This window comes from Mus musculus, assembly GCF_000001635.26.
Source record: "Mus musculus strain C57BL/6J chromosome 1 unlocalized genomic contig, GRCm38.p6 C57BL/6J MMCHR1_RANDOM_CTG2".
NCBI lineage: Eukaryota > Metazoa > Chordata > Mammalia > Rodentia > Muridae > Mus > Mus musculus.
The window spans coordinates 1-115,242 of NT_166281.1; the positions used below are offsets into that span (position 1 = coordinate 1).

Below are 115,242 nucleotides of genomic sequence, written 5' to 3' on the forward strand. Positions count from 1 at the left end.
GAATTCTCTTCTGACTCTCTTAGAAGATTAGGTCCCTCTGCTGAGGTTTCGAAGCACTTGAGTTGAGAGGCACCCACTACATTGATGCTTTCCCTCTTCTCTCCAACCCCTTCCCTGGAAGACTGTATAGTTGTGGAAATTGCAATTAATTAATTAATTAATTAATTTTCTATTTGCTTTGAGATAGAACCTCACTATGTAGCCCATGCTGGCCTGGAACTCTCAAGGTGAAAATCAAGCTAGCCTAGAACTCACCTGCATCTGGCCACTCTTCCCTTCCCCTACCTCCCAGGGCTGAAGCTACAGGTGTGCGCTGTCATGCATGGCTTGAGTTACAGGTGTGCACTGTCATACATGGCTGAGGTTGCAGGTGTGCTGTCATGCATGGCTTGAGTTACAGGTGTGCACTGTCATGCATGGCTGAGGTGGGGACTAGCTGTCTGCTCAGAGGTCAGAGAATTGGGGAATCCTCTCAGCTCAATGTCCAGGGCCTATGAGAAGAAGAAGGCAGTGGCTGCTGTCTGTGAAGGAAGGACCTGTGTCATCTATGCATCTCTCTCTTTATCCATTCCTTAGGTGATGGGCACCTAAGGTTGAGGGTGCTGGTTGCTCTGTCCCAGGACAGGTGCTCTGAGTCACATCCCTAGGATGCTCCTTAGAGGGAATCCATACTCCTCTCCATCCAATGTCTTAACTTAGCTGCTTCAAGTCATGGTGCAATAAACACAGGGGCTCAGGCATCTCTGCCATATGCTGCTGACATAGGGGCCATTTGCAGCTATATTTGCTTGTTTTCTTTTCTTTTTCTTTTTCTTTTTTTTTTTTTTTTTTTTTTTTTTGAGGCAGAATTTTATGTAACCCAGGTTGGCTTCCAACTTACTGTATAGCTGAGGACAACCTTGAACATAAGAACTTCCTGCCTCTTATCTCCTAGGTGCTGGGGTTACAATTACATGTCAAATGGGTTTTATCTAGCACAGGGATGGAGCCCAGGATTTTGTGCCTACCCGGCAGACTCAGCTCTACTAACTGAACTACACACTCAGTCTTTCAGTTCTTCTTCTTTTTTAAAAAATATTTATTTATTTATTTTATGTATATGAGTACACTGTAGCTGTTCATATGGTTGTGGACCTTCATGTGGTTGTTGGGAATTGAATTTAGGTCCTCTGCTCACTCTAGTTGGCCCCACTTGCTCCGGTTCAGCCCAAAGATTTATTTATTACTATATGTAAGTACACTGTAGCTGTCTTCAGAAGAGGGCACCAGATCTCATTACAGGTGGTTGTGAGCCACCATGTGCTTGCTGGGGTTTGAACTCAGGACCTTCAGAAGAGCAGTCAGTGCTCTTACCCACTGAGCCATCTCACCAGCCCCCCTTTCAGTTCTTTATTATAGTCTGGACAGACAGACATCTGTGGCCAGATGTTCAGTGGGTTTTTTTGCAGAAGAGTGACTGGTTCTGATTTAGTCAGGGAATTTGTAGCTATAAGAATTCGTTCATCTTTTAGCTCCAAAGGCTTATTTCAAAACTGAAGCTTTGGGCTGGAAGACAGCAGGTGTTCCTTATTTTAAAATTTCAGAAAAATGACAAAGCCCTAAGACCTGCTCTAAGGTTAAAAGATGAAGCTGATTATTTATTTGGGCCTGGTTGCCAGAGCTCTTGATATGCAAATGTACCTCGGAGAAGGTATGCAAATCAAGGCGGGGTCCACCATCTCCCCCCCCCCTCATAGGAAGAGCAATAAAGCCTTCCTTCCTTTCTGCTGCAGATTTCGAACTCCAATCGCCTGAAGTGTGCTAAGTAGTTGCTCGGGCAGTGGGGTCCACACAGCTGTTCCCATGTTCCCATGTTGCTTGGAACCGCATTGTTTTCCCTGGTTTGCCCACCCTACTACCCTGCGTCACTCGCGACATCTTGAGAGGCTCCATTCAAGCCCCCCTTCAAGTCCAGAAGTGTTCTCTGACTGCAGCCAATCAGGGCAGCTTGCTTTGATTTCCCACGCTGCACCTGATTATCTTTCTGATTGAGTAAATAAATAAAGCTACACACGGTGCCTTTGGTACCTCATTATTTGATTAAACTGAAATCTGCATCAGCCATTGAACAATAAGTTTCTGTTGGCCCAGTGACTGTTTTACCATCTGTCCCCTGCACTGTGCAGGATTAGGCATTGTTTGTGTCTGTGCTCAGTAAAGGCCGGTTGGGAACAATGACAAAACAGTTCGTCCTGTTGATTCATGCGCTAAACGTATCAGACAAGTGAAGAAACCTGCCACCACTTGGTCTCACCAACAATTTCCCAGAAGCTATTTTGGATTAGGGGTGGGGAGATGGGCAGCTCAGTCCTGACAGCAGCTGCAACTGCCTTCATTTGGGCAGGGCGTGGAAGAACCGCTCTTTAGAATTTCATTCTATGGAGTGTACAGTGACTGGGCTTGGAGTCTTGGAACACACTTGACTAGAGCCCTGATCATGACTGACTGCTTGGCTCACAGGGAATGGAGCAGGTGTGTGCCCATTATGGGATACCCCAGGCAGGGACAGAGAGGTCTGCTGAGTAGGGATGGAGGAAATTTGGGGGACTGTCTGGGATTCTAGGTAAAATGAAGGGTGGCAAGTAGGATCAAATACAGAGAATGGGGTATCCCCAGCTATGGTGAGCCCCGGTGCGTGTGCCGTGCTGGGATCAAACCTAGGACTTTGTATGTACTAGGTGAGCACTCTGTTAACCGAGGTCCACCTGCAGCCCCAGGCCTCTATCTCACAGGAGGACTGATTATTGGCTTTCTGAAGTCAACTTCAAATATAAAAGCACTTAGTTTACCAGCTGAGATCTGCAGTTATACTGGCTACCAGTCACAGTTAGACACCTTCTGAGAAAAACTGACGGTAAAAAAAGATTGCACTGTGGACTCTGAGCCCCATTTTTTAATGGGGTTATTTGATTTTCTGGAGTCCACCTTCTTGAGTTCTTTATATATATATTGGATATTAGTCCCCTATCCGATTTGGGATAGGTAAAGATCCTTTCCCAATCTTTTGGTGGCCTTTTTGTCTTATTGACGGTGTCTTTTGCTTTGTAGAAGCTTTGCAATTTTATGAGGTCCCATTTATCGATTCTTGATCTTACAGCACAAGCCATTGCTGTTCTATTCAGGAATTTTTCCCCTGTACCCATATCTTCGAGGCTTTTCCCTACTTTCTCCTCTATAAGTTTCAGTGTCTCTGGTTTTATGTGGAGTTCCTGAATCCACTTAGATTTGACCTTAGTATAAGGAGATAGAAATGGATCAATTCGCATTCTTCTACATGATAACCGCCAGTTGTGCCAGCACCATTTGTTGAAAATGCTGTCTTTTTTCCACTGGATGGTTTTAGCTCCTTTGTCAAAGATCAAGTGACCATAGGTGTGTGGATTCATCTCTGGGTCTTCAATTCTGTTCCATTGGTCTACTTGTCTGTCACTATACCAGTACCATGCAGTTTTGATCACAATTGCTCTGTAGTACAGTTTTAGGTCCGGCATGGTGATTCCACCAGATGTTCTTTTAACCTTGAGAAGAGTTTTTGCTATCCTCGGTTTTTTGTTATTCCAGATGAATCTGCCGATTGCCCTTTCTAATTCGTTGAAGAATTGAGTTGGAATTTTGATGGGGATTGCATTGAATCTGTAGATTGCTTTTGGCAAGATGGCCATTTTTACAATGTTGATCCTGCCAATCCATGAGCATGGGAGATCTTTCCATCTTCTGAGATCCTCTTTAATTTCTTTCTTTAGAGACTTGAAGTTCTTATCATACAGATCTTTCACTTCCTTAGTTAGAGTCACACCAAGGTATTTTATATTATTTGTGACTATTGAGAAGGGTATTGTTTCCCTAATTTCTTTCTCAGCCTGTTTATCCTTTGTGTACAGAAAGGCCATTGACTTGTTTGAGTTAATTTTATATCCAGCTACTTTATTGAAGCTGTTTATCAGGCTTAGGAGTTCTCTGGTGGAATTTTTAGGGTCACTTATATATACTATCATATCATCTGCAAAAAGTGATATTTTGACTTTTTCCTTTCCAATTTGTATCCCCTTGATCTCCTTTTGTTGTCTAATTGCTCTGGCTAGGACTTCAAGTACAATGTTGAATAGATAGGGCGAGAGTGGACAGCCTTGTCTAGTCCCTGATTTTAGTGGGATTGCTTCCAGCTTCTCACCATTTACTTTGATTTTGGCTATTGGTTTGCTGTAGATTGCTTTTATCATGTTTAGGTATGGGCCTTGAATTCCTGATCTTTCCAAGACTTTTATCATGAATGGATGTTGGATTTTGTCAAATGCTTTCTCAGCATCTAACGAGACGATCATGTGGTTTTTGTCTTTGAGTTTGTTTATATACTGGATTACATTGATGGATTTCCATACATTGAACCATCCCTGCATCCCTGGGATGAAACCTACTTGGTCAGGATGGATGATTGTTTTGATGTGTTCTTGGATTCGGTTAGCAAGAACTTTATTGAGGATTTTTGCATCGATATTCATAAGGGAACTTGGTCTGAAGTTCTCTATCTTTGTTGGGTCTTTTTGTGGTTTAGGTATCAGAGTAAATGTGCCTTCATAGAATGAGTTGGGTAGAGTACCTTCCGTTTCTATTTTGTGGAATAGTTTGTGAAGAACTGGAATTGGGTCTTCTTTGAAGGTCTGATAGAACTCTGCACTAAACCTGTCTGGTCCTGGGCTTTTATTGGCTGGGAGACTATTAATGACTGCTTCTATTTCTTTAGGGGTTATAGGACTGTTGAGATCTTTAACCCGATCTTGATTTAGCTTTGGTACCCGGTACCTGTCTAGAAACTTGTCCATTTCATCCAGGTTTTCCAGTTTTGTTGAGTATAGCCTTTTGTAGAAGGATCTGATGATGTTTTGGATTTCTTCAGGATCTGTTGTTATGTCTCCCTTTTCATTTCTGATTTTGTTAATTAGGATGCTTTCCCTGTGCCCTCTAATGAGTCTGGCTAAGGGTTTATCTATCTTGTTGATTTTCTCAAAGAACCAGCTCCTTGATTGGTTGATTCTTTGAATAGTTCTTCTTGTTTCCACTTGGTTGATTTCACCCCTGAGTTTGATTATTTCCTGCCTTCTACTCCTCTTGGGTGAATTTGCTTCCTTTTCTTCTAGACCTTTTAGGTGTGTTGTCAAGCTGCTAATGTGTGCTCTCTCTAGTTTCTTTTTGGAGGCACTCAGAGCTATGAGTTTTCCTCTTAGGAATGCTTTCATTGTGTCCCATAGGTTTGGGAATGTTGTGGCTTCATTTTCATTAAACTCCAAAAAGTCCTTAATTTCTTTCTTTATTCCTTCCTTGACCAAGGTATCATTAAGAAGAGTGTTGTTCAGTTTCCATGTGAATGTTGGCTTTCTATTATTTATTATGTTATTGAAGATCAGCCTTAGTCCATGGTGATCTGATAGGATGCATGGGACAATTTCAATATTTTTGTGTATGTTGAGGCTTGTTTTGTGACCAATTATGTGGTCAATTTTAGAGAAGGTACCATGAGGTGCTGAGAAGAAGGTATATCCTTTTGTTTTAGGATAAAATGTTCTGTAGATATCTGTTAAGTCCATTTGTTTCATCACTTCTGTTAGTTTCACTGTGTCCCTGTTTAGTTTCTGTTTCCATGATCTGTCCATTGGTGAAAGTGGTGTGTTGAAGTCTCTCACTATTATTGTGTGAGGTGCAATGTGTGCTTTGAGCTTTACTAAAGTTTCTTTAATGAATGTGGCTGCCCTTGTATTTGGAGCATAGATATTCAGAATTGAGAGTTCCTCTTGGAGAATTTTACCTTTGATGAGTATGAAGTGCCCCTCCTTGTCTTTTTTGATGACTTTGGGTTGGAAGTCAATCTTATCAGATATTAGGATGGCTACTCCAGCTTGTTTCTTCATACCATTTGCTTGGAAAATTGTTTTCCAGCCTTTCATTTTGAGGTAGTGTCTTTTTCTCTGAGATGAGTTTCCTGTAAGCAGCAAAATGTTGGGTCTTGTTTGTATAGCCAGTTTGTTAGACTATGTCTTTTTATTGGGGAGTTGAGACCATTGATATTAAGAGATATTAAGGAAAAGTAATTGTTGCTTCCTGTTATTTTTGTTGTTAAAGTTGGCATTCTGTTCTTGTGGCTGTCTTCTTTTAGTTTTGTTGAGGGATTATCTTCTTGTTTTTTCTAGGGTGTGGTTCCCGTCCTTGTATTGGTTTTTTTCTGTTATTATCCTTTGAAGGGCTGGATTCGTGGAGAGATAATGGGTGAATTTAGTTTTGTCATGGAATACTTTGGTTTCTCCATCTATGGTAATTGAGAGTTTGGCTGGGTATAGTAGCCTGGGCTGGAATTTGTGTTCTCTTAGTGTCTGTATAAGATCTGTCCAGGCTCTTCTGGCTTTCATAGTCTCTGGTGAAAAATCTGGTGTAATTCTGATAGGCTTGCATTTATATGTTACTTGACCTTTTTCACTTACTGCTTTTAGTATTCTATCTTTATTTAGTGCATTTGATGTTCTGATTATTATGTGTCGGGAGGAATTTCTTTTCTGTTCCAGTCTATTTGGAGTTCTGTAGGCTTCTTGTATGTTCATGGGCATCTCTTTCTTTAGATTTGGGAAGTTTTCTTCAATAATTTTGTTGAAGATGTTTGCTGGTCCTTTGAGTTGAAAATCTTCATTCTCATCCACTCCTATTATCCGTAGGTTTGGTCTTCTCATTGTGTCCTGGATTTCCTGAATGTTTTGAGTTAGGATCTTTTTGCATTTTCCATTTTCTTTGATTGTTGTGCCGATGTTCTCTATGGAATCTTCTGCACCTGAGATTCTCTCTTCCATCTCTTGTATTCTGTTGCTGATGCTGGCATCTATGGTTCCAGATTTCTTTCCTAGGGTTTCTATCTTCAGCGTTGCCTCACTTTGGGTTTTATTTATTGTTTCTACTTCCCTTTTTAGGACTAGTATGGTTTTGTTCATTTCCATCACCTGTTTGGATTTGTTTTCCTGTTTATCTATAAGGGCTTCTACCTGTTTGGTTTGTTTTCCTGTTTTTCTTTAAGGACTTGTAACTCTTTAGCAGTGTTCTCCTGTATTTCTTTAAGTGAGTTATTAAATTCCTTCTTTATGTCCTCTACCATCATCATGAGATATGCTTTTAAATCCAGGTCTACCTTTTCAGGTGTGTTAGGGTGCCCTGGACTGGGCGAAGTGGGCGTTCTGGGTTCTGATGATGGTGAGTGGTCCTGGTTTCTGTTAGTAGGATTCTTACGTTTACCTTTCGCCATCTGGCAATTTCTGGAGTTAGTTGTTATAGTTTTCTTTGTTTAGGGATTGTTCCTCTGGTGATTTTGTTACCCTCTAGCAGCAGACGTGGGAGATTAGCTCTCTCCTCTGAGTTTCAGTGGTCAGCACAGTCTCTGCAGGCAAGCTCTCCTCTTTCAGGGAAGGTGCACAGTTATCTGGTGTTTGGACCTCCTCCTGGCCGAAGATGAAGGCCCAAAACAGGATCTTTCCCAGAAGCTGTGTTGCTTTGGCCAGGAAGGTGGCCGGTTGTCTGGAGGTGAAGATGGCGCCGCCTCAGAAGCTCTGTGGCTCTCGCCTGTTCCAGAAACTGCTGGCCTCTGTATTCCACACCCTCACCCGTGCAGCCTGCCCTCCTCGGAGTCCCGGAGCCAAGGTGGCTCCTGCCGGAGCCTGAGGCAGAAACCTCTCGGGCTGGGCGGACCCCTGTGCTCTCACCAGGAAGGTGGCCGGTTTTCTCTCTCTCAGAGTTCTTATCTCTTCCCAGAAGTTCTTCCTTCTACTTTCTGCCTTTGCTATAGGCCACAAGCTTTTTTTCCTTTTTCTTTTTTTAAAAAGAATTATTTATTTTATGTATATGAGTACACTGACACTGTCTTCAGACACACCAGAAGAGGGCATCAGATCCCATTACAGGTAGTTGGGAGTCACCATTTGGTTGCTGGAAATTGAATTCAGGACTTCTGGAAGAGTAGTCAGTGCTGTTAAACACTGGTCCACCTCTCCATATCTTGTCGGTCAGCTTTTTAATAACACAATCAGAAGGTGAGAGAGGGAGTATTTACAAAACACTGAGACAGGAGATGCTTAACAATTTCAAAGTCCCACCTGTAACTGGATCTCTGCCAGTTCAGAAATCAGCATTATTATAATACAGAGACAACCTGTATATCTCTGGGTCAACCTGGTCTACAAAGTGAGTTCTAGAACAGCCAGGGCTTTTTACACAGAAAAATCCTGTCTTGAAAAGCTAAATCAATAAAAAATAAAATAAACAAATAAACAAACAAACAAATAGGTCAGTCTTGAAACCATATACACACAAACAATAAAGACTCAGCAAACTGTATTTAAATGTATTTGAACATATACATTCATATATGTATACATGGACATATACATACGTACATGTATGTGAATGTATTAGTCAGTACTATATTGCTATGAGGAGACACTATGACCCTGACAACTCTTACAAAAGAAAACATTTAATTGGGGCTTGTTTACAGTTTCAAAAAATAGGTTTTCTCCTTAGATGGAATAAGCCAATTCAAACCGAATTAAGAGTTGAAAAGGGCAGGTTTACCTTGGCAAGTTCATTGGCCCCAAGGAAGGAGGCCAAGGAAATTGCCATGCAAACAGGAAGACAGAGAAGGGGAAAAGAGAAAGGAGGGAGGGAGAGGGGGAGAGGGAAAATAGGGAGAGTTGTGAAATCCTTCATACTCCAAATTTAAGCTCGGATAAGATACAGAGGAAGGAGAGGGAGGAAGTGGTGGTTAAAGTCACTTGTAACTAACCGGGTTCCCTGTAAAACCTACCCTTCCCACATGATGTGCTGTTAATGAGACAGAAAGCGTGGGAAGTTGGACAAATAGTCAGAGAAGTTGGACTGCAAATATCCCTAAGAAATTAAGTCACTCAAGAAAGAAAATGCAACTTACCTAAAAATTCCCGACCTCATATGCATGTTCCATTTACCCTAACTGCAGCCATGTCACTATTGTGTGGGACTTTGCTGACTCTGTTTAGCTTGGGAACAGACACTGGCTGAAGTCAGACCAAACTTGGAAACTCTTTAAAAGCAAGAGGGAAAAAGTTGACATTTTTATCCTTGTAAGAGAATACTGAGTGAATTCTGGCCATTTAGAAGTTTCAGAAATTCAAACCACAGTTAGAAACCTGAATTATTCTTTTCCTCTGAGAAGGTCAAAGATTATGGCTGGGAATGTCTGCTGGGTATCTAAGTAATGACATGTACTTACACTGGTGGAGAGAAATTATTTAAAAAATTATTTTTATTATTTAGTGTGTGATTTTGCTGCATGCATATATGCATCATGTGTGTGCAGTAACCCAGGAGACCAGGAGAGGACATTGGATCCCATAGGACTGCAGTTATATATGGTTGTACTGTAGATGCTGGGAATTGAACCTGGGTTCTCTGTAAGAATAGCCAGTGCTCTTAATCACTGAGGTATCTCTCCTGTACCACCAGCGTATTTCTAAGGGATAAGAGGACCATGTGATGACGGGTCTGGCCTTGAGGACATTGGAAAAGACTGAGCCATAAGGCTTCCTGCCTCCAAGTGAGGAGCTCTCTGATAAAAGGTTGGAGGATACTATAGAGGGCGCTGCTGAAGGAGAGGGTGGAGGTGGAGTAAGAACCATCTACCAGAGGCAAGCATCCAGAGAGGTGAACTCTGATTGAGTTCTGTAAGAAAGAATGAGTAAGCACCAATTTTCCTACCCAACACACAAACGTGTAGCTCAGACTTTATTTTTTCAAAACCTTATTTTTAAAATGGGTTCTTAAATACTTTAACTCCCCCTTCTAGCCCTCCACCCACCAGAGGTAGTGGAAAAGAAAGGTTATGAGAATACAGGGGAGTTGGACATGTTTAGAAATAGTTATTTGGAGCAAATCCCATCTGTGTTGTCAGGAACTCAGCAGTTCAGTTCACAGGAATCAGCAGAGGCTGCTCCATCCACTTGAAAACACTTCACGAATATAGTAGCAGTCCAGCTCAGTGGTGTCAGGATAGCAAACACAAGTCCTTACACAGATGAGACTCACCATGTGAGTCTGTTTAGCAAAACTCCATGTGAGTCTGTATCAGATGACATCACTATGCCCATCAGCCTGAGTCCGAGGAAGTGACAAGAAGCAGAAGTTTTTTGGTGCATTTCTGTCATTGGAGTCACAACAAACAGAGCTCAGTAACACACTGTCAGATGAGCCAATACATGGGTGTCATTTAGTAAAGTGTTTTTCATCAAAAATCCATTCACGTGCTTGCTTTAGCAAAACATCCTTTCACCCATGTCTGTTTCAGGAAAACATCCTGTAATATAACTGACTTTCCTGAAAAACCGTAAGTCTCCACAAACCCTGGCCTTTGCTATGGACAGTCTTTTCTCACCTTCCAACCCTGGAGAACTCACCAGAGAGGTGAACTCTGACTGAGTTCTGTAAGAAAGAATGAGTAAGCACCAATTTTCCTACCCAACACACAAATGTGTAGCTTAGAATTTTTTTCAAAACCTTACTTTTAAAATGGGTTCTTAAATACTTTAACTCCCTCTTCTAGCCCTCCACCCACCAGAGGTAGTGGAAAAGAAAGGCTATGAGGATACAGGGGAGGTGGCATGGAGGGGTGCTGCTTTCTGGCTTGCTCCTCTTAGCTTTGCTCAGTCTTTTCTCATAGAACCCAAAACCACCAGACCAGGGATGGCACCACCTACAATGGGCTGGGCTTTTCAGTTTCAATGACTAATTAAGAAAATACCCTACAGACTTACCTGCAGCCTGATCTTATGGAGGCATTTTCTCAAATGAGGTTTTCTCCTCTCTGAAGATTCGAGCTTGTGTCAAGTTGACATAAAAATAGCCAGTATATGGGGACTTGCTAGGAGGGATAAATAATGACAAGGAGGCTTCTATAATAGTTGAAAGCTCAGGCCTTTGACTTGGACAGTCTCCTGGCTACTCTAAACTTAACCTAACTAGCCAGTGACCCACCATATGGCCAGCTCTATACGTTTCTCTGCTCCCTCCATGTCCTTCTTGAATCTCCCACCTCTGCTTGAATCTCCCCTTAAATCATTCTCTGCCTGCAAGTTCTGCCCTCCATTTTCTTCTCTGACTACTGGCTGTCAGATCTTTATTGCGACTAATCAGCATCGAGACAATCTCTGGTACATTTCTAGATTGCCTCTAGGCATAGAGAGCTGTCTGAACTTCAGCTATCTGAGCAGGTGTGGAAGGACAAGTATTTACAAATATAAGGCTGGTGATGGGCCATAGAAATGACAAAACCAATATCCTGCCAGCATTTAGTCCTTTGCCCTACAGAATTAACAATTGAAAACACAGAGACACACCATTACACAATGTGAAAAAAATATTATCCCAATAAGCTAGGATAGGTATCAAGATGCTATGATGAAACCAACCTAATATAACGAGAAATAAACCTGCTAGCAAACTTAATACCATCTGCAATCTTAATAATGTAATTATCCTAACATAGCTGACATAGCCATGTAACATGCTCATGAGCTGAGAACACAGATAGACTTGCCTTGCATGCTTAGGGCCCTAGATTTGACTTCAAGCACTACCAAAGCAAGCAAGCAAACAAACAAACAACTACTAGTTCAAGACTTTTTTTGTAGTAAGAAATCAAAAGAAAGTCATAAATCCTAAGTTCTGACTGTTATAAAAAGGACATATTTTGGGGAGTGTGGGATATTATCCTATCTCTCATATTTACTAAACTGAGATTCTTCTTCTTTTTTTTTAAATTTATTCATTTTACAAACTAATATCGCCCTTTCTGTCCTCCCAGGACCACATCACACAAGTCCTCCCTCCCCCATTTCATTCTACCTTCTCCTTATCTTTTGAGAAGAGGAAGGTGTAACCCCCCCCCCACCCATATCAAGCCACTGAGTGACTAGGTGGATCCTCTCCCACTGAGGCCAGACAAGGCATTCATTTAGGGGCACGGGATCCACAGGCAGGCAGGCAACAGACTCAAGGACAGCCTTTGTTCCAGTTTTGGGGGACCTGTATGAAGATCAAGCTGTTCATCTACTATATATGTGCAGGGGCCAAAGTCCAGCCTGTGCTTGCTCTTTGGTTGGTGGTTCAGTCTCTGGGAGTCCCTGAAGGTACAGGTTAGTTGACTCTGTTTGTCTTCCTGTGGAGTCCCTGTATTCTTTGGATCCCTCAATCCTTCTCTTAAATCTTCCATAAGCCTCCCTGAGCTCCATCTCATGTTTGGGTATGAGTCTCTACATCTTTTTCCATTGTTGGCTGTGTGAAGCCTCTCAGAGGACAGTTATACTAGCTTCCTGTCTGCAAGCATAACAAAGTATCATTAATAGTGTGAGGGACTGGTTCTTGCTCATGGGATGGGTCTCATGTTGGGCCAGTTATTGTTGGACATTCCTGCAGTCTCTGCTCCATCTTTGTCCCTGCATATTTTGTAGGCAGGACACATTTTGAGTCGAAGGCTTTTGGGTGGGTGGCTATCCTTATCTCTCCAGTGGGAGTCCTGCCTGGCTATAGGAAGTGACCACTTCAGGATCCATATCCCTCACTGCTAGAATTCTCAACTAGAGTTGCATCCATTAGACCCTCTGGGGTTGCCCCCTATCCCAGGTCTCTGGCATGTTCTAAAGATTGGCCACTCCCATTTCTGATCTCCTTCTCTCTCCCCTGCTCTCCTCATGTATGATCTCCACCTACCAGCCCTCTCCCCTTCCCATCCCCTTTTCCAACCAGTTCCCTCCTTCCATTAATGTCCAATATCTATTTTGTTTCCCCTTCTGCGAAAGATTCAACCATCCTTCCTTGGACCCTCCTTGTTATTTGACTTCTTTGGGTCTGTTGGTTATAGATAGCATGGTTATCCTGTACTCTATGGCTAACATCCACTTATAAGAGAGTACATATTACGCATGTCCTTTTGTGTCTGGGTTACCTCACTTAGGATGATATTTTAAAGTTCTATCCATTTGCATGAGAAATTCTTGATATTCTTGTTTTTAATGGGTGAGTAGTAGTCCGCGTGTAAATGAGCCACATTTTCTGTCTCCATTCTTTAGTTGAGGGAATCTGGGTTGTTTCCAGTTTCTGTTTATTATGAATAAAACTGCTGAGCATAGTTGAGCAAATGTCCTTGTGGGATGGTGGCACATCTTCTGGGTACATGCTCAGGTGTGGTATAGCTGGGTCTTGAGGTAGAAATATTCCCAATTTTCTGAGCAACTGCCAAGTTGACTTCCAGAGTGGTTGTACAAGATTGTCCTCCCCCAGCAGTGTAGGAGTATTTCTCTTGCTCCCCAACCTTGTCAGCATGTGTTGTTCTTTGAGTTTTTGATCTTAGCCATTCTGATAGGTGTAAGGTGGAATCTCAGAGTTGTTTTGATTTGCATTTCCCTGATGACTAAGGATGTTGAACATTTCTTTAGGTGTTTTTCAGCCATTCAATATTCCTTTGTTGAAAACTCTCTATTTAGCTCTGTACCTCATTTTTTAATTGGGTTATTTGGATTATTGGTATCTAACTTCTTGAGTTCTGCTAAGGATCAACCTCAGCTTGGAGAGGGTTCTGAGGAAGGAGAGTGTTCACCACCAACCAAAAAAATGACTAAAAGTCAAATCATGGGTACAAGCTGATTAGCCTTGTAATCTGCTCAAGATGGCTCCCTAAGCAGCTCTCTCTAGATAGCTCTTGGATCTGTAGTATGCTCAAGATAGCTTTCTGCTCAAGACAGCTTTCTGCATGAGACAGTTTCCTCTGCCTCAGACAGCTCTCTTTTGCTCTCTTGCAGGAAAAAGATTGTAAAAGACCTGTATTTGCTCTCCAAGCAGTTCTCTCTGGGTAGCTGCTAGAAAAAAATTCTAAAAGAACTCTGTTTTCTCTCCAGACAGCTCATCCAGGTTGTTTAGCTCTTGCAGACCAAAGCCCAGTCTTTCATTTGCATATCAATTCAGTCATTTTCTTGAGGTTCTTTTTTGGTTATCCCACGAGTCAGCATTTTATGACTGTAGCAACTTGATTCTAAGAAAAGAACAGCAAATTCTTAAAAAACAAAATAAAACAAAACATGGCAAATGAATTCAGATATCTGCTTGCTATAAGTAAAGACAATAAGCTAGCTGGGTGGGATCCCCACCACTCCTGGGCTTCAACTAGCTCTGTCCCAGGATAACCTTGAATTCAGGAATCTGCCTGAATAGTGCAAACAATAAACTTAGCTGGAGGGATCTTGCCATGAAATCACCACTCTCTAAATCTTGTTATTTCCTTCCTTAATATCTTTCTGACAAGGTGGCTCACACTGCAGCAGCCTCTGTTTTTTAGGTCCATGAAGCCCCCTTCATGTAATTCATACTGCATCCTTATATTTTGCATAGTTGAGAATATATTGAACTCATGTTGCCAAACTCAGTCTATGAGACAGTTTTATTCATATCCTTCACCTGTTTGACTATATTTTCTTGTATTTCTTTATGTTTATTTGCTTCCTCATTAATGCTTTTGCTTGCTTGAATGTATTTTCATGTATTTCCTTAAGAAATTTATTCATTTCTTCTTTAAAGGCTCTTATTAGCTTTATTAGATTGAATTTAAAATCCTCTTCTTGTGCTTCAGTTTCATTAGGATATCCAGGGTTTGTTGTAGAAGGATAGCTGCGCACAACTCACCTCTTTAGGCTGTCCCAGATGGATCAATTGGGATAGTGGGCAACTCTTACTGGAATGGGATTGGTTGGGCAGGGTTCCAAGTTTTGGGGTTCTTGAAGGTTTCCACGAGGAAGTAGGATTCTCTTGGTTTCCCACAAGACTCCTCTGGACCGAAGAGTGAGTCCAGAGCTAGACAATGTAGCTCAGGGGACCATGTGCCACCCCCTGAGATTGTTCTTTAGAGGTGAAAACGACCAAAAGACTTTGTGTTATTGGAGAGTGACTAGACACAAAGATATCACATTATATCCATCAGGTTGACTACTACCAAAACCAACAAACCAAATAGAAGACAACATGTTGGCAAAGTTTTAGAGAAAATGGAGCATTGGTCCATTGTTAGTAGCATTGTAAAATGTGTGAGAATATAGAAAGAAGCACGGAGTTTCCTTTAAAAACTTGAGCCGGGCATGGTGGCACATGCCTTTAATCCCAGCACTTGGGAGGCAGAGGCAGGCAGATTTCTGAGTTCAAGGCCAGCCTGGTCTACAGAGTGAGTTGCAGGACAGCCAGGGCTACACAGAGAAACCCTGTCTCGAAAAAACCAAAACCAAAACCAAAACCAAAACCAAAACCAAAACCAAAACCAAAACCAAAACCAACCAAAACCAAAAATTATCGTGCCCCAGTGGAACCATTGTAGTACGCTAGATAGTTTTTCGGGCTGGTGAGATGGCTTGCCAGGTAAGAGCACCTACTACTCTTCCTAAGGTCCCGAGTTCAAATCCCAGCAACCACATGGTAGCTCACAACCATCTGTAACAAAAATCTGATGCCCTCGTCTGGAGTGTCTGAAGACAGCTACAGTGTATAAATAAATAAATAAATAAATAAATAAATAAATAAATAAATAAATCTTAGAACTGCCAAAATGATTTAGCAATTTCACTTCTGGACCTAGATCCAAAAGAGTCAGAAGCAGAACATTAAAGAAATCTCAGCAAACTCTCCACTGAAGCATTATTCCCCATAGACAAGAGATTTAGTATTCCCTGCAGGCTCATGTACTGGAATACTTGGATGCTAGTTGGTGGGGTATTGTGTAACCCCTGAGATGTGGATCTGACTGAGGGAAATAGTCACTGGGAGAAGGGTGCTGGTTGCAAAAAGCACACCTTTCATCTCAAGAGGAATATCAGATAGTTTAGTCTGGAGCAAAATATGATTGAACAACCTGGGAGCACAGACTTAGGTTACCCCAAAAGCCATGTACCAATGTGGCAACAGTTTCATGATTTCTATGGTAAGAAAATAAAATCATAAATTAAGGCAATTTTCTAATACATTGGTGGGAATGCTGGATAGGTGGCTATAGCAAAGTGGGGGGACCCCTCTATCTGATGATAATCTTACCCTTTGGGTTGGTGGAAGCCAGGGGACTATTAGTATATTCTGAAAGGGTTTTAATCTTATAGTCATGGGCTACTAGGTCAACCACAGAGGTAGGTGATGTTTGGCTCTGAAAAGGGCATAAAATAGTCTAAGATAAGTTTTTCCTAGACTTGAAACATTCCAGCTCTTCATTCCCATGAAGATTCTACCAGTCAGTCACCATTATAGAATCCTTAACACAGGTGCAGCTTTAACTTCAGGTCACAGGACCTTACAGTTTGTAGTTTAATATTACTTCCTGATTCACCGAGATGTAAAAAAGTATTTACAGTGATGAGCTGCCCCTAGGCCATGCCCACCCTGCCGTGATGCACTGTACCCTCAAACCAAGAGGCAAAGCAAATGTGTGTCCTTTACACTGCTTCTTGTCAGGTGTGTCACCACAGAAACCAGACACTAGGAAGTGAGTCCCTGATGTCATTACTTGACAGGTGGTTTATAGACATTAGGAAGAGCTCTGTGGGAGAAATAGAAAGAGTTGGCCTTGTAGGCTAGAGCAGCCCTAAAGTTCAATGGGCTGTTCTAGTGGGAGATTTAAGGTTGAGACTGTCAACCAGGTTCATGAAGTTTCAGAAAGACTCTAACAGGAACTGGGGTAGTGGTCAATTATGTTACAGTTGGCATAGAGTCTGCCTGCATTCTAAAAATTTGAGTGAGACTGAATGTTAAAATATTTACATTTAATTTAAATTTAAAATATTTAAAATATAAAAATAAAATAATTTGTTTAGTGAGGAAAATTTCAAGGCAGTGTATCACCTGGGCTATAGAATGGTTACTGCCTACTGTATTTACCCAGATTTACAGTGAGGGAAGGTGAGAAGACAGGCAAAATGTGTAATTTGGAGAGAAGGACTATAAACTGGTTGAAGTTGTGACACTAATATGAAGTTTGATGAGCAAAGGGCCCCGACGCTTGTTAACGTTGGGGACAGAGTAGGTGTAGGTAAAGTACATGCAATTGTTAAAAGATTAGCAACATTAAAGAGATAACCTCCGACTTTGCACAAGAACAACAGGAAAGGTGCTTTGAGGGCAAGAACCCACTCATGGAAAGCTCCAGAATATAGCAGTGTAAATTCATTTGCAATGAGAGCGCGTCTAACAATGACAGAGCCTCAAGGGAGCCCTGTTGAAAAATGGCTGCTTAACTAAGTAAGTGTCTTTTTAGTTCAGTTATGAAGTCACAGAAAGGCTGTGGTAGTTGTTCAAGGGGGACAGGCCGCATCTTGAGCTGACAGCAGCTGGGTACCATCTGCATGGTACTGATGTTGCAAGGTTCAAAATGCCAGAGTGAGGGAGTCATGAAAGCTTGCAACACGGTTCCAGGAGGCCACTGGAGCCAAGCAATGCGTAGCAGGGTGTCGTGAGCGTGCTGTGTCACAAACAGAGGTAAACGTATTTATGTCTTTCTAAAACATTTTATTGAATAATAACAAATCCACAAGCAGTGGTTTCACTGGTAGTCATCTGTCAGATAGCTCTGCTTTCCTTAATGACCAAGGCAAACAGGCCATTCCAACATAATTAGTAACTCTTAGCTGATACATTAAACATAAGTTTATAACTTACTAACAACATAAGTCATATGTAACATGTCTCTATCTACCTCTATCCCTATATCTATATATTACAGGCTAGCTACCAAGAGTTAAGGTGGCAAACACTTGACAAGCCAGAGTTGGGAGACAGCTGGAAAGTCATAGGAGTCTGTAGGGTGAGATAACAAAGGACCCTGAGCCCTCTGGACAGGCACTGAAGTCATGGTTGGATTTGACTGCAGGGTCATGTTTGAGCTGTAGAGTTGAGTTCCACTGCAGAGTCTAAAAGGCAAGACTGGGTCCAGATGAATGGATGAGCAATTGCACTGGATGGCAGCGCAAGATGGATCAATAAGAGGATGGTAGATGGCAACTTGAGTAATCTGTGGCAAACTGGGGACCAGGCTGAATCGAAGGCATTGGGACTTCAGGAATTCTTCACCCATTAGACCCTCGATGCACCTACGGAGTGGTCAGATGATAGGTTGGTGGGGACCATCACCATCACAGTGCCAGGTGTTCTCTTTAAAGGGCATAGATGAGGGAGCCACGTGCTTTCTCAGACTGGTATCTTTGGTTTGGTTTTTCTGATATGATTTTAATTTGCTTATAGGAATCTACATATAGTCCCAGTTCACTCTAACAAGTTTATAGAGAGGACCTTCTCTATACCCAGGAGTAAGTAATTTATCATCTGTGTTGTGTAGTCAGGGTTAAGCAGATGGTGCTGTTCATACTTCCAGCCAGGCAGAGTCATCCTACATCTGCAAACAGAATCTCAAGCCTCTTGTAAAAAGAAGTCTCTCAGCCCGGCAGTGAGGTGAACACCTTTCATCCCAGCACCAGTGGGTCTCTGAGTTCGAGGCCAGCCTGGTCTACAGAGCAAGTTCCAGGACAACTAAGGCCACATAAAGAAACCCTGTCTTAAAAAATCCAAACAAACCAAAACCCAAAACCTACCTCTCACCCTCCAGAAGGCAAGACACAATCTGAAAACAACAACAACCATGACAACAGAAACCCCTAACAACATTAGGAACAAACCAGTACCCCAGAGCACTTGACTCTATCTGCATATGTATCAAAAGATGGCCTAGTCGCCATCAATGGAAAGAGCAGCCCATTGGACTTGCAAACTTTATATGCAGGGGAATGCCAGGGCCAAAAATTGCGAGTGGGTGGGTAGGGGAGTGTGTGGGGGGGGAGGGTATGGGGGACTTTTGGGATAGCATTGGAAATGTAAATGAGGAAAATACCTAATAAAAATTAAAAAAAAAAGAAACCCCTAGCACATTCCTTTACACACTAACACCAGGCCATATTCTCTTCATGGGATATCCGAGTCTGCTGTGCATGAAGCTGTAAGGTGAAGCCTATATTACAATGGAGATCAGAAATCCAGGAAGTTTGCCAAGGCAAGCTGCAGTCACTGGGTGGAAATGGCCCACGAGAGGAACTACAATGGCTTCGGGCAACAGAGCTGGAGGGCCAGGGCTAATCAAGCCCTAGTCTAAGGAGCTGCAACAGCTGGTGTAGCCCCTCATTAGCGTGAGCAAACAACCGGGAGCCTGTAAGTAAGCAATTAAAGATAAAAAACAATTTCCTGATGTGAAGGAGCTTCTATGGAGGAAGCCTGATAAGGAAGGGGAGAGATGGGATGGAAAAAACCTAATTAGCAATCCAAAGAGCAGCTTGTGGATGCTTCCAGAATACAGGGGGAAATGCTAAGGTGATGGCTACACCTGAGAAGGTGGCATGTCCAGGGATGACCGGTGGACCAAGGGCCTGGGTGAGGGGGAAGGGCTGAAGTAGGGTGGCTGGAGACGTCCCAGACAGATCAAGACCATCAAGAATTGCATCATTCATTCCAACAAAAAGAAGGCAAGCATCATCCACTTAATAGATGGAGTGAGTGGCTCAGACATGGGGAGAGTGAGGAACCCTTACAGTGACAGGGAGCTGGCCCTGGGATGCAGACAGATCAGAGCTATCTCTGTATCGTCTCTGCAGGAGGAACTTGCCAGCTGATGGGGTGTATGGTACCTCCTAGGTTGCCCGTGCTCCAGCAGATGGCTCCACACCCAGAATCAACTGGATTCACTGAGATATGAATATGGGAGGGGCATGTGCTGGAAGTCAGGGGAAGCTGTAGGACGACAACAGTCAGCATGGATCTGGGCTCCTGCTTCCTTAAGTGTTTCATAAAAAAAGACTAAAGAGGCATCTGGGAATATTCGCTTTTTCATTGTAAAGGGAAAAAAAAAGCATTCAGAAGCACCTAAGTGGATTTTAGCTCCTCTGAGTCTTTTACCTTTTTCTTGAGTTCCATCATGACAATCAAATGACAGCATGATGGGCAAGGGCATGGATTTACCCAGTCCAATCAAGCCTCTGCATAAGGTCCCAGAGAAACAATCCACGCAATGCGCAGTACAAGGACCGTCCAGCAGAGGGAAGCATAGGCCCTGGTATGGGCATTCATCGTGTCCTGGCCACTGTCCTGATTTGTTAGTTGTTTAGGTATAAACAGAGGCACAAGGTAGCCAGACACAAAACAGAAAACAAGACTGATCCACTTCTGACCTCCAGTGCCACCCACAAAGTAAACAGAAGGCACACAGACAATTGACCAAAAGTCTGAAAGAGCCTTGAAGAGAAGTCCCTGGGGCAAGCCACATCCAGAGACCTATCTATGCTCCTGCCCCTGGACTGGGGCAGGTGGGGGTGCGGGTGGAGGGGGAGGGGTGAGAAGGGGGGAGGAGGGGGGGGGAGGAGGGCTGGGAGTTGGGGGGGATTTCCATGTGAAAGCAATACTTATTTAAGGTGGTACCTATGGGTGTGGAACACAGAGGGAGCAGGAAGATAGGATTTCTTCTGGGTGACTATGAGGAAGAGGTGGTGGTGGTGGTGGGAGTACACAGTGTGCTCTGTTCTCGACAGGGATGGCAGTTATAGTGCTGACTAAGAGAAACCAACCGGAAGGACTGGAATTTGCAAAGCAGTGAGGTGCTCTCTGCTACTGGGGGCTGGGAGAGTATCCGTGTTCCATGAAGGCATGGAACATAGAATAGCACCCCCAGTGATTTGCAGAACCTGGGCTGTTTAAATAAAAATAAAAGAATAAAGAAGAAAAGGAGGAAGAGGAGGAGGAAGAGAGAGGAGGAAGAGGGAGGAAGAGGAAAGGGGGGAGGAGGAGGAAGAGGAGAGGGAGGAAGAGGAGAGGGAGGAAGAGGAGGAGGAGGAAGAGAAGGAGGAGGAGAAGAAGAAGAGGAAGAAGAAGAAGAAGAAGAAGAAGAAGAAGAAGAAGAAGAAGAAGAAGAAGAAGAAGAAGAAGAAGAAGAAGAAGAAGAAGAAGAAGAAGAAGAAGAAGAAGACGACTACAGAGGGAGGGGAAAGGGAGGAGAGAGACTGTGGGGGAGAAACAGAAGATTCCAGAGCTCATTTCTTAAAGCAAGTAGTAGTTTTTGTGCGCCATAGATGTGTGGTGGGATCAAGAGTTGGCTCCTCGAGTAATGGGGCTTGCTATGTAAGCCTGGCACACTGAATCTCATTCTAGGAGCCTGAATTCCACAAAACTCATCCTCTGCTCTCCATAATACTCATCCTCTGACCTACTTAGGCACCCTTTGGCCCATGAGTCCTTTCGTAACAGTGCGGGTTGCCTATGCATAGTTATGTCTGTATATGGGTGTTTTGTTTTCCTTGCATGTATAGCTGTGTACCATGATCATGCCTGGTGCTCCCGGAGGCTAGAAGAAGTCATTGGATCTCCTTGAGCTGGAGTTAAAAGATCATTTTGAGCCACCATGTGGATGCTGGGAATCAAAACCTGGGTCCTCTGGAAGAGCAGCCAGTGCTCCTTAACCTTTGAGCCGTCTGGGAAGACCCTGGATTTCTAGAAACAACCCTGATTCATAAGCTGGAGATTTTCAGTGTAGGGTGAGCAATATTCTCGAACACAGATTCTCAGCAGTGGTCCTCAGTGGTCAAACATTATATTTTTATAGGAGGGGGAAAAGATGAACAACACCACACACATAGTCCAGTCCATGCATGTCTATATATAAGTAGTCTTAAGCTATCATGAGAAGGTTGTGGTGAGAAAAGAAATATCCAAAGGGCTCTTTAGGGCAGTGGAAGTCTGGCTTAGAGCAGCCTGGCTGCTCTGACTGTGGGTCCCCGCTGGCTGCATCTTGAGACCCACAGTGCCCCATCCTTACCTTGTGTGGTTCTTCGTGCTGTGCTGGGCCTCTTTCTACCACTTGTTTTTGATGCCTCTTTGCTGATCTCTAAAAGAAAGAAGAAGAAAGAAACACTGTTCTTTGTCCGTGGACACTCCGTGAGGAGTCTCCCAACCCTCGAAGGGCCTCACATACTTCAGAGCTGAGGATTGCAGACTCCAAGTTGCCTCCTCTCCCGAGGGTGGGAAAGTGGAAAGTTCAGTATAGAAAGAACACTTCTGTCACGTCTCCAAATTACATAGTTGTCCCAAGAATATGTATGTGACTGTGTTGCTAGCTCACAATATAGTTCAACACTTTCCAAATGTCTGAGACATTATAAAGTCTTATATGAGTAGAAGACCTGTCCAAGATGGAGAGCCAGATGTGGAGGGTCACACGTTGAATCTGAGTACTTGGTAGGCAGAGGCAAGTGTATATTATCTTTCTGAATTTGAAGCCAGGCTGATTTACATAGTGAGTTTGAAGCCAGCTAGGGGTACATAACAAACAAACAAACAAACCAAACCACTGCATCAAAAAAAAACCTCAAAAAAGAAAGAAAGAAAGAAAGAAAGAAAGAAAGAAAGAAAGAAAGAAAGGAAGAAAGAAAGAAAGAAAGAAAGAAAGAAAGAAAGAAAGAAAGAAGATCAAAGAGATTGGACACAAAGAGATCTACCCGCCTTTGCCTCCTAAGTGCTGGGATTATAGGCACAGGCTAACACATGCAGCTGGCGAAACAGTTTATTTTAGCAGAGAACAAGAGTACCAGAGATAAGGATTCAGAGTCTAGCTGAGAGATGATGGGGCTGGTTAAGAGCATGCAGTGCCCTTGCAAAGGACTGGAGTTCCATGTGCAGCGAGATCCTCTCCCCATCCTCAGCCACAGCCACAGTCAGGTGCGTGATTTCAGACGCAGCTCTAAGCATCTACCTGTTTCTCACAGAGCCCGACATCACTGAGAACTGCAGGAGCTTGCATGGACACCCGTCTTCTAAGTTTGTTTTTGCTTCAGAAATAATTTTCTCTCACATGCTTCCTTGACCAAATTATTTCACTTTAAACAAAGATTTTTTTTAATTATGTTTTTTTAAACTATGAATAATGGAGAAACAGGTAGACATAAACAACACAGACATAGACCTTGGGAAGTTCTTAGTAATCTTTAAGATTGTTAAATCTAAAGGGTTGACACCCTCTGCCTTAGGTCTCAACTGAGGTGACCTGTAGCTGTTTCTTTATCAAAAACTCCTTGGCCATTCGTTGCCTCTCTTTGCCCCTCGCCTGTTCTCTCTGAAAATCTCTCTGCTAACACGGAGGTCATGTATCCCCCGACCCCTGCACCAGCTCTGAGAGATTTGCCCAGGCTGAGCCTTTCCAATGGCAGGTGCCACCCTCAGCCTTACCTTGTGAATTGGATGTCTGGGCACACCTCATCCTTGCTCTCAGTGTCTTGGTCACCTCCTTCACGTTCGTAGATGAGTCATCTTTCCACAAAGTCCTCCTGCTCACCGCCTTGAGCTTCTCTTGAACTCCATGTCCAGGTGAGGCCACTCCTGCTGAGACGACTCATGTGTGGTTGAAATGGAGGTTCCTGGAACACTCCTTCCTTCCTTCATAGGCTCCCCATCCCAGCCCCTATTCCAGGTGAATGTACCTCACTTTTGCTGTTTTCTCTTATGTCCACCATGCTTTCTCCCCCCACATCACCATAAGTTCCCACCCCAGGGAGCTCTTATAAGAATTAACCAGGTAGCTGGGCAGTGCTGGTGCACACATTTAATCCTGGCACTTGAGAGGCAGAGGCAGGCAGGTATCCGTGAGTTTTTGATTTCTTGAGGCCAGCCTGGTTTACAGAGCTAGTTCCAGGACATCCAAGGGCACACAAAGAAAAACCAAACCAAGCCAAAACCAAACCAACCAAACAAACAAAGATTTAACCAAATAAATAAATATGGAGGGATTCGGGATCAGGGCAGATTCTGATTCCTGTTTCTAAGACTTGTAAACCATGAGGCACAGGCCTGGGATTTTTCAGGCAGTGAGGAAGGGACTTCCATGTAGCACCCATGTTCAGACAGGCAACACCCGAAGGCCACTGGGCACCTCTAAAGCATCGCAGGGACATCCCTATGCCTGTCGTGAAGACAGCTTCTGGGCGAGGGGTGGCAGAGGCCCAGAGGCTCTGCAGTGGACAGGACTGGTGGATGGATGAGTGGCCTTCACTGAGGAGGGGAGGACACAGCACTTTTTCCTCTCGGGACTTTGGAAGCTGCCTCCCCAAGGACAGCTGCATCCACTGGCATGAGAACACCTTTCTGAAGCTTTTCTGGGGGCTTTTCCTCTGAACTGCCTCTCAGGGCTAGGACCCAGGCTCTTCTGCACCTTATCTCAAAGTAGCAAAGTTTATTTACTCTCCCTTTAGTTAGGAAGGATGGATACCATCCTAGTGTGTATAAATAAAGAGGAAACCTGACACTCTGCACCCTTCACCTTGGGCTGTGTAACCTCAGAACAGGATTCCAACATGTTCCAGTTCACCATTTACTCAGTGGCAAAACAGGTCTGGTGAAATTTAAAGCCAGTTCGCTGTGCTGACAAGAAATCTTGTGTGCCTGCCTATATAGTGAGTTCAGAACGAACTCCATCAGATCTACAGCCTTTGCTGAAGCCTCCTCCTGTAGCCCCTTGCTGGAGTCTCCTCCAGCATCCCCTTACCCATCATCTCATCTTGACGGGGCTTTTTTTTCTGCTGTCTTCTTTTGGAATTTGACCAGTTCGGATGTTTTTTTCTTCTTGCTAAGAAGAAAAGAAAACAAAGTCTTTTATAGTCACATAGAGCTGTCAGTCTTTTTTATTTAAAGAATTCAACTATGTTTTTGTCTGTTAATTGTGCCCTTGCACGTGTGTATATGTGGATGTTTTAACTCCGAGTTATCTCTCTGATCTCAACCCTAACCTTTTTAAATGATCAGCTGGGAAGGAAGAAGATATCAGAGTTTTGAACTAGAAGGAGCAAGCTTCAAGGACAAGTGTTAAAATGAGAATTCTTTGAATCAGTTCTTGGGAAATTAAGCTAGGGAACAGATAATGGTAGATCCTAAGGATGACTTCTGGGCATGAGAAACCAAGAATTTGTGAAGGGAAAACAAGAACCAGACATGAGGAGATAAAGACTTGAGCAGCTGGAGTATTGGATCATTTGCCTGCTATCCCAGCACTTGAAAGCATCCAGGACCATGGAAAGAACTGAGGTGGGAGAAAACGGACTTGGAAGGCTTCCAGGAAGCAATGGGGAAACCAATGGATGACAGTATCAGAAAGGTCACAGTGTTTTTATCATTATTATCATTATCATAATTATGACATTTATCAGTATGTGGAGGTTGGGCATATGTTCCATGGTACACATGGAGAGGCCAAGAAACAACTTGTGAGTTGGGTCTGTTCTTCCACCATATGGGTTTCAGGGATCAAATTCAGGTCACCAGGCTTGGTGGCAAGGACCTCGAGCTAGTGAGCCATTTGCCAGACCAATGACACATTTTAATTGACTGGTGACATCTCAGAGTAGAAGATGGGAGAGCGCCAAAGGCGAGGTGGGAATAGGTAGTCAGGTGGACATCCAACCTGCTTGCCACCATGAGGTTTAAGTGACAGATAATGGATGTTGCCTGCCTATGATTTACCAGGAAGCATTTTCCTTCTGGGGGAGGCTAGTGTACCAGTCACACCAAGCAGTTGTGGATGGGAGTTCAGTGAATTTGAGCAATGCTTGGTTCAATATGTCTAAGTGCCTTCTTGTTACCTATAATTTTTGCAAAGCCTTTGAGGAAGGCAGAGTGAGAAGAAAATGAGGAGATGCCATGTGATTGCAGACACACAATGGATGCTCGATTCATGGATGCTAGGATGTGCTACAGCTAGAAGAACAGGAAGCGTCACATGGGAAAGGATGTCTGTACCTTTCTTGTTTGCAGGTGTGCAGGGTACTTCCTGGGCCATTGCAAGGGCATTTGCTGCTGGAGAGTCATCTTTTACCACTAGCAAAAGAAACGGAATTCACATCAGAGGTGAGCATGGACCGAAGAGAAAATGCAGAGGAAAGTCAGCTGGAGAAATTGGATAGCAGGGAGAGAAGGCAGGGGTCTGCCAGCCCGTAGGGTTCCACCTAAATCTGACCCCCTTGTTATCATTTTTAAAGTGTGTGTTATGCCTGCATGTGTGTCTGTGCACCACATGTATGCTTGGCTCCTGCAAAGGCTAGAAGAGGGTATCAGATACCTTGTGATTAGAGTTACAGATGGTTGTGAGCTACCATATAGGTGGTAGGAATTGAACTCAGATCCTATGGAAGAACAGTCACTGCTCTTAGGCACTGAGCCACCTCTCCAGCCCTGACCATCTTGTTATTGTTACCTATGCACCTGCTAAGAGCAGATACATCACGGAATTTGGCTTGCTTTGATGCAATAAGTAAAACAGGGGCTTGAAATCATAACAGATACAAAGGTCCATCTCCTTAAAACTGTCTGTTTTGAAAGTTGTCTTAAATTCTGGCTTCTTTAGGGTTAGGTAACTGAGGTACATTGTAAACTGTCTACAGACTTTTGAAGTCATTCCTTTCTTTTTATATCATTTTATTATTTTTTATTTTTTTGTTTTTTTTTTTTAAATTTAAAAAAAATTTTTGGTTTTTCAAGACAGGGTTTCTCTGTGTAGCCCTGGCTGTCCTGGAACTCATTTTGTAGACCAGGCTGGCCTCGAACTCAGAAATCCCCCTGCTTCTGACTCCCGAGTGCTGGGATTAAAGGTGCGTGCCACCACGCCTGGCTTTCATATCACTTTAATATCATATATTTTAGTTTTCTGTACAATGTATAACTGACTAGCACTGAAGGACAATTCCCATAGTCAGGGTGAAGTCAAGGAAGGAGAACCACCCACATCAGCTACATTACCCACCACTGGGGACAGATGGGGCTTCTGTTTGCCTGTCTTGCATTTTATTGGGGCTGTTTGAGCATCACCTATTGCTGTGACTTCATCACAGCTGCAAGGTCACACAGTCCAGGCCTGCCTTGTCCTCTTCTCTCTTGAAGCTCACTACAGTCTCCTGTGGCTGAGGAGTCACCTCTGTTTGTTGACACCGTAATGATTTAGAGTCTAAGTCTAGCAGGTGTGAGGGGACTTTGTGATTTTATGATTGGTGGATCCATAAGTCTATCTTTCCAGTCCTGCTTCCTTGCCCTCTCCATAACTCTACCTCCCAAGCTTGGGTGAGGGGCAGGAAGCTAGGCTGAGATGGGAGCGAGATCCTCATAGCAAGAGGACTCAAATTCTTTTCTGTTTAGTAGGAAAGTGGAGATGAGCTTAAGCTATCCCAAGCAAGGTTGCTAAGAGTTAAGTCAGCCTTAACTAGCATCACCATGTATGGTGCCAGGGGAACCCAGAGGCCATGCTCCTGAGTCATCTTGCTTGTTAGTCTTGAATGTTAAGTTGTCTTTGACAACTGAAGGAGGAATGAAAGGGTTGGGTTACTGAACTGCCTGTCAGGGAGGAAAGTGGATGGTATACTCGCCCAGAAAAGGAGGTCACTAAGGCCAAAGGCAGATTACCTGACTCGGGTCCTGAGGGACTGTGGGGCATCTCTCGAGAGTCTTCCTTATCTTTTCTCGGGTGATCTCTGGAGGACACTGTGAAGAGGGAAGAAAAAGAATTGAGGCTTTCAGGTTGAGCAAGTAGGGGCCAGAGTGGTAAAGAGAACAGTGATTCTAACCAGTAAGGAAGTAAGGAAGGCAGGTGACCAGGAAAAGGTAGGATAGAGGCAGGACAGAATAGTTTAATAACAAGATCTCTTCTTCTTCTTCTTCTTCTTCTTCTTCTTCTTCTTCTTCTTCTTCTTCTTCTTCTTCTTCTTCTTCTTCTTCTTCTTCCTCTCCTCCTCCTCCACCTCCTCCTCTTCACTTGAAAATGTAGATAATGAAATCTCCTATTGACATCAGATTTCTGATTATGTTAAAGTTATTTGAATAGCAAATATCAGAGGAGTGGAGGAAAAGTTATTGAGTCCATACTCTTTTATTCCCAACTCTGGAACGCAATGTCAGTCTTCAGCAATGTCAGTAATACATCCTGCTATAGTTAACGTAACTAAACTTTATTTTTATAATGATGTTTTAGGGAAGGCAAGTGGCACAAGTCTGGAAGCTCAATTAGGTCCAACAGACATAAAGTTTTCACAATATTTTCTAATAATGTTAATAGCATATATATGTCTTAGAATCTGAGTCATCTAAAAATAAACAAAGGGGCTAGGGGTGTAGATCAGTGGTGGAGTGCTTATCTGGCAGGCAGTAGGCCTTGGGTTCTACTCTTGACATACTATGAAATAGAAAAGAATGAATAAGGTTGAGACTCAAAGGCTTCTGGAGCTAGGGAAGAATCATCAACTATAAGTTTGTAATAAGCTATGTGTCAACTAAGAACAGGAGAGAGAGAGAGAAGGAGAGAGAGAGAGAGAGAGAGAGAGAGAGAGAGAGAGAGAGAGAGAGAGAGAGAGAGAGAGAGAGAGAGATGCAGAGAAACAGAGACATAGAGAGAGGAACCTTGCATCTACCAAGGAAGTGATCTTCCACTGTGCTACACCCCAGACCCACACCAGTATTTTTGACTTTTGGTTTGCTCTGTGAGTCTAAGGACAGCCCTCTCTGCTTTTCTCCCCTTTTTTCTCCTGAGGTTGCAACCACAGCCTCTCATTTGGCATGTGCATAGTCTCCCTCCACAGCCCAGTCAGTGTTACTTTGCACAGGGCCAGCAGAAGGGCTGGGCATCCTTTGCAGGTCTTCTTTCTGACCATATCAGTTCTTAGAAGGGGGAACAAAATACCCAGGGAAGGAGTTACAGAGACAAAGTTCAGAGCAGAGACTGCCATACCTGGGGATCCATTCCATAAACAACCACCAAACCTAGACACTATTGCAGATGCCAACAAGAGCTTGCTGAAGGAGCCTGATATAGCTGTCTCCTGAGAGGCTCTGCCAGTGCCTGACTAATAAAGAGGTGGATGTACACAGTCATCTATTAGACGGAGCACAGGGTCCCCAATGAAGAAGCTAGAGAAAGTATCTAAGGAGCTGATGGGGTTTGCAGCCCCATAGGAGGAACAACAACATAAATTAACCAGTAGCCCCAGAGATCCCTGGGATTAAACCACCAATCAAAGAGTACACATGGCGGGATTCATGGCTCTAGCTGCATATGTAGGAGAGGATTGCCTAGTGGTCATCAATGGGAGGAGAGGCCCTTGGTCCTATGAAGGTTCTATGCCCCAGTATAGGGTAATGCCAGGACCAGGAAGCAGGAGTGGGTGGGTTGGGGAGCAGGGGGAGGGGGGAGAGGATAGGGGATTTTCGGAGGGGAAACTAGGAAAGGGGATAACATTTGAAATGTAAATAAAGAAAATATCTAATAAAAAAAATCGTTACTGGCAGCTGAAGGAGGAGGGAAAAACCATGGATTGTAGGAAAAAGAGTAAAATGTGTTTCTTTTCTATCCAGTTCTGTAGTCTAGATGCCGAATGTCTCCTCAAAGCTTAGGTTCCCAGGTGACACTACAGGGAGATGGGCTGATGTGAAGAGCTGGGTCCAAGAGGAGGTGTTAGGTCATTGGGAGCACCTCTAGAGGAGATTGTGGGGTCCAAGTCTCTTCTTTCTCCATTTTCAGAACACACGGTGAACAATTTTATTTTGTCACACATCCTGCGGTGATACAATCTTGCTACAGGCTCAAACTGTATCACAGGTCAGAGACCCCTAACTTCTTCTCATTGTAAGTTCATTATCATAGGCATTTTGTGACAGATAGAAATCTGACAAGTGACTGTGGAGTTACCTCTGAACTTCCCCTTCCTTCTCTGTCGGGAGCAACTTACAATGATGTCACAGGTGGTTTTAAGGTCATGTGAAATGATCATATAAAATGTCTGGGACACCCACAGTCACAAAGAGATAGACGTTGTATCCATTTCACCTCTCTCTTCTCCTCCTCCTTCTCCTCTTCTCCTTCTTCTTCCTCTCCTCCTCCTCCTCCTCCTCCTCCTCATTCTCTCTCTCTCTCTTCCCCACCCCCCATCTTTCTTTCTTTCATAGCAAGTCCCGACATTTCAGTTGCCCTACCTGCTCCTTGGAGATGGTCCCATACTTCATATTTTCAAAATGAGTGTTATGTGATGGCCCACTTCTGTAACACCAGCACTTTGAAAGAAGGCTGAGGCAGAAGGATTACATTTTAGGCCATTCTGTACTACAACGTGAGACTCTATCACAACTTACACCTGGTTCACTGAATAGCTGTATTAAAAACACCTGTGTCCTATAGAAATTCGAATCGTGGAAGCTGAGGTCAGAGTCAGCCAGGATGACGCTTCCAGCAGCTTTTGTGAGCAAGCGTGGTCTATGCCTTTACACAGGGAAAGCAGGCATTGGAATGCACAATCCACACTGGAAACAAACCCAGGCTTTTACTGTAGCACCACTGCACATGTGACAAGGATTGGAGAAACCACATTACCGTTTCTGAAGCTTCTGAAAATTGCCACCAGGCTGGGGTATTCCCGGAGGTTGACCTTGCTGAACAACGTCAGCAGCACTGACGGGTGGAAAGTCTGCTCCAGACTGGTGAGAATATTGTGCACCACTTTGGACAGAGGGACCAGATTTTGACAGGCTTCCAGAGATTCCTTCAAAGAGTGGAGCAGAGGGTTAGTTTGAATGAGTAGTCACTGAGCGGAGAGCTCTCTATCTGTGGTTTTCTATATTGTAAGAAAGTTACTTTGGGGGCTGCTGAGGATGGCTAAGTGGGTGCAGGCGTTGGCCGTCAAGCTTGATCTGAGTCTGATCCCTGTGATCTGGAGGGTGGAAGGAGAGCACAGATTCTACAGGGTGTCATTCAGCCTCCACCTGCACACCATGGCACATGCGCACCTCGCTCCCAAATAAATACAGTACTTAAAAATATATAAAAGTCAGGCTTGGTGACACACGCCTTTAATTCCAGCATTCAGGAGACAGGCAGTCAGATTGCTAATGTTTTCTAGTTGAGGGCAACCTGATCTACAAAGTGAGTTCCAGGACAGCCAGGGCTGCACAGAGAAATCTTGTCTCAAACAGAACAGAACAGAACAAAACCCCCAAATTTAAGAAATCTTCTTTTTTAATTTAAGAGGAATTTTAGTATAAAATATAGAGTTAAATCTTTAGGAAAGAAGTCATTGAAAGAGAGAACTGGCTGCAAAATTCTTCCAGTGTCTGCTATTCCTGGTTAGCTAGTCCTTGGGTGCCCAGATGGATCCGGTGATGGGACAGCTGATACCCTCCCCAGGTGGAGCCCTGTTCAGGCGGTGTTGCTGTCCAGGTGGGACCTTGCCCAGGTGGGGCCCTGCCCAGTTGGGAGTACTGCCCAGGTGGGAGTACTGCCCAGGTAGGGTCCTGCTCCAGTGGAGGAGGAGGGCATCCATCCCTGAAAAGACAGTCAGTAAATAGCCAGTTGCAACTGAGAACAGTCTCATAAAGGAAAGCACGGTTGTTGGAAGGAAAACGTGAGTCTCAGTGAGTGAGTGGGCTGTGGACTGATGAAGGAGCTGGAGCTGTGTCAGACTTGGAAAAGGCTGCTGCAATTTTCTTTGTAGAGGAATTTTAATCCAGCAACAGGGCTGCTTTGGCAAGTGATCATCATATCCAAAGACCTTCTAGGTCTGTGTGATCTGGCTGGAATACAGACACACCTCTAATCCCAGGAGTCAGAGGCAAGCAGATCTCTGAGTTGAAGGCCAGCTTGGGACAGAGAAAGTTGCTTGTAAAGAAAAGCTTAGGTCCAGGCTTGGCAGTACTTGCTTTATTCCTAGCACTCAGGAGACAGAGTCATTCAGGTCTCTGAGTTCAGTCAGTCAGTTGAGTGCAGTGCAGTGGAGCTGAGTCAGGGAGTTGGGGTCAGTGCAGTGAGTGCAGTGCAGACTATTAATCTAAGAACTCCAAGAGCTTCCAGCCACCAGAAGCTAAACAGAGGCAAGAAACAGATCCATCTTTGAACTTACAGCACCTACAATATACCCTATCACTAATACAGCCTCAAGACACCCTTTCTCCCAACCTCCCTTCCTGCAATAATGATCATGGTCAAGTTGGGCCTTCCATGTTCTAGAAACCCTGATGGGTTGTGGTCAGAGATCTCAATACTGAAACATACTTAATGAGGACTAGACAGCTTTGTGGAGGGTCCACAGCCTCACCTTGTACATTCTCTCAGTGATGAAGGATTTGTCCCGGAGCGCTTCGAAGAAGGGGAATGGCTTGTTGATGGCATAGGTGATGTTCACCTTCATGTATATGAAATGCTGGAGAAGAGCCTTTTCCAAGGCTTTGGTCAGAGTGAACATCCTATAAAAAGAGGCAGGCTGAGAAGACAGGCAAAAGTTCTCAGGAGGATGGGGAGTGGCTCTCTGCATAAAATGGATTCTCAAAGGTAGACACCCTAGTCTTCAAGCATCCCTTAGCTGTCTACAGAGCAAAGTCTTGCTAAAAGATCCATTGGTAGAGGAGATAAAGGCAGTGCCCAGAAACCACAGAGGCTGAGAAGGACAGACAATAGCATATAACCATCCTGAAAGGGATTTTAAAACATAAAGTGGGTTTTTAAAACATCTCTTCTTCACTGAGTATGTCCTATGTCCAGCTTTTGTTCCAAGGATTTCATAGGTAGTAACTTACTGGAGTTCACAAAGCATTGCAAGGTGGTCACTGTCATCACAACTACCTAACTGTGGTGAGCTCTAATGCAGACAGGGGTGAGGTAAGCGATCCTCATGCTAGATTATACAATCTGGAGGGGGCTGAGTACTAATCAAATCTTGACATTCTAGATGCTGGTTTACAGTTGAGAAAGTGCTTGGCCACAGCCAGAGTGTGTGTATAGAGAAAGTTGAATATATATGAGCTGGCTTAGAACAGATCACCTGCAGTGTAGCAGAGCACGATCTCATACCAATGCTCATGAGAAAGAGACCACCCAACATGCAGAGCTAGAAAGCTGGTAATATTTAGACACTGAAAAATCACTCACAACACTTTGACGCAAGCAGACAACACATGAATAAAATCAGGAAGGATATGAAAAATAGGATTGGTCAAAGTCAATGCTTGGTTTTATGACCCCATTTCATTCTTCAGGATGGACCTGGGTCTTCTTATGGAATGTTTCTAAAAATCGACTGCTTCCGGATCATGAGAAAATAACCAGCGAGAGTAAGACAGAAAACTTCCAGGTGGCAAACTGTTGTAAGAAGGCAGGCCCTAGTAAACCTTTTGATCACAGAGGGGGCGCTTTTGTTGTTGATTGGCAGTAGTGGGGATTTAGTCCAGGACCTGTGCATCTTAGGCAAGTGCCCTATCCCTGAGCTGCATCCCAGCTAGCAACACAGTTCTGTTTATTTGTTTATTTGTTTGCTAATCTTAAACACAAAGAAGGCAAGGGTCCCCCTTTCCTCTTTTTAAAACAGAATATTAAATATTAAAGAGTATTTCCAAAGAGTATTTCCAGGAATTTAATTCCAGCATCACATTGAGTAGACTTTTCCGTCCCTTTTTTCTTCTTTCCCAATCTCTTCAACTTAGCAAAAAAAAATGTTGAGGAGAAAACAAAAAGAAGCCAACTTCACAGTAGGACTGTAGAGCAGGGAGATGTGTCAAGGATCATCCAGTCCTGAGGGAATCCTGGCAGACTGGGGACAGGTGGGAGGGAAAGCTGTTGAGGCTACTTGTGGGGGAGGGGAGGGGAGGCAGCAAGAACATGTGCTCTGGGTTCTGCTTAGGATGGCAGCAGCACTCAGAACTACGCTGCTGTGGCAACTTTGCCATTTGCCACCTGCCACAGTTTCCGAAGATGGAAGTCAGATCTACAGAGGTTAAGTACCTGTGCCAAGGACACCAATCTACAGTAGAGTGTGTCTGTCTCTGATATTTTGTTTCTCACTGTGCAAGATATGGTATCTCAAGCCTGAGGAAATGGTGCAAGCCTTTAATGCCAGCACTGGAGGCAAAGACAGTTGGAGGCCATCCTGATATATATAGTTCCAGGACACTCAGGGCTACACAGAAATTCTGTCTTGAAGAGGGGAAAAAAGATCCTGTGTCTCAGCTGCCTGCATGCAGGTTTTTATTATGTTAAGGGCCTTACAAATAAATTATGGAAAGACAAACACCCATTAGGAAAGACAAAGCCCCAAACAATCAATAAAATGAGCATCATATACAATGAATGCATAATTAATCTGGGAAAAGGCAGACAAGTCGAAGGACTTGACAGTGCATAGTACTATCAAAGTGACCAGGAGACGAAACAATAGCCAAAGTCCCTGATAGGGTAGAAGTGAAAGCATTTCAAGTGTTCTGTGACTTATTTGGAATCAGGGTCACCAGCTGTAAAAATTATATTTCCCTTGAATTTTCACGCACAGTAATGTATTTCAGTGAAATGACCATGGACTAAAACCAAAACAAAGCAAACATACAAAAACCATCCATACCCCCGCTAGAGAGAAGTAAGGGCACCCCTTACTTTCTTTCCCAATAGCTCCATAATTAGGCAAGTGTTGGAAGATGATAACGGCACCGCCCACCGTGGACACTTGCAAGGTCCAACCTCGGGAATAGGCACTGGACAAGGTCCCCAAAGTCTGTTTCAGAAAAAGAGTTGTGTGTATAAGCCCTCACTGCCCTCCCCTCTCCTCCCCTCCCCTCCCCTCCCCTCCCCTCCCCTTCCCTCCCCTTCCTCCCTCTTATCCACATCCACTCCAGGGTCCGAGCCAGGATCCGGAGCCATGCTCGAGTCTCTGGACAAGATTACTTAGCAAAGAGAGAACCTGGGGAGTCTAGGGTACAGCAGACAAAAGCTGACCCCAAGAATCAGGAATCTAGTTGCAGAGCCCAAGAGCAGAACGCACCTGGATGCTTGGGGCTGCCACGGGTTCTCCCGAGTTCTCCCAGGTCACTGCCTGGATTAGTTAAGGGGTTCCTGGATCCTTCCTGGAAAAGCCTGACAGCCCAGTCTGGACCCGAAGTTATGCTGCCTTGGAAGTCCCGCGGGGAGTCAGGCTTCAAGAAAAGAAAAAGGAAAGTGATCTCAGCACACTGAGCAGGAAGCCAGCTGGCCGTGCCAATTCTGCCCTCCACTCCTCCACCCCTGCCTTGTGCGGTTCCCCAGCGTGGTTAGCATTATGGGTTTCAAGGGCATTTGCTGGGAATCCAGATCTGCCTGGAGTGGAGTGAGAGGCAGGGAGGCAAAGGATTAACACTGGAGAACATGGGAAGGGTGTGTCCACTGTCCCCTTCCTAACCTGGGAATCTATTCCCCCAGTGGTCTCATTGTAACCTTTAGGAAGTGTTCTCAAACTGCATTGGGGTGAAGGTTATCCTGAAAAAAATTGCTAGAAGTTATTAAATTAACAACAACAACAACAACCAGAGCTGGCATCTTTGAGATGTCTAGAATTTGTCAGGATCACTATGTGAGAAAATTGAAATAAAACAAAAGGCAACCAAGTGACTCTCAAAAGAGTCTGAGCTAGGGTCTCTGAGTGTTCAACTGAGAAGAGTTCTATGTAACCCCGTCTAATATTTCCCAAATGTATTTGATCCACAAGACACCCCAATTCCCCACCCCCAGGATACCCACGAGGCCTCTGGGACTTTAGATTTGAACCAAGGCTAGCCCACACAGGACAGAGCTTCTCTGTACTTCCTATGGAGACACCGACGGTAGAATTTGCAGCCAAGTACAGTTAGAACAGTAGGCTTGGCCCAGAGTGTCCCAGGGATGGGGACTGAGTGTGCATTAATGCTTGTGTGTGTGTGTGTGTGTGTGTGTGTGTGTTTGTGTGTGTGTGTGTGTTTGTGTGTGAGTCTGCACGAGAATCACAAGCATGCTTATGTGTCAGAAAATTACCCTACCCTCGAGAAACCTCTAAAGCAAGAAAAGTTATTACATCAGACAGATATGAATAAGGGCAAAGATTTCATTTGGAGTCACACATACTAGGACTACAGTAATGATGGTAAAACCTCACCTGGTATTTCACACCACGTGAGAGCTCATTAGACTTATACGTTTAACACAGTTTTAAAGATGCATTTACCTAAAGTGATGATTTTGGTGAACTTTACCAAATATAATCATGCCACAGTGATCACACAGGCCAAGTCCTCTGCCCTCCTAAAATCCCCTTGTTCTTGGCAGAAAACCCCCTCTCAGATTCCAGCCCCAGAGAACCACAGATCATCGGTTACACAGCTAAGTTTGACCGGCGCAGAAATGCCAGATAAATGAAGACATAAAGTGTACTTTTTTTGGTGTATGGCTTTGTTTGCATCCCTGTACTCTTGGGACCTGTTCCTGCAGGTCAGTAATTTGTACCTCTTCAGCAGAGGTCTGAGCCTGGAGCCCTGGACAGGCCCTCGTCCCTAGCCACCTTGTCTCTGCCTCTGTTTTGCCTGTTATTTCCAGGCTTCTGTTGGTTGCTTTTGTTTTATTTGCATCTTTACTCCTTTTTCTTTACCTTTCCACTTCAGGCTGGTTTTCTAACTTACAGAATGAGAATGAGCATTCCAGATAAGAGCAACAGTTGTGCAGAGTAAATGTAAGGCACCCATTCTTCAAAAATGATACTGTCCCCGACTGGCTATAGCCTCGGCTGTGATCCACTTCCGAATTCTGTGAGATGCCTCTTGTTCTCAAGACCATGGTGAAATTGCTGAAGCCCTGTGTTGCCTCGCTGTCAGTGTCACACCTTAGCAAGCAGCTCTGCCTGGATTCTCTGCACTTGCCTTTGGTTGGTTGGAGGTGTGTGGGCGGGGTTGGGGGCGGTCTCTTGCTCTAGCTACCTTCAGAAGCTTCAAAAACTTTATGAAGCCACACCCGACTTTTCCTACTCTGCTGCTCAATTATCAGATCCCAGCTTCTCTGGTTCTGACTTACTAGGGTGCCAGGACAGTTCCAAGTCTGGGAGACTGCAGACAATCTAACTCTTCCTGGTCTTTCCAGGCACCGCCCCTGCTTAGGGTTAAGGGACCACTTCCTTCCTATCCTAACCAGCCAGCTGGCCTTAGACAGCTCTGAGCCCTTCGCTGAAACAGACCCTTCCACCTTCTTTCCTTAGAAGGCAGCAGGAGTCCCAGGTTTCTGGGGACTTGGGCTGTCTTTGCTCCTCCCCTCTGGGGCAGAGACTGGGGGTGGAGGGCAGTGCTTTAGTGCAGTGTTGTCATAGTTAGGCAATTTCTCTTTCCTTTTTCTCCTCTTTGGAGGCCCCTGAAGGAGTTCTCTCTGGGCTTCCCAGAGACTCAGAGGGGGTTCGGTCTACCCTGAATCCAGTTCAGGGTCCCTTGCAGTCTGTGTAGGGGATGGCAGGAGGCAACAATGAACTCAGCAGCAGGTAAGTCCCATTCTCTCTTGTCCCTTGTCTCTGCTAAGATCTGCCTTTAAATGTGTTACTAGGGCCGCCCGGGCTGGGTCCAAGGCCCACAGATATTTGAGACAGTGATCTCATAAGGAAAAGAAGAACTGGGTTTAGTTGGATTCCAAGGTAACAAGGGCCAGGTGGCAGCATTGAATCGCCGGAGACAAGGTGATTCTAGTTATTATAATGGACAGCGGAGACAAAAGAATGTTTATAATAACATACCCAGTAATGGTCAGCACAGGAGAGGTGAAATTTATAATGGCATGACTCGGTTGTACATTTTCTTTGGCAGAGGCAACTCTAAAGGCTTCCATTTGGCCTTTCCAACCATCATAGCCCTCACTCTACAGTTCAGGGAACCAATATGAGAATTCTGCCAATTTCTGAGTATATCTATCCCAATTATACATTCTGGAACTGGGGAAATCACCACAGGATGTGTCCGGGGACTTACTGGACCTACTGTGAGTCGGACATCAGTCAAAACTCCATTAATCACCTGCCCTCCATAAGCCCCTACTTTAACTGGAGGGCCACAATGTTTCTTGGGATCACCTGGGATCAGTGTCAAGTCAGAACCAGTATCCAGCAGACCCCGAAAAGTCTGATTATTTCCTTTTCCCCAGTGTACAGCTACCCTTGTAAAAGTCCGTAGGTCCCTCTGGGGAAGAACTGGAGAAAGGGTAACAGCAAAACCTTTGAGTGTCTTATCAAGATCCTTCCTCAGCAGAACCTGGCCACCCCTTCATTCAAGGGGTTCTGGATCTGCAAGCTGTCTCATCTGGAAATTGATTCACTGGCCGAGATTGCTGTTTACCACGATCTAATGTAGCCTTTCTTTCATTTGGCTGTTTACCACGATCTAATGTAGCCTTTCTTTCATTTGTTTGAGAATTTTTCTGCTTATACAGATCAAACAAATATGCAGTAAGCTTCCTATGTATTTCATTCCTGGAAACACCATGATTGGTTAGCCAGTACCAAAGGTCCAACCGAGTCATGCCATTATAAATTTCACCTCTCCTGTGCTGACCATTACTGGGTATGTTATTATAAACATTCTTTTGTCTACGCTGTCCATTATAATAACTAGAATCACCTTGTCTCCGGCGATTCAATGCTGCCACCTGGCCCTTGTTACCTCGAATCCAACTAAACCCAGTGAATTTAATTCATCTAATTGAGCAGAAGCATCTCCAATGCTAAGATCTGGCACAAGGAAAAGGGAAAGAACAAAACCCTTCAAATGTGCTGGTGCCCCTCTCACCAATTTGCGTCTTATAGACCTGGTGAAAGGCATATCTTCTGGACCTTCCCATTGTAGACAATTATGCTTTACACAATATATCCACTCTAGCATTGCAATTTCCCTAAGTCTTAAAATCCCTTCATCAACACTAAGCCACGGAATATCAGGCATCTCCAAGTCATTTCCAGTAGGCCATCTTTTGATAAACACCTCAGCCAACCATTCAAACAAACTTTTGACACCTTTTTTAACTATGCGAGCTTCCATATTAAACCTAGAATCTTTATTCAGAGGACCCATGTCAATAAACTCAGCCTGCTCTAATTTTATGTTCCTTCCACCCTTATCCCACACCCTTAAAATCCATTCCCACACATATTCACCAGGTTTCTGCTTGAATGAATTAGCAAACTCATTAAGCTCCTTAGTAGTGTAGCGAATTTCCTCATGGACTACACTTTCTACCTCCCCTCTAGGAGCCTGTTTTGCTTTGAGTCTGGTTACAGGTCTAGAAGAAACTATTGGTGGGCCTTGAGAAACATCAGTAGTGAAAGTCATTGCTGGTTTATCAGACTCTACAAAATTAATTTCCTCATGTGGGGAAGGCATTATTTCAAGGGGTGGGGCTGTGAGGGTACTACTTCCTCAGGTGGGGAAAACCCTTGAGATTCTGAAGATTCAAAATTCTCAGCTTCAATATGGTCTTCCCACACATCCCCGTCCCATGTTGTAGGATCCCATTCTTTGCCAATTAGAGCCCCTACTTTAACTGTCAACACACTCTGGGGCTGAGACTTGAATTTTCGCTGTAGTTCAGCCAATCTTATAATGAGAGTTTCCGTTTGATTTTCTGCAACTTGAGCTCTATTGCTACAAGAGAGAAGATTCTCCTCAAGGACACACTTTGCAACTTTTAGATCATTTACTTGTGTCTGGAGCCTTTTGATTTTATCACACAACTCCTTCCTTTCATTCATCATTTTTTCCACAGATACTAAGAGCAGCCAGCCAGTAAAATCATTTTCCGATTTTTCCCCATCTTTTAGAAAGCTTTGTGCACTGAATCACCTAATTCATTAAGAAAATCAAGGGCATTAGCTTCTTTAAGTTCGGAATATAGTTTCAACCATGGGTCTTCAAAATTCTCTGAGCTCCCAGGAGGGAGAGAATCTGGGGACACTATGCCCCTCCTTAGAAGTGGGAACAAAACACCCTTGGAAGGAGTTACACAGACAAAGTTTGGAGCTGAGATGAAAGGATGGACCATGTAGAGACTGCCTTATCCAGGGATCCACCCCATAATCAGCATCCAAACGCTGACACCATTGCATACACTAGCAAGATTTTATCGAAAGGACCCAGATGTAGCTGTCTCTTGTGAGACTATGCCGGGGCCTAGCAAACACAGAAGTGGATGCCCACAGTCAGCTAATGGATGGATCACAGGGCTCCCAATGGAGGAGCTAGAGAAAGTACCCAAGGAGCTAAAGGGATCTGCAACCCTATAGGTGGATCAACATTATGAACTAACCAGTACCCCGGAGCTCTTGACTCTAGCTGCATATGTATCAAAAGATGGCCTAGTCGGCCATCACTGGAAAGAGAGGCCCATTGGACACACAAACTTTATATGCCCTAGAACAGGGGAACGCCAGGGCCAAAAAGGGGGAGTGGGCGGGTAGGGGAATGGGGGTGGGTGGGTATGGGGGACTTTTGGTATAGCATTGGAAATGTAAATGAGCTAAACACCTAATAAAAAATGGAAAGAAAAAAAAAAAGTGCTGGTGGATCAACAAGCCAATTCCAGTATTTTAAAAGATTCATCCTTGTACTTCTGTTACTGTAGAACCACTTCTGATACCAAATTCTGTATTAGTCAGGGTTCTCTAGAGTCACAGAACTATGGATAGTCTCTAGATAGTAAAGGAATTTATTGATGACTTACAGTCAGCAGCCCAATTCCCAACAATGGTTCAGTCACAGTTGTGAATGGAAGTCCAAGGATCTAGCAGTTACTCAGTCTCATGCAGCAAGCAGGCGAAGAAGCAAGAGCAAGAGCTAGACTCCCTTCTTCCAGTGTCCTTATATTGTCTGCAGCAGAAGGTGTAGCCCAGATTAAAGGTGTGTTCCACCACACCTTTAATCCCAGATGAAAGGAAAAGCCCAGATTAAAGGTGTGTTCCTTAAACTTGGACATTCAATCTTCTGGAATCCATAGCCACTATGGCTCAAGATCTTCAAACCAAGATCCAGATAAGGATCTCCAAGCCTCCAGATAAGGGTCACTGGTGAGCCTTCCAATTACGGATTGTAGTTCATTCCAAATATTGTCAAGTTGACAACCAGGAGTAGCCACTACAGCAGCCTTCTCTGCAGTAGGCTAGCTGTCAGAGAGTTCTATGGTCGCCCTAACTCCATACTCCGCTTCATTTCCTTGCTTCTGTCCCAGAGCTTGTCTGGTGCTGTGTGGACTTCCTGTGAGCTCCTGTAGGAGTGGCTGGTTCATTGTGACTTCTGACCTCTCTTCTCTTTCTAACGCTCACTCTAAAGGACAGCTCTGTCCAAGAAAGATCATTAAGAGTAAGTTCAAACCTGATCCTCTCAATTGCTGATCTCCCCACTCTTGTGGTTGAAGACAGCTCTGGCCTGAGCCCACAAGTCCTACTTAGGTCAGGTCCCCATAGTTTCCTAGCTCAGAGGGAGGAAGTGAAAGGTGAGCAGGTGGGGAGTGGGTGATGCTCTTAACCCTTTCTGTTCCTGTTGGTTACTGAGCAGGTTAGAAATGGATGCAAATTCTCTGTCTCTCTGTCTCTGTCTCTGTCGCTCTCTTTCTCTCTTTCTTTCTCTCTCTCTCTCTCTCTCTCTCTCTCTCTCTCTCTCTCTCTCTCTCACACACACACACACACACACACAATAGGAGAGATGGCCCAGGTTTAAGCACTCGTATTGCCCTAGTAGTGGGCATGGGTTGGGTCCCCAGCAACTATCCTAGGGCTTCCAACTGCATCTCATGCCAACTCCAGATCAGACAGCCTTTTCTGCCTTCCATGGACACTGTACTTGCATGCAGGAAGCACACTGAGACAGACTCATGCATACATAATTCAAAATAAAAATAGAAAAGATGAGAGGAAGTTGTGATGCCCCCAACAGGGACTCAGTCAGGGCTACTTCTGCTCCTGCAGATGTCCTAAGAAAGCACCATTTCTCCTGTGACATTTGGTCAAGTCCACTAGTGATACCAGCAGTGTGCTGTGTCTTTTGGGAATAAATAGCGTGGTTAATCACTGGCTCAGTGCCTTTCATATAAGTAGGTGGAGGTATCTGTCTCTGAGTGTTTGCAGTTTCTGTCTTTGAAGACATTTTTGTTGTGGTTATCAATCTGACAGGCATAGGGATGGCTGCATTAATCTTTGCTACCTTTGCACTGTCTGTGGAATTCATAGCATGTGTCTGTCTTACCTTCGCTAGCCTGAGTAGAGATTTAATAATGTATTGATCTTTCCAAAGGATGTGAGCATAATGCCCACTTCTTTTAATTCTATGGATTTCTACTTTAATTTCATTGAATCTTTGTCTTCATTGGGATGAAATCACTCCTCATAAGATTGTTCATTTATGCCTCCCTTAGCTTCCGACATATACAAAGCTGTATGTTTCCCCTTAGCCACTGCCTTTGCTGTGTTTCAGATTTAATAATTTTTAGACTTCAGTGCTTTTTTAGTGTAGGAGAAAGGGTCACACTTTTGCTTGTCTTACCCCATTAAAAAACATTACATTCATTTATTTATTGTATGTGTGCAGGTGCCACAATGTGTCTTTTGAGATCAGAGGACAACTTTGGGGAGTTGGCTCTCTCCTACTACCATGTAGTTAGTTCTTAGGGGAGCAAGCTCATATCCAGAGACTTGGTGGCAAGGCCTGTATCAGCTGAGCCATCCTCCCAGACCCTCTTTTATTTACATTAGTTACAGTTTTTAAACGTACTCTGTTTTATAATTGTGCTATTATTAAATTATCCACATTTTGACTCATTATGGACACAGAGAAATACCTACCATGTTTGTAAATATTTTCATTTTACTCTTTTTTTTTTTTGGCTTTCCTTTCTTTTTATGCCCTTTTGGTTTTAGTAAAACATTTTATGATTCTTTCTTCCTTCGTTTCTTTCTCTCTCTCTCTCTCTCTCTCTCTCTCTCTCTCTCTCTCTCTCTCTCTCTTTCTTGAATTCCTTTACCTATTTTTTTGTTGTCTCATTTTGTTTTTCTTTTTTGCAGTACTGGGGATCAATTCTGGGGATTCTCTTGAGAATGATTTTTGGAGAAACTTTCATATATTGTCTCTGTTTTTTCTAAACAGTGTGTGAGCATGTTCGCTGCTTATTACTTCATGGCATTTGTAGTTTAGTTTTGACACTTTGGCACTTTTGTATTTCTGACTAATTTGCTGCATTTTCTAGTTGGATCAGTGCATCACATGTGAAACTGCAGTATTTGAATTTACCGTCTGTGAAATAATTTAGTTCCAACTCAGATTTTATGGGGAGTTCATTTCAGATTCCACATGAAACCAGGGTGTAGTGGTGTGTGTTTTTAACTCCAGAATTAGGGAAATATAGACAGTTGGATCCCCGGAGATGACTGGCCAGCTAATCTGGCTGAACTAATGATATCCGGGTTCAGTGAGAGACCCCATCTCAAAACATAAGGTGGAGAGCAACTGGACTCCTTGCCCAGGCATATGCCAGGCACATACACACGAGCAAGCACATATACATAGCCAGCCTCCTTAAGTTTAAAATAAAAATTATTGTATATTTTTATATGTTACTACTTATAAATTTTAGGTTCTTTAAAAAAAAGACCCTCTCAAGATTTTTTTGGTAACAGATAACTTTGATATTCTTTGTGTTTGTTTGTTGTGTAGTCCTGACTAGTCTGGAACTTGCTATATAGACCAGGCTGGCCTTGAATTCATGGAGATCCTCCTGCCTCCTGCCTCTGCCTCCGAAGAGCTGTGATTAAAGGTGTGCATAACCGATCCTTCCGTTGGGAGACAGGATCGTTTCTCAACCTTCATCCAACCAGACATCACAGCTCTAATTACAAAGACAGCAGCAGCATTCCAATTTTGACCAGAAGGAACAAAAATCTTAGCAGGACAAGAAAAGGGAAAAATTCAGTCGTCAAGTGCTGTTTGAAATTATTTGAAAATATACTGCGGGGAGGCGGCCTCAGCCTCAGCAGCAGCAGTCGCCATCTTGGTTCCGGGACTCAGCAGAACTTAGGAAATTAGTCTGAACAGGTTAGAGGGTGCGCCAGAGAACCTGACAGCTTCTGGGACGGGCAGAAGCACAGAGCCGCTGAGGCAGCAGCCTGGGCGGGCCGCAGACAACCGGCCACCATCCGGACCAGAGGACAGGTGTCCGCCTGGCTTGGGAGGCGACCTCAGCCTCAGCAGCAGCGGTCGCCATCTGGGTTCCGGGACTCCGCGGGACCTAGGAAATTAGTCTGAACAGGTTAGAGGGTGCACCAGAGAACCGGACAGCTTCTGGGACGGGCGGAAGCACAGAGCCGCTGAGGCAGCAGCCTGGGCGGGCCGCAGATAACCGGCCACCATCCGGACCAGAGGACAGGTGTCCGCCTGGCTTGGGAGGCGACCTCAGCCTCAGCAGCAGCGGTCGCCATCTTGGTTCCGGGACTCCGCGGGACCTAGGAAATTAGTCTGAACAGGTTAGAGGGTGCACCAGAGAACTGGACAGCTTCTGGGACGGGCGGAAGCACAGAGCCGCTGAGGCAGCAGCCTGGGCGGGCCGCAGATAACCGGCCACCATCCGGACCAGAGGACAGGTGTCCGCCTGGCTTGGGAGGCGACCTCAGCCTCAGCAGCAGCGGTCGCCATCTGGGTTCCGGGACTCCGCGGGACCTAGGAAATTAGTCTGAACAGGTTAGAGGGTGCACCAGAGAACCGGACAGCTTCTGGGACGGGCGGAAGCACAGAGCCGCTGAGGCAGCAGCCTGGGCGGGCCGCAGATAACCGGCCACCATCCGGACCAGAGGACAGGTGTCCGCCTGGCTTGGGAGGCGGCCTCAGCCTCAGCAGCAGCAGTCGCCATCTTGGTTCCGGGACTCAGCAGAACTTAGGAAATTAGTCTGAACAGGTTAGAGGGTGCGCCAGAGAACCTGACAGCTTCTGGGACGGGCAGAAGCACAGAGCCGCTGAGGCAGCAGCCTGGGCGGGCCGCAGACAACCGGCCACCATCCGGACCAGAGGACAGGTGTCCGCCTGGCTTGGGAGGCGACCTCAGCCTCAGCAGCAGCGGTCGCCATCTGGGTTCCGGGACTCCGCGGGACCTAGGAAATTAGTCTGAACAGGTTAGAGGGTGCACCAGAGAACCGGACAGCTTCTGGGACGGGCGGAAGCACAGAGCCGCTGAGGCAGCAGCCTGGGCGGGCCGCAGATAACCGGCCACCATCCGGACCAGAGGACAGGTGTCCGCCTGGCTCGGGAGACGGCCTCGGCCTCAGGAGCAGCGGTCACCATCTTGGTTCCAGGACTCCCTGGAACTTAGGATTTTAGTCTGCACAGGTGAGAGTCTGCACCACAGAAGCTGACAGCTTCTGGGAACTGCCAAAGCAACACAGCTTCTGAGAGAGGCCCTGTTTTGGGCCTTCTTCTTCGACCAGGAGGAGGTCCAAAAACAAGATATCTGCACACCTTCCCTGTAAGAGAGCTTGCCAGCAGAGAGTGCTCTGAGCACTGAAACTCAGAGGAGAGAATCTGTCTCCCAGGTCTGCTGAGAGACGGTAACAGAATCACCAGAAGAACAATCTCTAAACAGAGTCAACTATAACTACTAACTCCAGAGATTACCAGATGGCGAAAGGTAAACGGAGGAATCCTACTAACAGGAACCAAGACCACTCACCATCATCAGAACCCAGTACTCCCACTTCGCCCAGTCCAGGGCACCCCAACACACCCGAAAACCTAGACCTAGATTTAAAAGCATATCTCATGATGATGGTAGAGGACATCAAGAAGGACTTTAATAAATCACTTAAAGAAATACAGGAGAACACTGCTAAAGAGTTACAAGTCCTTAAAGAAAAACAGGAAAACACAATCAAACAGGTAGAAGTCCTTACAGAAAAAGAGGAAAAAACATACAAACAGGTGATGGAAATGAACAAAACCATACTAGACCTAAAAAGGGAAGTAGAAACAATAAAGAAAACTCAAAGTGAGGCAACACTGGAGATAGAAACCCTAGGAAAGAAATCTGGAACCATAGATTTGAGCATCAGCAACAGAATACAAGAGATGGAAGAGAGAATCTCAGGTGCAGAAGATTCCATAGAGAACATCGGCACAACAATCAAAGAAAATGGAAAATGCAAAAAGATCCTAACTCAAAATATCCAGGAAATCCAGGACACAATGAGAAGACCAAACCTACGGATAATAGGAGTGGATGAGAATGAAGATTTTCAACTTAAAGGGCCAGCAAACATCTTCAACAAAATTATTGAAGAAAACTTCCCAAATATAAAGAAAGAGATACCTATGAACATACAAGAAGCCTACAGAACTCCAAATAGACTGGACCAGAAAAGAAATTCCTCCCGACACATAATAATCAGAACAACAAATGCACTAAATAAAGATAGAATACTAAAAGCGGTAAGGGAAAAAGGTCAAGTAACATACAAAGGCAAGCCTATCAGAATTACACCAGATTTTTCACCAGAGACTATGAAAGCCAGAAGAGCCTGGACAGATGTTATACAGACACTAAAAGAACACAAATTCCAGCCCAGGCTACTATACCCTGCCAAACTCTCAATTACCATAGATGGAGAAACCAAAGTATTCCACGACAAAACCAAATTCTCACATTATCTCTCCACGAATCCAGCCCTTCAAAGGGTAATAACAGAAAAAAACCAATACAAGAACGGGAACAATGCCCTAGAAAAAACAAGAAGGTAATCCCTCAACAAACCTAAAAGAAGACAGCCACAAGAACAGAATGCCAACTTTAACAACAAAAATAACAGGAAGCAACAATTACTTTTCCTTAATATCTCTTAACATCAATGGTCTCAACTCCCCAATAAAAAGACATAGACTAACAAACTGGCTACACAAACAAGACCCAACATTTTGCTGTTTACAGGAGACACATCTCAGAGAAAAAGATAGACACTACCTCAGAATAAAAGGCTGGAAAACAATTTTCCAAGCAAATGGTATGAAGAAACAAGCTGGAGTAGCCATCCTAATATCTGATAAGATTGACTTCCAACCCAAAGTCATCAAAAAAGACAAGGAGGGGCACTTTGTTCTCATCAAAGGTAAAATCCTCCAAGAGGAACTCTCAATTCTGAATATCTATGCGCCAAATACAAGGGCAGCCACATTCATTAAAGAAACTTTAGTAAAGCTCAAAGCACACATTGCACCTCACACAATAATAGTGGGAGACTTCAACACACCACTTTCACCAATGGACAGATCATGGAAACAGAAACTAAACAGGGACACACTGAAACTAACAGAAGTGATGAAACAAATGGATCTGACAGATATCTACAGAACATTTTATCCTAAAACAAAAGGATATACCTTCTTCTCAGCACCTCATGGTACCTTCTCCAAAATTGACCACATAATAGGCCACAAAACAGGCCTCAACAGATTCAAAAATATTGAAATTGTCCCATGTATCCTATCAGATCACCATGCACTAAGGCTGATCTTCAATAACAAAAAAAATAACAGAAAGCCAACACTCACGTGGAAACTGAACAACACTCTTCTCAATGATACCTTGGTCAAGGAAGGAATAAAGAAAGAAATTAAAGACTTTTTAGAGTTTAATGAAAATGAAGCCACAACGTACCCAAACCTTTGGGACACAATGAAAGCATTTCTAAGAGGGAAACTCATAGCTCTGAGTGCCTCCATGAAGAAACGGGAGAGAGCACATACTAGCAGCTTGACAACACATCTAAAAGCTCTAGAAAAAAAGGAAGCAAATTCACCCAAGAGGAGTAGACGGCAGGAAATAATCAAACTCAGGGGTGAAATCAACCAAGTGGAAACAAGAAGAACTATTCAAAGAATTAACCAAACGAGGAGTTGGTTCTTTGAGAAAATCAACAAGATAGATAAACCCTTAGCTAGACTCACTAGAGGGCACAGAGACAAAATCCTAATTAACAAAATCAGAACTGAAAAGGGAGACATAACAACAGATCCTGAAGAAATCCAAAACACCATCAGATCCTTCTACAAAAGGCTATACTCAACAAAACTGGAAAACCTGGACGAAATGGACAAATTTCTGGACAGATACCAGGTACCAAAATTGAATCAGGATCAAGTTGACCTTCTAAACAGTCCCATATCCCCTAAAGAAATAGAAGCAGTTATAAATAGTCTCCCAGCCAAAAAAAGCCCAGGACCAGACGGGTTTAGTGCAGAGTTCTATCAGACCTTCAAAGAAGATCTAATTCCAGTTCTGCACAAACTTTTTCACAAGATAGAAGTAGAAAGTACTCTACCCAACTCATTTTATGAAGCCACTATTACTCTGATACCTAAACCACAGAAAGATCCAACAAAGATAGAGAACTTCAGACCAATTTCTCTTATGAATATCGATGCAAAAATCCTCAATAAAATTCTCGCTAACCGAATCCAAGATCACATTAAAGCAATCATCCATCCTGACCAAGTAGGTTTTATTCCAGGAATGCAGGGATGGTTTAATATACGAAAATCCATCAATGTAATCCACTATATAAACAAACTCAAAGACAAAAACCACATGATCATCTCGTTGGATGCAGAAAAAGCATTTGACAAGATCCAACACCCATTCATGATAAAAGTTCTGGAAAGATCAGGAATTCAAGGCCCATACCTAAACATGATAAAAGCAATCTACAGCAAACCAGTAGCCAACATCAAAGTAAATGGAGAGAAGCTGGAAGCAATCCCACTAAAATCAGGGACTAGACAAGGCTGCCCACTTTCTCCCTACCTTTTCAACATAGTACTTGAAGTATTAGCCAGAGCAATTCGACAACAAAAGGAGATCAAGGGGATACAAATTGGAAAAGAGGAAGTCAAAATATCACTTTTTGCAGATGATATGATAGTATATATAAGTGACCCTAAAAATTCCACCAGAGAACTCCTAAACCTGATAAACAGCTTCGGTGAAGTAGCTGGATATAAAATTAACTCAAACAAGTCAATGGCCTTTCTCTACACAAAGAATAAACAGGCTGAGAAAGAAATTAGGGAAACAACACCCTTCTCAATAGTCACAAATAATATAAAATATCTCGGCGTGACTCTAACTAAGGAAGTGAAAGATCTGTATGATAAAAACTTCAAGTCTCTGAAGAAAGAAATTAAAGAAGATCTCAGAAGATGGAAAGATCTCCCATGCTCATGGATTGGCAGGATCAATATTGTAAAAATGGCTATCTTGCCAAAAGCAATCTACAGATTCAATGCAATCCCCATCAAAATTCCAACTCAATTCTTCAATGAATTAGAAGGAGCAATTTGCAAATTCATCTGGAATAACAAAAAACCTAGGATAGCAAAAACTCTTCTCAAGGATAAAAGAACCTCTGGTGGAATCACCATGCCGGACCTAAAGCTTTACTACAGAGCAATTGTGGTAAAAACTGCATGGTACTGGTATAGAGACAGACAAGTAGACCAATGGAATAGAATTGAAGACCCAGAAATGAACCCACACACCTATGGTCACTTGATCTTCGACAAGGGAGCTAAAACCATCCAGTGGAAGAAAGACAGCATTTTCAACAAATGGTGCTGGCACAACTGGTTGTTATCATGTAGAAGAATGCGAATCGATCCATACTTATCTCCTTGTACTAAGGTCAAATCTAAATGGATCAAAGAACTTCACATAAAACCAGAGACACTGAAACTTATAGAGGAGAAAGTGGGGAAAAGCCTTGAAGATATGGGCACAGGGGAAAAATTCCTGAACAGAACAGCAATGGCTTGTGCTGTAAGATCGAGAATTGACAAATGGGACCTAATGAAACTCCAAAGTTTCTGCAAGGCAAAAGACACCGTCAATAAGACAAAGAGACCACCAACAGATTGGGAAAGGATCTTTACCTATCCTAAATCAGATAGGGGACTAATATCCAACATATATAAAGAACTCAAGAAGGTGGACTTCAGAAAATCAAACAACCCCATTAAAAAATGGGGCTCAGAACTGAACAAAGAATTCTCACCTGAGGAATACAGAATGGCAGAGAAGCACCTGAAAAAATGTTCAACATCCTTAATCATCAGGGAAATGCAAATCAAAACAACCCTGAGATTCCACCTCACACCAGTCAGAATGTCTAAGATCAAAAATTCAGGTGACAGCAGATGCTGGCGTGGATGTGGAGAAAGAGGAACACTCCTCCATTGTTGGTGGGATTGCAGGCTTGTACAACCACTCTGGAAATCCGTCTGGCGGTTCCTCAGAAAATTGGACATAGTACTACCGGAGGATCCAGCAATACCTCTCTTGGGCATATATCCAGAAGATGCCCCAACTGGTAAGAAGGACACATGCTCCACTATGTTCATAGCAGCATTATTTATAATAGCCAGAAGCTGGAAAGAACCCAGATGCCCCTCAACAGAGGAATGGATACAGAAAATGTGGTACATCTACACAATGGAGTACTACTCAGCTATTAAAAAGAATGAATTTATGAAATTCCTAGCCAAATGGATGGACCTGGAGGGCATCATCCTGAGTGAGGTAACACATTCACAAAGGAACTCACACAATATGTACTCACTGATAAGTGGATATTAGCCCAAAACCTAGGATACCCAAGATATAAGATACAATTTCCTAAACACATGAAACTCAAGAAAAATGAAGACTGAAGTGTAGACACTATGCCCCTCCTTAGAAGTGGGAACAAAACACCCTTGGAAGGAGTTACAGAGACAAAGTTTGGAGCTGAGATTAAAGGGTGGACCATGTAGAGACTGCCTTATCCAGGGATCCACCCCATAATCAGCATCCAAACGCTGACACCATTGCATACACTAGCAAGATTTTATCGAAAGGACCCAGATGTAGCTGTCTCTTGTGAGACTATGCCGGGGCCTAGCAAACACAGAAGTGGATGCCCACAGTCAGCTAATGGACGGATCACAGGGCTCCCAATGGAGGAGCTAGAGAAAGTACCCAAGGAGCTAAAGGGATCTGCAACCCTATAGGTGGATCAACATTATGAACTAACCAGTACCCCGGAGCTCTTGACTCTAGCTGCATATGTATCAAAAGATGACCTAGTCGGCCATCACTGGAAAGAGAGGCCCATTGGACACACAAACTTTATATGCCCCAGAACAGGGGAACGCCAGGGCCAAAAAGGGGGAGTGGGCGGGTAGGGGAGTGGGGGTGGGTGGGTATGGGGGGGACTTTTGGTATAGCATTGGAAATGTAAATGAGCTAAATACCTAATAAAAAATGGAAAGAAAAAAAAAAAAAAAAAAAAAAAGGTGTGCATAACCACACCTCTTTTAAAAGAATTATGGAGAACCCCAAAAGCTATCTCTTGGTGTTAAATTTAATGAGATTTACCATTAATTATAAGTTACAGCTTCAGGCATTTAGAATATTTATCCATTAAAAGTAGTACCAAAGAGTTCATCATTATCACAAGTGTGCATCCTAATGAAAAATAACAAGATTTTCTAAAATAAAATTAAAGGGGAAGATACAATCTTGCTTTAGCTTCTCACAAATGTCCTTACTTTCCTGCTTGGTCAAAGTCACAGATGCCCTGTTTATCTCTGAGTTCAGTCTGCTGCGATGCCACAGCCCACAGGCACCTGTGAATATCACCCAACATTTTTGGGCAGAGGAAAGAGAAAAGGGGCAGATGGTATTTCAGGATTGTTCTGAGAATAGTTTGTTCTTTTTGGCATCTGAAAGAGTCTTGAGCAGGGGTCGTCAGGCTATACCCTGAGAGGCACCATTCTCAACTGCTTAGCATGTAGGTATTGGCATTTTAAGTGCTTAAAAAAAAGACACATCTTCAGTGGCAGCAGGAGGGGATGTGCTGATGTGGATGGGAGAAATCTCACCAGACTCCATTCCTAGATGAAGAGCCATAGCTATTAATGGCTGTTAACAAAGAGAAAATCAACCAGTATTCTCCAGGAATGAACCCTCTGTTAGGTTATCCAGTGCTTAGTGGTCAGCCCTAAACACACATGCATAGGAGTGCAGGTTGTATGTATGTGTGTGTGTGTGCGCGCGCGCATGTGTGTTATGTATATATGTGTGTGTTTATATATAAAACAATAATTAGAGATGGTTTTGAGAGAAAGTGAGAAAGGAAGGCATGAGGGGATTGAAAAGAAAAGGGAGCAGGAGAAACGATGTAAACACAGTATTCATGTATGAAAATTTAAAAAAATATATAAACATTTAAAATAAACAAAAGGAAAACATGTGCCCCAATTTATTTGATTTAGTTTTCTTGTTAATTATTTAGGTTAGCATGAAAATGATGGGTCTCGGGCTGGTGAGATGGCTCAGTGGGTAAGAGCACCCGACTGCTCTTCCGAAGGTCCAGAGTTCAAATCCCAGCAACCACATGGTGGCTCACAACCATCCGCTACAAGATCTGACTCCCTCTTCTGGAGTGTCTGAAGACAGCTACAGTGTACTTACATATATTAATAAAATAAATCTTTAAAAAAAAAAAAAAAAGAAAATGATGGGTCTCTGCATGGCATCTTCATACTTACATACCCTATTTTTGCTCATTCCCTTCCCCTCTTGCAGGAGTTGGTTCTCTTCTACTGTGTAGGTCCCAGGATTGAACTCAGGGCATTAAACTATAAGGGGAGGACATTTATCCATGGAATCTTCTCACCAGCTCTCCTTCCCCCCTTTTTTGTTTTAGAAATTGATTTATTTCTTCATTATTTGAGACAAGGTTTCACTGTATAGCCCAGGCAAACCTTGAAGTCACTAGATAAGGGCCAACAGGTTGCCTCAGTGGATAAAGGTCCTGACCAGGCACTGGGACCTGAGTTTGATGCCCAGAACCCATACAAGAGTGAAAACAGAGAACCAACTCCTCAAAGTTGTCCTCTGATGTCTAAATATGCAGATATTGTAACAATACTAACACTAGGTAAAGTGAAAAAGAGGAAGTCGCTATGTTGGCCATGAAGGTAGGATGCTGTGACGACAGGCATTGGACCATGCCCAGATGATTTCTCACTTCTGTCATATGAACATACATCATAATTGGTTTCCATTTGCCACCCAGAATGGGATCAATTACACAAACACTCCTATGTGTCATTGGGCTTCTTGGGCCTTTTGTTCTCAGAGGATCTTCTCCCTAAACACTGTCTCTGGACAGAGAGAACTGGCCACCTGAGATGTCAGGCATTGCAGCAGCAGTGTAGTTAATAAGTGCGAGACTCCATTACTGCAAGAGATAGGGAACCAGGAGGAGAGAAGAAAGCATGTGGAACCATGGATGAACCACACATGAGCCACACATGTCTCAGTCCTGGGTCAACTGCATTGCCTTTACAAATGAGCTGGAAGAAGAGGTTCTGCTTTTTTATTTTAATGTCATTTCCATTTACCCTGAGGTCTATAGATTGTGTTCCAGTTTCATTTCTTTCTTTCTTTCTTTTTTTTTTTTATTTTTGGTTTTTTCGAGACAGGGTTTCTCTGTATAGCCCTGGCTGTTCTGGAACTCACTTTGTAGACCAGGCTGGCCTCAAACTCAGAAATCCGCCTGCCTCTACCTCCTGAGTGCTGGGATTAAAGGTGTGTGCCACCACGCCCAGCCCAGTCTCATTTCTGTTGCTGTGATAGCATACACTGACACAAAGCAACTTAGGGGAGAAAGAACAGGTCCAGGTTACAGGCCATCATTGCAGGAAAGTCTAGGTGGGAACTTGAAGCAGTTGGTCATGTCCACAGTCAAGAGCAGAGAGCAATGAGTACAAGCGTGCCTGTCAGTGTTCAACTTGCTCCCTACACTTAATGCCACCAAGCCATTTCCTTTTACCTAGGGATTGGTGCTACCCACAGTGCACTGGATCTTTCCATATCAACTAGCATAATGCGGACAACCCTGGACAGAAATACCCAGAGATTACCCTAATCTAGACAATCCTTTATTAAGACTCATACAATCCAAGATGATTATAGATTGTGTCAGGTTGACAATTAAAACTAATCACAGTACTGGACATGATGGAACATAATTTAAATCTGAGCACTCAGGCAGCAGAGGCAGGTGAAATCTATGTGTGAGGATAGCCTTGTCTACATAGTAACTTTTAGGCAAGCCAGACTTACAGATGATAACCCTGTCCCGAGCAAATCAAACTCAAAGCACCAGAACTTGATCACTAAATGAGATGTTTAAAATTTTAATTTTATATTAGCAGACCAGTCTTCATGTCAGTAATTATCCAGCCATTGGTAGCATCTTGTAAACCAGTATCTACTTCTGCATGGAATCTGTCCCCTAGGACAATCCCAGAGGACCAGAATGAAGAGGAGTCAGATGACTATCAGCTCATGTTCAAGCACTTCAAAGAAAACAAGGTGGAGATCGCAAGTGCCATCACCAAGCCGTTTCCTTTCCTCATGAGCCTTCGAGACCGAGACTTCATCTCGGAGCAGAAGTTTCAGGTGAGTGTGGAGAATGAACTCAGTCCTGACAGCAAGCCTGCCCTGTGCTGTATCATGCTGTACTTCTGGGTGTAGCCAACAGGCTGAAGCACCTCCAGGGATGAAGGGACATCACCTTTGTAAGTCAGAAGATAACTGGAGGGATAGACATCACAGGAACCATTTACATTCACCTCTGCAGTAACTGAGGCTGAGGCACATGGTGACAGCGACGAATAGCAAGCAGGAATGCTCCGAAGTGCAGAGCATCCCAGGGTCACTTGTGTAATGTAACAACAGATACTAGGATGCAAGTAGACACACCTAAGCTGGGCTGCCTTCCAAAGCCTACTTACTCCAAATCCCAGAGCCAGAGGCAGTTGGGTCATGTGAGGACAGAACTTGGGGAGTCCTGTTTGCTTCTCTATCTTCAAGTTGTTCCTGGTTCTTCAGGCAACTCTGAAGCCCTAGAATGGGAGGTACAGGTCAGTGATGGGATCTGCAGTGATAACAAAGACCTTTTCTTCTTTATGCATTCTCTTTGCCCTGTGGCTAGGATGCTATGCTCAAGCTCTTCAGACAAGCTCAGTCCTTGGGGAGTTAATTGTCTGGACCCCAAGGCTGCCACTCATGGTCTGTTAGGGCCTGGCTTTTACAGACATATCATTTAATTATTCATCAAACCCTCTCTTCCCTGTCTACTATTTGTCAGCATCAGAGCTTCTTTCAGATGAGCTAGGGTCTGTTAGTACAGAGGACATGTAAGATGTCACCTCGGTATTTGCAAAACTCAGACATTTTACAAAAAAAGAGAAATGGTGTTTGAACCAATGTAAGCCTCATATAACCCATAAATCCATCATGACACAATTCTGTATTCACTATTTTAAGGAATATCAAGGAACATGTAGGAACCTGCTCCCAGTGGAGAGAGTCGTGTACGACATCCTCAGCAATGTACAGAAGAAGTTTAGCCAGGATCTTCTGAAAGTGATATTCAGCAAAACACATCTGAAGGCCTACCCCGACTTAAACGAGACTCTAAAACACTTCTTCCTAAATGGTAACTACAGCTCTCACCTGCTTCAGGGAAGGAAAGACAATTTCATTCTTTTTTTTTTTTTTTTTTTTTTTTCAAGACAGGGTTTCTCTGTATAGCGCTGGCTGTCCTGGAGCTCACTCTGTAGACCAGGCTGGCCTCAAACTCAGAAATCCACCTGCCTCTGCCTCCCGAGTGCTGGGATTAAAGGCGTGCGCCACCACGCCCGGCTCATCCGGGAGAGATGGCTCAGCAGTTAAGAGCACTGACTGCTCTTCTGAAGGTCCTAAGTTCAAATCCCAGCAACCACATGGTGGCTCACAACCATCTGTGATTGAATTCTATGTCCTCTTCTGGTGTGTCTGAAGATAGCAACAGCAACAGTGTGCTCACATACATAAAATAAATAAATCTTTAAAAAAAATTTAAAAAAAAAAAAAAAAAAAAAAAAAAGGCGTGCGCCACCATGCCCGGCTCATCCATTCATTCATTTTTTCATTGATAGTTGACATATAATTTAATGAGAGACTATGTCATGCCAAGCACAGGGGGAATATATGAAACACATATGGCTCATGTCGTCAGGAGCTTACACATAGGCCAAGTAACACAGAGATAACTGCTCAGCCGGAACCTGATTTTCATGCTATGAAACACAGTATGAAGGATGAGTTTCTTTAGACAGGAGCCAGCTCTGTCTAAGGCTTGCAGACATATGCAATGGTAAAAAAGCAGAATTTGTCATTCAGCAGAGTGACTACTCTACTACTTCAGTTTTCTTCTTTGAAGAGTAGAGAAATCACAAGGGGAGCCCAGGTTGGGCCCAGACACTCGAGAGAGAAGCATGTGTCAACCGAGAGTGTGAAAACAAAGTGGACTTTTAGAACCAAGGTGCTGGCACGTTGTCTAATGAACATAAAATCAGCAGGTCTCAGGTAGAGAACAGCCTCTGTTGTTCCCACTGGCTCCCTGTAGCTTCAGCTTTCTGGCTCCCCTACCTCTAGAGGACTCTCCCTTGCAGAAGGCACAGTCCATCAGTTCTGGTGTAGACAGTTGCTGCAGAACTTGGGTGTGGTTCCTGTTCCTATTGCTTGGGCATTTTGAAATGCAGCTCTGAGGGCTAAGAGCTGGGGTTTCACTCCTCACTTGCCACCTGAGGGTCACTGGCAGCCAAGTCACTTCCTGTGTTGCCAGCAGGATGCACATTTTCAGTTTCTCCTCACTCTTCCTGCCTGGGGAAGCTTCCTCTTCAGGGCTGTGCTTCTCTGTAACCAGAATAACTTCTCTGACTCAGTTCAAGCAGAGTCTCTCTATTTCTCTCTCCATCCCTCTATTTCCTCTTCTTTCTTTCATCCTTGATTTATAGTAGCTTTCCCCCTTCCCTCTCTATCCCCCTTCCCTCCCCTTCCCTCTCCCTCCCTCCCCTCTTCCTCCTTTTTCTTCTCTTCCCTCCCTCCTTCTCTTTTCTCTCCTTTTCCCTTCCTCCTTCTCTTTCCTCTTCGTCCCTCTTTTCCCTCTCTCCCTCCTCCTTCCCTCCCACCTTCCCCTCTCCTTTCCTCCCTTCCCTTTTCCTTCTTCCCTCTCCCCTCCTTCCCTTTCTTCTCTCTCCCTCCCTCCCTCCCCTTCCTTCCCTCTCTCTTCCTTCTTCCTCCCTCCCCCCTCCCTCCCTCTCCTTCTTCCCCTTCCTCTCCCCTCACTCCCTCCCTCCTTCTCCCTTCCCTCCCTCCCTCCTTCTCCCCTCCCTCCCTTCTTCTCCCCTCCCTCCCTCCTTCTCCCCTCCCTCCCTCCCTCCCTCCCTCCCTCCCTCCCTCCCTCCCTCCCGTCTCTCTAAGCCTTCTTTTCCCCTTCGGAAGCCCCCTGCCTTTCCTCTCATAGCTGTGTCACTTATAAACATCTGCCTTTACTAATTGGCTTTCACATGCCTCTGATCATTTTGAAGAGCTATAAACCATGATATAAGCATTTCCACTGCCTGTCTGTCTCCAACCTTCCCAGGTACCAGAAGGGTTAGTAGGCTGCACAGAAACACTAGAGTCTGGTGTGCACCTGGATATGTAACTGAGATGCAGTTCGGCTTACAACTGAAATCCCTAATAGCTTTCTTTCCCTTCTCCCTGTTCATGTCTACTTCATGTTACCTGGTCCTCAGAGAAACAGCAGCCAGGAGCTGAGGTTCAGCACCCACTCAAGCCTTGAGAAAGCCAGTTATACCTTCACAAAATCTTGATTTTTACATTGAATGGTTATTCAAAAAGTTTCTGCAAATCATGTCATTTAACTCCACAAGCTTGCCAATTTAGAAAGACAAACTCTGTTGTTCCACAGTGCTTTATGCCGTAGAGGAAGAGCACTGGGGACCAAAGATGAGAAGAAAGTAATAAGGGTGAGCAGAAAGAGACAGAACAAGGCTCTGGGTGAGTGGGGGTGAGCATCTCAGATGAGGTGAAGTAACTCACCTATGTTCTGGGTGCTAGAACCCAGAGAGAGTGCTTGGAAGTCTCTGCTTCATAACTGTCTGATTTGGTCATTGTCTTGCCTCTCCTCAGTTTCTGACAGTCACAGGACTCATCAGAGGATAAATGGAAGAAATGTTGAGGAGAGGCCCAAACTGCCATCAGTTGTTAGGGAAGGTGATTATGTTTTTAGAACACAAAATAACTCACTGATACAATTTTCCTGCCTTAATCCTTCTCTAATGACCATTTCTAACACACACACACACACACACACACACACACACACACACACACACACACACGTGCGCGAAAGCATATAGCAATACATATATCTACCAATCTATCCAACTATATATACCCATCCACTTACTCACCCACATACCAATACAAACATCTAGCTATCCATATACCTTCCAGTCTATGCTATTCATCTATCTATGTATCTATCTATGTATCTATCTATGTGTCTATCTATGTATCTATCTATGTATCTATGTATCTATGTATCTATGTATCTATGTATCTATGTATCTATGTATCTATCTATCTATCTATCTATCTATCTATCTATCTATCTATCTATCTAATCTATCATCGATCCATGCATTCACCCAACTATCCATCAATCTAACCACCCATTCACTTCACTCCTCCTGATCCTCCCCATAGATGGATAGATGATGTTCAATATTTGAATTTTCTCAGGAGACACAAGCAGTATAGAAGCTTCACGTCAGGGTGTTTGAGATCTGTCTTGAGTGTAGACCATACACCAAGAGAAGGAAGCTGAGAACTCTAGATGCAGCCAAGGATATTGAGTTATGAGTGACAGTGTTTCACCTAACTAGACATGGAGTCCTAATGTCAGCATTTGGGGTACACTACCAAAGAGCACTGGTCCCCTTCAGCCACTTTTCCATGGTTGGGACAGGAGTGTGGACATGATGAATAAAATGGAAGCTGAGCCTGGGAAAGACTTCTGAGGAGAACCTGGGAAGGGGATGTCCTCTTTATCCACAGTGAACAGAGACATCTATGATAGGAAAGGATGATGAGCAGAACACACAGAAAGGGAGAAGAGGAGACATTTAGATTCAACTTCGTGGGAAAACCAGGAACAGCAAGCTTACCAAAGAGACCGGACTGAGCTGGGGAAATGAGTGCTATGGGGGAAAGGGCTAGGCTCACTTACACCACGAGGTGCAGAGTAGAATATGTGGAGAAGATTATATAAAACAGAGATGCTAATAGACAGTGTAAAGCATTCATGAGAACTACACACAGAGAAAAAAAGTGAAGAAGAGGGAATTAAAAACCAGTAGGAAGCCAGTTAAATGACACTTGCTGCCAAGCCTGTTGGTCTGAGTCTGCTCCCTGGGACTCACATTTATACAGGAGAGGGCTGATTCCTGTAAGTTTTCTTCTGACCTCTACATGTGTGTCATGGTATGTGAGAAACTCTCCCACCCCAAAATGAATATATCAACAAGCAGCAGCAGCAACAACAGTAAAAATAACAATAAGTTGAGAGCAAATCTTATCTTCTGGGAAGGGAGGAAACAGTTTGAGACTTTGGAGGGAAGGAGCTAGGAGCTGAAAGCAACTTCTGGCCCAAGGTGATTACATCAGCTGTGGGTTTTCAGACTGTGGTGCCCCCAACTCTCAAAGTGGCATTGGAAAACATGCAGGGACAATCAGTCTCTCCCAGTCATTCTTATCTGTTCCCATCTGTAAGTTAATGATCCCCAAACATGAACTTCACACCTGTCAGCTTCCTCATCTGCAGGCCTTGCTATCTTCCTTCACCTCCTCCACAGACTTCTCTATCTGGATGCTTCAAAAACTTCATTATGAGGCACTGGCACAATTCCATATTATATCTCAGTTGACAGAGGACCTGCCTCCTCTGCTGTCTCTGTTTCAGCCCGGGACACTATTTCTCCATTCTGAAGCAGGGTTGATACTGACTGCTCCTCCCTAATGTAAAACCATCTCCTACTTACTACATCTGTCCATTTTTTTTTCCAACAGAAAAGGCAAATCAGATCTCTTTAATTCCAATTTATTTTATTTTATATATATGACCATTTTGCTTGCAAATATAAATATATACACCATATGCTTCCCTGGCATCCAAAGAAGTCCCAATAGGGTGTCACAGTTTTGGGAACCCAAACTGCAGAGCATTGTGAGCTGCCACGTGGTGCTGGGAATTGACTCTGGATCACCTGGAAGAGCAAAAAGTGCTCTTGAACTGCAGAGCCATCTTTTCAGTCTCACAAATCAGATCTCTTATTTCATCTTAAGACTAAACAAACAGTCATTGATCTCAAATGCCTTTTCTCATTTCATCTTTCCCCATCAAACGTACTCTCTAGAACTCAACCAGACACTCAGGGAAATGCAGTTGGCAAAGCTTCCTCTCTCCATGAGTTCAGCAACTTCCTGGTGTCAGCAGCATTGGCTCCTTTCCTCCCTGAATACTGCAACTTCCTGTCTGCCTCTCTTGTCCTAGAAAACAGTGTATGAAACTTTCTTAGTTATTTTGGTTTCTTGGATCTTCTTTGATCTATTGCCTGTTGTGGGAAATAGGGAGAAATACTTGTGATTGTTGCTTCGAACAACCTAATGCTTATGGGTAGAATATGTGGGTCCTTTATTCATGTCAATGTATTGGTTACTGGAGAAGGACTGTGTCTTGGTCTTCTGACTATTTGTGATACACAGTCAATGTTGTCATTTGGATTCCTTGTACTCCTGATTTTCTTTATATGAGTACACTGTACCTGTCTTCAGACACACACCAGTAGAGTGTGCATCAGATCCCATTATAGATGGTTGTGATCCACCATGTGGTTGCTGGGAATTGAACTCAGGACCTATGTGAGAGCAGTCAGTGCTCTTAACCTCTGAGTCATCTCTCCAGCCCCCTGATTTTCTTATATTCCCTGAACTTCCTGGTTCCACTTGAGCACACTTTATCTGGTACCTCTGCATGGTGGATTGTCTGGTACCTCTGCATGGTTGATTATCTGGTACCTCTGCATGGTTGATTGACTTCTTGTTTCTCTTCAGCATCCAAAACGAATGATGAACAAGCAGAGGAGATGCAATGCAATGGAGGAGGTGAGTCTTCATTTGTGAGGCTGCTAGAGAGAAAGACCCCACCCCTTTTCCCATCTGACCCTGTTCTTTACATACTCAGGTGAAGTCATAGAGGCAGAACCAAGGATCAAAATAATGGGGAATGAGATGTGTAATGAAGCAACAGATGGGTGGTCAATCCTTTGGTGACAGAGAAGAAGCCTTATCAGGCTCCTCTTCAGAGTCTCAAAACATGGCCATTCAATGCAGGAGACACTAAGCCCCCTTTTAACTTTCTGTTTGTCAGAGGCCACTCTCCTGCTGCCATTTTCCTTGGCCATTCTGAGTCAACTGAGTAATTGTTTCCTACAGAGGGAAGTAGTTCTTGTGAACAAACGTGTGATGAACAAGAGCCCCAGGATGACCTGCCTTCATCCCTGAGACAAGAAGCAGGTGAGTGAGGGGAGCACTGTGTGGTCTGCAGGGTTGTGGAGGCTGAATTTTGAGCTGGGGTTTCCTGCTGTGTTTGCTCTGTATGCACATCACCATGAAGAGAGGGTCATGCACTGACTGTTCTTTTATTTGCCTATGGCATTCTGGGTAATTTCAGGGTGGTAAAAAGTCTTGAGAATATCATGAAAGAATATAATTTATTAGGTCCTCACAAGTCACTTTTTTAGGAATCTGCTGGGTGGGAGAACACTCGTTGCTTTTGTCTTTTCACAGTCACTAAGGTCGTAATATATTGAAACTATAGGACAATTTTGTGTTCTAATTTCTTGATCTCCATGGAAACCAAGTAACGTTGATTAATCATTTTTTTCCTTATCTTTTTTCCAAGAACCTGTCAAAATTCTTAAAGGGAACTATTGTATCATTTGTCTGATACAATTCAATAAACCCAAAACTATTTGACCCATATACTTCATGTTATCTGGACCATATACTTTCTATGCATTCTTTGATACATATGTCATCCCTTCATTCCTAAAGCTCTTAAGACTTTGTCAGGGGAAATTGTTACAAATTTAAGGCTCTAGGTACATAGAAGTGAATAAGATGCTGGCATGTTTCAGAACTTGAAAAGGACAAGGAGATCAGAGATCAAGTTTCCAGATGATTCAACATGGGCTCCACGTTCTCTGAGACAGATGGTTAGGTTCTTGTGGTCTGAACCCAACATGGACGTTCAAGGGTCTTCTGACACTTAAGGGAGCCTGCAAGGGCCCAGTGTAAAGAGGTTTTACTTACCAAATAGGAATGCTTAGGAAGGGAAGAAGAAGAAGAAAAAAATATCTCAGAGAATTAGAAAGCATGTGAATGTAGAATGTAGTATTACATAAGAGTGGGGAGCCCCAGAAGAAGAGCTAGGAAATATTAACACAGAGGCCATGTAAAATGAAATACGTACTACAGAGGTAAAGGTGGATGATGAAGAAGACATCAGATTCCAGGGAGAGAAAATCTAATGCTAGCGAGAGGTGCAAAGACCTTCCCAAGTACCATTTTTAACTGATACTAAACAAGTTATTTTAAACTAATGAAGAACTGTGCTTGTGAGTCCAATTCTCTCAGAATTATAGAGGATATGTGCAAGAATTGAACTGAGCCAATTTTGTGGATCTTCATAAATGGCTATGTTTCTGTGTGTGTGTGTGTGGGGGCTGCTGGTTGATTTCTAGTAGGCAAGTAGAAAGTGGCTGTTCCTGATTGGTGGCTGTTCAGAAGTATGACTATACAAATCATCAGTTGGCTTGTAGAAGTTCATTGCTGGATGATTAATCATTAAACTTAATGATTAATTAGGATTATTCTGGTTGCTGCTTCTTTATAGAATCATAGAATAATGTATTTCCTTAGGAGTATAGGAACTTTTAAAGATTTGATTTTAATTCTGTGTATGTATGTGTGTCTAAGTGTGGTTTGTGCATGTGCATATGAGGAAATCCTAGAGGCCAGGAGAGGATGTTGTAACCAGAGTAGAGTTGCAGGTGGTTGTGATCCATCTGATACTGGTGCTGGGAACCAAACTAAGGTCCTCTGGAAGATCAATGGAAGCTCTACACTAAGCCATCTCCCCAGATCCAGTACAGGAACTTTCCATTTTTGGTTTCTGTTTTGGGAAGTCCATCGTTTGAAGCTTACAAGAGAGACAATTAAGTAGTGTCTGTATTGAAAATGTCTTTTCTGTTAGAGGACACTGAATCTAAACTCCTAATCCTACTTCACTAAGTAAGGGTTATAGATCAATGGTTTGAGAGAATTGTGTCTGTGGATAGGGAGAGAAAAGGGAAGTTATAGTATTTTAATAAATTACTGGTGTAATATAATGCTATACAATGGGTTTTGATAGTATTCTTTTCCCATCACCAACTCATCCCAGATCCTCTCCAAATTCTGTCTCTTGCCTGTATTTATGTGTCTCTTGCTCTCTCTTAAAAAATCAAAACAAAGCGAAAGAACAAAAAAAAATACTCAAAGAAGAGAAGCCTCCACCCCCCAAAACCACAAAGTTTGTGTGATCAACTACTCCTGAGTGTGGAGCCCACCCTGGATGGTGTTGACATACCCAGTGGTGCTCTAGAGCTTGACACCCCATAGAAAATAAACGTCTAGATGAGGCACTGATCTTCTCAAGCATATAACATTACATTGCTCATCAAGCAAAAGTAGAAGATGAAAGTACTAAGATAATGAGCTTAGGAGAGATGGGAGAAGCTACTGTGATTGGGCTAGGCATTCCAGGGAAGGGACAAGGGCTTTTATCACATCTAGTCAGGTCCTGGTGGCTTAGAATGGTTGATTATAGAGACAAGCACAGATGAATCTTTCAGGACCTCTGAAATACATCTGTGACCACATAATCTGGAAGTTCCATTTTCAAAAAGATCTCAACTTCACAGTTGAGGGGCTTTGTCAAAGAAAGCAACATTCCCCAGAGAATAGTCTAGAATGACAAGTACTGGTGGGGACGTGGAGCCGCTAGAGAACCTCCTCCCTTGTTATATAGAGCTATTTGACAAACATGTAAAGCCCCCGTCCTGCGCCCCCCCCCGGCATTCCATTGTGAAGTGGAACCATTAGTTAAGTCCTGCTGATTATTAAGTACAAAACGCAGAGTGGTTGTGAGAACACAAGGAGGAGCCCGGGTTCTGCCGTGGGAGACTGGCTTTGAGACAGCAAACCCATGATGAATGGAAAAAGGATGTGTGGTTCTCAGTGTGAACAGTGTGTTGCCGTGGGTGGACTACCAGGCTCTCAAGAGAAGCACGGGCTAAAAGGGGGACATCAATGACCTGATAGTAGTTGACTCAAGCTTACATCCACAGTGAGAAAAATGACTTATTCTCAGACTGGCAAGCCATCATGTGCCTTTGTGAACGTTCCATGGTATTGTAGGACCAAGGTTCTTTGTACTTTGGCTTCTGTCTGGTGGGTGAGTCCACATTCATTAATTTGTGAGGCTGACTTGTCTTGGGATCTTGTCAGACCTTCATGTCCATTTGTCTGTTTTGTTCCGTTATTTTCTGCTATTCAGAAAGATGGGCGAATCAGGGGCAGACACAAGGAAAAACACTTTTTAAAAGTTCCCGAGACTGAATGTAGCAAGAATAAACATAGAGACAGAATATTTGCTACATACTGTACCTACAAATTAAGATAGAAATTTCTCTATGTTGATTTCTACACGCATCTTTAACTAACCTGACTCAGAAATAAAAGCACAATGAAACAAGTTCCAGTTGAGACGGAGTCACTTGGTGTGGTGGTTCAGGAACACTATCTGAATTGTGCACAAGCAGTCTGGAATTTGCATCTGTAGGACACTCCCAGCAAGCCTTCAGATGATCTTATGGATAACAGCATATATGGAAGCTGGAGACAATCACTCCCATACCTGAAGCTGAAAGCTTGTTGAGTGAAGGTCCTGGTAGGGGTGGGAGGAGACACTGCACTCAAAGTATATGGCTTCTACAAAAAAGGCCACAGTTGGTTGTGCCTAGAACTTCGAGAAGCAGGTAGTTCAGGGTCTGTAGACTTTGCAAAGCAGAAGTGGTTATGCACAGGCTACCCTGAACCAATCATCCAAGCAGTTGGAAGGTGACTACTGCTGATTGGCTGGATTTAAAATTTGTACCACCGCTTCTGATTGGGTAGATTTCAGATGCATGGTTAGCAAGCAGGTAGTCGATGGTTAAATGGGAAGGGTTGGGAATTGGTAACATCAGCAAAGGTTACCTTTGACTGTTTTCAAAGCACAGTTTTATTCTTCCTCGTGGAAGATAAGAACGTTAAATCTTTCTTTATGACTACCTGTAGTAAATTAAATGTGGGAAATGAGAAGTAATGTAGATGTGGAAAGAGAATGGCTCCATTTGATCTGGGGTGTGATTGCTGGAGCAGGCATTCTGTTCACATCTTTTTTTTTTTTTTTTTTTTTTTTGGTTTTTCCGAGACAGGGTTTCTCTGTGTAGCCCTGGCTATCCTGGAACTCACTTTGTAGACCAGGCTGGCCTCAAACTCAGAAATCTGCCTGCCTCTGCCTCCCCGGTGCTGGGATGAAAGGCGTGCGCCACCACGCCCTGCTCATCCATTCATTCATTTTTTTCATTGATAGTTGACATATAATTTAATGAGAGACTATGTCATGCCAAGCACAAGGGGAATATATGAAACACAAGGGGAGCCCAGGTTGGGCCCAGACACTCGAGAGAGAAACATGTGTCAACCGAGAGAGTGAAAACAAAGTGGAATTTTAGAACCAAGGTGCTGGCACATTGTCGAATGAACATAAAATCAGCAGGTCTCAGGTAGAGAACAGCCTCTATTGTTCCCACTGGCTCATCCTTCATACTTTGTTTCATAGCATGAAAATCAGGTTCCGGCTGAGCAGTTATCTCTGTGTTACTTGGCCTATGTGTAAGCTCCTGATGACATGAGCCATATATATTTCCTACATTCCCCCTGTGCTTGGCATGACATAGTCTCTCATTAAATTATATGTCAACTATCAATGAAAAAATGAATGAATGGATGAGCCAGGCATGGTGGCACACGCCTTTAATCCCAGCACTCGGGAGGAAGAGGCAGGCAGATTTCTGAGTTTGAGGCCAGCCTGGTCTACAGAGTGAGCTCCAGGACAGCCAGCGCTATACAGAGAAACCCTGTCTCAAAAAAAAAAAAAAAAAAAAAAAAAGAATGAAATGAAATTGTCTTTCCATCCCTGAAGCAGGTGAGAGCTATAGTTACCATTTAGGAAGAAGTGTTTTAGAGTCTCATTTAAGTCGGGGTAGGCCTTCAGATGTGTTTTGCTGAATATCACTTTCAGAAGATCCCGGCTAAACTTCTTCTGTACATTGCTGAGGATGTCGTACACGACTCTCTCCACTGGGAGCAGGTTCCTACATGTTTCTTGATATTCCTTAAAGTAGTGAATGCAGAATTGTGTCATGATGGATTTATGGGTTATATGAGGCTTACATTGGTTCAAACACCATTTCTCTTTTTTTGTAAAATGTCTGAGTTTTGCAAATACCGAGGTGACATCTTACATGTCCTCTGTACTAACAGACCCTAGCTCATCTGAAAGAAGCTCTGATGCTGACAAATAGTAGACAGGGAAGAGAGGGTTTGATGAATAATTAAATGATATGTCTGTAAAAGCCAGGCCCTAACAGACCATGAGTGGCAGCCTTGGGGTCCAGACAATTAACTCCCCAAGGACTGAGCTTGTCTGAAGAGCTTGAGCATAGCATCCTAGCCACAGGGCAAAGAGAATGCATAAAGAAGAAAAGGTCTTTGTTATCACCGCAGATCCCATCACTGACCTGTACCTCTCATTCTAGGGCTTCAGAGTTGCCTGAAGAACCAGGAACAACTTGAAGATAGAGAAGCAAACAGGACTCCCCGAGTTCTGTCCTCACATGACCCAACTGCCTCTGGCTCTGGGATTTGGAGTAAGTAGGCTTTGGAAGGTAGTCCAGCTTAGGTGTGTCTACTTGCATCCTAGTATCTGTTGTTACATTACACAAGTGACCCTGGGATGCTCTGCACTTCGGAGCATTCCTGCTTGCTATTCGTCGCTGTCACCATGTGCCTCAGCCTCAGTTACTGCAGAGGTGAATGTAAATGGTTCCTGTGATGTCTATCCCTCCAGTTATCTTCTGACTTACAAAGGTGATGTCCCTTCATCCCTGGAGGTGCTTCAGCCTGTTGGCTACACCCAGAAGTACAGCATGATACAGCACAGGGCAGGCTTGCTGTCAGGACTGAGTTCATTCTCCACACTCACCTGAAACTTCTGCTCCGAGATGAAGTCTCGGTCTCGAAGGCTCATGAGGAAAGGAAACGGCTTGGTGATGGCACTTGCGATCTCCACCTTGTTTTCTTTGAAGTGCTTGAACATGAGCTGATAGTCATCTGACTCCTCTTCATTCTGGTCCTCTGGGATTGTCCTAGGGGACAGATTCCATGCAGAAGTAGATACTGGTTTACAAGATGCTACCAATGGCTGGATAATTACTGACATGAAGACTGGTCTGCTAATATAAAATTAAAATTTTAAACATCTCATTTAGTGATCAAGTTCTGGTGCTTTGAGTTTGATTTGCTCGGGACAGGGTTATCATCTGTAAGTCTGGCTTGCCTAAAAGTTACTATGTAGACAAGGCTATCCTCACACATAGATTTCACCTGCCTCTGCTGCCTGAGTGCTCAGATTTAAATTATGTTCCATCATGTCCAGTACTGTGATTAGTTTTAATTGTCAACCTGACACAATCTATAATCATCTTGGATTGTATGAGTCTTAATAAAGGATTGTCTAGATTAGGGTAATCTCTGGGTATTTCTGTCCAGGGTTGTCCGCATTATGCTAGTTGATATGGAAAGATCCAGTGCACTGTGGGTAGCACCAATCCCTAGGTAAAAGGAAATGGCTTGGTGGCATTAAGTGTAGGGAGCAAGTTGAACACTGACAGGCACGCTTGTACTCATTGCTCTCTGCTCTTGACTGTGGACATGACCAACTGCTTCAAGTTCCCACCTAGACTTTCCTGCAATGATGGCCTGTAACCTGGACCTGTTCTTTCTCCCCTAAGTTGCTTTGTGTCAGTGTATGCTATCACAGCAACAGAAATGAGACTGGGCTGGGCGTGGTGGCACACACCTTTAATCCCAGCACTCAGGAGGTAGAGGCAGGCGGATTTCTGAGTTTGAGGCCAGCCTGGTCTACAAAGTGAGTTCCAGAACAGCCAGGGCTATACAGAGAAACCCTGTCTCGAAAAAACCAAAAATAAAAAAAAAAAGAAAGAAAGAAAGAAATGAAACTGGAACACAATCTATAGACCTCAGGGTAAATGGAAATGACATTAAAATAAAAAAGCAGAACCTCTTCTTCCAGCTCATTTGTAAAGACAATGCAGTTGACCCAGGACTGAGACATGTGTGGCTCATGTGTGGTTCATCCATGGTTCCACATGCTTTCTTCTCTCCTCCTGGTTCCCTATCTCTTGCAGTAATGGAGTCTCGCACTTATTAACTACACTGCTGCTGCAATGCCTGACATCTCAGGTGGCCAGTTCTCTCTGTCCAGAGACAGTGTTTAGGGAGAAGATCCTCTGAGAACAAAAGGCCCAAGAAGCCCAATGACACATAGGAGTGTTTGTGTAATTGATCCCATTCTGGGTGGCAAATGGAAACCAATTATGATGTATGTTCATATGACAGAAGTGAGAAATCATCTGGGCATGGTCCAATGCCTGTCGTCACAGCATCCTACCTTCATGGCCGACATAGCGACTTCCTCTTTTTCACTTTACCTAGTGTTAGTATTGTTACAATATCTGCATATTTAGACATCAGAGGACAACTTTGAGGAGTTGGTTCTCTGTTTTCACTCTTGTATGGGTTCTGGGCATCAAACTCAGGTCCCAGTGCCTGGTCAGGACCTTTATCCACTGAGGCAACCTGTTGGCCCTTATCTAGTGACTTCAAGGTTTGCCTGGGCTATACAGTGAAACCTTGTCTCAAATAATGAAGAAATAAATCAATTTCTAAAACAAAAAAGGGGGGAAGGAGAGCTGGTGAGAAGATTCCATGGATAAATGTCCTCCCCTTATAGTTTAATGCCCTGAGTTCAATCCTGGGACCTACACAGTAGAAGAGAACCAACTCCTGCAAGAGGGGAAGGGAATGAGCAAAAATAGGGTATGTAAGTATGAAGATGCCATGCAGAGACCCATCATTTTCTTTTTTTTTTTTTAAAGATTTATTTTATTAATATATGTAAGTACACTGTAGCTGTCTTCAGACACTCCAGAAGAGGGAGTCAGATCTTGTTGCGGATGGTTGTGAGCCACCATATGGTTGCTGGGATTTGAACTCTGGACCTTCGGAAGAGCAGTCGGGTGCTCTTTCCCACTGAGCCATCTCACCAGCCCGAGACCCATCATTTTCATGCTAACCTAAATAATTAACAAGAAAACTAAATCAAATAAATTGGGGCACATGTTTTCCTTTTGTTTATTTTAAATGTTTATATATTTTTTTAAATTTTCATACATGAATACTGTGTTTACATCGTTTCTCCTGCTCCCTTTTCTTTTCAATCCCCTCATGCCTTCCTTTCTCACTTTCTCTCAAAACCATCTCTAATTATTGTTTTATATATAAACACACACATATATACATAACACACATGCGCGCGCGCACACACACACACATACATACAACCTGCACTCCTATGCATGTGTGTTTAGGGCTGACCACTAAGCACTGGATAACCTAACAGAGGGTTCATTCCTGGAGAATACTGGTTGATTTTCTCTTTGTTAACAGCCATTAATAGCTATGGCTCTTCATCTAGGAATGGAGTCTGGTGAGATTTCTCCCATCCACATCAGCACATCCCCTCCTGCTGCCACTGAAGATGTGTCTTTTTTTTAAGCACTTAAAATGCCAATACCTACATGCTAAGCAGTTGAGAATGGTGCCTCTCAGGGTATAGCCTGACGACCCCTGCTCAAGACTCTTTCAGATGCCAAAAAGAACAAACTATTCTCAGAACAATCCTGAAATACCATCTGCCCCTTTTCTCTTTCCTCTGCCCAAAAATGTTGGGTGATATTCACAGGTGCCTGTGGGCTGTGGCATCGCAGCAGACTGAACTCAGAGATAAACAGGGCATCTGTGACTTTGACCAAGCAGGAAAGTAAGGACATTTGTGAGAAGCTAAAGCAAGATTGTATCTTCCCCTTTAATTTTATTTTAGAAAATCTTGTTATTTTTCATTAGGATGCACACTTGTGATAATGATGAACTCTTTGGTACTACTTTTAATGGATAAATATTCTAAATGGCTGAAGCTGTAACTTATAATTAATGGTAAATCTCATTAAATTTAACACCAAGAGATAGCTTTTGGGGTTCTCCATAATTCTTTTAAAAGAGGTGTGGTTATGCACACCTTTAATCACAGCTCTTCGGAGGCAGAGGCAGGAGGCAGGAGGATCTCCATGAATTCAAGGCCAGCCTGGTCTATATAGCAAGTTCCAGACTAGTCAGGACTACACAACAAACAAACACAAAGAATATCAAAGTTATCTGTTACCAAAAAAATCTTGAGAGGGTCTTTTTTTTAAAGAACCTAAAATTTATAAGTAGTAACATATAAAAATATACAATAATTTTTATTTTAAACTTAAGGAGGCTGGCTATGTATATGTGCTTGCTCGTGTGTATGTGCCTGGCATATGCCTGGGCAAGGAGTCCAGTTGCTCTCCACCTTATGTTTTGAGATGGGGTCTCTCACTGAACCCGGATATCATTAGTTCAGCCAGATTAGCTGGCCAGTCATCTCCGGGGATCCAACTGTCTATATTTCCCTAATTCTGGAGTTAAAAACACACAGCACTACACCCTGGTTTCATGTGGAATCTGAAATGAACTCCCCATAAAATCTGAGTTGGAACTAAATTATTTCACAGACGGTAAATTCAAATACTGCAGTTTCACATGTGATGCACTGATCCAACTAGAAAATGCAGCAAATTAGTCAGAAATACAAAAGTGCCAAGGTGTCAAAACTAAACTACAAATGCCACGAAGTAATAAGCAGCAAACATGCTCACACACTGTTTAGAAAAAAACAGAGACAAGATATGAAAGTTTCTCCAAAAATCATTCTCAAGAGAATCCCCAGAATAGATCCCCAGTACTGTAAAAAAGAAAAACAAAATGAGACAACAAAAAAAATAGGTAAAGGAATTCAAGAACGAAAGAAAGAGAGAGAGAGAGAGAGAGAGAGAGAGAGAGAGAGAGAGAGAGAGAGAGAGGGAGGGAGGGAGGGAGGGAGGGAGGGAGGGAGGGAGAAAGGAAGGAAGGAAGGAAGGAAGGAAGGAAGGAAGGGAGGAAGAAGGAAGGAAGGAAGAATCATAAAATGTTTTACTAAAACCAAAAGGGCATAAAAAGAAAGGAAAGCCAAAAAAAAAAAAGAGTAAAATGAAAATATTTACAAACATGGTAGGTATTTCTCTGTGTCCATAATGAGTCAAAATGTGGATAATTTAATAATAGCACAATTATAAAACAGAGCACGTTTAAAAACTGTAACTAATGTAAATAAAAGAGGGTCTGGGAGGATGGCTCAGCTGATACAGGTCTTGCCACCAAGTCTGTGGACATGAGCTTGCTCCCCTAAGAACTTACTACATGGTAGTAGGAGAGAGCCAACTCCCCAAAGTTGTCCTCTGATCTCAAAAGACACATTGTGGCACCTGCACACATACAATAAATAAATGAATGTAATTTTTTTAAAATGGGGTAAGACAAGCAAAAGTGTGACCCTTTCTCCTACACTAAAAAAGCACTGAAGTCTAAAAATTATTAAATCTGAGACACAGCAAAGGCAGTGGCTAATGGGAAACATACAGCTTTGTATGTGTCGGAAGCTAAGAGAGGCATAAATAAACAATCTTATGAGGAATGATTTCATCCCAATGAAGACAAAGATTCAATGAAATTAAAGTAGAAATCCATAGAATTAAAAGAAGTGGGCATTATGCTCACATCCTTTGGAAAGATCAATACATTATTAAATCTCTACTCAGGCGAGCGAAGGTAAGACAGACACGCGCTATGAATTCCACAGACAGTGCAAGGGTAGCAAAGATTAATGCAGCCATCCCTATGCCTGTCAGATTGATAACCACAACAAAAATGTCTTCAGAGACAGAAACTGCAAACACTCAGAGACAGATACCTCCACCTGCTTATATGAAAGGCACTGAGCCAGTGATTAACCACCCTATTTACTCCCAAAAGACACAGCACACTGCTGGTTATCACTAGTGGACTTGACCAAATGTCACAGGAGAAATGGTGCTTAGGATATCTGCAGGAGCAGAAGTAGCCCTGACTGAGTCCCTGTTGGGGGCATCACACACCTTCGTCTCATCTTTTCTATTTTTATTTTGAATTATGTATGCATGAGTCTGTCTCAGTGTGCTTCCTGCACGCAAATACAGTGTCCATGGAAGGCAGAGAAGGCTGTCTGACCTGGAGTTGGCATGAGAGGCAGTTGGAAGCCCTAGGATAGGTGCTGGGGACCCAACCCATGCCCACTACTAGGAAAATATGAGTGCTTAAACCTGGGCCATCTCTCCTATCGTTTGTGTGTGTGTGTGTGTGTGTGTGAGAGAGAGAGAGAGAGACAGAGAGAGACAGAGAGAGACAGAGACAGAGAGAGACAGAGACAGAGACACAGACAGAGAGACAGAGAGAATTTGTATCCATTTCTAACCAGCTCAGTAACCAACAGGAAGAGAAAGGGTTAAGAGCATCACCCACTCCCCACCTGCTCATCTTTCACTTCCTCCCTCTGAGCTAGGAAACTATGGGGACCTGACCTAAGTAGGACTTGTGGGCTCAGGCCAGAGCTGTCTTCAACCACAAGACTGTGGAGACCAGCAATTGACAGGATCAGGTTTGAACTTACTCTTAATGATCATTCTTGGACAGAGCTGTCCTTTAGAGTGAGCATTAGAAAGAGAAGAGAGGTCAGAAGTCACAATGAACCAGCCACTTTTACAGGAGCTCACAGGAAGTCCACACAGCACCAGACAAGCTCTGGAACAGAAGCAAGGAAATGAAGTGGAGTGTGGAGTTAGGGCGACCATATAACTCTCTGACAGCTAGCCTACTGCAGAGAAGGCTGCCTTGCCCAGTTCTTCTTTTCCTTATGAGATCACTGTCTCAAATATCTGTGGGCCTTGGACCCAGCCTGGGCGGCCCTAGTAACACATTTAAAGGCAGATCTTAGCAGAGACAAGGGACAAGAGAGAATGGGACTTACCTGCTGCTGAGTTCATTGTTGCCTCCTGCCATCCCCTACACAGACTCCAAGGGACCAGACCGAACCCCCTCTGAGTCTCTGGGAAGCCCAGAGAGAACTCCTTCAGGGGCCTCCAAAGAGGAGAAAAAGGAAAGTGAAATTGCTTAACTGTCCTGGCACCCTAGTAAGTCAGAACCAGAGAAGCTGGGACCTGATAATTGAGCAGCAGAGTAGGAAAAGTCGGGTGTGGCTTCATAAAGTTTTTGAAGCTTCTGAAGGTAGCTAGAGCAAGAGACCGCCCCCAACCCCGCCCACACACCTCCAACCAACCAAAGGCAAGTGCAGAGAATCCAGGCAGAGCTGCTTGCTAAGGTGTGACACTGACAGCGAGGCAACACAGGGCTTCAGCAATTTCACCATGGTCTTGAGAACAAGAGGCATCTCACAGAATTCGGGAAGTGGATCACAGCCAGTCGGGGACAGTATCATTTTTGAAGAATGGGTGCCTTACATTTACTCTGTACAACTGTTGCTCTTATCTGGAATGCTCATTCTCATTCTGTAAGTTAGAAAACCAGCCTGAAGTGGAAAGGTAAAGAAAAAGGCGTAAAGATGCAAATAAAACAAAAGCAACCAACAGAAGCCTGGAAATAACAGGCAAAACAGAGGCAGAGACAAGGTGGCTAGGGACGAGGGCCTGTCCAGGGCTCCAGGCTCAGACCTCTGCTGAAGAGGTACAAATTACTGACCTGCAGGAACAGGTCCCAAGAGTACAGGGATGCAAACAAAGCCATACACCAAAAAAAAGTACACTTTATGTCTTCATTTATATGGCATTTCTGCGCCGGTCAAACTTAGCTGTGTAACCGATAATCTGTGGTTCTCTGGGGCTGGAATCTGAGAGGGGGTTTTCTGCCAAGAACAAGGGGATTTTAGGAGGGCAGAGGACTTGGCCTGTGTGATCACTGTGGCATGATTATATTTGGTAAAGTTCACCAAAATCATAACTTTAGGTAAATGCATCTTTAAAACTGTGTTAAATGTATAAGTCTAATGAGCTCTCACGTGGTATGAAATACCAGGTGAGGTTTTTACCATCATTACTGTAGTCCTAGTATGTGTGACTCCAAATGAAATCTTTGCCCTTATTCATATCTGTCTGATGTAATAACTTTTCTTGCTTTAGAGGTTTCTCGAGGGTAGGGTAATTTTCTGACACATAAGCATGCTTGTGATTCTTGTGCAGACTCACACACACACACACACACACACACACAAGCATTAATGCACACTCAGTCCCCATCCCTGAGACACTCTGGGCCAAGCCTCTACACACACACACACACACACACACACACACACACACACACACACACACACACTCAGTCCCCATCCCTGGGACACTCTGGGCCAAGCCTACTGTTCTAACTGTACTTGGCTGGAAATTCTACCGTTGGTGTCTCCATAGGAAGTACAGAGAAGCTCAGTCATGTGTGGGTGTAGTGGCTATTCCTGGTTGTCAACTTGACAATATTTGGAATGAACTACAATCCGGAATTAGAAGGCTCACCAGTGACCCTTATCTGGAGGCTTGGAGATCCTTATCTGGATCTTGGTTTGAAGATCTTGAGCCATAGTGGCTATGGATTCCAGAAGATTGAATGTTTAAGGAACACAACTTTAATCTGGGCTTCGCCTTTCATCTGGGATTAAAGGTGTGGTGGAACACACCTTTAATCTGGGTTACACCTTCTGCTGGAGACAATATAAGGACATTGGAAGAAGAGAGTCTAGCTCTTGCTCTTGCTCCTTCGCCTGCTTGCTGCGTGAGACTGAGTAACTGCTAGATCCTTGGACTTTCATTCACAGCTGCGACTGAACAATTGTTGGGAATTGGGCTGCAGACTGTAAGTCATCAATAAATTCCTTTACTATCTAGAGACTGTCCATAAGTTCTGTGAAACTAGAGAACCCTGACTAATACAGTGGGCTAGCCTTGGTTCAAATCTAAACTCCCAGAGGCCTCGTGGGTATCCTGGGGGTGGGGAATTGGGATGTCTTGTGGATCAAATACATTTGGGAAATATTAGACAGGGTTACATAGAACTCTTCTCAGTTGAACACACTCAGAGACCCTAGATCAGACTCATTCGAGAGTCACTTGGTTGCCTTTTGTTTTATTTCAATTTTCTCACATAGTGATCCTGACAAATTCTAGACATTTCAAAGATGCCAGCTCTGGTTGTTGTTGTTGTTGTTAATTTAATAACTTCTAGCAATTTTTTTCAGGATAACCTTCACCCCATTGCAGTTTGAGAACACTTCCTAAAGGTTGCAATGAGACCATTGGGGGAATAGATCCCCAGGTTAGGAAGGGGACAGTGGACACACCCTTCCCATGCTCTCCAGTGTTAATCCTTTGCCTCCCTGCCTCTCACTCCACTCCAGGCAGATCTGGATTCCCAGCAAATGCCCCTGAAACCTATAATGCTAACCACGCTGGGGAACCGCACAAGGCAGGGGTGGAGGAGTGGAGGGCAGAATTGGCACGGCCAGCTGGCTTCCTGCTCAGTGTGCTGAGATCACTTTCCTTTTTCTTTTCTTGAAGCCTGACTCCCCGCGGGACTTCCAAGGCAGCATAACTTCGGGTCCAGACTGGGCTGTCAGGCTTTTCCAGGAAGGATCCAGGAACCCCTTAACTAATCCAGGCAGTGACCTGGGAGAACTCGGGAGAACCCGTGGCAGCCCCCAGCATCCAGGTGCATTCTGCTCTTGGGCTCTGCAACTAGATTCCTGATTCTTGGGGTCAGCTTTTGTCTGCTGTACCCTAGACTCCCCAGGTTCTCTCTTTGCTAAGTAATCTTGTCCAGATACTCGAGCATGGCTCCGGATCCTGGCTCGGACCCTGGAGTGGAGGTGGATAAGAGGGAGGAAGGGGAGGAAAGGGGAGGGCAGTGAGGGTTTATACACACGACTCTTTTTCTGAAACAGACTTTGGGGACAGTGTCCAGTGCCTATTCCTGAGGTTGGACCTTGCAAGTGTCCACGGTGGGCGGTGCCGTTATCATCTTCCAACACTTGCCTAATTATGGAGCTATTGGGAAAGAGAAAGTAAGGGGCGCCCTTACTTCTCTCTAGCGGGGGTATGGATGGTTTTTGTATGTTTGCTTTGTTTTGGTTTTAGTCCATGGTCATTTCACTGAAATACATTACTGTGCGTGAAAATTCAAGGGAAATGTAATTTTTACAGCTGGTGACCCTGATTCCAAATAAGCCACAGAACACTTGAATGCTTTTCACTTCTACCCTATCATGGACTGTGGCTATTGTTTCGTCTCCTGGTCACTTTGATAGTACTATGCACTGTCAAGTCCTTCGACTTGTCTGCCTTTTCCCAGATTAATTATGCATTCATTGTATATGATGCTCATTTTATTGATTGTTTGGGGCTTTGTCTTTCCTAATGGGTGTTTGTCTTTCCATAATTTATTTGTAAGGCCCTTAACATAATAAAAACCTGCATGCAGGCAGCTGAGACACAGGATCTTTTTTCCCCTCTTCAAGACAGAATTTCTGTGTAGCCCTGAGTGTCCTGGAACTATATATATCAGGATGGTCTCCAACTGCCTTTGCCTCCAGTGCTGGCATTAAAGGCTTGCACCATTTCCTCAGGCTTGAGATACCATATCTTGCACAGTGAGAAACAAAATATCAGAGACAGACACACTCTACTGTAGATTGGTGTCCTTGGCACAGGTACTTAACCTCTGTAGATCTGACTTCCATCTTCGGAAACTGTGGCAGGCGGCAAATGGCAAAGTTGCCACAGCAGCTTAGGTCTGAGTGCTGCTGCCATCCTAAGCAGAACCCAGAGCACATGTTCTTGCTGCCTCCCCTCCCCTCCCCCACAAGTAGCCTCAACAGCTTTCCCTCCCACCTGTCCCCAGTCTGCCAGGATTCCCTCAGGACTGGATGATCCTTGACACATCTCCCTGCTCTACAGTCCTACTGTGAAGTTGGCTTCTTTTTGTTTTCTCCTCAACATTTTTTTTTGCTAAGTTGAAGAGATTGGGAAAGAAGAAAAAAGGGACGGACAAGTCTACTCAATGTGATGCTGGGATTAAATTCCTGGAAATACTCTTTGGAAATACTCTTTAATATTTAATATTCTGTTTTAAAAAGAGGAAAGGGGGACCCTTGCCTTCTTTGTGTTTAAGATTAGCAAACAAATAAACAAATAAACAGAACTGTGTTGCTAGCTGGGATGCAGCTCAGGGATAGGGCACTTGCCTAAGATGCACAGGTCCTGGACTCCATCCCCACTACTGCCAATCAACAAAAGCGCCCCCTCTGTGATCAAAAGGTTTACTAGGGCCTGCCTTCTTACAACAGTTTGCCACCTGGAAGTTTTCTGTTATACTCTCGCTGGTTATTTTCTCATGATCCGGAAGCAGTCGATTTTTAGAAACATTCCATAAGAAGACCCAGGTCCATCCTGAAGAATGAAATGGGGTCATAAAACCAAGCGCTGACTTTGACCAATCCTATTTTTCATATCCTTCCTGATTTTATTCATGTGTTGTCTGCTTGCGTCAAAGTGTTATGAGTGATTTTTCAGTGTCTAAATATTACCAGCTTTCTAGGTCTGCATGTTGGGTGGTCTCTTTCTCATGAGCATTGGTATGAGATAGTGCTCTGCTACACTGCAGGTGATCTGTTCTAAGCCAACTCATATATATTCAACTCTCTCTATACATACACTCTGGCTGTGGCCAAGCACTTTCTCAACTGTAAACCAGCATCTAGAATGTCAAGATTCGATTAGTACTCAGCCCCCTCCAGATTGTATAATCTAGCATGAGGATCGCTTACCTCACCCCTGTCTGCATTAGAGCTCACCACAGTTAGGTAGTTGTGATGACAGTGACCACCTTGCAATGCTTTGTGAACTCCAGTAAGTTACTACCTATGAAATCCTTGGAACAAAAGCTGGACATAGGACATACTCAGTGAAGAAGAGATGTTTTAAAAACCCACTTTATGTTTTAAAATTCCTTTCAGGATGTTTATATGATATTGTCTGTCCTTCTCAGCCACTGTGGTTGCTGGGCACTGCCTTTATCTCCTCTACCAATGGATCTTTTAGCAAGACTTTGCTCTGTAGACAGCTAAGGGATGCTTGAAGACTAGGGTGTCTACCTTTGAGAATCCATTTTATGCAGAGAGCCACTCCCCATGCTCCTGAGAACTGTTGCCTGTCTTCTCAGCCTGCCTCTTTTTATAAGATGTTCACTCTGACCAAAGCCTTAGAAAAGGCTCTTCTCCAGCATTTCATATAAATGAAGGTGAACATCGCCTATGCCATCAACAAGCCATTCCCCTTCTTCGAAGCGCTCCGGGACAAATCCTTCATCACTGAGAGAATGTACAAGGTGAGGCTGTGGACCCTCCACAAAGCTCTCTAGTCCTCATTAAGTATGTTTCAGTATTGAGATCTCTGACCACAACCCATCAGTGTTTCTAGAACATGGAAGGCCCAACTTGACCATGATCATTATTGCAGGAAGGGAGGTTGGGAGAAAGGGTGTCTTGAGGCTGTATTAGTGATAGGGTATATTGTAGGTGCTGTAAGTTCAAAGATGGATCTGTTTCTTGCCTCTGTTTAGCTTCTGGTGGCTGGAAGCTCTTGGAGTTCTTAGATTAATAGTCTGCACTGCACTCACTGCACTGACCCCAACTCCCTGACTCAGCTCCACTGCACTGCACTCAACTGACTGACTGAACTCAGAGACCTGAATGACTCTGTCTCCTGAGTGCTAGGAATAAAGCAAGTACTGCCAAGCCTGGACCTAAGCTTTTCTTTACAAGCAACTTTCTCTGTCCCAAGCTGGCCTTCAACTCAGAGATCTGCTTGCCTCTGACTCTTGGGATTAGAGGTGTGTCTGTATTCCAGCCAGATCACACAGACCTAGAAGGTCTTTGGATATGATGATCACTTGCCAAAGCAGCCCTGTTGCTGGATTAAAATTCCTCTACAAAGAAAATTGCAGCAGCCTTTTCCAAGTCTGACACAGCTCCAGCTCCTTCATCAGTCCACAGCCCACTCACTCACTGAGACTCACGTTTTCCTTCCAACAACCGTGCTTTCCTTTATGAGACTGTTCTCAGTTGCAACTGGCTATTTACTGACTGTCTTTTCAGGGATGGATGCCCTCCTCCTCCACTGGAGCAGGACCCTACCTGGGCAGTACTCCCACCTGGGCAGTACTCCCACCTGGGCAGGGCCCCACCTGGGCAAGGTCCCACCTGGACAGCAACACCGCCTGAACAGGGCTCCACCTGGGGAGGGTATCACCTGCCCCATCACCGGATCCATCTGGGCACCCAAGGACTAGCTAACCAGGAATAGCAGACACTGGAAGAATTTTGCAGCCAGTTCTCTCTTTCAATGACTTCTATCCTAAAGATTTAACTCTATATTTTATACTAAAATTCCTCTTAAATTAAAAAAGAAGATTTCTTAAATTTGGGGGTTTTGTTCTGTTCTGTTCTGTTTGAGACAAGATTTCTCTGTGCAGCCCTGGCTGTCCTGGAACTCACTTTGTAGATCAGGATGCCCTCAACTAGAAAACATTAGCAATCTGACTGCCTGTCTCCTGAATGTTGGAATTAAAGGCGTGTGTCACCAAGCCTGACTTTTATATATTTTTTAAGTACTGTATTTATTTGGGAGCGAGGTGCGCATGTGCCATGGTGTGCAGGTGGAGGCTGAATGACACCCTGTAGAATCTGTGCTCTCCTTCCACCCTCCAGATCACAGGGATCAGACTCAGATCAAGCTTGACGGCCAATGCCTGCACCCACTTAGCCATCCTCAGCAGCCCCCAAAGTAGCTTTCTTACAATATAGAAAACCACAGATAGAGAGCTCTCCGCTCGGTGACTACTCATTCAAACTAACTCTCTGCTCCACTCTTTGAAGGAATCTCTGGAAGCCTGTCAAAATCTGGTCCCTCTGTCCAAAGTGGTGCACAATATTCTCACCAGTCTGGAGCAGACTTTCCACCCGTCAGTGCTGCTGACGTTGTTCAGCAAGGTCAACCTCCGGGAATACCCCAGCCTGGTGGCAATTTTCAGAAGCTTCAGAAACGGTAATGTGGTTTCTCCGATCCTTGTCACATGTGCAGTGGTGCTACAGTAAAAGCCTGGGTTTGTTTCCAGTGTGGATTGTGCATTCCAATGCCTGCTTTCCCTGTGTAAAGGCATAGACCACGCTTGCTCACAAAAGCTGCTGGAAGCATCATCCTGGCTGACTCTGACCTCAGCTTCCACGATTCGAATTTCTATAGGACACAGGTGTTTTTAATACAGCTATTCAGTGAACCAGGTGTAAGTTGTGACAGAGTCTCACGTTGTAGTACAGAATGGCCTAAAATGTAATCCTTCTGCCTCAGCCTTCTTTCCAAGTGCTGGTGTTACAGAAGTGGGCCATCACACACACTCATCTTGAAAATATGAAGTATGGGACCATCTCCAGGGAGCACGTAGGGCAACTGAAATGTCGGGACTTGCTATGAAAGAAAGAAAGATGGGGGGTGGGGAAGAGAGAGAGAGAGAGAAGGAGGAGGAGGAGGAGGAGAGGAAGAAGAAGGAGAAGAGGAGAAGGAGGAGGAGGAGAGGTGAAATGGATACAATGTCTATCTCTTTGTGACTGTGGGTGTCCCAGACATTTTATATGATCATTTCACATGACCTTAAAACCACCTGTGACATCATTGTAAGTTGCTCCTGACAGAGAAGGAAGGGGAAGTTCAGAGGTAACTCCACAGTCACTTGTCAGATTTCTATCTGTCACAAAATGCCTATGATAATGAATTTACAATGAGAAGAAGTTAGGGGGCTCTGACCTGTGATACAGTTTGAGCCTGTAGCAAGATTGTATCACCGCAGGATATGTGACAAAATAAAATTGTTCACCGTGTGTTCTGAAAATGGAGAAAGGAGAGACTTGGACCCCACAATCTCCTCTAGAGGTGCTCCCAATGACCTAACACCTCCTCTTGGCCCCAGCACTTCACATCAGCCCATCTCCCTGTAGTGTCACCTGGGAACCTAAGCTTTGAGGAGACATTCGGCATCTAGACTACAGAACTGGATAGATAAAGAAACACAAAGAGGGGCAGCCACGGGGCTGAGGGTTGGACTGAGAGTGAGAGGACCAGGCAATAAAACCACTTGGGATTGGAGAACATGAACCCAGCAGACAGTGAAAGAAGAGACACCAGGAACACTGCACTGTGACATTGGTGACATTGATGTGTCACTATCAAAAGGATAGTCCCCAGGGGAGAGAGGATTCTTTAAGATACGAGAGCAGCTGAGGGACACTTTTACCTCTAGGCCTAGCAGCAGGGCCAGTGGACCACAGACTAAGGATACGCTAAGTTCATCTGAGCCCTGCCAGGGCTCAAGCATTGCTCTGGCTGTGCAGTTCTGTGGTTTTGTTCTGAGCCTTTGTTGCTATCTATGAAGGTTCCTGTTCAGGGGTCAAGGTATCTTTACTTCTGAAATAAATGGCGAGGAACAATCTTAATAGAAACCAACCACAATCTATTCAAGGGGACAGTGTGTGGAAAGCCAAGGGCCTGATGTTGGGATGAGAGGGAAGATCCTAGGGTGCTCAGATCGAGGCAGCCGGATCATAGGGTGCAGTGAAACTTCAGAAGTGAGCAGAAACCAGAAGACTAAGGTCCCAATAGAACCTGGTGAGGAAGCCGGGCGTGGTGGCGCACCCTTTTAATCCCAGCACTCGGGAGGCAGAGGCAGGGGGATTTCTGAGTTTGAGGCCAGCCTGGTCTACAAAGTGACAAGCAAAACATCATCAGAAGTCGTTTTGTTGCTGCATTCATTTAGATTAACTGTAGTAGGTTTTACTCTAGAGCCCGTGGTCTATCTAGTCATGTGCTGTTGACCACATTACCAGTGTTGCGTGTGGGTCCCATTTCATAAAACAGTCCTCACATCCAATCAAAAGGTGATTGGTCACTCCCATAACACTTGTGCCAGCATTGCATCAGCAAGTACATCGAGTAAGCAGGTCACTGTTGTAGCTGGCAGCATTCCTAGCTGGGTGACATTGATGACAACTCCTCCTCTGGTAGTGTCCATAGAACCTTCCAACACTATGAACACTTGTCAGTAGGGATGAAGCTTCTAGCTGAGCAACATCTGGATTGCTTCATGTCTGTTTCTCCCTCAGCAATAGGGTCTTACCAGCAGGTTGTGGAGGGTCATCGATATCATTGGCCTGTAATGTTTAGGGGTAGGAGGAACCTCTGGGATTCCTTTAGCCAATAACTCCAAAAAGATGGACTGTTTTCCATTCCTGGTACTTGGTAGCATATGATAACTTATCAGGGCATTGTCTCCCTCATTATATGGTAACTCCATTTAAATAACATTCATATATGTATATATTTTAGGGACCTTCTACAGTAGTAGGTTTCTATGTGGTCAACCCATTTTGGGTGATGGACTGGGGACTAAATAGCACTGAGTGCCTGAATAAATCAAAGTCAGAAGAGGCCACAAATGGATGCGTGTGGTGATGAGCCTGTTCTGTGCACCCGGGGAAACCAGTAACTCTCCCTCTGGTCCCGTGCGGAAAGATGAACTAGGCAATCCTGTCTGCCAGATAACTTCTGAGTCTTCGGGGTCCTGACATGTGTTCCTCTGCTAATTCCAGTTGGTTATACCTACGAAGAGAAAAACAGACCCCCACTGACCCTGCTTGAAGACCTGGCCAACCCAGCAGAAGGGTGCTCCCTTCAGACACTGCTGCCACCACCCAGACCCCAGATATCGCTGCCAAGGCATCTGTCCTCAGCACTGAGAGTCTGTGACCCCAGAGCAACCGCACAGCCAATCATTGAGATCCTGGATGAGCAGCCCAGTCCTTCTCCCTGGGGCTGTGCCTCACCCTGGCTGCATTCAGGAAGGAAAAACCACTCCAGGCAAGCCGCAGATCCAGCCTGTCTGTCCTACCTAGAGGCTTGTTGTCCATTAGAACCCCAGATTGCCGTCTTTTGTTGACCTGTTCCTTTCTCTGCATCCACCCATACACAACCCTCTCTAAGAAAATCACAAGAGCTGCCAGTGACCAGGGAGGCCCAGATGCTAGAGCATCTTCTTCCTATTCCTGGACACTCCCGCTTCTGCCCTTGGTACTTCACCTTTCCTGAGCCTTTAGGCCAGTGGTTCCCAACCTACCTAATGCTACTGCGCTGTAATGCAGTTCCTTATATTGTGGTGACCCTCAACCATAACGTTATTTTCGTTGCTGCTTCATAACTGTAATTTTGCTGCTGTTATGTATCACAATGTAAATAGTTTGGGAGATAGAGGTTTGCCAAAGGAATCGAGACCCACAGGTTGAGAACCACTGCTTTGGTCCATTTTACTCTTCTCCCTACAACCCGTGGTTTTTCCCTCCTCCTTCAGCTGCCACTAACGATTTTTTTATTAGATATTTTCTTTATTTACATTTCAAATGTTATCCCCTTTCCTAGTTTCCCCTCCGAAAATCCCCTATCCTCTCCCCCCTCCCCCTGCTCCCCAACCCACCCACTCCTGCTTCCTGGTCCTGGCATTACCCTATACTGGGGCATAGAACCTTCACAGGACCAAGGGCCTCTCCTCCCATTGATGACCACTCGGCAATCCTCGGCTACATATGCAGCTAGAGCCATGAATCCTGCCATGTGTACTCTTTGATTGGTGGTTTAATCCCAGGGAGCTCTGGGGCTACTGGTTAATTTATGTTGTTGTTCCTCCTATGGGGCTGCAAACCCCTTCAGCTCCTTAGATACTTTCTCTAGCTTCTTCATTGGGGACCCTGTGCTCTGTCTAATAGATGACTGTGTACATCCACCTCTGTATTAGTCAGGCACTGGCAGAGCCTCTCAGGAGACAGCTATATCAGGCTCCTTCAGCAAGCTCTTGTTGGCATCTGCAATAGTGTCTAGGTTTGGTGGTTGTTTATGGGATAGATCCCCAGGTATGGCAGTCTCTGCTCTGAACTTTGTCTCTGTAACTCCTTCCCTGGGTATTTTGTTCCCCCTTCTAAGAACTGATATGGTCAGAAAGAAGACCTGCAAAGGATGCCCAGCCCTTCTGCTGGCCCTGTGCAAAGTAACACTGACTGGGCTGTGGAGGGAGACTATGCACTTGCCAAATGAGAGGCTGTGGTTGCAACCTCAGGAGAAAAAAAGGGAAGAAAAGCAGTGAGGGCTGTCCTTAGACTCACAGAGCAAACCAAAAGTCAAAAATACTGGTGTGGGTCTGGGGTGTAGCACAGTGGAAGATCACTTACTTGGTAGATGCAAGGCTCCTCTCTCTATGTCTCTGTCTCTCTGCATCTCTCTCTCTGTCTCTCTCTCTCTGTCTCTCTCTCTCTCTCTCTCTCCTGTTCTTAGTTGACACATAGCTTATTACAAACTTATAGTTGATGATTCTTCCCTAGCTCCAGAAGCCTTTGAGTCTCAACCTTATTCATTCTTTTCTATTTCATAGTATGTCAAGAGTAGAACCCAAGGCCTACTGCCTGCCAGATAAGCACTCCACCACTGATCTACACCCCTAGCCCCTTTGTTTATTTTTAGATGACTCAGATTCTAAGACCTATATATGCTATTAACATTATTAGAAAACACTGTGAAAACTTTATGTCTGTTGGACCTAATTGAGCTTCCAGACTTGTGCCACTTGCCTTCCCTAAAGCATCATTATAAAAATAAAGTTTAGTTACGTTAACTATAGCAGGATGTATTACTGACATTGCTGAAGACTGACATTGCGTTCCAGAGTTGGGAATAAAAGAGTATGGACTCAGTAACTTTTCCTCCACTCCTCTGATATTTGCTATTCAAATAACTTTAACATAATCAGAAATCTAATGTCAATAGGAGATTTCATTATCTACATTTTCAAGTGAAGAGGAGGAGGTGGAGGAGGAGGAGAGGAAGAAGAAGAAGAAGAAGAAGAAGAAGAAGAAGAAGAAGAAGAAGAAGAAGAAGAAGAAGAAGAAGAAGAAGAAGAAGAAGAAGAAGAGGAAGAGATCTTGTTATTAAACTATTCTGTCCCTTCTCTATCCTACCTTTTCCTGGTCACCTGCCTTCCTTACTTCCTTACTGGTTAGAATCACTGTTCTCTTTACCACTCTGGCCCCTACTTGCTCAACCTGAAAGCCTCAATTCTTTTTCTTCCCTCTTCTCAGTGTCCTCCAGAGATCACCCGAGAAAAGATAAGGAAGACTCTCGAGAGATGCCCCACAGTCCCTCAGGACCCGAGTCAGGTAATCTGCCTTTGGCCTTAGTGACCTCCTTTTCTGGGCGAGTATACCATCCACTTTCCTCCCTGACAGGCAGTTCAGTAACCCAACCCTTTCCTTCCTCCTTCAGTTGTCAAAGACAACTTAACATTCAAGACTAACAAGCAAGATGACTCAGGAGCATGGACTCTGGGTTCCCCTGGCACCATACATGGTGATGCTAGTTAAGGCTGACTTAACTCTTAGCAACCTTGCTTGGGATAGCTTAAGCTCATCTCCACTTTCCTACCAAACAGAAAAGAATTTGAGTCCTCTTGTTATGAGGCTCTCGCTCCCATCTCAGCTGAGCTTCCTGCCCCTCTCCCAAGCTTGGAGTTATGGAGAGGGCAAGGAAGCAGGACTGGAAAGATAGACTTATGGATCCACCAATCATAAAATCACAAAGTCCCCTCACACCTGCTAGACTTAGACTCTAAATCATTACGGTGTCAACAAACAGAGGTGACTCCTCAGCCACAGGAGACTGTAGTGAGCTTCAAGAGAGAAGAGGACAAGGCAGGCCTGGACTGTGTGACCTTGCAGCTGTGATGAAGTCACAGCAATAGGTGATGCTCAAACAGCCCCAATAAAATGCAAGACAGGCAAACAGAAGCCCCGTCTGTCCCCAGTGGTGGGTAATGTAGCTGATGTGGCTGGTTCTCCTTCCTTGACTTCACCCTGACTATGGGAATTGTCCTTCAGTGCTAGTCAGTTATACATTGTACAGAAAACTAAAATATATGATATTAAAGTGATATGAAAGCCAGGCGTGGTGGCGCGCACCTTTAATCCCAGCACTCGGGAGGCAGAAGCAGGCAGATTTCTGAGTTCGAGCCCAGCCTGGTCTACAAAATGAGTTCCAGGACAGCCAGAGCTACACAGAAAAACCCTGTCTTGAAAAACCAAACAAAATTTTAAATTTAAAAAAAACAAAAAAATAAAAAATAATAAAATGATATGAAAAGAAAGGAATGACTTCAAAAGTCTGTAGACAGTTTACAATGTACCTCAGTTACATAACCCTAAAGAAGCCAGAATTTAAGACAACTTTCAAAACAGACAGTTTTAAGGAGATGGACCTTTGTATTTGTTATGGTTTCAAGCCCCTGTTTTTCTTATTGCATCAAAGCAAGCCAAATTCCGTGATGTATCTGCTGTTAGCAGGTGCATAGGTAACAATAACAAGATGGTCAGGGCTGGAGAGGTGGCTCAGTGCCTAAGAGCAGTGACTGTTCTTCCATAGGATCTGAGTTCAATTCCTACCACCTATATGGTAGCTCGCAACCATCTGTAACTCTAATCACAAGGTATCTGATACCCTCTTCTAGCCTTTGCAGGAGCCAAGCATACATGTGGTACACAGACACACATGCAGGCATAACACACACTTTAAAAATGATAACAAGGGGGTCAGATCTAGGTGGAACCCTACGGGCTGGCAGACTCCTGCCTTCTCTCCCTGCTATCCAATTTCTCCAGCTGACTTTCCTCTGCATTTTCTCTTCGGTCCATGCTCACCTCTGATGTGAATTCCGTTTCTTTTGCTAGTGGTAAAAGATGACTCTCCAGCAGCAAATGACCTGGCAATGGCCCAGGAAGTACCCTGCACACCTGCAAACAAGAAAGGTACAGACATCCTTTCCCATGTGACGCTTCCTTTCTTCTAGCTGTAGCACATCATAGCATCCATGATGCGAGCATCCATTGTGTGTCTGCAATCACATGGCGTCTCCTCATTTTCTTCTCACTCTGCCTTCCTCAAAGGCTTTGCAAAAATTATAGGTAACAAGAAGGCACTTAGACATATTGAACCAAGCATTGCTAAAATTCACTGAACTCCCATCCACAAATGCTTGGTGTGACTGGTACACTAGCCTCCCCCAGAAGGAAAATGCTTCCTGGTAAATCATAGGCAGGCAACATCCATTATCTGTCACTTAAACCTCATGGTGGCAAGCAGGTTGGATGTCCACCTGACTACCTATTCCCACCTCGCCTTTGGCGCTCTCCCATCTTCTACTCTGAGATGTCACCAGTCAATTAAAATGTGTCATTGGTCTGGCAAGTGGCTCACAAAATCAAGGTCCTTGCCACCAAGCCTGGTGACCTGAATTTGATCCCTGAAACCCATATGGTGGAAGAACAGACCCAACTCACAAGTTGTTTCTTGGCCTCTCCATGTGTACCATGGAACATATGCCCAACCTCCACATACTGATAAATGTCATAATTATGATAATGATAATAATGACAAAAACACTGTGACCTTTCTGATACTGTCATCCATTGGTTTCCCCATTGATTCCTGGAAGCCTTCCAAGTCTGTTTTCTCCCACCTCAGTTCTTTCCATGGTACTGGATGCTTTCAAGTGCTGGGATAGCAGGCAAATGATCCAATACTCCAGCTGCTCAAGTCTTTATCTCCTCATGTCTCTCTAGACAGATAAATAATTAAGAGACCTGAATTTAGGCAAAAATTAATGCTTTGGAAGGTTTCTCTCTGTGTGTCTCCCTGTCTCTGTCTCTCTGTTTCTCTCTGTCTCTGTCTCTGTCTCTGTCTCTCTCTCTCTCTCTCACACTCACACACACACACACTCTTAAAACTCTTAAAAATAGAGACAATGCAATCTTTTCTGTTAACTGTCATCCACAGCCTCCTATTAAGAGACCTCTGAGATGAAGACCATCATACTGAGGCTTTATTTCTTGCACACTTTTATGGCATATTATTGAAGAATATGCTATACCAATGATATACATTAATCCCCATGGATCAGGCTTTAAATTATTGTCCTCTATTTCAAAATAGAAAAATTCAGGCTCAGAAAGCCCCCCTCTCTATAAAATGAGAACATCTTGTTTGGCCAATCTGAGGCTGGATATTGGGTTCTCTGATTCTCAGTCCTGTGATGGCCTTCCCATGACTGTCATGCCCTGGTGCTAATGACGCAGGGATGTGAAGACAAATGTTTATAGCCTCTTCCCATCTGTGTCTGACCAGAATGAAACTATACAATGGTTTCCATCTATGGACGGAAGTTCATAGGCTTCTTTCTGGTTCTCTGGGCATCTCGTGGCTATATTCACGTTGTTGTGAGCATCTATTATGTATTGTTTCTTCAAGTGTGAAAATAGCACATCAGGATCCCTTCCTGATGTCAAGCCATGCTTACCCCACAGTTCCTTAAGTAATAGTTGCATTATTACATGTGATTTCAAAATGTAGCATTTGCAAAACAAAATCCATGAAGCCCACCTTGTTTGAATTTATCCTTGTGTAACACTCCCTTCAAGTTACCACACGTCACGGGAAGCAACTCAGCACTAAAATTGGCATTTTCTTTTCTGCGTCTTCTTAGACCTGAAAAGAGGATTTCTTCTTGTGTGTCACTTTTCAATTGCTCAATTCCTCCTTCTCCCTCTTGGGGCCATTCCTTTAACACTTGGGACATTTTGACCCTTACATCTCCAGCTTCTAAATCTTTCTTGCAAGTGGCATATTAGATACATAGTGACAAAATACCCCTAATTTATAAAATAATAATAATAATAATAATATTAATAATAATAATAATAACAATGCTTTAGCAGAGAAATCTGAATTCAATAAAACTGTCCTGACTCCCACTCACTCTGGTTAGCCCCACTGATTGCTTCATGAAACATACAGCTGTTGCTGGGTTATGGAAGGAGCTGTCCAGATGTGCTATTTACTAAAGATGGTAGCCAGATATAGTCCTCTTATCTCCCCATTTTAGTACTAACTTGGTGAGCAGGGAGAGGAGATGATAGGCAGAGCTGGGTGGATCAATTCGAATTTATCTGTATGTCTGCCCTGCTTCATTTCTCCCTGACAAGAGTGATTTGTGTCTGTAGCTGATAGAAAAGCCCAGATAGCTCTAGAACAATCTGAAAACAATACAGGAGGTGGAGAGATGCAACTCCACAGAAGTAGAGATGAAAACACCTCAAGGAAGAGAAGATAAGTTTGCTCTCCCTGCCATCAGTGCAGAGACTTTGATGGAGTGGGACTGGGAGGGAGCCTGCAGTGAACTCTCCATGGTGCTGAGACTAAGTTTGTGATCAAGTCTGCAATGGACTGAAGGGGTTGAAGTAGATGACCCTCTTAACGTTAGAAATGAGTCTGAGGTGAGAGACAAAGGACTTGTCCAAGTCCATTTTGGTCAAAAGAAGAGAAAACGTGGACTCAGGTCTTTGCCCAACACTCTGGGTCACCTTCTTGTACAATCACTGCTGGGTGACACCCTGTGTGTGGCAGAGATTGTATCCACTCTTGAGAGTCTGCAGGTCAAGGCAGGCAGTCTTGTAGTGGCCCAGGGCTCTGGACCTTGTTTCAGCTGCAGCATCAAAATTCTTGTTACTCTCTCAGACACAGTGAGTAGATAGGAAGCATCTTGGTAGGTAATTCAGCTGTCATAGAAATTAAAACTCTTGCTTCCTCTCTGTGGATGGCGGGACCACCAGGCAACATAAGGTCGTCCACTCAAAGTGGCTTTCAAAGGAACTCTCCTCCTCCTGGTTCGAGATGCCACTGAGACTCTATAAAGCTGAGTCATGCTTGGGACTAGTCCATTCCTCCTCCTCCTTAAGTCCCATGTTCATAGCCTACTGGGAAGATTTCTACCTGATTCATCCCGGCAACTATCCCTCCTCTATTCCAGCCTGGCTTGGTGTCAAAGTTTTGGCAGCAGGATCAGCCAGCACAGCAAATTGAGATATCTTGCCTCCCTACTGCTGTGTGGTGTTTTTCATTGTGGGACTATAAGGTCTGCTGGATTACCTTTTATTGAACATGTTTAAGGCTTGTATTTTGAAGAGATAAAGAAAACACTGATGTCTATTTTAGCCAACAGAGAAGTTGGTATAGGGAGATTGGGATTTAGATCTAGATACATGTTAGATCCTACAACATTTTATTTTCAAACAGAATACCTGAGCAAGGCAAGACCGAGTTCTTGTTGCATCCAGAGTCATTTTTGCCCATGTACTAAATTGAAATCCATCACTAACCCCATAAATGCAATTGTGGTCAGAACACAGTTTAAAATTATTTAAAAACAGTTGTTATGGTCAGTCTTAAACTTTAGAATAACAGATTTGTCAATTCTCTGCTGTTTTTTTCAAAAACTTTATAGAAGACTCAATAGTTGTGATCAATTCAGTAAATGGCAAATAAAGTAACCTGTTAGTCTGCTCATGTCACTAATGACATAGGAGTTTCTGTAGGGGGAAAAAATGAAAAGTCATTTTTTCCAGTTGAGTTGGTTGAGGTAGTCCCCTGGGATACTAAACATCCTAAGGCAAAGGGCCAAACCACAGTGTGACCACAGAACACATCAGTGGGATCATATCATGCCAGCGGGGCTTACACCAGACCCCCAAAGGAAAGCAAAATTTCTTTAATGAAGTGAACCTGATGTCTGGCCCCTCATCTTTCCCTACTGTGGAAGTGACGGCAGCATATCATGGAAGAGAGAGCATCTGATACTTCCAACATCTTCCACCAAACAAGATACCTGCTCAAGCACCCAGTCATCTCTGTTCTCTTCAATCTCCCCACCCAATGGCTGCACACCAGCTGCTAGGGAATAGAGGCAGAGCTCCAAGAGAGCTAAAAACGGGGTGGTGCCAGCCCTACTTGCATGTTCTAGTCTGGGGTTTGCCCAGGCTAACAGAGAGGAAGTGCTTTAAATTGGAGAAAGCATGAAGGTTCATTCCTTTGCTCTTTGTTCTCTCAGACATGGTCTGCCTGTCTCAAAAATTGGGTACCAGGTCAGAAAGGGCTCTCAGCTTCTGTGGAAAACTGCTGCTGCAGAAATGGACCCGGAAAGCTACAGGGCCTATCCAAGATGAGAAAGAACTCACCAAAAGGGGGCAAGGAAAGGACTGAGAGTAAATCTGCTTTCCTCTTCCAGATCTGGCCATTTTTATAACCAATATATAAGAGAAAAGTATTTCCATAAAAATACGGTTCAACTAAGAAGAAGATATTAGGAGAGACACATTGGTGGTATAAATACAATTTATGCTCTTGCTCCTAACAGCTTTACTCTCAAATTGATCAGTAAGCTTGAGTAGTGTTTTTGGTTTTGCTTTCTTTTGTGTTTAATCTTCAGATAACCTCAACCTTACCAGACAAAGGTGAAGGGAAAGACCCACAGAAGCTGTCTTACCCCTGATCTTAGCAGTGAGTCCTGGGTTCTTTTTCATTTTCTTTCTCTTGAAAGCTGCCTGGACAACAGCTATTCTGCCACCTAGGAGGGACACAGGCAAACTCAGAGTTGAGCCAAACCACAGGGGAAATGGAAGGAGAGAGGGAGGCATCCTGCTACTTCAGGGTGCTTTCTCCGCACAGTGTGGATAAGAGCTCACAACAAGGAGCTGTGGTCTTCCAGGCAGAAGTCAGGGTTAAAGCACATGCAGGTTCAGTTGTATTAATATGTTGGAAAGAAATCTATTTGCCTACACATGAAGATAATTAATGGAAGTGTTTTCAAAAACCTCAGCACAAATAGTGTGGTTTTCATAATACGCATTCAAAAAGATGGATGCAGCCCCCTTTTCTCCTTTTCAAACAAAAATGTACACATTCATCAACAGCACAGCCAGGACATTGTCAAGAGCATAAGACTCTTAGTTGGTGAAATTAATATCAAGTTGGATTCCAATGCCAAATTCATAGACCTGATGCAAAATTGATAATCATTTGAAAAACAGCAATTAGCTTTTGTTTAGGAGAAAGGAATCCTTTAGACCATCACTAAAATCAGACAGCAGGGATGTTTGTAAATATATACACAATATAGATATAAGATTATAGGAAACACCACCATGTAGATATATTTGTGATTAAATTGTTCAAAACATTCTAAGGTCAATTGTGCGCTATCTCTCTCTCTCTCCCTCTCTCTCTCTCTCTCTCTCTCTGTGTGTGTGTGTGTGTGTGTGTGTGTGTGTGTGTGTGTCTTTGTATGTATCCCTAAAGAATACCTTTCATGACAAAGGCTGATCATATTCAATATTTTAAAAAACAAATAAAAATATAGACATCACATCTATTCCAATAACCAATGTATGTATCTTTGCATATGTGTGCATGTGTGTACATGAATGTGTTCCTATGTATGTGCATGTGTGTGTGCCTGAACATGCGTGGAGGCCAGAGATCAAAGTTTGGTGTCTTCCTCAATAGCTCTCCACCTTGCTGTTGCCACAGGTCTGACAGTCAATTTGGGACTCACTGATCTGACTAGACTTACCAATCAAGCACTGTGAGGGGTCTACCTGGATGTGCCTCCCCAGTGAGGGGTTACAGATATGTACATTATGCCCACACTCTAATGTGGGTATTAGGGATCCAAACTCTGGGCCTCGTGCTTACACCCACAGAGCCATCCCATCAGTCCTTCAATGAGCACATTTACAATCATGGACTGTCAGTTATTTTTCTGTCAAGTATATCTTTCTCTCTCTAGACTGATAAATAATTAAAAGACCTGAATTTAGGCAAAAATTAATGCTTTGGTAGGTTTCTCTCTGTGTGTCTCCCTGTCTCTGTCTCTCTCTTTCTATCTGTCTCTCTCTGTCTCTCTCTGTCTCTCTCTCTCTCTCTCTCACACACACACACACATATTTTTACATATGAACATGCAGCCTGGTTGCTTCATTCATCCTTCTTCTAGACATTTTTCTAAATCAATAAAAAATTTTATTCTGAGGATGACAGCACTTCCCTTTCAACTTTGGACCACCATATGTACCAGAAACAAACTGTTGGTAAAAGACTTTGTTACAGCATCTTAATCCATATCTTAATGTAGCTATAAAATGTTTGTGGGAGGGTGGAGATTGCACAGAGCAATAAATAGGTAAGCATGAGGCTATGAGTTCAGATACCATCTTCTACGTAAAAAGTACATAGGTATGAACCTATAGGACTAATGTTAAGGGTCTAGAGACAGGCTCATGGGGGCTTGCTGACTGACAATTATCAAGGGAATATGGTAGAGAATGAGAGAGCAGGATATTTGACATCCTCCTCAGGCCCACACATGTGGGGGCAAGTATGTGCACCCATATGTACCTGTGTGAATATAACACACACACACATACACACACAAAATCATGGCTCAGCAACTCACGAGCCCCCAAGTGTGCAATGGACAACACCTTAATAAACACAAGAGCTGTACCAGTCCCTCGGTTTGCTTACATTTTCTCTGTACACTCATTGGCTTTCTCCATTTTGGTTTTGACCAGTTGTGGCCTTTCTTTTTTCCTTCAAAACAAAACAAAAGAACAGAATCAATATTCAGAGATATAACGTAATTCTATGGGCCTTTAATAAAAGCAGCATTCAGATACTGTTTTCAAACTTCAGAACTTAGAAATGGGCACAATTCTTAACAGTTTAGTCATATGCAATTTGATGCCAGAGTTGAATTTCAGTTCTTCATGTGTCTTGGGCTGTGGCCATGGAGAGCACCTCCCTTTGAACACCTGTGAAAGCTAATTCCTGCTAATGGAATGATAAATGTTGGGGCATGTATCTACCGTGCAAATCCAACCCAGAGCATGCTACACTGGAAGTCAAGGAATGCTCTCAACTTCCATGTGGAGAGTTTTCTTAGTCTCTATTCTCTTCAAGTTGTAGCATGAACCCTCTCACATGTTTCATATACCACCAGAAGGGCCAGGGTTGGGGTGGAGGGACTTTAAAGAAGCCTAGTAGAATCTTTTGTTGGGTTTTCACTTTAATTATCCAAACTCATGGGCCCACAGCTCTAGAGAAGTAGAAGGTCTGTCTAGTGGTGCAGTGATGGATTGTTACTATTTGTTTATCTGTGTGTGCTAAAATATAGGATGTATGTATGTCCATGTTCATGTGTGTGTATGAATGCAGGCAAGTCTGTTCCAGTGCACACATGCAAAAGTCAGAAGACAATGACACTTGTCTATCCTTGCCTAGCACTTTGTTTGGGACAGGGTCCCTCTGGATGTTCACTGATTGTTAGTGGCTGGGAACAATAGCTTTATTGGTGGAAGTGAAGGCCTGATGCACAGAGGGAGGCTTTGTGAATTTTCCAAAATAAGACATCCATCTTGAGTAGAGTCAACAACAGACCCGAAACTGACAACAGGGGAAGCACCAAAACTGTTGTGGTCTTCCAAAGAGAACGGCATACTAAAGGACATTCCAACCCCATGATACTCCTGGGGTCCAGGGTACTGCAAGCTAGAACCAGTTTCTGAAAAATTCCATCAAGACTCACCTGGGCATGGTTCGTGAGCTCAGTTAAGCTGGTGCCACTGCTCAAGCCAGTTACATGAAACTGAAAGGAGATATGGCCATTGCTCAAGCTTGTAACTCAACCAACTGGGTTGAATACTTGCTCAGTCCTGTGAGAAGTCAAGACTAGCATGTTATACTACCCTTCCCAGGGGCTATGGAAATATGCTGTGACTGAGTAGTGCCTGTCTCTACTAATGGTTGCTGGCACTGGGTCTCTCCTACAGAGGCTACTGCGCATGATAGCCTGATACCTCATGCTGGGCAATGGCCTACCTTCTCTCAGGGACTCAGAACTACTACAAAGCAGTTTTCCCTGGCATCTGGCTTAGAACTTTGAAACCCTCTTGAGGGTTTAGTTTGTGCCTTAAGTTTGCTGATCCACATTTGGGTTACAGATCAGCTAAGACTGGCAGCACCGTTGTAATGCTAGGAACATCACTGTCACACACTTGGCTGTTGGGACCATTTGCAGTATGATAATAACACCCCTATTTTTTTTAAATGGAAAGCACATACCAGTGCTAATCCTTTGACCTTCATGTCTTGTGCACACACACACACCTGGATAGGGCAGTTTGCTCACTGCAGAGAACAGTCCCCAGAAAGGAACTCTAGACCTTCCTGGATAATGGTCAGGATTGAAGTAGGGAGGGAGCTACAGGCGACACATAGACCTACTCTGAAACTCAGGCTTCTATTCTGGTATCCAGGGCTTCCAGTCTAATTCTGGTTCCTTCTATGGAAATTCTTTGCCTTACTTAAAGGCCCTGATGGCCTGGAACTGGGTGAGAAAAGGAATGGTCTGAATGAAAGATGAGTGAAGTGGAAATTTGTGATTTCTTTGGAGACTCAGTTCTGTGATGTCATATTTTTCTGGAAGCTCTCTTCTGAGAGGATGTTTTGTTGAAGCAGACATGTGAGAGGACGCTCTGCAGAGAATAGACATATGGTGTTTTTCTGGATGCTGTCTTGTGAAGAAGGGGCATGTGATGTTTGGCTGGAGCAGATCCTTGAGAGGTCACGTGATATTCGGAAAGAATATAAGTATAACCCAACAGACAGTGGATAACGCTCTTGCATTGGTTAGCCTTGCTTTCCTTGTCGATCTTCACTTGTCACAAAGTGATTTCATAGAGAAAAATGCACCAAAGAACTTCTCATGATATTCTGGTGGCTTCTGACCCCTTCTGCAGCCTCCTGCAGATTGACCAGCAGAGACTCGTGGTTTCTTCTGGATCGAGCCTCTGCTGCCGATCCATGTTTGGTGTTCTGCTAGTGGACTGGACTGCTGACAACAAAGACTGGAGTCTCCCCAAAGAACTACTTCTAAACAAGTCCAGGTCCCCCTCCTCCTATTAACTTCTCTTCCTCCCCTACCTTTGTTCAGTGGTCTGTAAGAAATGTTGGAGTGTTTAAGAACCCTTATGAACGTAGGTTTTGAAAAATATAAGCCCACAGGTGAGGGTGCAGCCTCTGGAATGACATGGCATGATATCAGAGCAGAACCTCAGGCACCTGAGGGTATACCTCTCACTTAGGAGGTATGGGTTGCCCCAGAGAGGCTTTGATGACACCCACCTTTATTGCCAGACCCTCACTCTGGTGGGCTCTGCCCCACTGAGAGGGCTACGCTGATGCCACTCTGTTAAAACCATGGTCAGAGAATGGATAGAATGCAGGACCCACAGCTAGTAAACGGAGCAGTAAAAGGTCCATTTGCCAGCATTGCCTTGTAAAACAGGGACATTCCTGTTTACTCCTTAGTCCCCACATAGGCCTGTGCGTGCAGCATCTTCCTGGCTTGGTCCTCATCATAGTCTTTGTGGATCTTGGCAGAGGAACAAGAAAAAATCTACCCTATGTACCAGCATGTCACCCCTAGATGTTTCTGTAAGAATTTGAAAGCACAGAGCCACAGAGAGATGTCTCCATGGGCACTCCTAACACCTTTGTCATGTCCCAAAGTGGGAATGTTGAGGATCTAGCATTAGGAGAGCATACAAAAAATTGGGGTACTCAGACAAAGTAGACTGCATAGCAATAAAAAGGAACCAACTGCCATTGCATTCTTCAACAAAAGTTCACAGCAGAATCATTCTGTGGAGAAAGCAACCTTTACACTAAAGAACATGCTGGGAAATCTTACTCATAAAGCACTTAAAAACAACCTAAACTAAGTATCCTTGGACAATAAGTGTCTGCCTTGATGAATAAGGGGCAACGAAAGGCACAGAAAATCTTGTCAGCTTCAAAGTCATCTTCTGTGTCTCCACAAGATTTTATTGTTAAGACATACAATTAGCAGGATCCTTCAAAGGCTGTGCTTAGGATTTGTGCTTTCCACTATACATTTAATGTAAAATAAGAATTGCAAAGACACTGAACCCTCCTTTATGGTCATATGTTCAAATAGAAGGGTGTAGACTGAAGAAATGTAGGTTTTTTCCAGAACGCTCCTCACTTCCTGCTGAGTCCTCACTGAGTCTTTCAAATCCCGTCACAGCACACCACACCTTTTCCACATTAGTATTTGAAATTCCTCCTCAAAGGTCCCAAAGGCTGGATGAAACATGCCTCTAATCCCACTCTTCAGGAAACCAGAGGCAAGCAGATATCTGTGGGTTCCAGGCTACCATGGTCTACAAAGCAGACTCCAGACCTGCCAGGACTACACAGTGAGAGATAGTCTCAGAAATAAAATGAAATATAATATAATAAAATACAGCAATGACAAACAAATCTTCAGTCTCTCCTCATTGGGTAATTTCAAAGCTACTTCTGAATGTTTAAGAACATGCTGAAACTGCATGCTACTTTCAGCAAACTCATACATTGCTTACCAGTGGGGTATGTTCTGAGAAATGTGTCAGTAGGTGATTTTGAAACCCTATAGAGAAATACCATCTTATGAGGACACACTCAGATATGTGGGATGTCATTGTCATGGCCACGGTTATGCAGTTCCTGACTATTCCAAAATATGCACCAGTCTTTATTGTTCTCAGGGCAAGTTACCCAAAGTTCAGTAGCTTAAAACAGCACAAGTTTATGTAAGCATTATGTCAGTTAGAAGTCTGATGTGGCTGAAGTCCAGCTGTCCACCACCCTTCACCTGTTCCTGGGGTCTCTAGGAGACAACCTATTTCCTTACCTGACCCATAAAATCAGATTAGTCACCCCTACACCAATGGTCAAAAACAATCATACTTCCCGCCAAGGTTTCTAGCTTAATCACTCATGTAGAGAGTGTCCTTGTCATTAAAATAACAGGTTCAAGGTCACCAAAGTCTACTCTATTATCATACACAATAACAATAGTAACTCTGGGATTAGTTATTAGGAATATCAAAAGCATGTAAACAGCCACTGTTTCCTTACTTCTCTGCCTCTTGAGTTTTCTTGCAGGAATGTTCCTCCTGGTGCCCACACCTTCTAGAAGACAGAAAGTGGCAATGGGGAAAGAAATAACAAATAGAAGTTACAACCCTTAGGACCATTCACACTGCAGAGGCCTTGCCTACAGCAAAGCTTGGATTGCCATTTCTTTCCTCCCTCTTCGTAGAATCTAAGCCCAGTGAACTGACAACTGGGAATCCAGGGAGGGCCTTAGACATTGTTGCCCCACCACCACCACTACCACCTCCCTATGAGACATTTTATATGTTAACACATTTTTGTACAAATAAAATGAGAATTTGGTAGGAAGTGTTGTAGGCAAGCCCTAACTGGTTCTCTGACATGCTTGAGGGCTTTTGGTTGGGAATGCACCCCAGATTGGCCTGAACTCTCTCCTCCAAAGCAGAGGTTCACACAGTAGGGATGGCCTCATCATAGCATGGCAGCTAAAAAATATCTAGCTGCAAAAGGTGACTCAGCATTCCTGGGTGGCAGGGAAGAATGGGTGTGACTCAGTACCTAGAGCAGCAGACAAGATAAGTGATGGCTTGAAGAGTTTAATTTTTCAGGTGACCTTATCTAAGACACCTAACACTGTAGATATGGAACCAGAAGATGCTACCTCCTGTAGCCGGGTAGGAACCCCACTGGGAAGATAAGGATACTAACTCACCTACAAAACTTTCTACCCCAAATATGTTCTGGTTAAAAGAAATGTAGGGATAAAGATGGGGCAGAAACTGCCGAAATGGCCAACCTGGAACTGGCCCAAATTGAGATTCATCCCATGAGCAAGAAGAACCAATCCCTGATACTATTAATGATACTCTGTTATGCTCACACACAGGACCCTAGTATAACTGTCCTCTGAGCTCTACCCAGCAGCTGACTGAAACAGATGCAGATATCTACAGCTAAACATTGGACATAGCTCAGGGATCCTTATGGAAGTGTTTGGGGAAGGATTGGAGGCCCTGAAGGAGGTAGAAACTCCACAGGAAGACCAACAGTAAACCAGAGCCCTGGGAGCTCTCAGAGACTGAGCTACCAACCAAAGAGCCTATAGGAGCTGGACCAGGGCTCCCAGGACAAATGTACCAGAGGACTGCCTTGTCTGGCCTCAGGGGGAGAAGATGTGCCTAATCCTGTAGAGACTTGATACACTACAGTGGGAGGGATACTCATAAGGGGGAGATCTTCACTCTCTCAGAGGCGAAGGAGAAGGGGATGAAGGAAGGACTCTAAGGGGGTAGGGGACTGGGACTGGGAGTGCAGTATTTGGGGTGTGAATGAATGCATTAATGAATGAATTAAAAAAAGAGTACATTTCTTCTACTCATCTACATGTGACCAACTGACTCCATCTCCTCCCACATGGCTCTGTAAAAGTTTCTTGCTTCTCTCCAGCTCCCAACAAGAAAATGCAGAGGACTGGATTCTTGGATGGACTGGACTAGGCCGGACTAGAAGCTATGGGTTCTCACTGAGCCATCCCTAACCCAGGACCGCTGGGCAGACTTATCTACTCCTTACCTCCTTGGCTGCTTCCCATCCTTGCTTCCAGGTCTTCTGGCACATATGTTGGGGAACACATGACACAGGAACACTTCTTTTCACGTGTGGGTTGCTGTGCTCCTGGGCCAAAATTGTGGGTGTACATAGGTTTGTTATCTAATTTTGTAATACTGGGGACCAAGCTCAGGATCTCATTTGTGCAAGGCAAGCAGTCTACCAGTGAGCTACACCCTCAATTTTGTTTTGTTTAATGTTTCAGTTTTAGACAGGGTGTCACCTAATTTTCCAGGTTGACATTGAATTTACTCAAGCCCAAGGTAGCCTTGAACATTGATCTTCTACTGCCCCTCCCCCCAGGGGTGACACATGACCTTCCTGTAAATGTATAGATACCACCCCTTCTCTTGTTCCTCCAAAATATTTTTACATTTCCCTTCTTTCAGTTCCTGTTTTCAATTTTTCCTCTCCTGTCTTGCCCCCTTTGTCAGAACTATATCTGTTCGATTATTTTAGGGCACAAGTCACCTTGTCTCTCATAGAACAGCAGGTCAGAAGCAAGCCTTTCCAACCCCTTTCTTGGTACCATCGTAATCTAGCACCCTGTATACTTGTCCTAACTAAGAAAATGGCTGTGCATGGATCCTGAGACAGAGACAGAGGAAAGCCCCCACTGCTGACTGCACAGATAGTCTGAACTAAAGAGGAGCTGCTTTTTGGAAAAATAAAAACAACAATAAAGATTAAGAAGTGAACAGAAGGCCGGGCATGGTGGCACACGCCTTTAATCCCAGCACTCGGGAGGCAGAGGCAGGCAGATTTCTGAGTTTGAGGCCAGCCTGGTCTACAAAGTGAGTTTCAGGATAGCCAGGGCTACACAGAGAAACCCTGTCTCGGAAAAACAAAAACAACAACAAAAAAAAGATGTGAACAGAATGCCTGCTCCAGCAATCACACCCCAGATCAAATGGAGCCATTCTCTTTCCACATCTACATTACTTCTCATTTCCCACATTTAATTTACTACAGGTAGTCATAAAGAAAGATTTAACGTTCTTATCTTCCACGAGGAAGAATAAAACTGTGCTTTGAAAACAGTCAAAGGTAACCTTTGCTGATGTTACCAATTCCCAACCCTTCCCATTTAGCCATCGACTACCTGCTTGCTAACCATGCATCTGAAATCTACCCAATCAGAAGCGGTGGTACAAATTTCAAATCCAGCCAATCAGCAGTAGTCACCTTCCAACTGCTTGGATGATTGGTTCAGGGTAGCCTGTGCATAACCACTTCTGCTTTGCAAAGTCTACAGACCCTGAACTACCTGCTTCTCAAAGTTCTAGGCACAACCAACTGTGGCCTTTTCTGTAGAAGTCATATGCTTTGAGTGCAGTGTCTCCTCCCACCCCTACCAGGGCCTTCACTCAACAAGCTTTCAGATTCAGGTATGGGAGTGATAGTCTCCAGCTTCCATATATGCTGTTATCCATAAGATCATCTGAAGGCTTGCTGGGAGTGTCCTACAGATGCAAATTCCAGACTGCTTGTGCACAATTCAGATAGTGTTCCTGAACCACCACACCAAGTGACTCCGTCTCAACTGGAACTTGTTTCATTGTGCTTTTATTTCTGAGTCAGGTTAGTTATAGATGCGTGTAGAAATCAACATAGAGAAATTTCTATCTTAATTTGTAGGTACTGTTCACAGTGAGAACCACACATCCTTCTTCCATTCATCATGGGGTTGCTGTCTCAAAGCCAGTCTCCCACGGCAGAACCCAGGCTCCTCCTTGTGTTCTCACAACCAGTCTGAGTTTTGTACTTAATAATCAGCAGGACTCAACTAATGTTTCCACTTCACAATGGAATGCCGGGGGGGGGGGGGGCGCAGGACGGGGGCTTTACATGTTTGTCAAGTAGCTCTATATAACAAGGGAGGAGGTTCTCTAGTGGCTCCACGTCCCTACCAGTACTTGTCATTCTAGACTATTCTCTGGGGAATGTTGCTTTCTTTGACAAAGCCCCTCAACTGTGAAGTACAGATCTTTTTGAAAATGGAACTTCCAGATTATGTGGTCACAGATGTATTTCAGTGGTCCTGAAAGATTCATCTGTGCTTGTCTCTATAATCAATCGTTCTAAGCCACCAGGCCCTGACTAGATGTGATAAAAGCCCTTGTCCCTTCCCTGGAATGCCTCGCCTAATCACAGTAGCTTCTGCCATTTCTCCTAAGCTCATTATCTTAGTACTTTCATGTTCTACTTTTGCTTGATGAGCAATGTAATGTTATATGCTTGAGAAGATCAGTGCCTCATCTAGACGTTTATTTTCTATGGGGTGTCGAGCTCTAGAGCACCACTGGGTATGTCAACACCATCCAGGGTGGGCTCCACACTCAGGAGTAGTTGATCACACAAACTTTGTGGTTTTGGGGGGTGGAGGCTTCTCTTGTTTGAGTATTTTTTTTGTTCTTTCGGTTTGTTTTTATTTTTTAAGAGAGAGCAAGAGACACACAAATACAGGCAAGAGACAGAATTTGGAGAGGATCTGGGATGAGTTGGTGATGGGAAAAGAATACTATCAAAACCCATTGTATAGCATTATATTACACCAGTAATTTATTAAAATACTATAACTTCCCTTTTCTCTCCCTATCCATAGACACAATTCTCTCAAACCATTGATCTATAACCCTTACTTAGTGAAGTAGGATTAGGAGTTTAGATTCAGTGTCCTCTAACAGAAAAGACATTTTCAATACAGACACTACTTAATTGTCTCTCTTGTAAGCTTCAAAAGATGGACTTCCCAAAAGAGAAACCAAAAATGGAAAGTTCCTGTACTGGATCTGGGGAGATGGCTTAGTGTAGAGCTTCCATTGATCTTCCAGAGGACCTTAGTTTGGTTCCCAGCACCAGTATCAGATGGATCACAACCACCTGCAACTCTACTCTGGTTACAACATCCTCTCCTGGCCTCTAGGATTTCCTCATATGCACATGCACAAACCACACTTAGACACACATACATACACAGAATTAAAAACAAATCTTTAAAAGTTCCTATACTCCTAAGGAAATACATTATTCTATGATTCTATAAAGAAGCAGCAACCAGAATAATCCTAATTAATCATTAAGTTTAATGATTAATCATCCAGCAATGAACTTCTACAAGCCAACTGATGATTTGTATAGTCATACTTCTGGACAGCCACCAATCAGGAACAGCCACATTCTACTTGCCTACTAGAAATCAACCAGCAGCCCCCCCCCCACACACACACAAACATAGCCACATATGAAGATCCACCAATTGGCTCAGTTCAATTCTTGCACATATCCTCTACAATTCTGAGAGAATTGGACTCGCAAGCATAGTTCTTCATCAGTTTAAAATAACTTGGTTACTACCAGTTAAAAATGGTAATTGGGAAGGTCTTTGCACCTCTCGCTAGCATTTGATTTTCTCTCCCTGGAATCTGCTGTCTTCTTCATCATCCACCTTTGCCTCTGTAGTACGTACTACATTTTACATGGCCTCTGTGTTAATATTTCCTAGCTCTATTCTTCTGGGGCTCCCTACTCTTATGTAATACTACATTCTACATTCACATGCTTTCTAATTCTCTGAGATATTTTTTTCTTCTTCTTCTTCTCTTCCTAAGCATTCCTATTTGGTAAGTAAAACCTCTTTACACTGGGCCCTTACAGGCTCCCTTACGTGTCAGAAGACCCTTGAATGTCCATGTTGGGTTCAGACCACAAGAACCTAACCATCTGTCTCAGAGAACGTGGAGCCCATATTGAATCATCTGGAAACTTGATCTCTGATCTCCTTGTCCTTTTCAAGTTCTGAAACATGCCAGCATCTTATTCACGTCTATGTACCTAGAGCCTTAAATTTGTAACAATTTCCCCTGACTAAGTCTTAAGAGCTTTAGGAATGAAGGGATGACATATGTATCAAAGAATGCATAGAAAGTATATGGTCCAGATAACATGAAGTATATTGGTCAAATAGTTTTGGGTTTTATTGAATTGTATCAGACAAATGATACAATAGTTCCCTTTAAGAATTTTGACAGGTTCTTGGAAAACAGATAAGGAAAAAATATGATTAATCAACGTTACTTGGTTTCCATGGAGATCAAGAAATTAGAACACGAAATGGTCCTATAGTTTCAATATATACGACCTTAGTGACTGTGAAAAGACAAAAGCAACGAGTGTTCTCCTACCAAGCAGATTCCTAAAAAAGTGACCTGTGAGCACCTAATAAATTATATTCTTTCATGATGTTCTCAAGACTTTTTACCACCCTGAAATTACCCAGAATACCATAGGCAAAAAAAAAGAACAGCCAGTGCATGACCCTCTCTTCATGGTGATGTGCATACAGAGCAAACACAGCAGGAAACCCCAGCTCAAAATTCAGCCTCCACAACCCTGCAGACCACACCGTGCTCCCCTCGCTCACCTGCTTCTTGTCTCAGGGATGAGGGCAGGTCATCCTGGGGCTCTTGTTCATCACAGGTTTGTTCACAAGAACTACTTCCCTCTGTAGGAAACAATTACTCAGTTGACTCAGAATGGCCAAGGAAAATGGCCGCAGGAGAGTGGCCTCTGACAAACAGAAAGTTATAAGGGGGCTTAGTGTCTCCTGCATTGAATGGCCATGTTTTGAGACTCTGAAGAGGAGCCTGATAAGGCTTCTTCTCTGTCACCAAAGGATTGACCACCCATCTGTTCCTTCATTACACATCTCATTCCCCATTATTTTGATCCTTGGTTCTGCCTCTATGACTTCACCTGAGTATGTAAAGAACAGGGTCAGATGGGAAAAGGGGTGGGGTCTTTCTCTCTAGCAGACTCACAAATGAAGACTCACCTCCTCCATTGCATTGTGGGAGGCTAAGCATCTCCTCTTGTTCATCATTAGTTTTGGATGCTGAAGAGAAACAAGAAGTCAATCAACCATGCAGAGGTACCAGATAATACCTCAGTGTGCTCCAGTGGAACCAGGAAGTTCAGGGAATATAAGAAAATCAGGGGGCTGGAGAGATGACTCAGAGGTTAAGAGCACTGACTGCTCTCACATAGGTCCTGAGTTCAATTCCCAGCAACCACATGGTGGATCACAACCATCGGTAATGGGATCTGATGCACACTCTACTGGTGTGTGTCTGAAGACAGCTACAATGTACTCATATAAAGAAAATCAGGAGTACAAGGAATCCAAATGACAACATTGACTGTGTATCACAAATAGTCAGAAGACCAACACACAGTACTTCTTTAGTAACCAATACTTTGACATGAATAAAGGACCCACATATTCTACCCATAAGCATTAGGTTGTTCGAAGCAACAATCACAAGCATTTCTCCCTATTTCCCACAACAGGCAATAGATCAAAGAAGAACCAAGAAACCAAAATAACTAAGAAAGTTTCATACACTGTTCTCTAGGACAAGAGAGGCAGACAGGAAGTTGCAGTATTCAGGGAGGAAAGGAGCCAATGCTGCTGACACCAGGAAGTTGCTGAAGTCATGGAGAGAGGAAACTTTGCCAACTGCATTTCCCTGAGTGTCTGGTTGAGTTCTAGAGAGTACGTTTGATGGGGAAAGATGAAATGAGAAAAGGCATTTGAGATCAAGGGCTGTTTGTTTAGTCTTAAGATGAAATAAGAGATCTGATTTGTGGGACTGAAAAGATGGCTCCACAGTTAAGAGCACTTTTTGCTCTTCCAGGGGATCCAGAGTCAATTCCCAGCACTACGTGGCAGTTCACAATGCTCTGCAGTTTGGGTTGCCAAAACTGTGACACCTTATTGGGACTTCTTTGGATGCCAGGCAAGCATGTGGTGTATATATTTATACTTGCAAGCAAAATGGTCATATATATAAAATAAAATAAATTGGAATTAGGGAGATCTGATTTGCCTTTTCTGTTGGAAAAAAAAAATGGACAGATGTAGTAAGTAGGAGATGGTTTTACATTAGGGAGGAGCAGTCAGTATCAACCCTGCTTCAGAATGGAGAAATAGTGTCCCGGGCTAAAACAGAGACAGCAGAGGAGGCAGGTCCTCTGTCAACTCAGATATAATGTGGAATTGTGCCAGTGCCTCATAATGAAGTTTTTGAAGAATTCAGATAGAGAAGTCTGTGGAGGTGAAGGAAGATAGCCAGGCCTGCAGATGAGGAAGCTGACAGGTGTGAAGTTCATGTTTGGGGATCATTAACTTACAGATGGGAACAGATAAGAATGACTGGGAGAGACCGATTGTCACTGCATGTTTTCCAATGCCACTTTGAGAGTTGGGGGCACCACAGTCTGAAAACCCACAGCTGATGTAATCGCCTTGGGCCAGAAGTTGCTTTCAGCTCCTAGCTCCTTCCCTCCAAAGTCTCAAACTGTTTCCTCCCTTCCCAGAAGATAAGATTTGCTCTCAACTTATTGTTATTTTTACTGTTGTTGCTGCTGCTGCTTGTTGATATATTCATTTTGGGGTGGGAGAGTTTCTCACATACCATGACACACATGTAGAGGTCAGAAGAAAACTTACAGGAATCAGTCCTCTCCTGTATAAATGTGAGTCCCAGGGAGCAGACTCAGGCCAACAGGCTTGGCAGCAAGTGTCATTTAACTGGCTTCCTACTGGTTTTTAATTCCCTCTTCTTCACTTTTTTTCTCTGTGTGTAGGGCTCATGAGAGCTTTACACTGTCTATTAGCATCTCTGTTTTATATAATCTTCTCCACATATTCTACTCTGCACCTTGTGGTGTAAGTGAGCCTAGCCCTTTCCCCCATAGCACTCATTTCCCCAGCTCAGTCCGGTCTCTTTGGTAAGCTTGCTGTTCCTGGTTTTCCCAGGAAGTTGAATCTAAATGTCTCCTCTTCTCCCTTTCTGTGTGTTCTGCTCATCATCCTTTCCTATCATAGATGTCTCTGTTCACTGTGGTAAAGAGGACATCCCCTTCCCAGGTTCTCCTCAGAAGTCTTTCCCAGGCTCAGCTTCCATTTTATTCATCATGTCCACACTCCTGTCCCAACCATGGAAAAGTGGCTGAAGGGGACCAGTGCTCTTTGGTTCTCGAGCGCGCCCCCAACTCGCCAGCAAGAACGATGCTGCTACAGGATCCTTCTGCACACGTTTATTCAGTCCTGTTTCTTCTTTCTCTATATCTCCCCTGTTTATATCTCTCCCTTGTTTATATCTCCCAATAATAACAATCCTCTCTCGAATAATAATCCTCCCTCTAACCCGGGCCTCTCACTCTTATATACTCTCAGTTCCCATCCACGCACAGCAGGCCACGCCACCTCACCAGGTACGCAGCTTCAGCCAATCAGGGCAGCAGGGGCATATCTCCATCAAAATGGATTCACCTGTCTCCTGGTACACCTGCGCAGCACTCAAGATGTTTGTGTCTTATATGAGGAAGTCAGGTGCAAGTCATATGACTTAGCTGCAGTCCCTCGTGCCTTTGGGACTGCCGCCACACCCGCTCCCCACAATTCCCCCTTTTTTCTTTTTTGGCAGAGAGAATGTCTGTAGATAGCCCCCCGCAGCCATGCCCCTTACCCGTCCTTGGGAGACAAACAGCATTGGTTTGATCCCTGTCTTAGGTTGGTGACATGCCCAGGGAGTCTTATCACTGACTACCTCTCTATTATGCCAAGCCACTCCTGGGGAGATTGTGTTTTGCTTGCGGCAGGTGCATCAAAAGGCCAGGATGTTAATTAACCTATGGCCAGATCTTAATTGCTGCAAGCAAGCCTCATGGGTGAAGGTAGAGGTCTGATCCCCAGTGTGCAAGCATAGGGGCCCTACACAAAACCATCCCTTAGGCTCATCACCCAGAGAGGTCTTGGCCAGCTCCCGTGTCGTTTTTCCTGGGGGAAGGGAACTAGGACACTGAACCTTCATGCAATCAGACATGCCTTCCACAGGATGCCAACAGCAGCTATCCTCTGTGCAGTGCTTAGCCTCGCACCCCACGGCATAACGCAGCATAATTTCTTTTAGAGCGGCAAACCGAATCTGAGGAGATTGTCCCGCTTCCACTGCAGCAAAAGCCTACGCTACCATGGCAAAAGTGCGGGCCGCACACTCTGCACCTAACACATGTGCCAAACACAAAACACACACACACTATAACAAGCATACATCCCAGGGCTCTCATCCCCGCTCATCTTCCCTGAAGCAAGGGATAGATGGCCAGAGAGGCTATCTCTTTAAGGGGAATTCAGGGATCAAAAAGCGTGGAAAAATTTGAATGTCATGTTGAGCTGGTATCGGCTTCTGGAATACCGAAAGGATCTCTCATCTCGGCTCCATCCTTTGTGCTTGTGGGATCATCCACCACATCCACAGGGGCAAATGGATCAGGATCCTCATTCTTGCAGCGTCTCACCAATCTCTCCGGCACCCAAAGAGGTTCCGTCTGGTCCTGTGGAAACACACAAACAGACCCTCTCGCCCACGTCAACACCAGATCTGGTCGATCCTCTCCAAATCTCCGGACAGAAGGTCCACCTACAGGTGGCTGCTGAGGAGGCATAGGGAGGAGGCGCAGAAGCTAATTCGCCTTCCTCCTCCGCCTCGGCTTTTTGTTTCGTCCTTTCTGTTCACCTGATTTTACTGTGTCTTCTTTCTTTTTCCTTTTTCTTTTTAAGCCCTTCTCCTTTTCCGACATACTTTCTTGTTGCTCTGTAAGGATTTTCTGACCTGTCTTGACTGCCTCTACACACAGTTTCAAACAGTAACAGAGTCCATATATCAGAACAAACAAGACCAAAACTATCAGACCTACCCACAAAGGGTCAATGGGAGAAAAAAGCATATCTACACAGCGAGGATCTATTGATCACTACACTGAGGTTATCATAGTTCCTTAATTTATCCCAAAACCGTGAACCTTAACTTGTCCCAAAGCCGGGAACCTTAACTTGTCCCAAAGCCTGCTTCCTGGCAACTTTATATTCGCCTCTATTTTATCCGAGGTCCTTCCCAAACTCCTGGGTTACGTTGTGCCTACTTCCTGGCAACTTTATGCTCACCTCTATTTTATCCGAGGTCCTTTCCAAATTCCAGGGGTCGCAAGTTTCACTCACCGTGACCTTACCCTGCTGGCAACCACTGACTGCTGAAAGTTCTGAACTCGGTGGGGGAGTCAGTTCCCCGTACGGGCCACCAATTGTCACGCCCGCTCTCGACCAGCAAGAACGACACGACCACCAGTCCTTCTAACAGCAGTTTATTCAGTCTTCATCTTTCTTCTTTCTCTTCATCAATACCGTTCCCCAGCTGAAGAGTTCTGAATCCACGCCGGATCCTTCTCAACAGTCTGTTTTACGGGAACTTTTATTAACCACTCCTTCCCCGAGATGCAGTTCTGAATCCTCCCTGTAGCAGGGGGTCTTCACTCGTGCCTGAAGATGTTTCTTGTCCCGGGTTTCGGCACCAACTCTCGAGCGCGCCCCCAACTCGCCAGCAAGAACGACGCTGCTACAGGATCCTTCTGCACACGTTTATTCAGTCCTGTTTCTTCTTTCTCTATATCTCCCCTGTTTATATCTCTCCCTTGTTTATATCTCCCAATAATAACAATCCTCTCTCGAATAATAATCCTCCCTCTAACCCGGGCCTCTCACTCTTATATACTCTCAGTTCCCATCCACGCACAGCAGGCCACGCCACCTCACCAGGTACGCAGCTTCAGCTAATCAGGGCAGCAGGGGCATATCTCCATCAAAATGGATTCACCTGTATCCTGGTACACCTGCGCAGCACTCAAGATGTTTGTGTCTTATATGAGGAAGTCAGGTGCAAGTCATATGACTTAGCTGCAGTCCCTGGTGCCTTTGGGACTGCCGCCACACCCGCTCCCCACATTTGGTAGTACCCCAAATGCTGACATTAGGACTCCATGTCTAGTTAGGTGAAACACTGTCACTCATAACTCAATATCCTTGGCTGCATCTAGAGTTCTCAGCTTCCTTCTCTTGGTGTATGGTCTACACTCAAGACAGATCTCAAACACCCTGACATGAAGCTTCTATACTGCTTGTGTCTCCTGAGAAAATTCAAATATTGAACATCATCTATCCATCTATGGGGAGGATCAGGAGGAGTGAAGTGAATGGGTGGTTAGATTGATGGATAGTTGGGTGAATGCATGGATCGATGATAGATTAGATAGATAGATAGATAGATAGATAGATAGATAGATAGATACATAGATAGATAGATACATAGATAGATAGATAGATAGATAGATAGATAGATAGATAGATAGATAGATACATAGATAGATAGATACATAGATAGATACATAGATAGACACATAGATAGACACATAGATAGATACATAGATAGATACATAGATAAATGAATAGCATAGACTGGCAGGTATATGGATAGCTAGATGTTTGTATTGGTATGTGGGTGAGTAAGTGGATGGGTATATATAGTTGGATAGATTGGTACATATATGAATAGCTATATACTTTCGCGTGCACGCGCGTGTGTGTATGTATGTGTGTGTGTGTGTGTGTGTGTGTGTGTGTGTGTGTGTGTGTGTGTGTATGTGTTAAAAATGGTCATTAGAGAAGGATTAAGGCAGGAAAATAGTATCAGTGAGTTATTTTGTGCTCCAAAAACATAATCACCTTCCCTAACAACTGATGGCAGTCTGGGCCTCAACATTTCTTCCATTTATCCTCTGATAAGTCCTGTGACTGTCAAAAACTGAGGAGAGGCAAGACAATGACCAAATCAGACAGTTATGAAGCAGAGACTTCCAAGCACTCTCTCTGGGTTCTAGCACCCAGCACATAGGTGAGTTACTTCACCTCATCTGAGATGCTCGCCCCCACTCACCCAGAGCCTTACTCTGTCTCTTTCTGCTCACCCTTATTACTTTCTTCTCATCTTTGGTCCCCAGTGCTCTTCCTCTACGGCATAAAGAAAGGAGTTGTCTTATTCAGGGTTTCTATTCCTACACAAACATCATGACCAAGAAGCAAGTTGGGGAGGAAAGGGTTTATTCGGCTTACAATTCCATGCTGCTGTTCATCACCAAAAGAAGTCAGGACTGGAACTCAAACAGGTCAGGGAGCAGGAGCTGATGCAGAGGCCATGGAGGGATGTTCTTTACTGGCTTGCCTCTCCTGGCTTGCTCAGCCTGCTCTCTTATAGAACCCAAGACTACCAGCCCAGAGATGGTCCCACCCACAAGGGGCCTTTCCCCCTTGATCACTAATTGAGAAAATGCCTTAGAGTTGGATCTCATGGAGGCATTTCCTCAACTGAAGCTCCTTTCTCTGTGATAACTCCAGCTGTGTCAATTTGACACAAAACTAGACAGTACAATTGAGCCCTTATCAACTTGACACACAAACACATCACTAGTAAGCCTCAACCCTTACATTCTTATTCATCCCCAAGATCTAAATAAATTTAAAAGTCCCACAGTCTTTACATATTCTTAAAATTTCAATCTCTTTAAAATATCCATCTCTTTTAAAATCCAAAGTCTTTTTACAATTAAAAGTCTCTTAACTGTGGGCTCCACTAAAACAGTTTCTTCCTTCAAGAGGGAAAATATCAGGGCACAGCCACAATCAAAAGCAAAAGTCAATCTCCAACCGTCCAATGTCTGGGATCCAACTTACGATCTTCTGGGCTGCTCCAAGGGCTTGGGTCACTTCTCCAGCCATGCCCTTTGTAGCACACGCGTCATCCTCTAGGCTCCAGATGCCTGTATTCCACTGCTGTTGCTGCTGCTCTTGGTGGTCATCTCATGGTACTGGCATCTCCAAAACACTGCATGACCCCTTCAGTCCTGGGCCATCAATTGCAACTGAGGCTGGACTTTCACCAATGGCCTTCCTTGGCCTCTCACAGTGCCAAGCCTCAGCTGCTCTGCTCAACTCCTTCATGCCTTCAAAACCAGTACCACCTGGGTGACCCTTACACATTACCAAGTCCAGCCACAGCACAAGGTACAACTTTGGCTATATCTGGAACACAGCCACTGTGCTCTCAGAAAACACTTCCCAGAAAATGTCACCTCAATGATGCTGGTCTCTTCTTAATCACTGCTAATTTCTTAGCTCCAGCTAACCAGCATCAATAGTCCCAGTAATGCAAGTTTTTGCTTTAGTAGTTCTAGTATCTTGTTAATCACAGCTGATTCTTCAGCCCCAGCTAACCAGAACTACAGAATCTTCACAATCAAAACAGCAATGGCCCTGAAAAGAGTCTTTAATTTTCCCTCTGAAATTTCACAAGCCAGGCCTCCATTTTCTGCACTGTTCTCAACATTATCTTCCAAGCTCCCACACAACATTCACCAGAGCTCTTAACAACGAATGGATCTTCAGGACCAAAGTTTCAAAGTCCTTCCACAGACCTCCCCAAAACATGGTCAGGTTGTCACAGGAATACCCCACTCTGCTGGTACCAATTTGTCTTAGTCAGGGTTTCTATTCCTGCACAAACATCATGACCAAGAAGCAAGTTGGGGAGGAAAGGGTTTATTTGGCTTACAGTTCCATGCTGCTGTTCATCACCAAAGGAAGTCAGGACTGGAACTCAAACATGTCAGGGAGCAGGAGCTGATGCAGAGGCCATGGAGGGATGTTCTTTACTGGCTTGCCTCTCCTGGCTTGCTCAGCCTGCTCTCTTATAGAACCCAAGACTACCAGCCCAGAGATGGTCCCACCCACAAGGGGCCTTTCCCCCTTGATCACTAATTGAGAAAATGCCTTACAGTTGGATCTCATGGAGACATTTCCTAAACTGAAGCTCCTTTCTCTGTGATAACCCCAGCTGTGTCAAGTTGACACAAAACTAGCCAGTACAGGAGTGTACAGTTACTGGGCTTGGAGTCTTGGAACACACTTGACTAGAGCCCTGATCATGACTGACTGCTTGGCTCACAGGGAATGGAGCAGGTGTGTGCCCATCATGGGATACCCCAGGCAGGGAAGAGAGGTCTGCTGAGTAGGGATGGAGGAAATTTGGGGGACTGTCTGGGATTCTAGGTAAAATGAAGGGTGGCAAGTAGGATCAAATACAGAGAATGGGGTATCCCAAGCTATGGTGAGCTCCGGTGCGTGTGCCGTGCTGGGATCAAACCTAGGACTTTGTATGTGCTAGGTGAGCACTCTGTTAACCGAGGTCCACCTGCAGCCCCAGGCCTCTATCTCACAGGTTTCACCATCTCCCAGTAGGGCGATCCTGGGGATTAAGCTGAGAGCACATGGACCTCTGAAGGACTCTCAAGCCTGTAGCGTTCCTAAGCCTCGTTTTCTCATCTGGAAAAGATGCATAGTAAAACCACATTATGAGACATGAAACACCTACCAGGGAACTGAGAGAAATACTATGAGGATAGTTTGCTTCCTAGAAATTACCCAGGAAGTTTCACCTGTTACTGCAGTCCACCACAGTTAGCCTCCTCATGTCTTAGGGACCTACAGATGAGTGATGGCCCTGGCCTAATAAGTTGCTTACCTTCCCCAGCCCTGACCTTAACTGCTACCTCGGAACTTTGTATGTCCTATCTTAACACATGCCTAACACAGAGTCATTTGACTATGTTCCTGATGGAAAAGGACACACGGCCATTAGCTCTCTGTGTTAGATCTTGGCCCAAACTTGAGCCATTTGATTGCTCAGGCTGATACATCTTCCAGCCTTCCTTTTTGTGACTTACCTAGATGCACCCTCCCTAATTAAAGGAAGACCTGCATGATGCTATGTAAAGTCATCATCCCTTGCAGAACAATGTCTAGTCCTTGCACCTGAACACAGATCAGAGCCAGAAGGCGCACAAGGAGCTTCAGGCAGAGTCACCCATTTTGGTCTTTTTCTCTTTCAGGAGCCAAGCCAGCCCTGAAGACCATGAACTCATCTTCTGAGCATTGCAACATATCTGACTGGCTGAGACTAGAGGCAACCGTGAAGGCCTCTGTGTACGTGGTGGCTTTCTCAATCACCACATCTCTCACCTTTGTCATTATCGCAATAGTGTCACAGAGTCTGCAGCTGAGGAAAGAGGTGCGGCTGGTCCTCCTCTGCCATCACCTGCTTTGTATCTCCTCCTACTGTGGCCTGGGGGTCATCTTCCAAGGAATGCGGGCCTTACTGGCCAACAGCCCCCTCCTGCTGTGTTGGCTGGTATTTGGGGCGCAGCTAAGTGTGGGAGAAGGGATCCTCCTTACTCTGACCTTGATGGCTCTCAATACTTACCTCGCTATTTGTTATCCATTGAACTCTCCATCCTTTGTGGATTCTGCTAAGTACAGGATTCTAGCTGGGACTTGGACCACGGTTATACTCAAGAATGTTGGCTTATTCCTCATAGAGGGTACTAGCCCTACTCCGGCCTCTGTTTTCCAGTCTGCCCCGCTCTGTCCTGTGATTTTGAATGGTATGCCTGCCAGAGTCATTGGCATGTTTTCCCTTGCCTTTCTTTTATCCGTCATTCTTGTGAGTTACTGTCTGATATACCGAGAAGGGAAGCAGGCTGGCCATTTTAACAAGTCAAACATCAAGGCCCGGAGAACTGTCCTTGTTCATCTACTGCAGATATGCTTACATGTGATACCTACCCTGATAATCATAGGTTTGGGAAAGCAGTGTGGGGTGTTTTTCTTTGCTCTAAATCTGGCCCTTTTTGGTATCTTTGCTTTTGCACAGTGTTTCAACCCTTTGGTCTATGGGCTCCACAACAGAGATCTGCAGAGCAAACTGTACCCTTGGCTGTGCTGTAGGAAGAAGCTGCTGCCTTAAAAAAGAAGGGGCTGGCTTAAACAAAAATTCAGCTCTTTGGAATAACTCCAGACTTAATGGGTGTGCTAGCTAGGGCTGGGGACTTGATCTGTGTAAACTGTTGCCTTGATTTGGTTTTGAAAGCACTGCAGACTTCTCTGCTGTACCTCACTAAGACGAGCTAGTACTTTTAACTCTATACCCAGATGAGCATTTCTGATGGCCTGATCTACTGTAGCCATAGCACAAAGAACAGGAATCACGTGGTTATGAAGTCACTGGAAAGGCTAGAGGAAACAGAAGTCAGGGACCCCATTGATTGGTGTGAAAGACAGACCCAGCAACCATGGACTGTGGAGGTTGCGTGGGCTGAGTAGCTATAGGCATTGGACACTCACATCTTGACAACTTTTTTTGTTAGGAGAAACAGCAACACCATGTCTTCTGCCTCCTTCCATCTTCTTTGTGTCATAAAGAAGCCTGTAATTGGTGGAACCTAACTGTC

The 115,242-nt window shown here is 44.1% G+C and overlaps 4 protein-coding genes and 1 long non-coding RNA gene across 6 annotated transcripts; 2 read left to right on the forward strand and 3 right to left on the reverse strand.

Moving 5' to 3' along the window:
* Positions 1-21,509: 21,509 nt before the first annotated feature.
* Positions 21,510-32,879, reverse strand: LOC677525 (sp110 nuclear body protein-like). Its single transcript, XM_030251632.1, has 7 exons — positions 32,250-32,879; positions 30,533-30,701; positions 27,580-27,927; positions 25,927-26,004; positions 24,680-24,760; positions 23,368-23,517; positions 21,510-22,030 (listed from the first exon to the last, which is right to left on the reverse strand). The coding sequence occupies exons 1-7, from the start codon at positions 32,463-32,465 to the stop codon at positions 21,888-21,890; spliced, it is 1,185 nt and encodes a 394-aa protein (XP_030107492.1). The 5' UTR covers positions 32,466-32,879; the 3' UTR covers positions 21,510-21,887.
* Positions 32,880-62,185: 29,306 nt separating this feature from the next.
* LOC115489311 (nuclear body protein SP140-like) lies at positions 62,186-73,809 on the reverse strand. The gene is made up of 5 exons (XM_030251633.1): positions 73,573-73,809; positions 73,383-73,492; positions 67,323-67,485; positions 66,281-66,452; positions 62,186-62,247 (listed from the first exon to the last, which is right to left on the reverse strand). Exons 2-5 carry the CDS (start codon positions 73,412-73,414, stop codon positions 62,186-62,188), a joined length of 429 nt encoding a protein of 142 aa, XP_030107493.1. The 5' UTR covers positions 73,415-73,492; positions 73,573-73,809.
* Positions 73,810-73,890: 81 nt separating this feature from the next.
* Positions 73,891-88,026, reverse strand: LOC102636478. 2 transcript variants are annotated; one of them, XR_880934.3, is made up of 3 exons: positions 87,994-88,026; positions 87,246-87,338; positions 73,891-74,273 (listed from the first exon to the last, which is right to left on the reverse strand). It is a non-coding gene; the product is annotated as an uncharacterized LOC102636478 (long non-coding RNA). The 2 variants fall into 2 exon arrangements; XR_389826.2 differs by lacking the exon at positions 73,891-74,273 and adding an exon at positions 77,693-77,856.
* Positions 78,651-85,294, forward strand: LOC115486430 (sp110 nuclear body protein-like). Its single transcript, XM_030251631.1, has 3 exons — positions 78,651-78,793; positions 80,343-80,511; positions 83,106-85,294. Exons 1-3 carry the CDS (start codon positions 78,701-78,703, stop codon positions 83,450-83,452), a joined length of 609 nt encoding a protein of 202 aa, XP_030107491.1. The 5' UTR covers positions 78,651-78,700; the 3' UTR covers positions 83,453-85,294.
* Positions 88,027-113,848: 25,822 nt separating the features above from the next.
* On the forward strand, positions 113,849-114,914 carry LOC100503923 (proteinase-activated receptor 1-like). The gene has a single exon (XM_017318889.2). It carries the CDS (start codon positions 113,868-113,870, stop codon positions 114,756-114,758), a length of 891 nt encoding a protein of 296 aa, XP_017174378.1. The 5' UTR covers positions 113,849-113,867; the 3' UTR covers positions 114,759-114,914.
* Positions 114,915-115,242: the final 328 nt, after the last annotated feature.

What these genes read in the sequence shown, in the direction of transcription:
- LOC100503923 (XM_017318889.2), top strand. Translation starts at nt 113,868, where the DNA reads ATGAACTCATCTTCTGAGCATTGCAACATATCTGACTGGCTGAGACTA.
- LOC115486430 (XM_030251631.1), top strand. Translation starts at nt 78,701, where the DNA reads ATGAAGGTGAACATCGCCTATGCCATCAACAAGCCATTCCCCTTCTTC. An exon ending in TCACTGAGAGAATGTACAAG is followed by an intron (nt 78,794 to 80,342) that starts GTGAGGCTGTGG and finishes CACTCTTTGAAG; the next exon opens with GAATCTCTGGAAGCCTGTCA. An exon ending in TTTCAGAAGCTTCAGAAACG is followed by an intron (nt 80,512 to 83,105) that starts GTAATGTGGTTT and finishes TGCTAATTCCAG; the next exon opens with TTGGTTATACCTACGAAGAG.
- LOC677525 (XM_030251632.1), bottom strand. Translation starts at nt 32,465, where the DNA reads ATGCAGAGAGCCACTCCCCATCCTCCTGAGAACTTTTGCCTGTCTTCT. An exon ending in TCACTGAGAGAATGTACAAG is followed by an intron (nt 30,702 to 32,249) that starts GTGAGGCTGTGG and finishes CACTCTTTGAAG; the next exon opens with GAATCTCTGGAAGCCTGTCA. An exon ending in TCCCTCAGGACCCGAGTCAG is followed by an intron (nt 26,005 to 27,579) that starts GTAATCTGCCTT and finishes TTCTTTTGCTAG; the next exon opens with TGGTAAAAGATGACTCTCCA.
- LOC115489311 (XM_030251633.1), bottom strand. Translation starts at nt 73,414, where the DNA reads ATGGCAGGAGGCAACAATGAACTCAGCAGCAG. An exon ending in TCTCGGAGCAGAAGTTTCAG is followed by an intron (nt 66,453 to 67,322) that starts GTGAGTGTGGAG and finishes CACTACTTTAAG; the next exon opens with GAATATCAAGAAACATGTAG. An exon ending in AAAACACTTCTTCCTAAATG is followed by an intron (nt 62,248 to 66,280) that starts GTAACTATAGCT and finishes GGGCCCTTGCAG; the next exon opens with GCTCCCTTAAGTGTCAGAAG.